The 144,179-nt window shown below is 40.7% G+C and overlaps 1 protein-coding gene and 2 long non-coding RNA genes across 3 annotated transcripts; 1 reads left to right on the forward strand and 2 right to left on the reverse strand.

The window, feature by feature from the left end:
- The first annotated feature begins 19,676 nt into the window (after nucleotides 1-19,676).
- Nucleotides 19,677-96,933, forward strand: LOC122021112 (polyribonucleotide nucleotidyltransferase 2, mitochondrial-like). Its single transcript, XM_042579199.1, has 26 exons — nucleotides 19,677-19,810; nucleotides 19,898-20,012; nucleotides 20,615-20,747; nucleotides 20,841-20,912; nucleotides 21,008-21,151; nucleotides 21,252-21,323; nucleotides 21,426-21,485; nucleotides 21,588-21,685; nucleotides 21,796-21,951; nucleotides 22,753-23,091; nucleotides 23,400-23,791; nucleotides 79,626-79,781; nucleotides 79,854-80,024; nucleotides 80,225-80,350; nucleotides 80,423-80,584; nucleotides 80,757-80,876; nucleotides 82,576-82,713; nucleotides 82,830-82,992; nucleotides 84,420-84,545; nucleotides 84,717-84,847; nucleotides 85,087-85,306; nucleotides 85,411-85,494; nucleotides 86,345-86,424; nucleotides 86,815-86,958; nucleotides 95,694-96,332; nucleotides 96,617-96,933. Exons 2-26 carry the CDS (start codon nucleotides 19,910-19,912, stop codon nucleotides 96,716-96,718), a joined length of 4,131 nt encoding a protein of 1,376 aa, XP_042435133.1. The 5' UTR covers nucleotides 19,677-19,810; nucleotides 19,898-19,909; the 3' UTR covers nucleotides 96,719-96,933.
- On the reverse strand, nucleotides 89,220-90,052 carry LOC122021113. The gene is made up of 4 exons (XR_006122451.1): nucleotides 90,035-90,052; nucleotides 89,829-89,889; nucleotides 89,676-89,748; nucleotides 89,220-89,398 (listed from the first exon to the last, which is right to left on the reverse strand). It is a non-coding gene; the product is annotated as an uncharacterized LOC122021113 (long non-coding RNA).
- LOC122021114 lies at nucleotides 93,810-94,130 on the reverse strand. The gene is made up of 3 exons (XR_006122452.1): nucleotides 94,113-94,130; nucleotides 93,907-93,967; nucleotides 93,810-93,826 (listed from the first exon to the last, which is right to left on the reverse strand). It is a non-coding gene; the product is annotated as an uncharacterized LOC122021114 (long non-coding RNA).
- Nucleotides 96,934-144,179: the final 47,246 nt, after the last annotated feature.

A 144,179-nucleotide genomic window follows, 5' to 3' on the forward strand; every position in this document is an offset into this window, starting at 1 on the left:
AATTTTGATTAGCATAGTATGCAGATTTTTGTTTAAGCATTTCAAAGTTAGAATTTGCTTAAACATTTCAGTTTCTTTTTAAAGAAGCATTCTTTTAGAAGTATTAACAAGTATAAGAAAGATAAAGAAAAGAAAGAAAAAGGCCAAGGCCTTAAGTAGATCCCAAAGTCAAGACTTTAGGGATTTTGGCTCACAATGTGCTTGTTAAAATGCCGAGGCATTATATATTAGAAGTATTAAAAGATAACAAGTATTTTACTTTTATCAATGGCACTGTGTTAGACTCTTAGTTGTCCTTGGGTTGGGCTCTCATAGTTGCCCTAGGTTTAGATAACCTAGTAAACCCTACTAGATTCGGGACCAGCTATCTCGGGTCTAGTTAGGGATGCGTGCATAGCAAGTACAGTTGCCAGACCCATCAGCAGTTTGATTATTATTTTTATCTATTATGAAAATAGTTTTCAAAACTTCACAAATCAGTTTTAGATTTATTTTATTCACATGCATATTCGAGTTTTGTGAGTTAGATAGCGCTTACTAAGCAATTTTGCTTATAGTTGCATTTCCTCTTACTGCAGATAAAGGAAAGGAAAAGTTATAGAAAAGGAAGGCGACAAGGAGGTGCGGATGGATGTGTGATGTCTGGACTATAGAAGCCTTGGGATTTAGCATAAGAATTTATTAACAAAGAGTTGAGTAGAATGTATTAGATGAGTCATTTAGTCTTTCGCTGCTAGTTAATTGTATGTTTTGAGTTTTTTTAGAGTTTATGTATTGATCTTTACATGTGAACAACTCTAGTTAAGGAAAAAAATTAGTAGTCCAGTAGCGCTCCGCCCTCTCAGACCAGTAGTGAGGAGAGTGGGGTGTTACAAGTTGGTATCAGAGCAGTTCCTATTCTCCAGTATCACACATCAGCACCAATCTTTGTCGTCTTCAAGTAAGAAAATACTTAAATTCTTTTTAGTATGATTTTCTTTTTTTACAGTAAAGAGAAATCCTTAGAAGTATTAGATTATATGTACAGAATAGGGAGATGTTTAGAAGTGCTTATAAAGTTAAAAATTATGCTTAGTTTCTTTTACATAACAAGATGTGTTCTGGGATGGTGGTATGATCCGGGGACCTAAGCCCGGTGAGTGCGCCAGAATCAAACAAGATGTGTTCTGGGATGGTGGTATGATCCGGGGACCTAAGCCCGGTGAGCGCGCCAGAATCAAACAAGATATGTTCTGGGATGGTGGTATGATCTGGGGACCTAAGCCCGGTGAGCGCGCTAGAATCTAACAAGATATGTTATGGGATGGTGGTATGATTCGGGGACCTAAGCTTGGTGAGCGCGCCAGAATAAAGGGGAACTCCGGTCCTAAGTTCGGACCCCTGCCAACCTAGCGCTAGGGTAGTTGTCTGATCAACAACTTATGTTACGGTACTACTAAGTGCAACTAGGCCACCACAATAGTATGTTTATAAGTATGCATGCAAGTATGTTCAAGTCATGTTATATTTATATTTACGTTTATGTTTAGGTCCACGTTATGTTCATGTTATGTTCTTGCCTATGCATATGGACATGCTTGTGATCAAGTCTATCATTATGTTTAGTTCATCTACCATGCTTACGTTTATGTTGTCATGCTTATGTCACTGCTTATGCTTATGTTCATTGAAAGTAGGTTAGGAGGTCCTAAGATACCTTTGATGTGGCTTTCCTTAGTACATTAGATTATGGATGCTAACTAATGCATGTACAAGGTAGAGAACATGCTATAGAATTATTCTAAGTTCGAGGACGAACTTTTTATAAGGTATGGGGGATTGTAACGACCCAATTTTCCTCATTAGAAGTTCAAAAAGTTCTTAAAAATATTTAGAAATATTCTAGAGATTTTTAGAGTATTTTTATGTAATTTTTGGAGGTCGTTTGGTATTTTTACTAAACGAAGGAAGTTTCGACAAAAAATGTCCAAGCCGAGAATTGAACCCACGACCTTTGACTCGGTCAAAACCCGGCTGACCAGGTGGGCAAACGGATTTTTCTGTTTAGAAAAGGTAGCGAATTTATTTAAAATAGTTAACAGAATATTGGATTATAAAAGGGATAAGTTGATTTTGGATTTGTCTGTTTAGAAAAGGTAACGAATTTATTTAAGATAGTTAACAGAATATTATAAAAGGGATAAGTTGATGTTGGATTTGTCTGTTTAGAAAAGATAGCGAATTTATTTAAGATAGTTAGCAGAATATTGGATTATAAAAGGGATAAGTTGATGTTGGATTTGTCTGTTTAGAAAAGGTAGCGAATTTATTTAAGGAGTTAACAGAAATATTAAGTAATAAAAAGGGATAAGTTGATGCTCTGTTTTCCCGTGACTTAAACCATTCTCTCCTTCTCTTCTGCGTACGATGGCGGAGCTCGGGCAGAAAATGAAAGGGAGTTAGGGCATCATCTCCAGCGGTCGGCCAAGGTCCTAGAAGCCCTTTTTGTTCGGTTATGAGTCCAAGAATCAAGGTAAGTGTTTCTCACCTGCAGTAGGAGTAATTTCGGACCTTTGTTCGAATGCTTTGGGAATTACACGCCTATTGTAATTCTGCTTCATTCTTTGCCTATACGCCATCAGCCGAACGACTGCTTTAGCTCGCGCTTCGTCCATTAGGTCCAACTCCAATAGTCTCCGCTCGGCATTGTCCCCATCGTAGTTCTGGATCCGATCGGACTCGACTCCGACCTCGACTAGGACGACCGCCTCGCCCCCGTATACCAAATGGAACGGCGTTACCCCCGTACCCTCCTTTGGGGTTGTGCGAATGGCTCATAGTACGCCGGGCAGCTCGTCCACCCAACTTCCTTCCATGTGATCGAGCCGAACCCGAAGCATTCGCAGGATCTCCCGATTGGCTACTTTGGCTTGACCATTGCTCTGAGGATACGTCACGGAAGTGAAGTGTTGTTCGATGCCGTATCCCTTGCACCATTCTCCGAGCTGCTGACCAATGAACTACCGTCCGTTATCCAAAATGAGCCGATGAGGAATGCTAAACTAACAACTTATATGCTGCCAGATGAACTTCTTGACCATCTGCTCGGTTATTTTGGCCAGTGGTTCGACTTCGACCCACTTGGAGAAATAGTCGACCGCTACTAATAAAAACTTCCGTTGCCCAGTCGCCATAGGGAAAGGTCCCACTATATCCATACCCCACTGGTCGAATGGGCAGGACACAGTAGACGCCTTCGTCCTCTCCGGTGGCCTATGGGAGAAGCTGTGGAACTTCTGACAGGAAAGGCAGGTGGCGATGGTCCGAGCGGCGTCTTCTTATAGAGTTGGCCAGAAGTATCTGGCCAGCAGAATCTTCCTAGCCAACGATCGCCCGCCCGGATGACCTTCGCAATCCTTGATGTACTTCCTGGAGAATATATTCTGCGTCTTCCGAACTGACACACTTCAGCAGCGGGCGAGAGAACGTCTTTTTGTAAAGCTAGTCCCCAATGAGTGTGAACCGGCCGGCTCTCCTCCTCAGTAGCCGAGCTTCCTCCCGATTGGACGGTGTGGCTTCCGAGCACAAAAATTCCATTATGGTTGTTCTCCAATCGCTTGGGAATGTGAGGCCTTCCATCCGGTCGATGTGCGCCACCAAGGACACTTGCTCAATTGGCTGTTGGATGACAATCAACAATATTAAGTTAGCGAGCTTGGCTAATTCATCTGCTAACTGGTTCTCGGCTCGGGGAATTTTCTGTATGACAACCTCGATGAAGTTAGTCCTGAGCTTTTCAAAGGCCTCCGCGTAGAGCCGGAGTCTTGCATTGTTTATCTCGAAGGACCCCGAGAGTTGCTGAGCGACCAATTGGGAGTCAGAATATAGTATCACCCGGCTGGCTCCCACATGCCGCGCGGCCTGTAGGCCGGCTATGAGGGCCTCATATTCCGCCTCATTATTTGTTGCCCGGTAATCCAGACGGACAGATAGATGCATCCACTCTTCTTGAGGAGAAAGCAGCAAGATACCGATTCCGCTACCAAGCCGAGTGGATGACCCGTCCACAAATACTTTCCACAAAGCTTCAGGCTCAGGATTGTGTACCTCAGTTACAAAATTTGCCAAGGACTGCGCCTTAATCGCCGAGCGGGCTTGATACTGGATGTCGAATTTGCTGAGCTCCATCGTCCATTTGATGAGCCGTCCGAACGCCTCTGGATTCAGGAGCACTCTTCCCAACGGGCTATTTATCATAACGATGATCGTATGTGCCAAGAAATAAGGGTGGAGTCTCCGAGCGGCAAGGACTAAAGAGAACGCAAGCTTCTCGAGGTCAGTGTAGCGAGACTCAACATCTTTTAAATTGTGGCTCAGGGAATACACGGGCTGCTCTTCTTCGCTTCCTTTCACCAACGCCGAGCCGACAGCATGCTCGGTGGAGGACAGGTATATGCGGAGTGGCTCACCTACGTTCGGCTTAGCCAGCACAGGTAAAGAATTCAGGTACATCTTTAGCTCCTCAAACACCTGATCGCACTCCTCGTCCCATTGGAACTTTGTGGCTCGGCGCAAGATCTTGAAAAATGGCAAGCTCCGGTCGGCTGTCTTAAAGATGAATCTCGACAATGTCATTATCCAGCCGGTGAGGCATTGCACTTCCCTCAGATTCCTGGGAGGCGGCATGTCTTGCAGTGCTTTCACCTTGATAGGGTTCGCCTCTATGCCCCGCTCGGTCACGATGTATCCCAAGAAGCGCCCGCCTTTTGCTCTGAACAAATATTTTTGGGGGTTCAGCTTGACTCCATACCTCCTCAGTGTTCGGAAGGTTTCCTCTATGTCTGTACAAAGATCCGCCGCTCGGAGTGACTTAATTATTATATCATCCACGCAGACTTCCAGGTTGCGCCCGATCTGCTCCCGGAACACTTTGTTCATTAGCCGCTGGTATGTGGCTCCGACATTTTTTAGTCCGAACCGCATCACGTTGTAACAATAAGTGTCATCCGCAGTAACGAAGCTCACTTTGTCCTGATCTTCCTGGGCGAGTGGCACTTGGTGGTAGCCTTGATATGCATCCAGCATGCATATCAACTCGCATCCAGCAGTAGAGTCTACCAGTTGGTCGATCCGGGGTAGAGGGTAAAAATCCTTCAGGCATGCCTTATTTAGATCCCGGAAATCGATACAGACTCTCCATTTGTTGTCTGGCTTGGAGACCAGCACCACATTGGCGAGCCAGCTCGGGAATTGCACCTCTCGTATGCGGTCGGCCTCCAGAAGCTTCTCAACTTCAGCTCGGATGATGACATTATGTTCGGCGTTGAAGTCCCTCTTCCTCTGCTTCACCGGCCGAGCGTCCGGCCGGACGTGAAGTTTGTGCTGCGCTACGCTCGGCGAGACCCCTGGCAGCTCATGGGTCGACCAAGTGAAGACGTCACAGTTTTGCTGGAGACATCTGATCAGCCTCTCCTTCTGGCTCGGCTCCAGGTCGGATGCGATGAACGTAGTGGCATCCGGTCGGATAGGGTGGATCTTTACTTCCTCCTTTTCTTCGTAAATTAAAGAAGGTAGCTTTTCGGTCATAGTATTTACCTCGACGCGTGGTGCCTTCCGAGCAGCATTTGCTTCAGCTCGGACCATCTCCACATAACATCGTCGGGCTGCTAATTGGTCTCCGTGGACTTCTCCAACCCGATCTTCTACGGGGAATTTAACCTTTTGGCAAAAGGTGGAGACGACCGCTCGGAACTCGTTGAGAGCCGGTCGCCCCAAGATCACATTATACGCGGAGGGAGCGTTGACTACGATGAAGTTAGCAGTCCGCGTTCTTCTGAGCGGCTCCTCTCCCAGCGAGATAGCCAGCCGGACCTGTCCGACCGACAAAACTTCATTACCGGTGAACCCGTAGAGGGGGGTTGTCATCGGCAGCAACTCGGCTCGATCGATTTGTAATTGGTCGAAGGCCTTCTGGAAGATTATGTTGACCGAACTGCCTGTATCAATAAAGATGTGGTGAATAGTATAGTTAGCTATTACCACTCGGATGATGAGGGCGTCATCATGCGGGACTTCGACTCCCTCGAGGTCCCCAGGCCCAAAGCTGATCTCGAGCCTATTCGCCCGCTCCTGACTGCAGCCAACCGCATGGATCGTGAGCTACCTTGCATGCACCTTCCTTGCCCTGTTGGAGTCACCTCCGGTTGGTCCACCAGCGATGATGTTAATTTCTCCTCAGGCCAAGTTGCTTCTATTCTCTTCCTCCTGAGCGGATGGCCTGGGACGCTCGTGCGATGCCCGAGGTTGAGTCATGGGCTACTGATGATGTTGTCGCTCGGGGGATCCTCTTTCCGCACGCCGACCCGGGCTCTGGTGTCGATGTCGCCGGTCCGGCGAAGGTGATCGGTGGTGATAGTTCCTTGGCATAGGATGAGCGATTGGGGGGAGGCTTCGACAATCGCGCGTGTTGTGGATTGCTGACTGATGGAGTGAACAAAACATGGGAGTCCATACCTTCCCCCTGGGCTTGGGCCGATCGGTTGCTACTTGTTGAACGACGTGCGGGCTTGCTTGCTGATGAGGCCGGGCTGCTTCCTCCCGAGGTCCTCTAGGTGGATGGTAGCTAGTAGGTCGCTTCCGCTCGGCAGAGGCCGGTGGTTCAGATGGTGCTTCCTTCCTTCTGGCCGCCTGCGCTTCTTCTACGTTGATATACTCATTGGCCTTGTGCATCATATGGTCGTAGTCGCGAGGCGGCTTTTTGATGAGCGAGCGGAAGAAATCACCATCCACAAGCCCCTGTGTGAACGCGTTCATCATAGTTTCTGAAGTGACCGTTGGGATGTCCATGGCCACCTGGTTGAAGCGCTGGATGTAGGCTCGGAGTGGCTCCTTCGAACCTTGTTTGATGGCGAACAGATTGGCGCTGATCTTCTGGTAGCGCCTGCTGCTCACGAAATGATGAAGGAAGGCCGTTCAGAAATCTCTAAAGCTCTTAATTGATCCATCCGACAACCTCCGGAACCAGCGTTGAGCCGAACCGGATAATGTAGTAAGGAAAACCCTGCATTTAACTACGTCGATGTATTGGTGAAGAGTGACAGCGTTATCGAACTTACCGAGATGGTCGTCCGGATCAGTTACGCCATTATATTCCCCGATCGATATTGGAGTGTAATGCTTCGGGAGCGGGTCTTGTAAAATCGCCTCAGAGAACTGGCGATTGACCCGTCGAGAGATGACTCGGTACGCGGTGCTTTCCCCTTTCTGGCGTCTCGCACGGGCGCTTCATCGGACGATCCCTGGTTGGCTAGGGCCAGCTCCGACAGGGTCTGGAACAGTGCCCGATGAAACAGAATGGGGGCGACCGATGCGTCTCCCGGTGTGTCGGTCTGCCCTTTGTTCTGAGCCCACATAGAATATTGTTCCGGTCGGTCCTCCATGGCCACTCGGCCTCCAGAGACCGAGGCGGCTTGTTGCGCTATCCTTTCTGCTTGGGCCTTCTGCTGTTGCTCAACCATCTTTGCGGCTCGCGCTTGAATGAGTGCTTCGAGCTCCTCGGGAGAAAGCGTTACCATGAGTTGGCATCCAGCTTCTTCCATCTTCTCGGCTCGGATTCAGGTGTGTTCCCACAGACGGTGCTAATTTGATCCTGTCCGAGCACTGAGTCGACAGACACTGGGGACGTGACGCTCTCCGCTGTCTCCGACTGGTGATGTGGATCTCCGGCGAACATGCAAAGAAGCCGAGCCGGGAAGGGGTTCCTAGCAACGACCCTCCGACGCTCAAGTCAGGCAAAGAAGGAGAAAGGAGGCAGAGTAACTGTGGCTACAGTGATGAGAATTCTGCATACCTCCGATGAAGTCTAGGGGTCTTTATATAGGACCCCAGAGAGGCATGTGTACGCTTTTTGAGGCGTGTACGCTTCTCCAAACATACCTCAAACGTAGATGTCTGAAAAGCATGCCTGACGCCATTCCGCAATCGTCTGAGCGTATCTCTGGCATGACAATGGAAGCTCCCACCGTACGATCCTCTCTACGGCTCGGCCGCCGACCATGCTGTTTGTCGGCGGCCGGTGTCTCGAGGCTAATATCGTCAGCAACTCCTTTTATCTCCTTCTGGGTTTTGTCATCTAATGGTCCGGTCGGGACGGCCACTCGGTTCTCCTGGCATACGGGGATGTGAGTGTATCGGACCGACCGGGAAAGTCCACGATCACATGCTCGGATGAAATTGCACCTTCTTGGTCTGCGATTCTTCTGAGCGGCCTGGCCACTCGGAACGACAGTTCTTTTACCTTGAGCGTCGGAAACCCGACCCGTGGTTGAGCTGTCTTCCGTCCGGCCTAGGGGGATTTCCAGCTGGGCGATCGGATGACCTATCCGCTCGGCGGGACTTTAGGGTTGACCTGACCTTTGAACTCCATGCATCCTTACCACCGGATCAACAGCAATGCATATAAGGAAACAATCTCTCTTCGAAATTTCAAATGTGGGACTATTCCTCATCTACTTCCTTAATGCTATTTTGGGCTTAACTTTAAACAATTAATTTCTCATTCATCCGTACTCGGTTTTCAGCAAATTAATAGTCTAGATTCATCTACACGAAATATAGATTTCGATTTAAAAGTCAATTCTGACTTTCATCGATTAATGACACCTCAAGTTTCCCTTAAAATTTGTATTGGTCATTTTAAGACCCAAAATCCAACAAAAATAAAGAACACGATTTGGTTACTTGGTTCGAAGCCTAAGTCAACTCCTATTTCATAACCCGCGATTCTTGATCGTACCGTTAGAAAATTCACTATAATTCTTCTTTTTGAAATCTTCAGAAAGAAGCAATTCATACAATAAGTAATATAAGATAGTAATAGCCTACTATCTTATTGAATCTAAGTACAATGCAAGCAATATAAAATTATACCGACAGTAGATGAAAGCTGAAGCTCAGTCGACACTTGATTAAAGTAGTAGCTTGCTTGAAAATGAAGCGCAGAGTAGCAGTACGAGCAGCTTTGCACGGAGATGAACTAGTAAATTGATTCATTACTGAGCCTCGGACCTCGAGCTCTTTTCATAAGAATGGTCAGCGTTCGGTCGACTGATCCTTGAGTTCAGTCGACTGAACCCGCTCCCTTCCTTCTTCGTTGAGATCCGATCTTCGAGCATTGATGACATTAAATGGTTCGATCGAATGATACTTTTGTTTAGTCGATCGGACAGTGTACTTTCCAGTTCGTCGAGATTTTTCATTAATGCACCTTTAATGTGATAATTGTTCGGTCGACCGATCCTCTGGTTCGGTTGACCGATCAGCCAGGTTTCCTTCTTTGCTTTGGCTCGGTCTGATCTATGTCATAACATAAAGGTTCGGTCGACTGATTCTTTTGTTTGGTCGATTGATCAGGCTTGGATTGAACTCCGCTTTATTATGCTCTAATCTAATCTTTGGTTTGAGTTCATCTGGTTTGGCCAACTGATCCCTGCGTTTAGTCGACCGATCAGGCCGGATCTATAAAACAGTGTTTGACAATAAATCTTGCAAAACAGAGGTTAACACAGTAATATTATATTTAATGCATGAGTAGTATTAGACAGTAGAACTATCTTGATCTCAACTTGGAAACCTTCCTGGTTTCTTCAATTGTATCAGCAACCTTAGGTTGTTCCTTTCAGAAACACGACCTCATTGTCGCTCCTCTAGTTACTTACATCAACCTACCTACCAAACATTGTCTTCCATACCTGTTTGGACTTTACCGCTTAGCATTGGATCGGTCACCCAAGACTTTTCCTTGATCTTTAGTCCCCTAAACCTATCGAGTTTCCCTGCCAAGTGTCGAATTCTCTCAACCCACTTGGTCTTTCCGCCTAGCTTTCACGATCTGCTAAGTCTTTCCTGTCTAGTTGCAACTAGGGTTTTCTCGGTTGAGTAAACAACCTGCACACTCAGTCAACTTGTTAAATCACAACAAGACTTAACTTGAACCATTAACAACATCAAAACTTAGGTTTGATTCTGGTGCAACCTGCACCAACACCTCTGTTAGGGGAAGAGCGGCTCAACTATTTTACTATGGTGAGGCCTTAATCTGCCAACTAGTTGTGGAGGGAGCCGACACCGAAGACCCGCTCAGCTGTTAAGTGATCATGAGAGGTTGTTGATTCTAAGATTGTTATGCAACAGCTTGACGAACCTCTTGGGTATATTGGTAACAATATTGGGTGTTATATGATCTAGATTTGTGATAAGTGTAAAAAGTGGATATCCACCTTTGAGGCACGGCAAATGAAGTACGAGCAACTTCAACATAATGGATCGCTCTTTAACGAGGCAAAGGAGGATGGTGTCGTAGTTGTTCCTAGTGACTCATAGGAGAAGGAGGGGCCTTGGGTTCTACTTGAGAAGAGGGAGTTGTAGCGGTAACATCCTTTTTTCGAGCAACTTAGGCTTCTTCGACATTAACATACTTAACAGATCAACCCAATAAGCTATTGAAATCTTTAGGAGACTTTTTTTTTATCAAGGAATGGAAAAAATCCCCATCGACAAGCCCTTGAGAAAAGACATTCACCAGTATCTTAGAGGTAGCTGAGAGAACATCTATAGAGACCTAATTGAATCGCTTAATGTATGACTTCAACGACTCTTTCACCTCTTGTTTGAAGGTGAATAGGTTCAATGTGGTCTTGCAATATCTTCAGTTACTAGAATAATAAAAGAACACTATCTTAAAATCCTTGAAGCATGAAATGGAATTCGGAGGAAGCCAATTAAACCACCTTTACATCAAGTTTGAGAGTGTTGTTAGAAACACTCTGCATTTTATAGCATCACTACATTGCTGTAGCAGAATGACATTTTTGAATTTACAAAGATGGTCCTCGTGATCAGTTGAGCCTCCATATTTCTCGACCTATGGGGGTCAAAATCAGTGGGGTAGTGGGTCCTCTAGAACATTTCGAGAGAAGAGAGTGTTGGGGATTGATGGCCAGCTAGAAGGGGGTTTAATAGTGATTTACCCTAAATTGTTAACTTTCTACAAGGTTAGTTGCATAGCGAAAATACAAACAATATAAAGGAAGTTAATCTAAAGACTACAAAGACAAGAAATCAAACCACACTACATGTTTGTTTATGTAGTTCAGAGATAAAGCTCCTACTTCACGACATGTCTGTAAGGTAGATGATCCCTATCCATAGGTGAATGATTCCCTGGTAAATGTTGGCTAAAGTTTACACCTTCTTGGTGGAATAGAACCTCTCACAAAGCTCTCTTCCTTTTTACAAGATGGAGACTTAGGTTTAGAAAGAAGAGAATAGGCTTAGAAGCTTGATGACAAATACTTAGGAGTATTCAATAAAAATCAGTAACCTCCTTCATGCCCCAAAATTCCTTTAAATAGCAAGAAAAGAGTTGATCCCATGTCAACTCATTTTCTGTACCAGTCAATTGGCATTACTATTAATCAACTAGTATGACCGTTGGACATAGCCAACAATACTCCACAGAATCTGTGATTTTGTGCAATGGCTCTTTACTAGTCAACTGATACTTCCATCAGTCGACTAGTCTTCACAACCATTAGGCATAGAACTATTCTGTGCTCTTGTGAATTTGGACCAGTCGACTAGCCTTAGTACCAGTTGACTAATACCCTACATTCACTCACACTCATTCTCTCCGGAGTAGCCCTTAAAGCCTTCTTCCTCAGCCGTTATCCCTCAAATGCACTTGAGCCTGCGACTCCTCTCCGTGTCATCCTTCACGTTGCCTTGAAGTTTGGTTCCCCCGGCCTACTCCTTGCTCCTTGTCCCACAATCCCTCGGATGCACCATCCTTCATCGATCCCAAGGACCTGAGCCATAGGATGCACTTTACCAGACTTGGTCGTATTAAGTTTCTCACGTGTGGTTCACCAAGTCCTGCATGACTCAAACACACATATCAACTCTATATGAAAACATAACTTAAACTCTTTGACACACATATCAAAATTATGATCGTATCTGATTAAACCTAGGTCTATTGCACTCACAGAGAGTAGTGGGTCAATCGGGCTAACGGCTAGCAATAGGGGCTTTGCCTTACCTCGAGTCTCGGGAGGGCGAGGAGGATCCCTGAGACCATTAAAATATTTCAGATTCTGCCATGGGCGTCCGAATCAAAGCATGGGGGAATTCAGTCAGTGAAGCCAACTTGGATTTCACTCAGTGGTTTGTGCCTCTTCAGTAGATACTACAAGTACCTTTGAAGAGGAAGAATTTGCTATTTGTTTGCTTTTGCACCTGTGTTTGCGCTTTCTCCATCACTAGCAAATCGAGATCTTCATCTAACAAGGTGACAATTGTAAATCTTTCGGCATCATCCATTTTCACATTTCAGATCAGATGTAAATTTTTACAGACGATGTCAAATTTAATCTCGTCTGAAATCGATGGAGCTGGACCATTGTCAAGTTAGCCAAGAAATTAACTAGAGGATGAAACTTTGAGAAGAGGAGATTTGCAGAGAGCACCAAAAGGGGGAAGAAGGAGCATCAGCAAGTAGGTCAGGGGTCCCTGGCGTAGTCACTTCGATGCTTAAGTCAGTAAGGTGGAGAAAATGAATTATAAGAGCAGTAGAATCCAGTGGGTTTTTCAAGATGAGGAAGTATACCTACACTTGCGGGGGTGGAACCCTTTTATAGTACTTTGTAATCACTGCATTAAATAGATGTCATGATTAAATATCATATCAGAGTAAGGAAAATATCTTATTTGTGTATTTTTACAGTATTGAGCAATCCCATCACTCATATATTATTGGTATTCTGTATATGTATCAATATATTGTCTCATGTGCTTCTGACAACCTCACGCACTGCATTAATTACGGAATTGAGTTATAATTTGTAAGGCCCAATGGGCTATTTGGGATCAACCCAACTAAGAACATCCACATCAGATTTCCTATCCAAAATTTAAAATTTATAGTAGAAGAACTACTTTATTAAATTTGAATATCTATTTTTCACTATATAATACATCAACTTCCCTATAATTTATCATATTTATATTTTTTTTATTTGTTCTCTCTTCTCTATATATTTTTATTATTATCTATGAAATGACAAATGTGGAAGTGCAAAGTGAGAATTAGAGGAAATAATGTTTTAAGGTTTAGGGAATATATTTCATTCTCTAAATTTAAAGAAATATTATTTATAAAATCTAAATTTAGACAATAGGTATGGTAGCTCATGCAAAGAGATTTTTTTATGTAAAACATAAAATTTAAGGTAAAATATTTGTTTAGGGAATATGATGTGGATGCTCTAAGAGAATAGCGGATCAATAACGAGGGATCCCAGTTTTGGATAATGAGCGAGCAAGCCTAAGAGTTCAGAGCTGAGGTGCTGGGCCTCACGAGTTCGAAGCCTTTGTTTTAGAGGTGGGGGTAGGGTCGCACGTTCAGTTAAAATCATACCAACAGAATTAAAAATTGATAAATTACTTTTTTTTAACCGACCAAACTAATCAAATTTTCCTAAAAAAAATGAACAAATTAAACTGATTAACTATGGGTTAATTAGATTTTCGATCGAATTAATTTAAATTTTAAAACTAAATTAATCAAATTTATATTTTGTAATTAATTATATTTTAAAATAAAAATAATCAAATTAATATTCTTACTCAGTTTAACCAAATTATTGATTTTAAAATCAAACCCAAACCGAATTAATCGAAAATCAACTTAAATTTTAAAATAAAATTGAAAATAGAATTAACCTAACCAAATTTCTAAATTCGGTCGATTCAATTTAGTTAATTCGGTTATATCGAATTTTTGCTTACCCTTATGTGGGGGGCTTAAGAGAGCAAAACCTAATGACTCGGGGAATTCGGTTGGAAGTCTTGAGGGAGTAGATCCCAGTGATTCAAGGAATCTGGTCGGGAGTCTTAAGAGAGCTGAGCCCAATGACTTGGTGAATTCGATCGGAAGTCTTAAGAGAGCAAAGCCTAGTAATTTAGAAAATCAGATCGGGGGTTTTAAGAGAGCGGAGCCCAGTGACTTAGGGAGTCTAGTCAAAAATCCTAAGGGAGTAGAGTCCGATGACTTAGGGAATTCGGTCAAGAGTCTTGAGGGAGAAGAGATAGTGACTCAGGGAATTTGATTGGGAGTCTTGAAGGAGCAAAACCCAATGACTTAGGAAAGATAGCCTGATCGATGGTCCATCCTGATTGATCCTCATGGACTTTGATCTCTGCCTCGGTTGAAAATTCTCATAGGAGGGATCCCCTATATTCGTGGTAAGTTGGTTTACTGCTATAGGTTTTAAAATTATAATTTGATATAAAATTTGATAATTTTAAAATTGTTTTGAATATTTAGAAATTAATTGTGATTATTTGAGCGATAATAATATCGGACGATGAAATTTCAAACTGAAAATTTTAATTAAAAAATTTATTATTATAAATTTTGGACTGCGGTAAGCATCGATAGTTTTGAATCCACATACACATAAATATTAAGTGTGCCAATCTGAGGAATCGCCGACGACGCATCATTTTCATAGAGCTCCTTATCTATACTACCATCCCTCAAACACACAATTTTTATATTCAACGTCTTAATAATTTAATTTTATCAAATAAACCAACTTCGCAAGTTCTATATAATCTCCAACTGAATAAATTATCCCTAACTTTACATTATATGTTATTCTTTAAAAAATATACGGCAATTTACCAAAAAGCGCATTTGAAAATCTGAATTTACCAAATGACATACATTACTTTAGTATTTACCAAAGAGCGCACTTTTTTAAAAGCATTTCCTATTTTACCCTCCTGATAATTTGACTTTTTCTATTGTTTTCCTTCTTTTCATTATATTTCTCTCACTTCTCTCTCCTTTGTCGACAGAATATAGGAATAACATTAGTCAATTTTTAATCACATTTTAATATATTTGAAGACGCCAAAATAAATAATGGACACCATATTTAGACTCCTTGCAATTTTAGAAATCCACAGGAACTGAAATAGGTGCAATCGGAGCTTTCTAGGTCGATCAGTGGGTTTCGGTCAAAACCCACTGATGGATCTAGAGAGCTCCGATTGCACTCATTTCAGTTTCTATGGATTTCTAAAATTACAAGGAGTTCAAATATGGTGTACATTATTTATTTTGGCTTTTTATAGATGTTAACAAGTAAAATCAAAGAATCGGCATAAAAGCCCACGTTGGGCCTGATTTGAGTCCATATCAGGCCCAATGTGGGCTTTTTTGCTGATTCTTTAATTTTGCTTGTTAACATCTATAAAAAGCCAAAATAAATAATAGACCCCATATTTGAACTCCTTGTAATTTTAAAAATCCATGAAATTGAATGGGTGCGAGTCAGGTCCACGGGTTTTGACCGAAACCCACTGATCGATCTAGAAAGCTCCGATTGCACCCATTTCAGTTTCTATGAATTTCTAAAATTACAAGGAGTGAAAATATGGTGTCCATTATTATTTTTGGCACTCCTAGTGGTGGACCAGAGGTTTTGAAAAACCCTAAATCTCTCTTTCTTTTTTTTTTCCTTTTTTTTGTTTAGGCCTGATATGAAGAGATATCATGCCCACGTTGGGCCTGATATCTCTTCATATCAGGCCCAATGTGGGCCTGATATGGGAGATATCAGGCCTAGTAACAACAAAAAAATAAAAAAATAAAAAAAAAAGAAATAAAGAGATATTTAGGGTTTTCAAAACCTCTGGTCCACCACTAGGAGTGCCAAAAATAATAATGGACACCATATTTTAACTCCTTGTAATTTTAGAAATTCATAGAAACTGAAATGGGTACAATCGGAGCTTTCTAGGTCGATCAGTGGGTTTCGGTCAAAACCCACTGATGGATCTAGAGAGCTCCTATTGCACTCATTTCAGTTTCTATGTATTTCTAAAATTGCAAGGAGTTCAAATATGGTGTCCATTATTTATTTTGACTTTTTTTATAGATGTTAACAAGCAAAATCAAAGAATCGACATAAAAGCCCACGTTGAGCCTGATATGGAATCATATCAGGCCCAACATGGGCCTGATATCATTCCATATCAGGCCACGTTGGGCCTGATTTGAGTCTATATCAGGCCCAATGTGGGCTTTTTTGCCGATTCTTTGATTTTTACTTGTTAACATATATAAAAAGCCAAAATAAATAATGGACACCATATTTGAACTCCTTGCAATTTTAGAAATCCATAGAAACTGAAATGGGTGCAATCGGAGCTCTCTAGGTTCATCAGTGGGTTTTGACCGAAACCCACTAATCGATCTAGAAAGCTTCGATTGCACCCATTTCAATTTCTATGAATTTTTAAAATTACAAGGAGTGAAAATATGGTGTCCATTATTATTTTCGGCACTCCTAGTGGTAGACCAGAGGTTTTGAAAAACCCTAAAACTCTTTTTTTTTCCTTTTTTTTGTTTAGGCCTGATATAAAGAGATATTATGCCCACGTTGGGCCTGATATCTCCCCACTGATATGAGAGATATCAGGCCTATTAACAACAAAAAATAAAAAAAATAAAAAGAAATAAAGAGAGATTTAGGATTTTCAAAACCTCTGGTCCACCACTAGGAATGCCAAAAATAATAATGGACATCATATTTTCACTCCTTGTAATTTTAGAAATTCATAAAATATCCTGATAAATACAGTAGATGATCGGGGTTTTGAAAACCCAACGATGAACCCAGAGCTCCGACACCCATTTCAGCTTCTATGGATTTCTAAATAAGGAGTTCAAATATGATGTCCATTATTTATTTTGCTTTTTATATGTTAACAAGCAAAATCAAAGAATCGCAAAAGTCCACATTGGGCCCGATATCAAATCAGCCCAACGCGTGGCCTGATATGGAATGATATCGCCCGTCGCCAGTGCCTCGATATGGAATGATATCGGACGCCGTTGGGCCCGATATGATTCCATATCAGGCCCAACGGGCTTTATGTCGATTCTTTGATTTTGCTTGTTAACATCTATAAAAGCCAAACTAAATAATGGACATCATATTGAACTCCTGCATTTTGAAATACATAGAAATTGAAATGGGTGCAATCGAGCTCTCTAGTCCATCAGATGGTTTTGACCAAACCCACCGATCGACCCTAAAGCCCGATCAGACTATTTCAGTTCTATGAATTTAAAATTACAAGGAGTTAAATACGGTGTCCATTATTTTTTAGCACTCTGGTATCAGAGGTTTGAAAACCCTAAATCTCTCTTTATTTTTTTTTTTTTTTGTTATCATTCCAGCCGCCTGTGACAAAAAGATATTAAAGTAAAGATACACCAGTTTTAGAATTACACGTCGAACTGAAAACAAAAAAAGGAAAAAAAAAGAGAGATTTAGGATTTTCAAAACCTCGTCCACCACTAGAGTGCCAAAAATACAATTGACACCATATTTTCACTTCTTGTAATTTTAGAAATTATAGATTCGAATGGGTGCGATGATCGAGTTTAATCGATCGGTGAGTTTGGTCAAAACCCACCAATGGACCTGAGAGCCCGATCGCACCCATTTCAGTTCCTATGGATTTCTAAAATTGCAAGGAGTTCAAATATGGTGTCCATTATTTATTTTGACTTTTTATAGATGTTAACAAGCAAAATCAAAGAATCGGCATAAAAGCCCACGTTGGGTTTGATTTGAGTCCATATCAGGCCCAATGTGGGCTTTTTTGCTGATTCTTTGATTTTGCTTGTTAACATCTATAAAAAGTCAAAATAAATAATGTACACCATATTTGAACTCCTTGTAATTTTAGAAATCCATAGAAACTGAAATGAGTGCAATCGGAGCTCTCTAGATCCATCAGTGGATTTTGACCGAAACTCACTGATCGACCTAGAAAGCTCCGATTGCACCCATTTCAGTTCTTGTGGATTTCTAAAATTGCAAGGAGTGCAAATATGGTGCCCATTATTTATTTGGCTTCTTCAAATGTATTAAAATGTGATTAAAGATTGACTAATGTTATTCCTATATTCTGCCGACAGAGGAGAGAGAAGTAAGAGAAATATAATGAAGAAAAGAAAAACAATAGAAAAAGTCAAATTATCAGGAGGGTAAAATAGGAAATGCTTTTAAAAAAGTGCGCTCTTTGGTAAATACCAAAGTAGTGTACATCTTTTGATAAATTCAGTTTTCAAGTGCGCATTTTGATAAATTGCCGAAAAATATATATATGTAGACAAAAAAAAAATCTTAGAAAAAAATTTAAAGATAGACACGTAAAATTATTAGTTCATACAAAATGAAAGACCATGAATTTAAATATATATCATAATTTTTTCTTTGAGTTTTTTTCCCTCTACCTATTATTACTCTATTATTTAATAATTTATCTAACATAATATAATCCTATTGTTTTCATGATATTAGAAATTTGAATTATATTTTTGAAAACTTTGAATATCAATTTTGCTATCTTGAGTCAATAAAAATTATTGGACTTTATAAAAATTTATTTATGTTAGTCCAGTATACATAACATTAATAAAATAAATAAATTTAAATTATATATATATATATATATATATATATATATATATATATATATATATATAGAAATGTTAGCATGTGGTGCTTATGCTGCAGCATCGGTGCGGTTTAGTCCACGTATATTCCTAATCGGTCTCTGGACCGATCAAGAAACCACCAGACCGATCAGGAAGGCAACCGCACCAAAACCGCAAGAAATACACCGTAGATTAACATTTATATATATATATAACTCAGTAATACTCATAAATATTTATGAATAATATTTACGAATCATATTTATTAATAAAATTTTATCAATATATTAAAAAAATAAAAAAAAATAAAAATGAATAAATAACTTTGAATTACCAAACTAATCCAAGTTAATTTTTTTAAAGCTAAACTTAAATAATTAATTTAATAACTTAATTACTTTATTAAATACATTTAAATGTTAAAAAATAATTAATTAAGTTTGATAATATTGAATCCTATAAAAATTTTTATCAACTACTAACATAAAACAAAAAATACTTATAAATGATCCAGAAGCATCTTGAAATTGAAATCCGGGGGCAAGCTTGAACATCAAAAATTTAGCGCTCGGACTTATTGACTGTTCTAATTAAGTCCTTATGTTTAATTTTGTCTAGACATAAAACAAATTTTACTAGATGAGGGGCCAGAGAGAGAGAAATTATTGGAGGCATCTTTTTTTTCTGTCTCACACACAACAAGCGAAGCAGGGGTTTGGTGTGTCAATGGAGTATCTGCGCCCGTGTCGCTTTGGCAGTTTGCAATGGCGCTTTGCGCGTCCGATTGTTGCATCGCGGTTTTTGTTTGCCCTTTTGCGAGGCGGAGGAGGACGGTGTGGCCAAATGCGACTTTGCCTGGAACCAAGGTATACACACCTCCCTTGTCTCCCCTGCTGCTGTCCTCGTCCTTCGACGACTCCCCCCTGTGTTGCTGCTGCCGCCAAAGGAAGTGCAGCAACAGAGAGCTCGCTGCTGCCCCTTTGACGAAGAGAAGAGGCTCCTCCTCCACGGATCTGGCGGTGGCAGGCATTTGCGTTCTGTCAATTCCATTCTTCTCTACTCTCCTCTGCGCGACTTTGTTTCTCGTGGAGTTTGATTCCGAGGCTTTGGGCACTTGATAGCAAGATCTTTATTCGTTTAAGGAGGAAAGGTGGTTCTTTGGGGATTTGGGAAAAGAAATTAAGGAGTTTTTGTGGGATTCAAGATGGAAAGGAGTGCCTTTCTGCCTTTTTGTCTCCAGGAAACAAGAAAGTAAGGAAGGTTTGAATGCTAGGGACATAGTGGATACGCTTAATTGATCGTCTATGTGAAGTACTCAAGGAAGTCAGGCGATTGCAGGAGCGAAACAGCATGCCTGCAAGAAGTCTCTTTCGGGCGTCCTGCTTGGTGCTGATTGTCTGCCTATGTTCTTCGTCTTCCGCCACACTTACCCCGTCTGGCATAAACTATGAAGGTCTGTAGCACTGTCATGCTCTTTTCTTTGTTTGATCTCCAACTCATGCTGTGCTCATCATGTGGTGTTTTCCTTGCGCATTCCTGATTTGGATGGTACTCATACTTTTGCATAGTGAATCATTGCCCCAACAATCCATGAATTTACCAAATTGAAGGATTTTTATAGAGGCAATATCACTGAAAAGTTGCCCTTTCAAAGCCCCGCTCTAGTCCTAACATTGTTGTTGTGCTACTAAGGTCCAATCACTTCCCTTAATGTAAAAAAAAAATGGAGATATAGAATGCAATTGAAGCAATTCTCAACTTAAATGATGGTTCTCACTGCACTTTATGCCACCTGCTGACAGTTTGGAATGCCGTCTTCTAGACCTGCCCTGACTGTCTCATTTGAGTATCATGCATCAGAAGTTGAATGATTCACACAGATGCAGCTACTTGAATACTTAATCTTCTTCCCTATTCTTTGTTTATGAATCTTCTAAGGATGAGTTATTGCTATTTGTCAAGTAGATAATATGAAATATATGTTCTTTCTAACAAATAACAATCCTCAGAGCAGGTCTTGCTTTTGATACTTGGGGTTTTCTCTTTAATTTTCAGTGGTAGCATTGATGGCAATAAAAATGGAATTGAATGACCCTTACAATGTTTTGGAAAATTGGGACGTCAACTCTGTGGATCCATGTAGTTGGAGGATGGTCACCTGCTCAGCCGATGGACACGTGTCTGCTCTGTAAGGCCAAATTCTAGTTTTGCAGGGTCAAATTTATTTTCTGTTAATCACCTACATAAGTAAATCCTTCATATTTTTCATCATTTTTGATAGGGGACTACCCAGTCAAAGCTTGTCTGGCATACTGTCACCTTGTATAGGAAATCTTACAAATCTTCAATCTGTGTAAGCTGGAAATCGTTCCTTGCATTACGGGTTAAAAAGTCACATTGATGTTATTAAATTCATTAGAAGATTTATTATGGTAATTGTTTCTGTAGGATGCTCCAAAACAATGCTTTATCCGGATCACTTCCTCCTGAGTTAGGCAAACTGGAGAGACTCCAGACACTAGACTTGTCCAACAATCAATTCCATGGCACTATTCCTAGTTCACTTGGAGGCCTTAACAACTTGAATTACCTGTATGATATATTCATAATCAAAGAATTGAGTTCTTAAGTGATTATTATGTATCACTGCTATGGACCCAAAGGCTGTGATTTTCTTTTTCCTATCTTCCAGGCGATTGAACAACAACAATCTGTCGGGACCTTGCCCAGATTCATTGTCCAACATCAGAGGCCTCACTCTTGTGTATGTTTTTGAAATTCTATTATTATCTTGAATTTCATCTCTAGGGAGTCTCCATTATACACTATCGGCAGCATTTTGTCTCAAACTGATGTTGTTATTCAGGGATCTTTCTCACAACAATTTAAGTGGTTCCTTGCCTAAAATATCTGCAAGAACATTTAAGTAAGTTGTTGTTTTTTCACTTCTTTTGTTTCCTCTGATGAGTTACTCACCCATTCAATCAATAAGCTCTAATTTGTAGTTCCTTTTCGTATTTTCAATCAGCATTATTGGAAACCCCTTAATATGTGGATCAGATTTAGACATTAACTGCTCTTCTGGATCAGTAGTTCCACTTTCATATCGACCAGAAGATCTAAAGAGTAAGTAAAATTTCTTTTTAAATAGTTTTACATGGGATAGTTCCTTCTTTCATGGTTTAAGAATGTATCGAAAGCAATGAAGTAATCCTTTTGTGGCCAATTTAATTCAGATAGGTCACAACTTGGAGTCGGAGGAACAAGAAGTCGGCCTATTGCTGTTGTATTTGGTGCCGGTGTTGGTTTTGTTACTCTTCTAGTAATTGTTGTTGGCTTGCTACTTTGGCGACGACGCAGACATAATCAACTGATATTTTATGATGTAAACGGTAAGGGTCTTCACATATAGTGTTATTTTGCTAACGACATCCTTTCCTTTATTGCCCATATGTTATTTGATCTATCCTACAGAGCTAAAGAGATAGCCTGCCATTTTCTGTGTTAGGATAACCATTTTCTTGCAGCATTTGACTTTGGTATAGACCAAACTCTCATCATATTCTTATGCTATCTTGGTAAATGAGAACTCAGTGAACTATTACAACACTATTCTACTAAACAATGTTATTATATATAAAAAATTCTTCAATTACAATTCTTAAGTAAGAGAGGTTTGATTTACTTAGACGAAGTGAGCAGGAGTGTACAGAAAAAGTGAGGGAGTCATGATCATTACTTCCCTTAGAACTAATCCTACCAAAAGTAGGCAAAAATCAAACAGAAAGAAAAAAAAAACTATCATTCTTCACTATGTCTCTGTAATAAACAGAAAAGATGAGAATTAACTTCCCTCCCATTTTGTATGCTTTCAAGAACACAAGAGGGAATTTTATAATCTTAATTATGTTCCTCCACTTCCAGTAACTAACACTTTCCTTTCCCTTCACTTTTCCATTAGTTTGATAAACACAAGGGTCAACTTTTGCGATCGAATGTCTGAAATTGGCCCCAATTATTCAAGACCAACGAACAGCAATGCCAAACCTCTACGAGTGCATGATGAGAATTTTGTTTTATATTAGGGATGGCAATTTTTTTATTTTTTTATTTTGCATATCATTCATTCTACAGATGGTAATTTGATTTTGTCTGCTTCAGTCTTCGGTTAAGATGAATCTGTTTGATTGTAGGGCGATATGATCCAGAAATTTGCTTGGGACACTTGAAGCTGTATTCATTCAAGGAGCTACGAGCAGCCACCAGCAATTTCAATTCAAAAAATATTCTAGGTAAAGGAGGTTATGGAATTGTTTACAAAGGTTGTTTGCGTGATGGAACCGTAGTGGCTGTCAAACGTTTGAGAGACTATAACAGCATTGGAGGCCTTCAATTTCAAACTGAGGTTGAAATGATAAGCTTGGCAGTTCATCGACATTTACTCAGGCTATGCGGATTCTGCACAACAGAGAATGAGAGGCTCCTTGTCTATCCTTACATGCCTAACGGGAGTGTAGCTTCTCAACTTAGAGGTGAATCCCCTATCGATGAATTTGTTATTAGTTATCTGCCATTCGATGATAAGCAGTAACAATTATACATTGCTTTACTTCGTAAACTCTTGGCTTCCATAATGATGTTGTTAAGTAGCCATGCATTCCTTTCTTACTACCTTGAACAAGTAGACCCATTCGCTTGCTTGGTGAACATAAATGATACAGACGGTGTAGAAAAACTTTGATTCTCATTATCGTTAGAAGTTCACATGAGATATATTTAGCATATTGGCTATGCACACTCTAAATTCTTGAAAATTATTGTTTCTTCGGTTTTCCTTCAGAGAACGTCCGTGGCAGGCCAGCTTTAGATTGGTCAAGACGAAAGAGGATAGCCTTGGGGACAGCCAGGGGATTGCTGTATCTGCACGAGCAGTGTGATCCGAAAATTATCCACCGTGATGTAAAAGCTGCAAATATTCTTCTCGATGAAGAATTCGACGCAGTGGTTGGAGATTTCGGGCTGGCAAAACTTTTGGATCACCAGGAATCACATGTCACAACAGCAGTTCGTGGGACAGTGGGGCATATTGCTCCCGAGTATCTTTCGACCGGACAGTCATCAGAAAAGACTGATGTTTTTGGTTTCGGTATACTATTACTCGAACTGGTTACCGGTCAGAAAGCATTGGATTTTGGAAGACTTGCAAACCAGAAAGGTGTCATGCTGGACTGGGTAAGTTCATCTTCAACTCTAAGAATTCTCTAGTGGAATATACAACCCCAGTTAGATCCTTCGATATATCGATAGAGTACTATGCTACTTTCAGTTGATGTCGTCATCATCAACAACATCAAGCCACAGTTGATAAGTTCAATAGATTGAACAACTTGCAGGTCAAAAAACTTCATCAAGAGAATAAGCTCTACATGGTGGTCGACAAAGGCCTCCGAAACAACTATGACCGAGTCGAGCACAAAGAGATGGTTCAAGTGGCTTTTCTTTGCACACAATTCCATCCATCGCAACGGCCCAAGATGTCAGAGGTCGTACGAATGCTAGAAGGCGACGGGCTAGCTGAAAAGTGGGAAGCTACACAGAGGCTCGACATGCCCGAATCTCAATCCTCAAAGGAGCAAAAACCGACACACCAATATGTTGACTCGATGGAGGACTCATCGATGGTATTAGAAGCAATTGAACTTTCAGGCCCTCGATGATCGATACACACGAACCGTCGTGTAGTCACTATAGGAGCTACAACACACATTGTATTGTATGACTATTATCAAGAGAAGAGTGGAGAAAGGTGAAGAGTTTAAATTGTTTCATGTTTCATTGTGCGTAACATATTAAATTAAACTTTCAATTGATTTTTTTTTGCTTTAATAAAAATATAAAATTAAGTCGAATTGCAACTGAACTTTCATTGACATTTTTTGTAATGATAGATGATCTCGTCCGGAAGCTGAGTCGGATGAAAATGGGTCTCGATGTACTGGGGGTTGACGAAAAGTCGCTACGGCGTCCGATCTATCTAGCACTCTCCGGAAGGGTTCACACGGGCGGATGACGAAAGGTGATGACCAGGATGATGACACTAGGGCTCTGCGCACACTCAGACGAGCCTACGAGTCGTTAGAGACTAAAAACCAGGGAAAAAGTCCCCGGGTCAGGCCCTCCGACGTTCAAGTCAGGTACTTTTTCCCCAGAAGTACAGAGAAAGGACGGAAAGAAAAGATGAGTAAGAAATGACGAGTGAGTGTACCTGCGTAAGGGACAAAGCATCCCTTTTTATACTGCAACAGATGTTTCCGAGGGTCTGGCCGGTGTCAGTGAATGTCGGCTGTCAGGCTTTGTCTGGCGGTGAATGACACGCGGCATCTTCTCATAGGCCGGTGGCAGGACCAAAGGGGTAACGAGCCCCGACTGTTGGCATATTTCCTAACACTCTGATTATTCTCTGACAGACAGTTACGATTCCCTTGCTTGCTTGTCATGTAGTGTCTGGTATCCTCCGCTCATGACTGCTAAATTGGGACCTTGCGCTTGCTAAACCCGATCTGATATCTTGCTAACCCCGATCTGATATCGCCTCCTGACCTGAGTTCGGTTCGGTTTATCCCGACTCCAAAGCTGTACGTCTGACTCTATCCAACCCGACCTGTATGCCTGCATCCAATTCTACTTATCTTGGACCATGAGACTATGAATCCTGACCTGTATCTTTAGCTGGCACATCCCGACCTGCATGTTTCATCGATCCAAGTATCCTGAACCATAAAGTTATAAATCCTGACCTGTATGCATCGGTCTGCTTCCGCTTATCTTGAGTTCCGATCTGTACTCTTTGATCCTTTTATCCAATGTCGTGAAGATATAAGTCCCAACCTGCATCCTAGGTAAGCACACTCCTGACCTGTATGCTCGGTCTGCATACCGACCTATTTCTGTCTGCTGTTATCCATGACTTGTATGTTCCGACCTGTACGCCAGGTCTGTATTCCGACCTGCTTCTGTCAGTTGTTATCCATGGCTTATACATTCCGACCTGTACGCCAGGTCTGTATTCCGACCTGCTTTTGTCCTCTGTAATCCCTGGTTCGTATGTCCCGACCTATACGTCAGGTCTGTATTCTGACATGCTTCTGTCTGCTATTATCCATAGCTTGTACATTCTACCCTATACGCCAGGTCAGTATTACGACCTGCTTCTGTCTGCTGTTATCCATGGCCTGTACGTTCCGACCTGTACGCCAGGTCTGTATTCCGACCTGCTTCTGTCCTCTGTCATCCATGGCTCGTATGTCCCGACCTGTATGCCAGGTCTATACTACGCCAGAGGCCTTTCCTTCCGCGCCATTACCTGGCCTGTGGGCCCTGCCCTCAATTGCTATCGAGGCCGAATCTTGTCCAACTTGTAATCTTATCTTTTGACTGCCCCGTCAGCTGAGACTTTGATCGTGGCCATGCAAGCTTGACTTCTGACCTCACAGGGCTAGACTTCTGACCATCCCATGGGCTTGACCTTTGACCACGTCATCCGCCGGGCCCCCTTCTCATGCACCGTATCACAAGCCTCCCCCTCAAGTCTAGTCGAAGGAGGTTCTAGTTCGACTAACTAGACCCAAGTCTCTTTGTTACCTGACCTGGTTCTCGCATCTTCTGCTAACCTGTTTTCCGTCTATCTCCTTTGGAGTTTCTCGTCGTCCTATGAGATAAACGGGATTGTTCCATGTGTATGTTGACTCCTCAATTTTCGAGCATACTCTTTTCCTATAAATGCCACACTATTTTCCAAACGTCAACTCAAGTTCCGAGGTAATCCCTTCACCTTCTCCTTCCTTATAAAAAGGTTTGCGCACCCTTCCATCACCACTCATACTCTTATCCCTTCTTTTTTTATGCTCTCCTCCTCTCGCTCATGGAACCCATCGAGCTGTCTTATTTACATCGTCAGCTGACATGACACTAAGCAGGGATCTTCAAACCTCCCTCCGTAGGAAAATGGAAGAGCTTTGGCAGGTTGCCAAATATAGAACCCGCGCTGAGATAACTCTCAAGATGAAGGCGCACGCAGACTTCCAGAGTCAGATTCATCATATTCTGTATCTGAAAATGAAACACGAGGACAAGGTGGCTCTGCTGAGAAAGGGGAGTCGGATAAAGGACGAAACCATTAGCCAACTGTAGAATACTCTCGACCATGTCCGGAAAGTACTGGCTCGGGCAAGGACTCGTTTAGAGGGAGAACATAAGCTATCTGGGTCTGGCAACAATTGAAGCCTCTAAAAAATGTTCCTTTTTTAATGAAATGAAACATGTCTCCTGGATTCCGTTTATTATGGTGTAGATTTGTGTTGCCTTGCTTTTGCATCACCTGTATCTGTCCAATATTTCTAATAGACATAATAACTTACTTACCTAGCCCTCTTCTTACCTCTCATCGTGATGAAGGGGAAGTTAGGACGCTTGAGAATATACCTGCTAGTTTTCATATTTAGCAACAGAAAATAATGGAAATATAATTTACTGACCGGTCGAGCGCGGGAGCATGTTTTGTTACATTTTGCCCAGGCGTATGTAAGGAGTGCTGTCGAAAAAAATCATTGGGGCGTGAGAGCTCAGCTCACTCGCACTGAAGCGAGAGTCTGGGGCAGCCGACCGGGAAGGTCGTTGGGCGTGAGAGCATAGCTCACTTATAACTCGCAGTGGGGCGAGAGTCTGGGTCAGCCGACCTGAACGGTCGTTGGGCGTGAGAGTAGAGCTCACTTATAACTCGCACTAGGGCGAGAGTCTGGAACCCGACCTGGACGGTCGTTGGGCGTGAGAGCAGAGCTCACTTATAACTCGCACTGGGGCGAGAGTCTAGAACCTGACCTGAACGATCATTGGGCGTGAGAGCAGAGCTCACTTATAACTCGCACTCGGGCGAGAGTCTGGAACCCAACCTGGACGGTCGTTGGGCGTGAGAGCAGAGCTCACTTATAACTCACACTGGGGCGAGAGTTTGGAACCCGACCTGGACGGTCGTTGGGTGTGAGAGCAGAGCTCACTTATAACTCGCACTGGGGCGAGAGTCTAGAACCCGACCTGAACGGTCATTGGGCGTGACAGCAGAGCTCACTTATAACTCACACTTGGGCGAAAGTCTGGAACCCGACCTGAACGGTCGTTGGGCGTGAGAGCATAACTCACTTATAACTCGCACTGGGGCGAGAGTCCGGGACAGCCGACCAAGAAGGTCGTTGGGCGTGAGAGCATAGCTCACTTATAACTCGCGCTGGGGCGAGAGTCTGGAACCTGACCTAAACGGTCGTTGGGCGTGAGAGCATAGCTCACTTATAACTCGCACTGAGGCGAGTGTCTGGGACGACCGACCGGGAAGGTCGTTGGGCGTGAGAGCATAGCTCACTTATAACTCGCGTTGGGGCGAGAGTCTGGGACATCCGACCGGGACTTCTTAGGAAAGCCCGTTCGGGGGCAGATGCTGCCGACCTAGGGGTGAGTTCCCAACCAGGGATTGCTTGAAGGGAACACTCTGACCCCGACTGTAGTCAAGAAATATACAGTATCAGACGTAAGTGAAAATAAAAATATTAAAACCTTACTCAACCCTCGGGAAAATGACGCCGTGTAGCCTTGCAACATTCGAATTTATCTCCCGCCAATTTTCTTCGCCGCTTCCCGAGAAGATCGCATGACAGACGCTTCCGTATGCCCTCTTCCTCTCATAATTTCCTTATCACGTCTATCATTAATACACTTCCTAGGGGGTGACACCTGTCCCACGCCTTTATTGCTTACGCCGTATGACGCCGCCGACTTAACTCCTTTTTGTACACGACTTCCCATAAGAGTATGTCGTTCTATGATCGGACGACATTGGGCGCTTTACCCAAAAATATACTCGACTCATCTTTCGATATTCCCCAGGAAAACCCGCTTTATAAGCCCTAAAGGCAGTCTGTAGTCGTCGTCTTAGCGCTTCGACTACCTTCGCCGCCTCGTTGTTCTGCTGTTCCGGTGCCTTAGACCTTCCCCTTCTTGACTCCCCCCGCCTGGTGCTCTTCCTCCTTTCGTCTGATTTCTCCTTCAACCTTCCTCATTTTGATAATGGCGGACGGTAAGACACCCTTTTGGTATTCTTATTACATTTCTGACAAAGACGACCATGACCTGTCCATGATCCGTTCTAACCTGGAACTTAACGAAGATTATGAACTTCGACTCCCCACACCCAGTGAACATCCCTCATCCCCTCCTGAAGGCTTTATGACTGTTTTCAAGGACCAGCTTCTAGGAGGCCTTCGTTTTCCCCTACATCCATTCATCTCCTTCCTGAGCCAATACTTTGGTATCTGCCCTTCTCAATTCACTCCCAATTTCTTCAGGGCCATATGCGGCACCGTCATTCTGTGTCGCGTATACCAGATCCCCTTGACCATCCAGCTATTTCATCATTTGTATTCCTTCAAACGATCTGAACCAGGGGTATTCATGGTGCAAGCTAGACCTGGTTATAAATTCTTTTCTGACATGCCTTCTTCCAACAAAGGTTGGAAATCTCGTTTCTTCTTCATTAGATTTCCTGAACCGCTGATCGGACCAGCCCAATGGCGTTCTGATCTTCCTACTAATCTTCCTGTGCACCATCACCAACCCTCCTGTCACGCCGCTTCAGAAAAACTCCGAGGTGTGAGCGTTCGCTTGTCTATAATACTATTGGAAGGCTTTTTATATTCTTTCGGGCTCAGCCCAGTTCATGCAGAGATAGGGGCTCCGTTAGGTAAGACCCTGCTTTCCTTCTTGCTATTTTTCCCTAACTGAGGTATTTCTCTTCCACTTTGCAGAGGTTGTTATGCTCCGGGCCTATTCTTCAAATATAAATCAACAATCTCTCGCCGTTTTGAAAGCCCTGAGCGTAGAGCTTAAACAGGGCTTGGAAGCCTCCTCACAATCTGCCCCTCCTGCGCTAGCCCGGGCGGAAGCCCCCCTACTCTTCCCCTGGATGCTGCCCCTCTGGAAGACCTTACCACATTAGAATAGGCCGAGGAAGAACGAGCCGCTTCTCCCCCTTCTGCTAAACGACTACGTCTTCAACGCAAATGGAAGAGGGTTATTCCCGCAGTCCAGGCGTCTCCTCCACCTCTTCCTTCTGGCCAACGTTCATCCGCAGTCTCCCAATCTTCCGAGGCTAAGGCTGTTACTCCCAATCGGGAATTGCTCTCGAGCCGGAGGTTCCCACCTTGTCGCCCAGAATATTAGCCCCTACACTTGTTCGGGCTCTGTCTCCCGAGCAGGCCTCTCTTCCCGTTCGGGCCTCATCTCCTGGGCAGATCCCTCTTCCCGTAATGGACCAACCCGGGAGCTCTGCCACTTTGTCCGCCTTGTTTCCTGTGGCCGCTCCAGCCTCCACTTCTCGAACCCGGGAGAGAATCTCCAAAAAGTATGCCTTCACCGCCTCCTGGCGCCTGCCCTCCTCCATCGAGCCTGATGCCGTCGAAAAAGCTGTGGAAGATGCCCCTCCTGCTATTGGCTTGGTTTAGCTACAAGGAGAGCTAGCCACATCCTGGCGGTCAGGCAAACGACGATTTTGGAACAATCTGTCAATCGAATGGCTGGACCAAGCCTCTCGCCAGATAATTACTATGAGTTTTCTTTTATCAGGGCTCCTCCTCTGGAATTCCTTATAATACTTCCTTCTGTGTCTTATGCAGGCCTGCTTCGCCAGCCTGAGTGCAATCTAATATGCCGCCAATTTGCAGAGGGAGCATGAGGTGTTGAAGGCTCGTCTTCAAGAATTGGAGCTACCGCTTACTCCTCGTGATCCGCTCAACCCAACACCCGGCGACTTGGTGGGGTATCTTCGGTTGATTGGGGAGTCTGCCGAGTCTACCCGAAGCATCTCCCATGCAGCTTTTGACAAAATAAAGACCTTGGAGGCGGCTCTGAAGAATAGCGAGTCCAAGTTGGCTTCGGAGGGGGAGCGTCGTCGCTCGCTCGTGGCTGAATTAGATGAGAGAGATGCAAAGCTGACCTCTTTATCTTCTGATCTGAAGAGTTTACAAGAAACACAAGAGACTCTTCAGAAAAACTTAACAGAGGTTCAGGATCAGCTAGCTTCCAGCGTCGATTGGGAGAAAGTCATCCAAAGTCGTTGGGAGGCCAGCCAAACCACACTCAAATCACTGCAGGCCGATCTTCTGAAGGCCCAGGAGACTACTTCCCAGAGTCAAAAAGAGTTGGTTTCTGTCCGAGCCGATGCTCAGAAGACCCGGGCCGAGCTGGCGGATTATCAGGCAGGTGAAGCCGGTCGTCTTAGAGCGTACAGGCTATCCTACGTCACCTCTCCTTTCTTCTTGAGGAAGATGGGAGGTTTGATGAACCTTATGTTATGTTGCGGAGCGGCCGGCGGGGCTCGTCAACTATTCGAGCAGGGCCTACTCCACTCTGCACCTTCAGAGAACTTTCTGGACACTGCCCGCCTGATGTGTGAACTTCCCGCAGGGCCGTATCCTACCTTCAAAGATGACGACGACCTCTTTCTCCTCCCCGCGCCTCCTACTAATGCTGAACTTTGATGTAACAATGACACTGTCAAACCTTTGCCAATATTATTTGCATGTAATTTCAAATTGGTTGCTGTCTCGAACTACTTAACCTTTTCATGATATGTTATGATATGACTGCCCGTTTTCAATCTTCCCTTGGCTCGTTAATTTCCTAACAATACCTTGTGTATTTTCAGACCGGTATGAACTATGGCGTTATGGATGTATACTTCGACCTTCTGGATGAGGTTTCAACTGGTCTCAGTCGGGACTCACTTCCTTACCCCGACCTATTTCACTCTCCTTTCCCCGCTGACCGTCCTGGCTCAACCAAACACCCTGGTCTACTTTTTCCATCTTACTCCAGTACAAGATAATACCAGAGCGGGAAAGCGAGGGTTAAGAGTTCATAGGACACTTATAATTGTTGCGTCTTTTCCCAAAGGCTATCTCCTCGTACTTCACGTCGACACTTTTCCATATATACCCTTGGGCGTTATTTTCTAAGACGATCCATTGGCCTTCTTTGCTCCCGCCAATTGTTATGGACCGGTGGATGATAACTGACGAAATTGCCCCTCTGTCCAGCGGCTATAAATGTTAGCTAGAGCCCTAGAGCCAATCATTTGATGATTGTATTTTGGACTTGTTGTATCATATTCTATATAAATAAAGGCATTTGGTTTTTGGTTATTATACTTACTTGTATTGGTGCCAAATAAACTAAGTATAATAACGTCATTGAGTAGAAGGTTCTTACCTATATCAATCGATTGGTTGAATCGATAGTGAGATGATATAGGGAACACTACTCTTAATCATTCCTAGTCGAGTATTAACATTCAGAGACAATGTTAATGCAATAAGACTAGCATGTAGGTCAACTCGATGACTTGATCTCACAAGTCATGGATATAGAGATATCAAGTTGACACATGGGTATGCATTAGAGAATGCACACTGAATGACCCGCCATGAGAAAGTATCATGGATCGTTATATGAGTGTCATATACTTTCTCATGTGGCTATTAGTATGACTACTAGTCCTTAGACCTGAAGTCACCATGGTTCCCTACATAAGGAGTTATGTACTTGGTTTCGTCAAACGTCACCCGTAATTGGGTGGACTATAAAGGCGATTACTGGGTATGTAACAAATTATGCGGAGGGATGTGAGTGATGTAGATGGGATCTATCCCTCCTATATGACGGGAGAGACATCGGTATTCTTGATAGAGTGAGACCACGAAGTGCATGACCATGCCCAAATGAGTCAATATGAGATATTGAGCTCATTTGATTTAGTGAGTCTACTTGGAGTTCAGGATTTAGATTGATCAGAGGATGACACGGTCTATGCCTCATATTGATCAATTTAGATGTCTAGGATAGAAGGACACTTGTCATATATTGTGAGGAGTCACAATTAGTGGTCACAAGGTGATGTTGGATCTTAACATTCTTGTAACTTGGGTAGTAATGATGTGTTGCTAGATACCGCTCATTACTTATGCTCCTAAATGGGTTTAGGGGCATTGCCAACGTTACAAGAACCTGCAGGGTCACACACTAAGGATAATTAGATGGAGATTAGGTTCATATGATGAACCAAGAGGATTAGGTTCATGTGATGAACCAAATTGGATTAAGAGTAATCCAAATTGAGCTAATTGAGTTGGACTCAAGTTGATTCATGTGTTCAATGAGTCTAATTTAGATTATAACTCATTGAATCAATTTAATTAAATGAATTAGATTCATTATATTAAATTGACTTGAATTAAATGGTTGGATTAGATCAACCATGAGAGAGATTAAGTCAAGTTTGACTTGACTTGAGAGGAAGATGAAGAGTCAAGTTTGACTTGACTTTATGCCACCTCATTGGTGAGTTGGCAAGATGTGGACCAATGATGATGCTCCACATCATCATGGTTACTTAGGTGTGTGCCACATCATGGAGGTTACAAGCCTCCTTTCCATTTAATGTGGCCGACCACATTAATTGTAGAGGAGTTACAATTGTGGTCGGCCACACATAGTGAGTATAGAGAATGAATTTTTCATTCATGTGCATTCACTTCATCCTCTCCCTCAAGCTCTCCCTCTCCCTCTCCCTCTCCTCCTCTACCATTGCCGAGACCCTTTGGAGTGCTAGCACACTCTAAGGCTCTCTCTCCATTGAGTTGTTCGTGTGGATACGTATAGAGAGTTGTCTACGTTGACAACTTCGAGATCCGGCACCATTTGGATGAGCGGGAACGCGAGGGCTTCGCTACAAGGGTAATACTCTTATCTACTGTAGATCTAGAGTTTGAAACTCGTACTCGTAAGTTTTTCGAATTTTATTCTTCGCACGGATCCGTTGGCTAGGGAGATTCGGGGTTTCCGCGACGCGGAAAAGCGGTTTTCGCAACCCGAAAAACCCAACAATAAATACTTCCCCCTCATCTCTACCTCTCACCTTTTCCCCGCCTTCTTCTTCCTCCCACCTGTATCCATTGCTACGCTTAAACCTCTATTTTTGCTTCGATAGCCTCTTGCTTGATTTCTTCTCCTTCTATTTCTTTTCACATGGCATCCTCCTCTCATCTGTCTTCTCTGGGGGCAATGTATTTTCCTAGCTCATCCACCTTTGATGAATTAGACCTGGATGATCTGCGATATACCTACGGAGTTGTTGCTAACACATATCTGATCATCCCAACTAGAGTGCACCAAATTTTCGCCCCTCCCAACGGCTATTGCACCATTTTTAAAGAACAGTTTACGACCGGCCTTCGCCTCCCTCTTCACCCCTTCTTTTCTAATGTGTGCCGCTACTTCAAAATTTCCATGGGCCAACTGACGCCCAATTCTATAAGGCTCCTCTGTGGGTTTGTAGTACTCTGTGAGGTATGCGAGCTATCCTGGTCCGCCCCTTTGTTCCACTGCTTCTTCACCCTTCGACGACAGGAGGAAGGCTCATTCCGCTTCCAGCCGTGCATTCGAACTGCTTTTTTCTCACCCCTACAGCCTCCTGAAACGAACTGGAGGAGCAAGTTCCTCTTCATTCAATTCCCTCATGAAGTAGAATGGCCCCTGCAATGGCAACTGCTACTTCCCCCGACCCCGCAATTAGGGGAGTTTCATCTTGATACCTCCTATACAGAGGCTTTATCTCGCTTAGCAGGATGGCAGCTGAACTTAACACGCTTATTATCTGAAGAATTATTGTCCTATTTCCGATTGAGTCACCTTACTTCTGAAACACCTCACTCCCTGAGTAAGCTTCTCTTTTGGTTCTTTTATGACTTCATGCATTTTGTTTTACCTACTGTAGCTGACCCCATACTTTGTCTTGTACAGCTGATGTTTTAACACGTGCCTCAGATATCCAACCTCTTCCTATAAGTGATATGGAGATAATGCGGCGCGGTCGAGTCATTCTAGAGAGGAGGTCGCTCCCCTACTCGAACTTCAACCCAGGTCGGTATGGCTGCCTCTGTAAACCCACGACCCCGTCTTCCTCCCAGAGCCTCATCTACTTCTAGGTCTGCCTCCTCTGCTCATCCCAGGACCTCGCCTGCATCCCGGCCTACCGCCTCTGTTCATCCCCGGGCCTCGCCTATAGCTTGGCCATCCGGCCCTAGACATCCCCAATCAGCTAATCCTTCCCGATCGACTTCTAGCCTGGGACGCGACCATGGTATAAGATCAGCCAACGTAACTTATGCCAGCCCTGCCTTCGAAGAAGCATCTCAAGCGACTCGTCGGGCGCGTTATGTAAATGACCGCTCGAGTTGGGATACACCCTCTTCTTCCCGGCGCAAGACTCGGCTGCCCTCTGAGGATTCTGATTCGGACGATCGGCCTTTGGCTCACAGACTTCGACGTAGAACTACCAATCTTAGTCAAGACTTGGGCCCTTCCCCTGTTCCTCATCCTTCGCCTCCTGTTGCAACCACTACTCCTATCCCAAGCCAGGCAGATGCTCCTCCTTATCCACCCGAGGTTCCGGCCAAGCCTCTACTAGCTCAACCTTCAACCTCGCAACAGCACCGGAGCCCCGAAGCTGGCCCCTCACCTTCTTTTTCACCCACCACCTCGCCTCCGGTGCCTTCCCGCGTGCCCCCTTCAGCTCCCTCTAGCTCAACTGCTGGGCCTTCACAACCACCATCACCTGCTCATCACCATTATCGTACCACTACCCCTTCTGAGGCTGGGTTAAGGTCAAGGCAAGACGTTCCTACCAACACCCTGACCATGAAAGGTTATTTGGCCACTTTATGGGAAGAAAGTATGCACCAGATGAAACTCTTGTCGCCGCCTGCCCAAATGGATAGATTCTCAGAGCTATATACTAAGGCAAACTTTAATGATTCTAGCACCTATTATCCTCCCCGTTTTTATTAAATATTTCCTTTATGTCCCAAGCTTGTGCAAAGTCCCTGATAATAAATCAATCCTTCCATGTCACTCATTACCAGAATAAGGTTCTGCGGGACAGGGTAATAGAATTGGAGCTTCAATTAAATGACCCCGCGCAAGCTAGTTATGCCCTGAGAGCTGAAATAAAAGACCTGACCAGAAGGAATACCCATCTGGAAGTATCCCTGGCGCAAGCTAACCATAAGCTTAAAGGCCTTCAAATAGAAAAGAGCCAGATTGATGTCGTGCACCTGTTAGTTAGAGCCCTAGAGCCAATCATTTGATGATTGTATTATGGACTTATTGTATCATATTCTTATATATAAATAAAGACATTTGTTTTGGTTATTATACTTACTTGTATTGGTGCCAAATAAACTATAATAGCGTCCTTGAGTAGAAGGTTCTCACCTATATCAATCGGTTAGTTGAACCGATAGTGAGATGATATAGAGAACACTACTCTTAATCATTTCTAGTCGAGTATTAACATTTAGGGACAATGTTAATGCGACGAGACTATCATGTAGGTCAACTTGATGACTTGATCTCACAAGTCATGGATATAGAGATATCAAGTTGACACATGGGTATGCATTGGAGAATGTATACTGAATGACCCGCTATGAGAAAGTATCATGGATCGTTATATGAGTGTCATATACTTTCTCATGTGACTATTAGTATGACTACTAGTCCTTGGACCTGAAGTTACCATGGATCCCTACATAAGGAGTTATGTACTTTGGTTTCGTCAAACGTCACCCATAACTGGGTGGACTATAAAGGCGATTACTGGGTATGTAACGAATTATGAAGAGGAATGTGAGTGATGTAGATGGGATCTATCCCTCTTATATGACAGGAGCAACATCGAAATTCTTGATAGAGTGAGACCACGAAGTGCATGGCCATGCCCAAATGAGTCAATATGAGATATTGAGCTCATTTGATTTAGTGAGTCTACTTGGAGTTCAAGATTTAGATTGGTCAGAGGATGACACGGTCTATACCTCACATTGATCAATCTAGATGTCTAGGATAGAAGGACACTTGTCATATATTGTGAGGAGTCACAATTAGTAGTCACAAGGTGATGTTGGATCTCAACATTCTTATAACTTGGGTAGTAATGATGTGTTGCTAGATACCGCTCATTACTTATGCTTCTAAAAGAGTTTAGGAGCATTGCCAACGTTATAAGAACCTATAGGGTCACACACAAAGGGCAATTAGATAGAGATTAGGTTCATTTGATGAACCTAAAGGATTAGGTTCATGTGATGAACCAAATTGGATTAAGAGTAATCCAAAGTAGGCTAATTGAGTTGGACTCAATTTGGTTCATGTATTAGGTGAGTCTAATTTGGACTTAGACTCATTGAATTAATTTAATTCAATGAATAGAGATTCATTAAATTAAAATTGACTTGAACCAATGGTTAGATTAGATCAACCAAGAGAGAGAAGTGGTCAAGTTTGACTTGACTTGAGAGGAAGATGAAAGGTCAAGTTTGACTTGACCATTTGTCACCTCATTGGTGAGTTGGCATTGAGTGGGCCAATGATGATGCTCCACATCATCATGATTGCTTAAGTGGGATGCTACCTCATGGGAGTTACCAAGAGTTGTGACTCTTGGCCTTCCATGGAGGTTACAACTCCACCTAAAGTGGCCGGCCACTTTTATTCAAGTGGAGAGTTTCATTTTTTTTGAGTAACTCCATCTTCTTCTTCCTCTAGAGTTTTCTTCTTGCTCTCCCTCTCCTCCCTTACTCATCTCTAAGGTTGCTAGCACATCCTTAGAGGTTTTTCTCCATCTCTTGCTTGTGTGGATACACATAGAGAAGTGTCTACTTTGACACTTTCGAGATCCGGCGAACCGAGGACAAGCGGGATTGTGAAGGGCTTCGCATCAAGGGTATATTCCTTCTCCTTTGTAGATCTACTGTAGATCGAGGTTTAGAAACTCATACTCATAAGTTTTTCGAAAGTTTTATCTTCGCACGGATCCGGTGGCGGGGGTTTCGGGGTTTCCGCGACACGAAAAAGCGATTTTCATGGCCCGAAAAACCCAACAGCACCAGCAACACGTGGATCAACAAGCTTTGGTGCATCAATGAGCCATTGATCAGTTAACCCAGAAACTATGTTCCGCAGAAACCCTAGCACAAGAGCAGAGCAAAAGATTAGAGTCCCAGGCGGCACAACTGGCGTCTCAAGTAACAGAACATCTGGCTATCCGGGCTGAACTATCGCAGGCTCGTGCTACTGCAGAGGGGGTATCCACAACCCTTGCCGTCTATAAGGAAGGGGAGAATGATCGCTGCAAGTAGAGCCGCGACTTGTACCTGCTCTCTCCAGAGTTTTGTACACAAGCGGTACAACGTTTCTCCACAACTGTTATTTATGGTGTGGCTGGGGCTCTGTGACAACTCTACGAACAAGGCTACTTGAAATCTGCTCCTCCTGCCGAGTTTCTAAATCATGATCGGATCATTAAAGAGATTCGGATAATATTTTTACTCCCTTTAAATGTTTGATACTGAATGCCTACGCATATTATGACTTAATGATGTCATGTAGAATACTTTATTACTTTACTTCCTACATAACCACTTGCACTTTAAGGTTTAATTTGCTGAAATATATTAGTCTGTTGAAAGAAATGTTAGGATATACAATCCCCGCTTTGACATATCCTTTTACTATGCTATCTGGTCAGCGTTTGGCCCCAGTCTGACATACATTTTACAACCCGACCTCTTCTTTTTTATATAATTCTTTAAACTCGGTAAGGTCGCAGGTAGTTAGCACTCCACGGCCGATCTAACTTCCTACCTTGGTTATCTTGTAAATAGTAAGCTCCAGACGATAATTTCTTAACGACCTCATAAGGCTCATCCCACTGTGGAGCTAGCTTAGCCACATCCCCCACGGGTTTTACTTGCTTCCAGACCAGGTCTCTCTCTCCAAAGAATCGAGGAATTACTCTTCTGTTATAATTTTGCCTCATTCTTTGTCTGTAGGCCTCCAGTCTGGCTGCTGTCTTCTCACGAATTTCACTAATGAGATCCAGCCTAGCTAATCGCCGCTCTACATTTCTTTCATCGTATAACGTCCTCCTGACTAACGACACTCCAATCTCTATAGGTACTACCGCTTCGTTCCCATAAACTAGATGGAATGGTGTCAGCCCTATGCTTTCTCGGGGTGTTGTACGATAGGCCCATAGGATGCTCGATAGCTCTTCCACCCAGTTACCTCCCACATAATCCAGCTTAACCTTCAGACCTCGTACTATTTCTCGATTGACCACCTCGGTCTGGTCATTGCTTTGCGAGTATGTCACTGAAGTGAACGTTTGTGTTATGCCAAACCCCTTACATCAGGCCTGGATTTTTTGTCCTTGAAATTGCCTCCCATTATCTGATACCAATTTATGCGGTATGCCGAACCTGCAAAGAATATTCTTCCATAGAAACTGGATGACAACATCTTCTGTGATCCTGGCCAAGGCCTCTGCTTCCACCCACTTAGAGAAATAATCCACCGCTACTAGTAAGAAGCGTTTCTGACCCGGGGCCATTGGAAATGATCCTACAATATCCATGCCCCATTGATCAAAAGAACATGAGACTATAGATGTTCTTAGCAGAGCAGTTGGTCGGTGTGTCAAATTTTGATATTTTTGGCAGGACAGGTAAGTATTCACCAGCTTTTGAGCGCCCCTCTATAAAGTAGGCCAGAAATACCCGGCCAGGAGTACCTTGCGAGATAATATCCGACCTCCCACATGACTACCACAGTATCCAGATGTATTTCTCGTTGATCCGGTAGTAAGAACAGGGGACCCCACCCTGTGGAGTCAACGCCACATAGAAGTCACAGTGGCAGTTGTCCATCCGGAGAGGGCTGGGTCCGACCGGACGGTAGGGTCGGGTCCGACCGGGCGGTAGGCCGGCCGTCCGGTGGAATCGAACGTCCCGATCGGATGATAGTCGACTGATGGTTAAAAGGCACCCTGTCAAAATCAGGGTTCCGGCGCTCAGTGGAAAAGGTCGTGGTGCCGAGCGGACCTCACGCTCGGCCAAAGCTATAAGGTAACATTGCTAATAGTCTCCACAAAGTATATGATGGAAAATCTCCCCAAGTAAACCACCACATATGTCCGGCCGGATGTTGAGGTTGCTGTCCGCCCGGACGCCAGATCTGGAGCAATGGGGAAAAGGACAGGGGACGTCTTTTTCTGACAGCAGGTATGTTTCACGTGTAGGCCATGCTCCAAATCCTGTGACAGGGGATTTCGCTGTCCCATCGAGGACATGCCGAGACTGTAGCAGTATGGGTTAGGGAAGCTCACTGACAAGTCCTTACTGGGGTATGGGTCATGGACACGTGTACACCTCGGCAGGTGTACACTCACTTCTTCACTGCCCTATATAAAGGCCCTCATTCTTCGCCGGAGGTATGTATTCTACGATTCTTGGAGCCACTTCCTGGTTGAGCTTTGCCTGACTTGAGCGTCGGAGGGTCACCGCCGGGAGGTTCGCCGGAACGCCGTCCGACCGGCCGAAGATCTACGTCAGCGACGAGGAGAGCGCCACGTGCCCAGCGTCCGTTGGTTCAGCGATTCGGACAGGATCAATTTGGCGCCGTCTGTGGGAACGCTCCTGTATCCGATCGGAAACAATGGACGAGGCTGGACGACAACACGCGGTGACACTTTCAACCTCTGATTGAGATAAGGGCCGCCAAGCTTGTGGAGCAAAAACAGAAGGCAGCAGCCGAGCGGCCGGAGCAGCAAGAAACTTCAGCGTCTGGCTGCCGAGCGGAAGCACCACCTGCCACCGTCGCATTTCATCGGGCTCTGTTCCGCACCCCTGAAGCCGTGGCAGCCCACCGGGATAGGGGATCTTCTTCAGATGAAATGCCTAGGCGAGATGACAGGAAGGGGAAAGCCCCCCGAGCGGACTCATCGCCCGAGCGGATCAATCGCCAATTTTCAGAGGCTATCCTACGAGATCCTCTGCCAAAGCACTACGCGCCTCCAACGATCGACGAGTACAATGGGACAACCGACCCGGATGATCATCTGGGTAAGTTCGATAACACAGCTACTCTCCATCAATACACAAATGGAGTAAAGTGCCGAGTTTTTCTTACCACCCTCTCGGGCTCGGCTCAACGGTGGTTTCGGAGATTGCCGGACGGATCCATCACAAGCTTTAAAGATTTCCGAACGGCCTTCCTCCACCATTTTGCGAGCAGTCGACGCTACCAGAAAACGAGCGTGAGCCTGTTCGCCATCAAGCAAGAAGCCCGCGAATCGCTTCGAACCTACATCCAGCGGTTCAACCAAGTGGCGATGGACATTCCAACGGCCACCTCAGAAACCATGATGAATGCCTTCACACAAGGCCTGGTGGATGGGGATTTCTTCCGATCGCTCATCCGAAAGCCGCCCCGAGACTATGATCACATGCTACACCGGGCGAACGAATACATCAACGTGGAAGAGGCACAAGCGGCTAGGAAAAAAGAAATTCCAACCGAGCGGGCTCCTCCGTCCGAGCGGAAACAACACGCAACCCATCAGCCGCCCAGAGGACCAAGGGCCGAAGCAATCCGATCCCCCCATGCCAGGTCCCACGTGCAAGAGGTAGCCGCCGCCCGGCCCAAGCCAAAAAAGAAATGGACCCCGATGTTCTGCTCCTTCCACCGAACGGATACGCACAACACAAGGGATTGTCGAAGTCTTCCCTTCGTGTCTCATCCCGTACCCCGGAATGCCGGACGACGGTCTCCCTCAGTCGACAGGCGACAGAGAATTCATGAAGCCGATCGAACGCGAGCTGATAGGCGACAGCAACAGACTCCCGACCGGCACCGATCCCCAAGGCAGGAGAATCGCCGAGCGTCCAGAGAACGGTCTCGACCGTCCGCGCGGGAAGAGGAAAATAAAAGCAATACCTCCCGAGGCGAGATCAACGTTATTGCTGGCGGGCCGACCGGAGGAGACTCTAACAGAGCAAGAAAGGCGAGCGTCCGGCAGCTCCAAATCCATGCCGTTGGCTGCAGCCAAGAACGGGCGAACGGACCGGAAATCAGTTTCGGGCCAGAGGACTTGGAAGGAGTTGAAGTACCCCACGACGATGCTCTGCTCATCAAAGCGGTAATAGCCAATTACACAATTCACCGCATATTTGTTGACACAGGGAGCTCAGTCAATATCATCTTCAGGAAAGCATTCGATCAGTTGCAAATTGATCGAGCCGAGATGTTACCCATGACAACTCCGCTCTATGGGTTCACCGGTCGGACAGATCCGGCTGGCTACCTCGCTGGGAAAAGAGCCGCTCAGGAGGACCAGGACAACAAACTTCGTGGTGGTCGATTCTCCCTCGTCCTACAACGTTATTTTGGGACGACGGACTCTCAGCGAATTCCGAGCAGTCGTCTCAACCTTCCACCAGAGGATCAAGTTCCTCGTAGAGGACAAAGTGGGAGAAGTACGGGGAGATCAGCTAGCAGCTCGGCGATGCTACATCGAGATGGTCCGAGCAGAGGCCTGTTCCGCTCGGAATGCGCCCCGGATCGAGGTAAACGCCATCACCGAAAAGCCACCCTCTTTAATTTACGAAGAAAAAGAGGAAGTGCAGATTCACCCAACCCGATCGGAGGCCACAACCTTTATAGCGTCCGATCTGGAATAGAAGCAGAAAGAAGAATTGATCCAAAGCCTCCGAAGAAATCATGATGTCTTCGTCTGGTCGACACATGAGCTGCCCGGAATCTCACCAAGTATAACGCAGCATGAACTACACGTCCGACCGGACGCACGGCCCGTGAAGCAGAGAAAAAGAGATTTCAGCGCCGAGCAGAATGCTATCATCCGAGCGGAGGTGGAGAAACTCTTGGAGGCCGGCCATATCCGAGGTACAGCTCCCAGCTGGTTAACGAGTATTAGTCTCCAAGCCATGCGACAAGTGGAGAGTATGCATAGATTTTCGGATCTCAACAAAGCTTGCCCGAAAGACTTTTATCCTCCGCCTCCGATAGATCAACCGTGGACTCTAACGTAGCGAATTAATCAGATGCCGACACTTACCGTGGCTATCACCAAGTGCCGCCGCGTGAAGATCAAGAAAAGGTCAGCTTCATCGACGGCACTTATTGCTATAAGGTGATGCCGTTCGGATTGAAGAATGCGGGGCCACATATCATTGATGAATAAAGTGTTCAGAGAGCGATCGGATGGAATCTAGAAGTTTATGTGGACGACATTCTCATTAAGTCCGTCCGAGCGGCCGATCTCTTCAAGGACATGGAGAGACCTTCCGACCGCAAATACGGGTCAAGTTAAATCCCGTAAGTGCTTGTTCGAGCAAAAGGAGGGCGTCGGGTACATAGTGACCGAAAGGGGCATCAAGAAATCCCAGCAAGGTGAAAGCTCTACGAGATATGCCGCCCAAGAAATACAAGGGAAGTGCAACGTTGATCGGTTGGATAACCGCTCTGTCCTGGTTCATCTCCAAAATCCGACCGGAGCCTTCCGCTTTTCAAGATCTACGAAGGCTACAAAATTTCACCGACGAAGAATGTGACCGCGTCAAGATTTAAAGGCATATCTGAATTCGCCTCAGATAGCTAAGCCGACTATTGGCTCAGATTTATCTATCTTCGACCGAGGCAATTGGCTCGGCACTGGTGAGGGCGAGCGGAGAAGAGCTTGTGTATTTCCTTAGTCACATTTTAAAGGATGCTGAATCTCTCTACACTGGGCTCGAAAAGCTAGCTTTTACTCTGGTCCTCGCCGCTCGGCGCCTTCGTCCATATTTCTTGGCGCACACTATCATTGTCAAAACCAACAGCCCGCTCGGACGTGTTCTACTAAATCCAGAGGCATCCGGACGACTCATCAAATGGACGACGGAGTTAAGTGAATTTGATATCCAATACCAGCCCCGCTCGGCGATAAAAGAGCAATCCTTGGCCGATTTTGTGACTGAGGTGCAAAGGTCGGAGCCAGAAGCTATGTGGAGAATATATGTGGATGGGTCGTCCACTCGGCTCGGGAGCGGAATTGGGATATTGCTACTCTCTCCTCAAGAAGAGAAGATGCACTTATCCGTCCGGCTGGATTATAAAGCTACCAACAATAAAGCAGAGTATGAGGCCCTCATGGCCGGCTTGCAGCCTCGGCATGTGGAGCCGGCCTGTAACGCTCACCTGATTCAGCTGGCGCCAGCTCTGCACTCGAAATCAATAGTGCTCGGCTCAAGCTCTACGCTGAAGCCTTCGAGAAGCTCAAAGCTGACTTTAAAGAAGTTATTATCCAGAAGATACCCAGAGCAGAAAATCAAGCAGCCGATGAGTTAGCCAAGCTCGCGAGCTCAATAACGCCGGTAGCCATTCATCAATCAATTGAAAAAGTACTGTTGGTGGTGCACGTCGACCGGATGGAAGGCCTCACATTTCCAAGCGACTGGCGGACACCCATCATAGAGTTCCTCCACTCGGGAACCACGCCGTCCGACCGGAACGAAACCCAGCTGTTAAGAAGGAGGGTCGGTCGGTTCACACTCATCGGCGATCAGCTTTACAAAAAGGCTTTCTCACGCCCGCTGTTGAAATGCGTGAGCTCGGAAGACTCGGCTTACATCCTCCAAGAGGTACATCAAGGATCGTGCGGAGGACATCCGGGCGGACGATCGTTGGCCAAGAAGATTCTTTTGGCCGGGTACTTTTGGCCAAGTTTACAAGCAGACGCCGCTCGGACAGTATATACGTGTCTTTCGTGCCAGAAGTATCACAACTTCTCCCACCGACCGGCAGAGGAAATGAAGGCATCAGCCGACTATAAATGCCCGAGCGGAAGACCGTCGAGCTCCGACGTTAAATATCGAGAGACGAGCCGGCGTCTATAAATCATCCGAGCGGAAGACCGTCGAGCTCCAATGTTAAATATCGAGAGACGAGTCGGCGTCTATAAATCATCCGAGCGGAAGACCGTCGAGCTCCGACGTTAAATATCGAGAGACGAGCCGGCGTCTATAAATCATCCGAGCGGAAGACCGTCGAGCTCCGACGTTAAATATCGAGAGACGAGCCGGCGTCTATAAATCATCCGAGCGGAAGACCGTCGAGCTCCGACGTTAAATATCGAGAGACGAGCCGGCGTCTATAAATCATCCGAGCGGAAGACCGTCGAGCTCCGACGTTAAATATCGAGAGACGAGCCGGCGTCTATAAACGCCCGAGCGGAAGACCGTCGAGCTCCGACGTTAAATATCGAGAGACGAGCCGGCGTCTATAAACGGCCGAGCGGAAGACCGTCGAGCTCCGACGTTAAATATCGAGAGATGAGCCGACGTCTATAAATCATCCGAGCGGAAGACCGTCGAGCTCCGACGTTAAATTTCGAGAGACGAGCCGGCGTCTATATATCATCCGAGCGGAAGACCGTCGAGCTCCGACGTTAAATATCGAGAGACGAGTCGGTGTCTATAAATCATCCGAGCGGAAGACCGTCGAGCTCCGACGTTAAATATCGAGAGACGAGCCGGCGTCTATAAATCATCCGAGCGAAAGACCGTCGAGCTCCGACGTTAAATATCGAGAGACGAGCCGACGTCTATAAACGCCCGAGCGGAAGACCGTCGAGCTCCGACGTTAAATATCGAGAGATGAGCCGGCGTCTATAAATCATCCAAGCGGAAGACCGTCGAGCTCCGACGTTAAATATCGAGAGACGAGCCGGCGTCTATAAACGTCCGAGCAGAAGATAGCTGGCGTCTATAAACCCACCGAGTAGATTAAAGCATCTAATGTCCCGAGGCACGCGATTTCGATGCCGTTCGATCGCCTATACACGCTTCGAGCGGCCCAGTATCCAAAACTACTTGGCATTTGGTAAACGAGTTATGCCCGCAAAGAACGCGGTGTATTTTGCCGAGCAAGGAGATCACGGCAATCACTTTGTAAAGATCCCTTATGGGGGAGCGAACGAAATAATTATGGGCGAGCGGATAAACACACATCGCGGTTATGAAAGGAGACATCGAATACAAGGAAAACATTGCATTAAAGTTAGAGTTTTAAGCCGAGCGGCTCAATTACACAAAAAAAGAAAAGGATGATATCCTGGCGAGTGGCCGAGATACAGAAAGCTACTCAATATAATCGTAAAGGTCCCTGAGAATGTTATTCAGGAGCGCCGCCTGATCGCCGGCCGGAATAGCAGCAGACTCCGGAAGAAGACCCTTCGACTTTAGATAAGTGGTGGTGGCGGTCATAGCCAAGTCGAAGGCTGTGTACATCTGCTCGCATATCTTCTCTGAGAATTCGGGCGAGTGGATGTAGCTCTGTCTCAAGGCCGCGACTCGACTCGGCTCGGCATCTTGATATTCTTTGAACACCGCCTGGGAGCCAGTAAGAGCCTCATTCAGATTCTGAATCTTAGCCGCGTCTCCCTGTCGAGCTGCTCTGTCAATTCCTTTATCTTCAGCTCCAAACCCCGAGCCTCAACGTTCTTCTTCTCCAGATCGGAGATAGCAGTATTCTTCCGAGTGGTGGCCAGAGTTATTTTTGTTTCAAGCGACTTGACTTGCCGCTCGGACTCGGCCAGGGCATGGGCCTGGTCGGCTGTCTTCTTCTCCTCGGCCGCCAAAAGAGTTTGAGCTTTCTTCAGCTCCTTTTGCAGCTCGGAATAGGAAGGGCCCTGAAGGCCGGACGGACCAACTGCGGCCTTCAGTTGTCGCAACTCTTCATCCACCAAGGCCAAGCGGTTGGAAACCGCAATTTCCTCCACCCATCTCTGGCAAACGAAAATTATAATTATTATCGGCCGATCGGAAGGAATGCATACAAAGCTTAGAAGCATAAATTTACCCCAGTGGCCTCCCGCATGTGGCTATTGGCTAAATTTCCGAGGGGTATCAGCGCTGCGCGTGCCCGAGCATCGGTCCACATCTCAGCCAGGGGCCCTTTCAAGGTGATGGTGTGCTCGGGCGCAGATGGACGGTTACCGGAAGCAATCCTTCGGTAGATGAAGAGTGACCCTAATCGCATGCCATGATCCGAATCATCGCCGGGCAAGGGTCACGAGAAAAATGGTCGAGCGCTGGGCTGAATGGCGAGCGGGCGGAAGGGTGCTGATTGGAATAGCCTCCACTAGAGCAGCGAGCTCGTCCCAATCCGAAGGCGTCTGGTCGGACGAGATGGTTTCGGTCTCTGGCGCCTTGCCCCGAGCAGTTGCAGTGACCCGCTCGGATGGTTGGACCGCGGAGGTTGCCGACCGCAGGGGAGTCTCCACTCGGCGTCTCTTTTGTAGAGGCTGCTCCTCCTCCCGAGCGGAACCTTCCTCGGGGGCAGTTCGTTCTCTTGAGGGGGTGGCGCCGCTAGCCACATTTTGTTGGGAAGCTTGAGCGGCCGACTCAGCTTGAGTTCCACTCTCTCCTTCATGGGATCCGACCGGCTGGATACCCAGCGCTTCCATCTCTTTGGCCGCCGCGGCCTCTAGCGCCGCCGCCTTTCTCTTCAAAACACCAGCCATGACTGAATCCATGACGATGTCCGCTGTAAAGAAAGGAAAAGAAATCAGTTAGCAATCAAAGCAAATGCCCAACCAAAGTTCTTACCGAAGCTGGCCAGAAGAGGAGTCCGTATAGGACTCAGCCCGAAGATGTACATCACTCCCTCGTGGAGAAGTTTGTTGATGTCAAGTCGCAGACCGGCCAGTATGTTTGCAGCGTGGAGGTAGTCCGGTCGGGTCTTGAACTTCTTCAACTCGGGAGTGGGGGGTAGGCTGACCTGCCACTGGGTCGGGAAGTTGGCCCGATTGGGCATACGGATGTAGAAAAAATAATCCTTCCAATGTTTATTGGAAGTAGGAAGTTTGTTGAAAAAGACCAAGCCGGGCCGAGCTTGGAACATGAAGGTGCCCGGCTCTGCTTGCTTAGGGTAGTAGAAATAAAAAAAGACCTCCGATCGGAGGGGGATGTTGTGAATCTTAAACAAAACAACTACGCCGCAAAGGAGACGGAAGGTGTTGGGTACTAAATTGCCGAGCGGCACACCAAAATAATTACAAACATCTATGATGAAAGGATGTACAGGAAAATGAAGACCGGCGGTAAACTGGTCTCGGAAGATACAGAAAGCTCCGCGCGGCGGCCTGTGAGGCCGGGCAGAAGGACCAGCTAAGCGAATTTCGAAATCCTCTGGGATTTCGAAATTGTCTGTCAAAATATCGAATTCCCACTGTTCGAATCGGGACTGCATGGTGGTGTACCATGGGCCGAGCAACTGATCTTCGGGATTGGAAGAACTAGCCATGGGCCGATCGGAAGGAGTCAAAAGGCAAGAAGGCAGAAGAAAAACACCAGAAAACGAAAGGAAGTTTCAAGGATCGAAATCGAGGAAGAAATGCGGAGGAAATACCGGAAAGGAGGAAGGAAAGATATAAAACCTTGCTGCGAGGAAAGGGATCAAGGGAAAGGCGCCGGAGAGCGTCGGAGAGCAGAAACAGGATCGTCGGAGCTCTAAAGCGCAGGGGGCAGTGGTCGAGATCGCAGAGGCAAGTGAGGGGATAGAAGAGAACGAAGAATTTATAGGGTGAAGGCCGGGCGGCCTCCACCGTTGGATCCAGGTCACGGGAATCCAAGCATGCATCGAGCCGTCTATTTCGAATCGCGTCGATCACATCAAAACACCATGCCACCGCCGTCGTACGCCGATGGCATTGCTCCACGTGGCATTCAATCATTCGGAGCATTTAATGAAAGCATGCTCGACCTTAATGTCGAAGATTGGTGCAGAACACGAGGAGATCCGGTGAACGCCATTGTTGATTCGCTCAAGGCTACCTCTATGGTCGGCCGAGCGGGAGATACAAGCACGGAGGAACCGCTCGGCTAGATTCTTAGTCCAGTCAGTCGGACTGTTCGCCTCCTTCGACTAGACTTGAAGGGAAGGCAAGTGATCCGGTAGTAAGAACAGGGGACCCCACCCTGTGGAGTCAACGCCACGTAGAAGTCACAGTGGCAGTTGTCCATCCGGAGAGGGCCGGGTCCGACCGGACGGTAGGGCTGGGTCCAACCGGGCAGCAGGCCGACCGTCCGGTGGAATCGAACGTCCCGATCGGACGATAGTCGACTGATGGTTAAAAGGCACCCTGTCAAAATCAGGGTTCCGGCGCTCAGTGGAAAAGGTCGTGGTGCCGAGCGGACCTCACGCTCGGCCAAAGCCATAAGGTAACACTGCTAATAGTCTCCACAAAGTATATGATGGAAAATCTCCCCAAGTAAACCACCACATATGTCCGGCCGGATGTTGAGGTTGCTGTCCGCCCGGACGCCAGATCTGGAGCAATGGGGAAAAGGACAGGGGACGTCTTTTTCTGACAGGGGACGTCTTTTTCTGACAACAGGTATGTTTCACGTGTAGGTCATGCTCCAAATCCTGTGACAGGGGATTTCGCTGTCCCATCGAGGACATGCCGAGACTGTAGCAGTATGGGTTAGGGAAGCTCACTGACAAGTCCTTACTGGGGTATGGGCCATGGACACGTGTACACCTCGGCAGGTGTACACTCACTTCTTCGCTGCCCTATATAAAGACCCTCATTCTTCGCCGGAGGTATGCATTCTACGATTCTTGGAGCCACTTCCTGGTTGAGCTTTGCCTGACTTGAGCGTCGGAGGGTCGTCACCGGGAACCCCTTCCCGGCCCGACTTCTTTGCAGGTTCGCCGGAGCGCCGTCCGACCGGCCGAAGATCTATGTCAGCGACGAGGAGAGCGCCACGTGCCCAGCGTCCGTTGGTTCAGCGATTCGGACAGGATCACTCGTAAAGCCTGATCTGCTTCCTCTATACCCAGGCATTTGAGTAAGGGTCTAGAGAAGGACCTCTTGTATAGTTGATCCCCGATCATAACATATGTATGAGCTTGTTTCCTGACCAGCCGTGACTCCTCTAGGTCAGCCGGTAAGGTACCCTGCCGAAGATAGCTGATCATGGGTGCCTGTCAATCAATGGGTGCTTCCCTATTATTCTGCAGATCAATCTGAGCTATAAGGAAAATTTGCGCTATGGATCTGTCCAACACCTAGGTAGTTAGGGAACTAACCATCTTCTCCAGCTCATCTGCTTTCTCATTCTTCACCCTGGGAATCTTAGTCACGGTAACTTTCGCAAATTCTTCCTTCATCTTCTCATACGCTTCCCGGTACACTTGTAACTTATCATAATTTACCACAAAGTTGTCGACCACTTGCTGAGTTACTAGATGGGAATCTGAGTAGATGATTACCCGGGCATCCCCTACGTGTCGAGCTGCCTGCAGTCCTGCCAACAAAGCCTCGTATTCCGCCTCATTGTTAGTGGCTCAAAAATTCAACCGGACAGCTAACTGAAGTATATCCCCTTAGGAAGATATCAATAGAATCCCAACCCTGCTCCCTTGATGAGTTCCTGACCCATCTACGTAGATCTTCTAAGTTTCCTCAAGGTTAGTCTGATGGATTTCTGTCAAAAAGTCTGTCAAGGCCTCTGCTTTGATGGTTGTACGTGGTTGGTACTGTATGTCGTATTCTCCTACCTCAGTTGCCCACTTGATAAACTGACCTGCCACCTCCACGTTAGTCAGAGCTTTGCCCATGGTGCTATTAGTTAGTACTGTGATAGGGTGTGCCAGGAAGTATAGTCTTAGCCGCTGAGCCATGAGAACTAATCCATAAACCAATTTTTCCAGGGTCGTATATCGAGACTCGACCCCTTTCAGTAGGTGGCTAAAAAAATACACTGGTCGTTGTACATTATCCTGTTCTTTAACAAGTACCGCCCCCACGGCCTCAGGGGTGGCAGACAAGTAAACCCATAATGGTTCTCTGACGACCGGCTTGAATAAGGACGGCAAAGCCTCCAGATACTTCTTTAGTTCTTCAAAAGCTCAAGTACATTCTTCGTCCCACTGGAACTTGGAGGCTTTTCTAAGTATTTTGAAGAAAGGAGCAGCCCGGTCTGCAGATCTGGAAATGAACCTTGACAGGGTTGTTATTCTGCTTACCAGCTTCTGTATTTCCTTCAAATTCTAGGGAACTTGCATATCACGTAGTGCCCGAACTTTTTCTAGATTAGCTTCTATCCCTCGTTCGGTCACTAGGTAGCCCAAGAACTTTCCTCCTTTAGCTCCAAACAAGAATTTCAATGGGTTGAGCTTCAGCCCGTATTGTCAGAGAGTCCTGCAGGTTTCTTCTACATCCACGATCAGATTCACTGCTAAAGGGAACTTAATGAGTATATCATCCACATAAACCTCCACGTTACGCCCGATCTGCTCCCGGAAAATCTTATCCATCATCCTTTGATATGTGGCTCCCGCATTTTTGAGACCAAAGGACATGACAGTATAGCAGAAAGTACTATCAGCTGTAATGAAGCTAACCTTTTCTTGATCCTCCGCTGCCAAGGGGATTTGATCATACCCTTGATAAGCATCCAGCATGCAGATCCTCTCACAATCGGCAGTTGAGTGCACTATTTGGTCGATCCGAGGTAGGGGATAACAATCCTTGGGACTAGCTCAATTGAGATCTCAGAAGTCTATGCATATTCTCCACTTGTTGTTGGACTTCTTTACTAAGACTACAATTGAGAGCCAGGATGGGAACTGTACCTCTCGGACGTGGCCTACCTTCCGGAACTGATCCACCTCAATCTGATTATTTTGTTCTGGTCGGCCGAGAAGTTCCTTTTCTTCTGTTTGACCGGTCGGGAGTCCGATAGTAGATGTAACTTGTGCTCTGCTACTTCAGGTCTGACCCCGGGTAACTCCTCTGTAGACCAGGCGAAGACATCCCGGTTGCGGATCAAGCATTAGACTAATTCTTTCGTTGGTTATGCGAGTTAGACTTTCAGGGCGTTCAACATATAGTTGTACCTCTTCCCAGGGGATGGGTTCTTCAGCCATAGGCAAAGGCTCTTCCTGGACGGCATGAACTCCACCATCTTGCATCCTTTGATTCTTACGAGCTTCTACCCAGACCATATCAACATAACATCTTCGAGAGACTTTCTGTTCTCCCTTAACTTCCCCGACCTGCTCGCCAACGAGAAATTTGATTTTTTGATGGAAGGTATAAACAGCAGCCCTAAATTCATGCAAGGCGGGCCTTCCCAGAATGACGTTATAAGAGGAGGGGGAATCAACCACTATAAAAGTGCTCCTCCTAGTGCGCACCAATGGATCGATGTCCAAAGATATGACCAGCTTAATCTGACTCATTGGCTTCACTTCATTGCCTGTAAAGCCATATAGAGAGGTGGCCACGGGTTAGAGTTCAGTGACATCGATCTACATCACCTCAAATGCAGTTCTGAACAAAATATTAACCGAGCTCCCGGTGTCAACGAAAACCCGAGCCACTCGACTGTTGGCAATAATGGCCTTGATGATAAGGGCATCATCATGAGGTAGCTCCAGACCTTCTAGGTCTGACGGCCCGAAGCCGATGACAGGGCCAGAAGCCTGCTCCTGGCTGCATTTAACGGTGTGGACCTCCAAGCGACGCACATGGGACTTGCGCGCTCTCCCCGAATCTCCATCGGTTAGCCCTCCAGGGATCATGCCAATCCCTCAGACGGCGGTGTTGCCTTTATTCTCGGCCTCCCTCACTGCTCCTGGTTCTCCCCCCAGACCAGGTTGATGAGTACTGGGTTCGGTTAAGTCGGGGCGAGGTTGCCCGGCCTGTCCAGCAGAGGCTCGTTGCTCTTCCATCATCTTGAGTACTTGAGGGGCTAGCTCTAGCGGAGGTAAGCCTAGCTCGGCGGCTCGCTTGGAGTCCCGAGCGAACTAAAAACAATGATTAGTTTCATGAGTACGAGATCGATAATAGGTGCAATACCGAGTGTTCCACGGTCCAAGTCGAGGAGCGTGCACAGCTCGACTTGGGGGGACGGTCTAACCTCCGGATCGGGCTGGAAGGTAAGCATGGCTTCTCGAGCGCGTGGAAGAAGTTGTGGGGGTGGTTGAGGTATCCTCCTTTCCGGCTTATTGACAGATGGAGGTGGTCTCTCAGCTTTCCTCCGGGCCGCCTGTGCTTCTTCCACCTTGATATAGCAAGCGACCTTTTCCACCATCTCATCAAAATTCAGAGCGGGATTCTTGATGAGATCTCTAAAGAATTCTCCCTCTCCTAATCCATGGGAGAAAGCGCTCATCAGAATCTTTGAAGTGGTTGTGGGGACGTCTTGGGCCACGTGGTTGAAGCGGTTGATGTAACTTCTTAAAGGTTCGGTCGACCCTTGCTTAAGAGCGAAAAAGCAATGATCTGTCTTTTGATATTTTTTGCTGCTAGCGAAACGACGAAGAAAGACCATCTTGAAATCCAAGAAGCATGTGATGGATCCTTGTGGTAGCCCATCAAACCACTTTAGTGCCGAACCAGATAGAGTATTTAAGAAAACTCGACACTTGATAGCATCACTATATTGGTGCAACAAAGATGCATTCTTAAATTTACGTAGATGATCCTCCGGGTCTTTGCTTCCATCATATTCCCCGATCGATGGGGCCCTGTAGCCCTTAGGTAATTTTGTGTTCAAAATCCTAGCGGAGAAGGGTACTTTCTCATCCGGATCTTCTGGGAGTATTTCCGATATGATGAGAGCCTTCCCCTTCCTCGAATCTCGGGGTAGGGAACTCTCAGCCATAGAGACTCGAGGCTGTTCTTTCTTAAAGCTGGGGTCATGGGGTCCTGGCTGATAATACCCCAAATCAGGCTCACGATAAGGAACCTGGGGAAATCCCTCGGGTTGTTTTCTCTTAGAGCCCTGATATGAAACAAGGATGGGCTCCTTGGAGGCTTCAGGAGCTTGGCGCGGTCTCGAGACGGTTGCTTGTTCTCAGAGGTCGCTCGCCTCTTGGCCTCCTTGAAGAGCTCGTATTCTCCTGCAATCATGGTGACATTGATGTGACCAGACTCCTCCATCTTCACATTCTGGAACAGGTGGTTGTGTTCCCACAGAAGGCGCCAAATTTGATCCCGTCCGGAAGCTGAGTCGGATGAAGGTGGGCCTCGATGTACTAGGGGTTGACAAAAAGTCGCTGCGGCGTCCGATCTATTTGGCACTCTCCGGAAGGGTTCACACGACGGATGACGAAGGGTGAAGACCATGATGATGACACCAGGGCTCTGCGCACACTCAGATGAGCCCACGAGTCATTAGAGACCAGAAACCAGGGAAAAAGTCCCCGAGTTAGGCCCTCCAACGCTCAAGTCAGGTACTTTTTCCCCAGAAGCACAGATAAAGGACGGAAAGAAAAGACGAGTAAGAAATGACGAGTGAGCATACCTGCGTAAGGGATAAAGCATTCCTTTTTATATTGCAACGGATATTTCTAGGGTCTGGCCGATGTTAGAGAATGTCGGCTGTCAGGCTTTGTCTGGCGGTGAATGACATGCGACATCTTCTCATAGGTCGGCGGCAGGACCAAAGGGGTAACGAGCCTCGACTGTTGGCATATTCCCTGACACTCTGATTATTCTCTGACAGACAGTTACGATTCCCTTGCTTGCTTGTCATGTAGTGCCTGGTATCCTCCGCTCATGACTGCTAAATTGGGACCTTGCACTTGCTAAACCCGATCTGATATCTTTCTAACCCCGATCTGATATCGCCTCCTGACCTGAGTTCAGTTCGGTTTATCCCGACTCCAAAGCTGTACGTCTGACTCTATCCAACCCGACCTATATGCCTGCATCCAATTCTACTTATCTTGGACCATGAGACTATGAATCCTGACCTGTATCTTTAGCTGGCACATCCCGACCTGCATGTTTCATCGATCCAAGTATCCTGAACCATAAAGTTATAAATCCTGACCTGTATGCATCGGTCTGCTTCCGCTTATCTTGAGTTCCGATCTGTACTCTTTGATCCTTTTATCCAATGTCGTGAAGATATAAGTCCCAACCTGCATCCTAGGTAAGCACACTCCTGACCTGTATGCTCAGTCTGCATACCGACCTATTTCTGTCTGCTGTTATCCATGGCTTGTATGTTCCGACCTGTACGCCAGGTCTGTATTCCGACCTGCTTCTGTCTGTTGTTATCCATGGCTTATACATTCCGACCAGTACGCCAGGTCTGTATTCCGACCTGCTTTTGTCCTCTGTAATCCCTAGTTCGTATTGTTAGAACCCCAAGGTTGTTTTGGTGTGATCAACAAGTTAAGTTAGGTCCTGTGTGTTTCTAACCTTGTGTCTAAGTGTGCAGGAGCTTAGGAGCACAGGTAGTCGAGCGAAAGACGCAACTAGCGAGAAGGACGGCAGTGCGAGGGACGAGGTGCTGCGGAAGAGTACACCGGCGGACGAGAAGGAAGCGTGTGGTGGTTCCGATGGACGAAAGCCGGAGCGGAAGATTGCTCGGGGAGCAAGAGATGCAGCTAGCGAGAAGGACGGCACGCGGTGCGTCCCAGGGACGAAGACTGCTGATGAGTACGCCGGCGGACGAGAAGAGAACACGCGACGATTCCGAGGGACGAGAAGCCGGAGGGAAGCCTGCTCGAGAAGACCGGAAGTTGAGTTCAGGTGAGCCCTTTTCCGGATGGCAGAGATCACCCAATCAAGCAGATCCGGAGCAGAGGACCCGGACGAAAGTCAAAGTTTACTCAGCATCCGAGGCGCCCGGAATTGTCCGGGGAGCCCGGACCAGCCCAGGGCGCCCGGAGCAGTCCGGGGCACCCTGAGCAGCCCGGGGCGCCCGGAACCTGAATTTTGACCAGATCGAGCTTTGACTCGATCTGAACGTTGGAGATAAAATTTATCCCCCTAAGGAGCCCAAAACCCCTTCCAAGCGCCCCGACCAAGGCAATAAATATAGCCTTGGTTCAGAAGTTTTGAATCAACTCAGAAATTTACATTCCAAACACTTGTGCGCTCATGTTCTAGTTTAGCTTCTGTCTTTCGTGCTTTCACTGTTGTAAGAGGCTTCTTCGCTTGAAGGAAATATTTTAGTGCATGTTCATTCCTTGGATTAACAACCTCCTTGGTTGTAACCAAGTCAAGTTGTGAGCCTCTTCTTTCTGTTTTATTTACTGCTAATTTACTTTATGCAAGTGTTAGCTTAAGAGTTCGAGAAGGGTTGTTCGTTTTGATTTTGCAGGCTATCCAACCCCCCCTTCTAGCCGGCCGCAACGGTCCTACAAGTGGTATCAGAGCTGAGACGCTTCAGGAGGACTAACCGCCGAACGAAGCAACGAGATGGCCGGATCTAACATCCACCCGCCAAAGTTCGAGGGGGACTTTGCAAGCTGGAAGAAGCACATGGAGGTATTTTTCGGTATTGATTTCGATTTATTACTAACAATGGAACTCAGTTTTGAAGCTCCCGAGGGTAAAGCGAAAAATTCATGGGCAAAGAAAGAGCAGGCCGAGTACGTGGCAAACAAGAAAGCAGAATTCCATCTGCTAAGCGTACTTCCACCACAAGAAGTCAACCGTGTCAGCACTTACAACTCGGCAAAAGAGCTTTGGGAGAAGTTCCTTGAACTACACTAAGGAACATCCGAAGCCAAGCTTGCGAGATGGGACTTAATTCGCAACCAGCTCACCAACCTCCGTCTTGAAGAAGGTGAAACAATTGCACATCTACACTCAAGGATACAAGAGCTCATCATCGGACTTTCGAATCTCGGAGAAGAGGTAAGTAACTGAGATTCGCTCAGATACGTGTTAAATTCCTTTCCGAGAAATTCAAAATGGGCATCACTAGTAGATGCCTTTTATATTTCAAAAGACCTAGAAAAAGTTTCTTTAGAAGAATTTTTTCGACATTTGAAGTGCACGAATCAAGATGTGCAGGTTCGAAGGAGCCCAAAAACAACATCGCCCTCAAAGCATCAAGAGACGAGCCTGAGTCAGAATCTTCTCTCGACGACGAGGAAATGGTAATGATGGTAAGACGATTTAAGAAGTTATACAATTCTAGAAAAACTAACCATCCACAGGGTAGAAAGAAAAGAACGATCCGCTGCTACCATTGCGACGAAGAAGGGCACGTCAAGGACAACTGCCCCAAGCTAAAGAACAAGGAGAAAGATAAAGGGAAAAAGCCTGTTCAAAAGCGCAAAGCCCTAAAAGCGACGTGGGACGATACATCGTCCGAATCGGAAGTCGAAGCATTCTCCAGACTCGCACTGATGGCGAGTCATCAAGACGACGATTGCGATTCAAGTTCCTCCGAGATGAGCATCGAAAGCATCGATGAAGGGGGAGCTTCGTTAGAAGAAAGCAGCAGCTCAAGGGGAGAAACGGATAACGAGATCGACAAGGTAAGTCATGTACGATCTCTTCCTCCCGATAAAATGTTTAAGTTCGTTAAACTTTTAACAAAAGATTGTAGCAAATTAGAAAGTAAAAATAAAAATTTTAAAGTAATTCTAGCTAAGTCTTGTCCCTTAGAAGAATTAGATAAATTAAAACTAGCAAATGAAAAATTGAAACTTGAAAATGATGATTTGAAAATTCAAGTAGATAACTTGAAAAACTATGCATGTTCATCTAAAACCAATGTTAGAAGATTTAATAATTTAAATTTGTATTATAGATATCACCAAGGACAAATTAGGAATATCTCTAGAAAATATGTCCCTAAGAAATTTTTAATCAACCCAATAGGATGGAACCTTTATTGGGTTCCTAAATCTTGCTTAATCTAAATATTAATAAAAGTTATCGCTTTCAGTGAGAAAATTAAACAATAAATTTCTTTATGAGGTTTTGTCTAAAGAAGTGGTTGTTGCTCCAATAACCAAGAAGGCCTAGTGCCTCGCCACGACCTGAAAGCCAAAATATTGAAATAAATGTTTAATTAACTTTCTGTCAAAGCATTAAAATTAGAATTAATTAATGCTTTCAAAGTTTTTTCAAACATTTTTTCAAAATTCTTTTTACTTAGAATTTTTTAAAAATTCTCTTTAGCACTTAGAAAAATTCTCAGAAGATTTCTTTAGTTAAAGGTTATAATGAAATTGAAAATTTCTTCTTCAAGTTTCTTTTAGAAAATATTTTTTTTAAATGCCTAAGTTAGAATTTTTTTTCTTATAATTTCCCTTAGAAAATTTTACTTATTTTTTTCAGAAACTCTTTGTGTGAAAATTATTGCAAATTTTTAAAGATCTCAAAATTTTCTAAACCCTTAGATTTTTTTTGAAACCCCATTTTTTTTGTAATCAAAGGGGGGGAAGGATTAGTATAGGGGGAGGTAGACCAAAATATTAACTTATTTTTGCACTTAAATTACAAATTAAGTTAATTTACTTAATTTTATTTAATGTCTATTTTACCCTAGCTTAACTTGGGTTGATCACACCAAAAAGGGGGAGATTGTTGAAACCCCAAGGTTGTTTTGGTGTGATCAACAAGTTAAGTTAGGTCTTGTGTGTTTCTAACCTTATGTCTAAGTGTGCAGGAGCTTAGGAGCACAGGTAAGAAGGACGACAGTTCGAGGGATGAGGTGCTGTGGAAGAGTACACCGGCGGATGAGAAGGAAGCGTACGGTGGTTCCGAGGGACGAAAGCTGGAGTGGAAGATTGCTCGGGGAGCAAGAGACGCAGCTAGCGAGAAGGACGGCACGCGGTGCGTCCGAGGGACGAAAACTGTGGATGAGTACGCCGACGGACGAGAAGGGTGTTAGGATGTATACTAAAAGTCTAGCTTTTGGTATAAACATTTATCTAGAAATAAGAATCACATTGGTCAAATGTCTACATTTATGATAAATGTAGTTGTTCAATTAATTTATATTGTAAATAACATGGTGTGTCGTATCACACACAGAGGATCATGTTATCAGTATCTTATAAATTATAAACAGTAGCTCACGACCAAGATGGAAAGGAACAAACCATTGGAAGATCGTAGTGTAATTAGGTATTAGTTTATCTTAATTATATAATTACGCTAGTACACTTAGAGTGTATTGAGTAGGATCATTAGAGGTCGTTTCTTTTATACTGACTTTATAAATGAACAAAGACCTCAGTTATTATGGAAGTGTGTGCTCTTAATCCTAATATAATAACAAGCACATATATTTGATATTTATTTCTTTAATTTATCAATGGGTGAGATTTAGTTCGATAAATCAATAAGCCCGATAAGTTGGGGAATGATATCACTTATAGTGTGTGTTGTTGATTATAGAAGAAAACTGTGTCCTAGTAATCTAGGCTGAGAATGTCCCCAAGAGGAGCTGATAAGGATTATCATGTTAAACCCTGCAGGTGGACTTAGTTCGACATGATGATAAGGTTGAGTGGTACTACTCTTGGACTAAGATATTAATTAAGTGAGTTGTCAGTAACTCATTTAATTAGTGGACATTCATTATCTTAAACATAGGGAGACTAACACACTCATAATAAGAAGGAGCCCAAAATGTAATTTGGGATTGGTGCGGTAGTTCAATAATAGTTCTCTAGTGGAATGAATTATTATTGATAAAATTAAGTTGTGTGTTCAGGACGAACACGGGATGCTTAATTTTATCGGGAGACCAAAACTAATTCCTCCTCTCGGTCCCTATCGTAGCCTCTTAATTATAGAGTACTATACCCACCTATACCCACCTTCTTACCCATTCTATAGGGGTCGGCCAAGCTAGCTTGGAGACCAATCTAGGGCCGGCCATGGCTTGGTTCATGGGTGAATTCATGTGGTCGACCCTAGCTTGAACTCAAGCTTAGGTGGCCGGCCCTATTAAAATAAAAAGGAATTTTAATTTAAAAATTTTTTCTTATGTGGATAGCATGATTTAAAAGAGAGTTTAAAAATTTAAATCTTCTTTTTATAAGATTCTACAAAAGATTAAGAGAAAAGTTAAATCTCTTTCCTTATTTGTAGATTAAAAGGTTGATTTTAATTTTGATAAAAACTTTCCTTTTAATCATGTTCATGATTTAAAAGAAAGTTTAAAAATTAAAAATTCTCTTTTTTTAGTTTCTACAAAAGATTAAGAAAAGATTTAATATCTTTCCTTATTTGTAGATTGAAAGGAGATTTTAATTTTTAGAGATAACTTTCCTTTTTAGAAATTATCCACATGTTTAAAAGAAAGATTTTAATTTATAAAATTTCCTTTTTATTAACCAATCATGAAGGGATAAAAATTATTGGAGAAATTTTTATAAATTTCCGGAAACAAATTAGGAAGTTTTAATTCTTGTTTTAATTAAAACTTTCCTTGTTTTGGGGAGAAAGTGGCCGGCCAAATAAGTTGGAAAAAGAAAATTGATTTTTAATTAATTAATTTTTCTTTTTCATGGCAAAGGAATTAAGGAAGTTTTTATTTAAATTTCTTTATTTGCCAAGGCCAAGGATTATAAAAGAGGGGGTAGAGGTGCCTTCAAAAAAGAGAGAATAACCTCTATTCTTTTTCTCCCTCTTTTCCTGGGTGGCGTGGCCGACCCTTCCTTCTTCTCTTCTTCTTCTCTTTGTGGCCGAACCTCTTCATGCTCTTGGAGTTTTAATTGGTGGTCGGATTCTAGCTTGGAGAAGAAGGAGAGAAAGTTTGCATCCCTTGGAGCTTGATTGGTGGAAAAAGTTTTTCATCCTTAGGAGGTTTTGTGCTTGGCCAAAACTTGAAGGAAGAAGAAGAAGGTGCTAGGTGGTTCTCGTCTCGGAAGATCGTTGCCCACACAACGTCTGAGATTAGAAGAGGAATACGGTAGAATATCAAGAGGTTATTATTCACAAAGAAAGGTATAACTAATAATTATTTTCCACATCATGTTAGTTTTGTTTCTTTATAAAAAAAAATACCAAATACAAGAGGCATGCGATTCTAGTTTTTTGAATTAGTTTTCGAAGTTGTGTTCTTTTATTTTTTTCTTTTCCTTGTGATTTGATTGTTCTTAGTGGTTAACCTAGGGTTCCTATGGGAAGGTTAAACATTTAATTCCATTAAAAGGCTTTGTCTAGTCGGTGGTGGTTGCTTCCATATCCAAGAAGGCCAAGTGCCTCGCCATGCAGTACTGGAAGCCGATTTTGGAAATAGATATTTAATTGTCTTCGTGACCTAGGTAATTTGGATCGAACGTGTTAAGTTTCACAGGAGATCCAAGTCTAAACCTAAAAGAACAAATAAATTAAAATTAGGATCAAACGTGTTAATTTCCGCAGGCGATCCAAGTTTAATTTAAAAGAACACATGGTAGCTAGGAAAAGGTTCAGACCTTTGTACAAAATTTTTTGTACAATGGAACCGTTAGGTTTTCCGAGTAGCAACCAACAATTGGTATCAGAGCTAGGGTTTTGCCTCTGTGTATTTGGTATTAGTTTAATTATGCACATGTCATACATAATTTAGGCAGGATAATAGTAGGATGTGCTAACTTTGTGGATGCAGGATCCAACTATTATGGCTTATAGATATTGTGTATGTGATTGGACCCTTGGACATGTTAAGGGCATTCTATTGTGTGTGCATGATTGTATTATAAAATACAGCAGGAAGCTGTATTTAGTTTTATTAGGATTTTATTTTTTTGATCTAGTTACATGTACATTCCTTTTATGGAATATAGGATCGATGGATGTAAATTTTATTTTATGTTTGATCTAGTTTACATGTACATTCCTTCGAGGAATATAGGATCAAAAAATATAAAATTCTATTTATGTCGCGGATCGAATCTTGCAAGGCGTGGAACCTTTTTGAGGACCAGAGGCACAGCGGAACAAGAAGCAAGATGGATGTGACAACTAGACCCAGTGACGGTGGCCAAAGATTGCAGCAGCTAGGGTTGGTGACACACGGAGGACAGCAATAGATAAAAGCCATAATAGTTGAAAATTAGTTTTTCTATTTATTGTTTTTTATGTTGTGCTGTGTGTGCTTGTTAGTATGCATGTTAAGTAGGCTAGCATAGTCAAAATTCCTCACTTTAAATAACTAAGTGGAAGAGGGATTTATTTTTTAAATAAATTCCACGGTCTCCATTACTGTTTTATAAGTGATGCAACAAGCTTGCGCGTTGGCTCTGAGTGCCTTAGCTTCTTCCATATCGGATGAGCTTGTTTGCGGATCACTAGATTAAACTTCCATTTTGGATGACTATAGGAAGTTAATTAATAGCGTGTGATCTTCCCCATCGGAAGGGGCACAATCTTATTAATGGACTTAGTGTCAAGTAATGGTATACACTTAGACACGTCTAATAGTATCCTCCCCATCGGAATCACTGCTGTATCGAAAAGAAAACCAACTATTAATTTGTCAAATAAATAGGTTGACAAGATAATAAAATTAAAAACTCCTCTTACAAATGTTTGATTTTGTATACGTCCACACTGTCGTGGCATACAAAATTCACGGTGTTTGAGGTAATTTTATTTTGTCATAAAAATTTATTGACAAGATAATTAATGGGTAAAACCCTCCTCTTATAAATGTTTAAATTTTGCATACGCGTCCACACTATCATGGCATGCAAAATTCATGGTGTTTGAGGTGTTGGTGAATTTAAATAATATTGTTTGAGGAATCAATGTTATTTTAAATTCAAAAGTTTTGACCAAATATTTGATCAAAGACAGATCAACTATTAATTTTATTCGTCATAAAGTAAAGTTGACGAGATAATAAAATTAATGGATAAAATCTCCTCTTTGATTTTGTATACGTCCATACTATCGTGGCATACAAAATTCATGGGGATTTTAAAGAATTGATCTTGACCAAATATTTTTGTGACTCTTAGGATTTAAAATCCCCTAGTTGTTATACTATAGAAAAGACTTAGTAGTCCCAATTGTAATGATTGGAAATAGGACTTGGATATTAAGGTAGACTATCTTCTTAGAACTAAGAACAATATATGTGTATTTAATTCATTAGTTGAAATATGTCTAGTGGTGTTATCTACCAGAACCTGGAGTGTAGATACAGATGTCATTAATCATGTCTGCAATTCATTGCAGGGTTTCAGGAAACCCGACAACTAAATGAAAATAAAGACACCGTCCACATGGGCACTGCTGTAAAAGTGGCAGTTGTTGTAGTGGGAGATGTTTATCCTTTGATAAGATTAAAATATGGGTTTTAAGTAATTGTCTTTACGTACCAAGTTTAGAAAGAACAAGTTTTCAGTTTCTAAACTATTCAAAGAACTTGATATTCTGCCTCTTTTAATAACAAAGTTGTTATTAAGAAAAAGAGGGAAGTTCTCTGTTCTGATACGTTGGTTGACAATTTATAAATCCAATAACTCTCACATGCAACAAGTGGAAATTAGTAACACATCTTCTAACTTTAAGAGAAAGCAACCTTCGGAAATGAACCAATTATATCTTTGGCATCTAAGGCTAGGTTATATTAACTTGAGTAAGATTCATTGGTAGCTGATGAACTTTTGGGTTCATTGGTAGTGGAAATCTTTCCAACCTGCGAGTCTTACTTGGAAGGAAAAATAACCAAGAAGCTTTTAAGTCTAAGGGGTATGGAGCCAAAGATATGTTGGAATTGGTTCATTCTGATTTGTGTGATCCTATGACTATCCAGACAAGAGGTAGTATCGAATATTTCATCTATTTTATAGACAACTATTCAAGATACAAATACATTTACTTAATGTGCCGCAAGACTAAGTGTTTTGATTAGTTCAAAGAGTACAAGGCTGATGCGGAGAAACGTTGAAGTAAAAGTATCAAGTCACTATGGTAAGATCGTAGTGGCAAGTACCTCTTGAGACAATTTAGGAGTTACTTATCAAAAGTAGGGATTCAATTCCAACTAACTGCACCTGGTACACCCCAACAGAATGGTGTAGTAGAAAGAAGGAATATGACTCTTATGGAAATAATTAGATTAATAATGAGTTATTCAAAAAATTACCAAGTTCGTTTTAAGGATATACTCTGAAAAAGAAAGTGAACATAGTACCTTCCAAAGTCAAAACTCTCTACTCATATAGAATTGATGAATAGACGTAAGCTTATTTTGAAGCATATTCAGATTCGGGTAGTCCAACACATATGCTGAAGAGAGACAATGATAAGTTGGATAGGAATTCACTTGTTTGTGGGTTATCCTAATGAAACGAAAGTAGGTTTATAGTCTTAAAAATCAGAAGGACATTGTTAGCATCAATGACCGATTTTTAGAAAAGGACTATGTAACGAACCACAAGCCCATAAGTAAATTTGTTCTTAAGAAAGGACATGTCTAATCTAGTACCATCTGTACAAGATGAAATATCACAAGAAACTGCAACACGTATCACAATTGATACACAATTATAGACAGTGTCTAATCGTAGTGGGAGAGTTATCAAACAACCTAAAAGATTCATGTTTTGGGATAGTTTTTTTTTTTTTGGACTTGATCCCAAATGAACATGAGCCTGATCCCGGCCATATGATGAAGCACTCCAAGATAAAGATGCAGTATCTTGGCAAAGAGTAATGAATAACAGAATTAGAATATATATATTCTAATAAAATCTGGAAGCTTGTAGAACCACCAGATGGTGTAAAAGTCATTGGGTGTAAAAAGGTCTATAATAAGAAAAGAGGGATAGACAGGAAGGTAGAAACTTTCAAAGCAAGGCTTGTTGAAAAAGGAAACTTTTTACCAGTAGCCATGCTTAAGTCTACCCGGATTCTTTTATCTATGAGATTTAGCAAGTGGATGTCAAGACAACTTTCCTTAATGGAAGTCTTGAAGAAAATATCCATATAAAGCAACCAAAAGGGTTCATTACAAAGAGCAAAGAGTATTTTGTGTGTAAGCTCAAACAGTCTATGGACTGAGGCAAAGCTTCAAGGTCTTGGAACATCCGGTTCATCAAAGTAATCCAGACCTACGGATTTATTTAGTACCCAGATAAGTCTTGTGTATACAAAAAGTGTGATGGAAACGTGGTGGTACTTTTTGTATTATACGTAGAAAATATTTTTGGTAGTTGGAAACAATATCAAAGTGTTATCAGAAGTAAGGGTATGGTTGTCCAAACAATTCGATATGAAGGACTTGGGAGAATGTATATATTCTTGGGATCAAAGTAATAAGGGATCGCAAGAAAAGAATATTTTACTTATCCCAAGCTTCACATATCAAAAAAAATCCTTACTCGTTTTAAGCATACAAAACTCCAAGAAAGGTTTCTTACCTTTTTAGCATGGAGTAACTTTATCTAAAGAGATGTCTCCGTAGATATCAAAGGAGATAAAGTAAATGAAGGCAGGTCCTTATGCTTCAGCTGTCGGAAGCCTAATGTATGCTATGCACGAGATCAGGAATCTATTTTGCCAAGGGCATAGTTAGCAGATATCAAAGTAACCCTAGACAAGGACATTGGTCTGCGGTAAAGCATATATTGAAGTACCTTAGAGGCACTAGAGATTATATGCCAGCTTATAAGGCAGATAATTTGTTCCCTGTGGGTTGCATGGATTTAGACATCCAATCAGATAGGGACAATAATAAGTCAACCTCGGGGTTTTGTGTTTACTTTAGGAGGTAAAGTCATAACTATGGAAGAGTGATAAGCATAGGTGTTTTTCTGGACTCCACCATAGAAGCTGAGTATATGGCAAACCTCTGAGGTAGCCATAAAAGCTGAATGACTCAATAACCTCAAGATAGACTTAGATATGATTTCTGGTTTGTTCAAAGATTATTACAATTTATTGTAATAATAGTGGTGCAGTAGCAAACTCGAAGAAACTATGAGTCTATAAGGCAAGTAAACACAATAGAGCGCAAGTACCACCCAATACGAGAAATCGTATAAACGAGGAGAAGTTGTTGCTACCTAGATTGCATCAGATGATGAGCTATAGATCTTTTCACTAAAGCCCTTAAGGCAAGAGCTTTTGATGGGCATGTTGAAGGATTGGGAATCAGATGTATGACAGCAGATATAACAGCTTAGTCTTTTAGTATAAGTGGGAGATTGTTAGGATGTATATTAAAAGTCTAGCTTTTGGTATAAATATTTATCTAGAAATAAGAATTACATTGGTCAAATGTCTACATTTATGATAAATGTAGTTGTTCAATAAATTTATATTGTAGATAACATGATGTGTGGTGTCACACACAGAGGATCATGTTATCAGTACCTTATAAATTATAAACAGTAGCTCACGACCAAGATGGAAAGGAACAAACCATTGGAAGGTCGTAGTGTAATTAGGTATTAGTTTATCTTAACTATATAATTACACTAGTACACTTAGAGTGTATTGAGTAGGACCATTAGAGGTCGTTTCTTTTATACTGACTTTATAAATGAACAAAGACCTCAGTTATTATGGAAGTGTGTGCTCTTAATCCTAATATAATAACAAGCACATATATTTGATATTTATTTCTTTAATTTATCAATGGGTGATATTTAGCTCGATAAATCAATAAGCCCGATAAGTTGGGAAATGATATCACTTATGGTGTGTGTTATTGATTATAGAAGGAAACTGTGTCCTAGTAATCTAGGCTGAGAATGTCCCCAAGAGGAGCTGATAAGGATTATCATGTTAAACCCTGCAGGTGGACTTAGTTCGACATGATGATAAGGTTGAGTGGTACTACTCTTGGACTAAGATATTAATTAAGTGAGTTGTCAGTAACTCATTTAATTAGTGGACATTCATTATCTTAAACATAGGGAGACTAACACACTCATAATAAGAAGGAGCCCAAAATGTAATTTGGGATTGGTGCGGTAGTTCAATAATAGTTCTCTAGTGGAATGAATTATTATTGATAAAATTAAGTTGTGTGTTCGGGATGAACACGGGATGCTTAATTTTATCGGGAGACCAAAACCAATTCCTCCTCTCGGTCTCTATCGTAGCCTCTTAATTATAGAGTACTATGCCCACCTATACCCACCTTCTTACCCATTCTATAGGGTCCGGCCAAGCTAGCTTGGAGACCAAGCTAGGGCCGGCCATGGCTTGGTTTATGGGTGAATTCATGTGGCCGTCCCTAGCTTGAACTCAAGCTTAGGTGGCCGACCCTATTAAAATAAAAAGGAATTTTAATTTAAAAAAATTTTCTTATGTGGATAACATGATTTAAAAGAGAGTTTAAAAATTTAAATCTTTCCTTTTATAAGATTCTACAAAAGATTAAGAGAAGAGCTAAATCTCTTTCCTTATTTGTAGATTAAAAGGTTGATTTTAATTTTGATAAAAACTTTCCTTTTAATCATGTTCATGATTTAAAAGATAGTTTAAAAATTAAAAATTCTCTTTTATTAGTTTCTACAAAAGATTAAGAAAAGATTTAATATCTTTCCTTATTTGTAGATTGAAAGGAGATTTTAATTTTTAGAGATAACTTTCCTTTTTAGAAATTATCCACATGTTTAAAAGAAAGATTTTAATTTATAAAATTTCCTTTTTATTAACAAATCATGAAGGGATAAAAATTATTGGAATTTTTTTTATAAATTTCCGGAAACAAATTAGGAAGTTTTAATTCTTGTTTAATTAAAACTTTCCTTATTTTGGGGAGAAAGTGGCCGGCCAAATAAGTTGGAAAAAGAAAATTGATTTTTAATTAATTAATTTTTCTTTTTCATGGCAAAGGAATTAAGGAAGTTTTTATTTAAATTTCCTTATTTGCCAAGGACAAAGATTATAAAAGAGGGGGTAGAGGTGCCTTCAAAAAAGAGAGAATAACCTCTATTCTTTTTCTCCCTCTTTTCCTTGGTGGTGTGGCCAGCCCTTCCTTCTTCTCTTCTTCTTCTCTTTGTGGCCGAACCTCTTCATGCTCTTGGAGTTTTAATTGATGGCTGGATTCTAGCTTGGAGAAGAAGAAGAGAAAGTTTGCATCCCTTGGAGCTTGATTGGTGGAAAAAGTTCTTCATCCTTAGGAGGTTTTGTGCTTGGCCGAAACTTGAAGGAAGAAGAAGAAGGTGCTAGGTGGTTCTCGTCTCGGAAGATTGTTGCCCACACAACGTCCGAGATTAGAAGAGGAATACGGTAGAACATCAAGAGGTTATTATTCACAAAGAAAGGTATAACTAATAATTGTTTTCCGCATCATGTTAGTTTTGTTTCTTTGTAAAAAAAAAATACCAAATACAAGAGGCATGCGATTCTAGTTTTTCGAATTAGTTTTCAAAGTTGTGTTCTTTTGTTTTTTCTTTTCCTTGTGATTTGATTGTTCTTAGTGGTTAACCTAGGGTTACTATGGGAAGGTTAAATATTTAATTTCCTTAAAAGACTTTGTCTAGTCGGTGGTGGTTGCTCCCATATCCAAGAAGGCCAAGTGCCTCGCCATGCAGTACTGGAAGCCGATTTTGGAAATAGATATTTAATTGTCTTCGTGACCTAGGTGATTTGGATCGAACGTGTTAAGTTCCGCAGGAGATCCAAGTCTAAACCTAAAAGAACAAATAAATTAAATTTAGGATCAAACGTGTTAAGTTCCGCAGGCGATCCAAGTTTAATTTAAAAGAACACATGGTAGATAGGAAAAGGTGTTGGAACCCCAAGGCTATTTTGGTGTGATCAACAAGTTAAGTTAGGTCATGTGTGTATTTAACCTTGTGTCTAAGTGTGCAGGAGCTTAGGAGCACAGGTACTCGAGCGGAAGACGCAGCTAGCGAGAAGGACGGCATGCTGTGCGTCCGAGGGACGAGGTGCTGTGGAAGAGTACACCGGCGGACGAGAAGGAAGTGCGCGGTGGTTCCGAGGGACGAAAGCCGGAGCGGATGATTGCTCGGGGAGCAAGAGACGCAGCTAGTGAGAAGGTCGACGACCGAGGGACGAAGACTACGGATGAGTACGCTGGCGGACGAGAAGGAAACACGCGGCAATTCCGAGGGACGAGAAGCCGGAGGGAGAAGGCCGGAAGTTGTGTTCGGGTGAGCCCTATTCCGGATGGCCGAGATCACCCAAGTTAGCGGAGCCGGAGCGAACAAGACCCGGACCGAGACGAGCTGAACCGGAGGCGAAAAAGTCAACATTGTTGACTTCGGGCTTCGGGGCGCCCGGAGCAGTCCGGGGCGCCCGGAACCCTCCAGGACGCCCTGAGCAGTAAAATTGACCAGATCGAGTTTTGACTCGATCTGAACGTTGGGGGATAAATTTTATCCCCCCCAGGGCGCCCGGAACCCTTCCAGGCGCCCCGACCAAGGCTATAAATATAGCCTTGGTCTAGAAGATTCAAATCAACTCAGTAATTAGCATTCCAAACACTTGTGCGCTCACTGTTCTAATTTAGCTTCTGTTTTTGTGCTTTCACCTGTGTAAGAGGCTTCTTCGCCCGAAGGAGTTTTTAGTGTGATCACTTTCCTTGGATTAACAACCTCCCTGGTTGTAACCAAGTCAAACACGGTGCCTCGTTTCTTTCTTGTATTTCTGCTTAGCTAATTTTATACAAGTGTTAGTTTAAGAGTTCGAGAAGGGTCTTTGTTGTTTTTTTTAAGGGCTATTCAACCCCCCCTTCTAGTCGGCCCAACGGTCCTACAAGTGGTATCAGAGCCGAGGTGCTTCAGGAGGACTAACCGCCGAATGAAGCAACGAGATGGCCAGACCAAGCATTCACCCGTCGAAATTCGAAGGGGATTTCGCCACTTGGAAAAAACATATGCAGGTATTTCTTACAACAGATATTGAATTAATTTTAACAATGAAACTTGGCTTTCAAGCTCCAGAGGACAAGGAAATAGATAAATGGATAAAAAAGGAACAGGCCGACTTCGTAGCGAACGACAAAGCAGAGTACCATCTGCTAAGCGTTCTTCCGCCTCAAGAAGTCAACAGGATCGGTAAATACAACTCTACAAAGGAACTTTGGGAGAAGTTCCTCGAGCTGCACGAAGGAACATCCGAAGCTAAGCTCGCCAGAAGAGATCTGCTTCGCAATCAGGGGAAGACGAGTCAGGCGCGCATCTACACTCGAGAATAAAAGAAATTATCATCGGTCTTTCGAATCTCGGAGAAAAGGTAAGTAACCGAGATTCGCTCAGGTACACTTTAAATTCCTTTCCTAGAAATACCAAATGGGCATCATTAGTAGATGCATTTTACATTTCTAAAGATTTAGAAAAGATTTCATTAGAAGAATTCTTTTCAACATTTGAAGTGCATGAGTCAAGATGTGCAGGAATGAAGGAGCCTAAAAACAACGTCGCCCTCAAAGCCTCGAGAGACGAACCAGAATCGGAATCCTCTCTTGACGACGAGGAAATGGTAATGATGGTAAGAAGATTCAAGAAACTTTGTAAATCCAGATCTACTAACCATCCACAGGGAAAGAGGAGAAGAACGATCCGCTGCTACCACTGCGACGAAGAAGGGCACGTCAAGGACAACTGCCCCAAGCTGAAGAACAAGGACAAGGAGAAGGGTAAGAAGCCTATCCAAAAGTGAAAGGCCCTAAAGGCGACGTGGGACGATACATTGTCTGAATCGGAAGTCGAAGCTTTCTCCGGACTCGCACTGATGGCGAGTCATCAAGACGACGACTGCGATTCAAGCTCTTCCGAAATGAGCATCGAGAGCATTGATGAAGGGGGAGACACGTCGGAAGAAAGCAGCAGCTCAGGGGGAGAAACGGACAATGAGATCGACAAGGTAAGTCAGGTACGATCTCTTCCTCCCGATAAAATATTTAAGTTCGTTAAACTTTTAACAAAAGATTGCTGCAAATTAGAAAGTGAAAATAAAAATTTAAAAGTAATTCTAGCTAAGTCTTGTCCCTTAGAAGAATTAGATAAATTAAAACTAGCAAATGAAAAATTGAAACTTGAAAATGATGATTTGAAAATGCAAGTAGATAACTTGAGAAACCATGCATGTTCATCTAAAACCAATGTTAGAAGATTTAATAATTTAAATTGGTACTTTAAATATCACCCTGGACAAATTAGAAACATTTCAAGAAAATATGTTTCTAAAAACTTTTTAGTTAATCCAGTAGGTTGGAACCTATATTGGGTTCCGAAGTCATGCTTAAATTAATTTTAAAATTAAAATTAGCGCCTTAAGTGAGAAAATTAAACAAAGAATTTCTTTATGAGGCTTTGTCTAAGGAAGTGGTTGTTGCTCCAATAACCAAGAAGGCCTAGTGCCTCGCCACGACCTGGAAGCCAAAATATTGAAATAAATATTTAATTAACTTACTAATGAAGCATTGATACAAGAATTAATTAGTGCTTGAAAAAGGTTATTCAAAACATTTTATTTCAAATTAGAAATTTACTTAGAAATTTTTTGCCTAAGTCAAATTTTTTTTAAAAAAAAATACTTAAAAATGTAAGTTAGGATTTTTTAAATTAAATTTTTTCAGGATTTTTTATACTTAGAAATATTCTCAAAAATAATTTTTTCCTAAGTTAAGAACTTTTTCTTGAAACTAGAAATCTCAGCTTAAATTACTTAGAAAAATTTTCTAAATCTCTTAAAAACTTAGAAATTTTTTTTAGAAATACTTTTTCTAAGTCTTTAACCCTTAGATTGTTTTTCTTGGAACTCCATTTTTTTTGTGATCAAAGGGGGAGAAGGGAAAGTATAAGTCTAGGGGGAGGTAGGTAGATAGATTTAATTTTTTCTATCTTTTTGTACTGAAGTAGATATATTTAATTTTGTTTCTATTTTTTTGTACTTAAATTGCAAATTAAGTTAATTTACTTAATTTTATTTAATGTCTATTTTAACCCTAGCTTAACTTGGGTTGATCACACCAAAAAGTGGGAGATTGTTGGAACCCCAAGGCTGTTTTGGTGTGATCAACAAGTTAAGTTAGGTCCTGTGTATTTAACCTTGTGTCTAAGTGTGCAGGAGCTTAGGAGCACAGGTACTCGAGCGGAAGACGCAGCTAGTGAGAAGGACGACATGCTGTGCGTCCGAGGGACGAGGCGCTGCGGAAGAGTACACCGGCGGACGAGAAGGAAGCGCGCGGATGATTGCTCGGGGAGCAAGAGACGCAGATAGCGAGAAGGTCGACGACCGAGGGACGAAGACTGCGGATGAGTATGCTGGCGGACGAGAAGGAAACACGCGACAATTCCGAGGGACGAGAAGCCGGAGGGAAGCACGCTCGAGAAGACCGGAAGTTGGGTTCGAGTGAGCCCTATTCCGGATGGCAGAGATCACTCAAGCGAGCCGATCCGGAGGAGAAGAACCGGACCGAGGCGGGACTGAACCAGAGAAGAAGTCCCGGATGAAAAAGTCAACAACTGTTGACTTTGGGCTCCGGGGTGCCCGGAGCCCTCCGGGGCGCCCGGAACCCTCCAGGACGCCCTGAGCAGTAAAATTGACCAGATCGAGTTTTGACTCGATCTGAACGTTGGGGGATAAATTTTATCCCCCCCCAGGGTGTCCGGAACCCTTCCAGGCGCCCCGACCAAGGCTATAAATATAGCCTTAGTCCAGAAGCTTCAAATCAACTCAGTAATTAGCATTCCAAACACTTGTGCGCTCACTGTTCTAGTTTAGCTTCTGTTTTTGTGCTTTCACCTGTGTAAGAGGCTTCTTCGCCCGAAGGAGTTTTTAGTGTGATCACTTTCCTTGGATTAACAACCTCCCCGGTTGTAACCAAGTCAAACACGGTGCCTCGTTTCTTTCTTGTATTTCTGCTTAGCTAATTTTATACAAGTGTTAGTTTAAGAGTTCGAGAAGGGTCTTTGTTATTTTTTTTACAGGGCTATTCAACCCCCCTTCTAGCCGGGCCAACGATCATACAAAAGGTTCAGACCTTTGTACAAAATTTTTGTACAGTAGAACCGTTAGGTTTTCCGAGTAACAACCAACAAAGGGAACACACGACGATTCCGAGGAATGAGAAGCCGGAGGGAAGCCCGCTCGAGAAGACCGGAAGTTGGGTTCGGGTGAGCCCTTTTCCGGATGACAGAGATCACCCAATCAAGCGAATCCGGAGCAGAGGACCCGGATGAAAGTCAACCAGAGTTGACTCAGCATCTGGGGTGCCCAGAATTGTCCGGGGCGCCAGGACCAGCCCAGGGCACCCGAAGCAGTCCGGGGCGCCCTGAGCAGCCCGGGGCGCCCGAAACCCTTCCGAGCGTCCGGAACCTGAATTTTGACCAAATCGAGCTTTGACTCGATCTGAACGTTGGGGGATAAAATTTATCCCCCCAGGGCGGCCGGAACCCTTCCAGGCGCCCCGACCAAGGCTATAAATATAGACTTAGTTCAGAAGTTTTGAATCAACTCGGAAATTTACATTCCAAACACTTGTGCGCTCTTGTTTTAGTTTAGCTTCTGTCTTTCATGCTTTCACTGTTGTAAGAGGCTTCTCCGCCAGAAGGAGATATTTTAGTGCACGTTCATTCCTTGGATTAACAACCTCCTTGGTTGTAACCAAGTCAAGTTGTGAGCCTCTTCTTTCTATTTTATTTACTGCTAATTTACTTTATGCAAGTGTTAGCTTAAAAGTTCGAGAAGGGTTGTTCGTTTTGATTTTGTAGGCTATCCAACCCCCCCTTATAGCCGGCCGCAACGGTCCTACAAGTGGTATCAGAGCCAAGACGCTTCAGGAGGACTAACCGCCGAACGAAGCAACGAGATGGTCGAATCTAACATTCACCCGCCAAAATTCGAGGGGGACTTTGCAAGCTGGAAGAAGCACATGGAGGTATTTTTCGGTACTGATTTCGATTTATTACTAACAATGGAACTCGGTTTTGAAGCTCCCGAGGGCAAAGCGAAAAATTCATGGACAAAGAAAGAGCAGGCCGAGTACGTGGCAAACAAGAAAGCAGAATTCCATTTGCTAAGCGTACTTCCGCCACAAGAAGTCAACCGTGTCGGCACTTACAACTCGACAAAGGAGCTTTGGGAGAAGTTCCTTAAACTATACGAAGGAACATCTGAAGCCAAGCTTGCGAGATGGGACTTAATTCGCAACCAGCTCACCAACCTCTGTCTTGAAGAAGGTGAAATAATTGCACATCTACACTCAAGGATACAGGAGCTCATCACCAGACTTTCGAATCTCGGAGAAGAGGTAAGTAACCGAGATTCGCTCAGGTACGCGTTAAGTTCCTTTTCGAGAAATTCAAAATGGGCATCACTAGTAGATGCCTTTTATATTTCAAAAGACCTAGAAAAAGTTTCTTTAGAAGAATTTTTTTCGACATTTGAAGTGCACGAATCAAGATGTGCAGGTTCGAAGGAGCCCAAGAACAACATCGCCCTCAAAGCATCGAGAGATGAACCTGAGTCAGAATCTTCTCTCGACGACGAGGAAATGGTAATGATGGTAAGACGATTTAAGAAGTTATACAATTCTAGAAAAACTAACCATCCACAGGGTAGAAAGAAAAGAATGATCCGCTGCTATCATTGCGACGAAGAAGGGCACGTCAAGGACAACTGTCCCAATCTAAAGAACAAGGAGAAAGATAAAGGGAAAAAGCCTGTTCAAAAGCGCAAAGCCCTAAAAGCGACGTGGGATGATAATCGTCCGAATCGGAAGTCGAAACATTCTCCGGACTCACACTGATGGCGAGTCATCAAGACGACGATTGCGATTCAAGTTCCTCCGAGATGAGCATCGAAAGCATCGATGAAGGGGGAGCTTCGTCGGAAGAAAGCAGCAACTCAGGGGGAGAAACGGATAACGAGATCGACAAGGTAAGTCAAGTACGATCTCTTCCTCCCGATAAAATGTTTAAGTTCGTTAAACTTTTAACAAAAGATTGCTGCAAATTAGAAAGTGAAAATAAAAATTTAAAAGTAATTCTAGCTAAGTCTTGTCCCTTAGAAGAATTAGATAAATTAAAACTAGCAAATGAAAAATTGAAACTTGAAAATGATGATTTGAAAATTCAAGTAGATAACTTGAAAAACTATGCATGTTCATCTAAAATCAATGTTAGAAGATTTTATAATTTAAATTGGTATTATAGATATCACCAGGGACAAATTAGGAATATCTCTAGAAAATATGTCCCTAAGAAATTTTTAATCAACCCAGTAGGATGGAACCTTTATTGGGTTCCTAAATCTTGTTTAATCTAAATATTAATAAAAGTTAGCGCTTTCAGTGAGAAAATTAAACAATGAATTTCTTTATGAGGCTTTGTCTAAGGAAGTGGTTGTTGCTCCAATAACCAAGAAGGCCTAGTGCCTCGCCACGACCTGAAAGCCAAAATATTGAAATAAATGTTTAATTAACTTTCTGTCAAAGCATTAAAATTAGAATTAATTAATACTTTCAAAGTTTTTTCAAACATTTTTTCAAAATTCTTTTTACTTAGAATTTTTTTAAAAATTCTCTTTAACACTTAGAAAAATTCTCAGAAGATTTCTTTAGTTAAAAGTTATAATGAAATTGAAAATTTCTGCTTCATGTTTCTTTTAGAAAATATTTTTTTTAAATGCCTAAGTTAGAATTTTTTTTCTTATAATTTCGGTTAGAAAATTTTACTTATTTTTTTCAGAAACTTTTTGTGTGAAAATTATTGCAAATTTTTAAAAATCTCAAAATTTTCTAAACCCTTAGATTTTTTTTGAAACCTCATTTTTTTTGTGATCAAAGGGGGAGAATGATTAGTATAAGTCTAGGGGGAGGTAGACCAAAATATTAACTTATTTTTGCTCTTAAATTACAAATTAAGTTAATTTACTTAATTTTATTTAATGTCTATTTTACCCTAGCTTAACTTGGGTTGATCACACCAAAAAGGGGGAGATTGTTGAAACCCCAAGATTATTTTGGTGTGATCAATAAGTTAAGTTAGGTCCTGTGTGTTTCCAACCTTGTGTCTAAGTGTGCAGGAGCTTAGGAGCACAGGTAGTCGAGCGAAAGACGCAGCTAGCGAGAAGGACGGCAGTCCGAGGGATGAGGTGCTGTGGAAGAGTACACCGGCGGACGAGAAGGAAGCGTGCGGTGGTTCCGAGGGACGAAAGCCGGAGCGGAAGATTGCTCGGGGAGCAAGAGACGCAGCTAGCGAGAAGGACGGCACGCGGTGCGTCCGAGGGACGAAGACTGCGGATGAGTACGCCGGCGGACGAGAAGGGAACACTCGACGATTTCGAGGGACGAGAAGTTGGAGGGAAGCCCGCTTGAGAAGATCGAAAGTTGGGTTCGGGTGAGCCCTTTTCTGGATGGCAGAGATCACCCAATCAAGCGGATCCGTAGCAGAGGACCCGGACGAAAGTCAACCAGAGTTGACTCAGCATCCGGGGTGCCCGGAACTGTCCGGGGCGCCCGGACCAGCCCAGGGTGCCCTGAGCAGCCCGGGGCGCCCGGAACCCTTTCGGGCGCCCGGAACCCTTTCGGGCGCCCGGAACCTGAATTTTGACCAGATCGATCTTTGACTCGATCTGAACGTTGGGGGATAAAATTTATCCCCCCAGGGCGCCCGGAACCCTTCTAGGCGCCCCGACCAAGACTATAAATATAGCATTGGTCCAGAAGCTTTGAATCAACTCAGAAATTTACATTCCAAACACTTGTGCGCTCCTGTTCTAGTTTAGCTTCTGTCTTTCGTGCTTTCACTGCTATAAGAGGCTTCTCCGCCTGAAGGAGATATTTTAGTGCACGTTCATTCCTTGGTTTAACAACCTCCTTGGTTGTAACCAAGTCAAGTTGTGTGCCTCTTCTTTCTGTTTTATTTACTGCTAATTTACTTTATGCAAGTGTTAGCTTAAGAGTTCGAGAAGGGTTGTTCGTTTTGATTTTACAGGCTATCCAACTCCCCCTTCTAGCCGGCCGCAACGGTCCTACACGTATGTCCCGACCTGTATGCTAGGTCTGTATTCCGACCTGCTTCTCTCTGCTGTTATCCATGGCTTGTACATTCCGACCTGTACGCTAGGTCTATATTGTACGTTCCGACTTGTACGCGAGGTCTGTATTCCGGCCTGCTTTTGTCCTCTGTCATCCATGGCTCGTATGTCCCGACCTGTACGCTAGGTCTGTACTACGCCAGAGGCCTTTCCTTCCGCGCCATTACCTGGCCTGTGGGCCCTGTCCTCAATTGCCATCGAGGCTGAATCTTGTCCAACTTGTAATTTTATCTTTTGACTACCCCGTCAGCTAAGACTTTGACCGTGGCCACGCAAGCTTGACTTCTGACCTCCACAAGGGCTAGACTTCTGACCATCCCATAGGCTTGACCTTTGACCACGTCATCCACCGGACCCCCTTCTCATGCACCGTATCAATAGGCTTTTGTGGAGTTGATAGATTTTTATTAACTTTTATATAATCTTATATAGTTGTGAAAAGAATTTCATGGAGTTCTATAGATTTTTTTACAAGACTTTTATAGATATTTATAAATTTCACGAAAATTTGTGGATTTAAGGGGTGTATTCAATCTTGGAAAAGCGTAGGCGGTCATGGTCTCACACTATATTTATTTTCAAATAAAACCTAAAATACTTAATTAAATTTATTTTTTTAATAAAATAATAAATAGCATACTTGTGCATAATTTTTTTTTTTCAATTTTTTATACTTTTATCTTGTTTTGATTAAAAACAAAGAAAATAGGTCTCACTTAAAAAAAAATAATAATAATATAATTTTAAATCCAACAATATTATAATAATTTTAAATATTTTTATTTATAATTTTGATCTAAATTAACTTGAAATGTTGGTCAACCGTTTATTTGGTCAAACTTTTAATAAAATATTTAATTGATAAATTTGATTAGTAATAAAATTAATAATAATATTATTAATTTGATTAGTAATAATATTATTAAAATAAATAAATATAAAAATAAAAAATGTATTTATAAATTTTTAAAATTTTATAAAATATTTTTAGGTGGAATTTTATTAGACTTTATTAAATTATCTATTAATTAGACTGAGAATTAATTTGATTTATTAGTATATCTTTTATATTAAAAGTTACCGTCTCAAGTTTCTTTTTCCTCTACTCATAGTGCCGCTGTCTAAATTGACTTCGACTTTGACCTGTTCGCAAGTAGTCGACAGAAGTATCACCGGTCGCCTCAAACAATTTTCTAGCACACCGCAGGCTTCCCCAGACGACACTCATTGTTTCTCATCACGTGCAACCAAAGAAAAATCTCCGCGTGTAACCCACCGCCGTGAGTCGCCGCTAGAGAAAAGGCTGCAAGCGGCTGTTGTTCTGTTCCAACCGTTCTGATCCATTCTTTTATCGTTATAACGTCGGAGAACAATATTTCAGAGAACTCTCAGCTTCGCATGAAATGCATGCTGAGAGGTTGATGTAGGTCGCCGAGAGGTTGAACAAGGACAGAGCCTTTAAGATCAAAGAAATAATCAAAATCGAGGAGCGGGAAGAAAATGACTTATTTGTAAAAAATTAAAGTGATTTGAAGTCTATACAAATCTCAAGGATCAAGAGAAGACTTTTTATTTTATTATTAAAATTGTACCAGTATTTTGAAGAGCTATTATTGGTTAAAATTTATATCCAAGAATTTCTAAAAGAATCCATAAAAATATATTGAAACTTTAGATATCAAAAGATTTTGATAGAATTTTAAAAAATCTAATTGAAATACCATGTGACTTTTTAAAATTTTATAAAAATTTAATTTGGATATTATTAGATTTCTATAAAATTTATAAAAGTTTAGGTAGAATACCTCTAGATTTTTAAAATATAAAAAAATAAATCATTCAAAGTTATTAAAATTTTGAATATCACCCCTCTAAAATTAAATACAATTTTAAATTAATTATTTAATTCGGTACGTGTGGTGTGTGGGCGGACCCGAGAGGCAAGCCAGCTGTTTGACCGCCGTCTTCTGGCCGTTCGCTTGTCTCGATCCCGCTTAAACCCTAGTTCGCTCAAAACCTTCGCTCGCTCCTCTTCTCATTGCTCGCTCACACTTCTCGCCTGGCTCTGGCAGCCGCCATGGCGGCGATGGCAGCATTTCTCCGGAGGCCGAAGTCTATTCCTCTCTTGGCAGCCACGTTGTCTGCTGGCGTCCGTCCTCGGCGCCGCTCTCGCACTGAATTCCGCTCCCTCTGCAACGCCGTGACTTTGGATTGCGCTTCCCCTGCTTCGGAGCAAGCGGCGGGACCTTCGCCTGGCCGGAAGGTTCTCGAGACTTTCAGGGAGGAGTTCGAGGTTGGATCCCGCACCGTCTCCATCGAGACCGGCAAGATCGCGAGGTTTGCGAACGGAGCTGTGGTCATCGCTATGGATGATACTAATGTTCTCTCCACGGTCGCGTCAGCCAGAGGTGATGGAGCTCGTGACTTTTTGCCCCTCACGGTATGCGTTCGCTGTGTATTTGGGCAAAAATTGGTTGCTTCCGATTGGGATTTTGGCTAGACCTTGTCATGCCGTTAATAATTCCATTGCACGCTTAAAAGTTGAATTTTGGATTATTTTCGCCCTCTTTCGAGAAGAATTGCATAATTCATACCCTCCTTATTCAATTGTGGCAAAAAGGCGAAACACTCGCCCCAGTGCCCCCGCCGTACCCGATCCAAGGCCATCACGAGGGAGGTAAATCGCAGCATCCGAGCGAACATGTGACGGATAGGGTGTAATACGAGGATAAGGTATTTATTCCCCAGCTGCCCCGATGATCGACCGTGTCATTGTGGCAACATCCGCCACATACCAACTCGGATGACCCGCGGGGTCCGCAAGAAATACTTGTTAAAATTTATGTGATGATCATTAACTCGCCAAGAAGTTTATTGGATCGGCAAGTAAAATGATGATCATGACAACGCAAAATCTAGCTTCAAGGGAACGAGTAATACCCTCCTTATTCAAGGTGTGGATGGAAGTTGATCGTTCATCTCTAACTGTTTATTCATAGCTGGATAAGAGCCTATTGGTTAAGATTATTTCCCTTGATTTTAAAAGCTTGATATGTGTGTTTGGCATGGAGATATTGGCTTTGACAATTGACATGGTTAATGACATACAACATGTTTTCTACCCGCTACTATATTAGCTACTATATTTTGTTTCACATATCCTTTCAGTCATAACTGTATTCTAAATGTTGTTTAAACTCTACATAACCTCTAGTTCATCTCACAAGTATTCAATACTTGTTCACCTTCGTTTCTCCTCTGCTAAACTATTTCTTTTGTAAGTATGCTTTTACGTCAATTATGTGTGAGTTTTCTTGTTCTAAGGTTGACTATCAAGAAAAACAATATGCTCAAGGTGTCATCCCTACAACATTTATGCGGAGAGAGGGAGCCCCCAAGGAGCGGGAACTTTTATGCGGGCGTCTTATAGATCGTCCTATTCGTCCACTATTTCCTCACGGCTTTTACCACGAAGTTCAGGTTAGCTTGCTAAAGAAAGCGCTTTGCTCTTATATCTCAATCCGAACATTTCTGTTTACTCGTGGCTTACAGGTCATGGCGAATGTCCTTTCTTCGGATGGGAAGCAAGATCCGGATGTCATGGCAGCTAATGCCACATCTGCTGCTATTATGTTATCTGATATCCCTTGGAATGGCCCAATTGGGGTTATTCGTGTGGGGAGGATTGATGGGAAATTTATTTTTAATCCAACTATGGATGAGGTAATATCTTGGTTTTTTAATTGAATTTCACCTTAGTTGGTTGTAGGTTTTACATAAACTTGTGGTATTTTCCTTCTTTATTGATTCTATGTATGGATATTGCTATCGGCTATTGTATTGTTACGGTCATTGTATTTCCTTTGTTATAATTATGTTGAAATCTGATTTTGAGAATGAACTAATTTATCCATAATATGCAGCTAAGCCTCAGCGATCTCAATTTGGTGTATGCATGTACCAAAGATCGTACTCTAATGATAGATGTACAAGCACGAGAGATCACAGAAAATGACCTTCAAGCTGGATTAAAACTTGCACATCCAGAGGTAGTATATTTCATTTTCTTAGATTTCTTGAACATCAAGACAAGTCCTAATAGACTGCAATCTGGAGCTCAGGCTATCAAATACATAGATCCTCAAATTAGATTGGCTGAAAAAGCAGGAAAGAAAAAGAGAGAATATAAGCTCTCAATGATTTCTGATAGTGCATTGGAGAAAATAAGGAGTATAGCAGAAGCACCTATTGAAGCTGTATTTACAGACTCATCATATGGAAAGGTACAATGATGAAATATGTTTTTTTGTTCGATCATCAAAAATATTGCTGTCTACCTTCGAATAGGCCTCAAAGAATAGAAATGCATTTTGTTCTGTTAACTTCTGCTACAGATTCTTTATCTTTTGAATATGTTTCGAAATGACTGAAAATTTTATGGTCATATGCTGTCAGTTTGAACGTGGGGAAGCATTAGACCTAATCACTCAAACTGTTAAAGCAAAACTCGAAGAAGATTGTGATGAGGATAGCTTAAAAGTTCTTCCAAAAGCCGTTGACATGGTTAGGAAACAGGTAGTGATTTTGTCCAAGATTTCCCTTCCATTTTTTAGTACATATCTTATGAAAGTTGAAATGTTCAATGTTGCATCCATTTGAACAAATTTCCGGTCATTAATTCTTAAATGTTTAAATGGAGGATGGTTTGCCGACTTAGATTAACTAAGATCATGAAGAATAGTACATGTTTCTTTGACCTTAACAAATAGCTTGATAATTTACCCCTGTAATCGTTGGCTCATGATATTTTATTTGATACTTCGATATAAGTGATAATTTGGACAACTTAATGTGATATACAATCAATTGATTCATTACTCAGCTTTGACACGGGAGGGATGCCACCCCCACAACAAGGGTTGTTAGTTGTTCATCCTGAAGCATCATAGTTGTTACAAAAAATCTTGAGTGTCGAAAATGTATATTTATATTTTGGTGTTAATACAGAGTGCTAATTGTCTCTTTTTATCACAGCGCCAATACACTACTGAACTATTTGAAGAAATTGGACTTCTAAGATCTAAAACAGTCAATACTCCATTAGATTTGATATATTCCTTGTTCTCAATATTGAGCTGTAGTTGTCAGCTTCATTTACTTCACTGAGGCATATTTTGCAGTTAGAATATTTTTAGTTTATGTAGAGCCCTGAACAATCACTGAGAAGTTTGGTTGACTCCACTGTATTGATGAAGTTTGTGGAGGAAGGTTATTGTGTAAAAGATCATGAAACCTACATTTTGATACATATATTGATGTGGATATGCTGTTTCAACTAGTGACTATAAATCTACAATTGTTAGGCAGCCCAAATAGCTAGTCATCATCAACAAGCCATGTTTGTTCCAACTATTGGGGTTAGCTACTTGAATTCAATCCCTTCATTGAGCTCTATTCAAGGCTATCATTAAGATTTCCCAGTTGTGGAAATGTAGTCATTTGGAAACTAAAAGGCAAAGATTGTTGTTCATTGTATCTGGGAGATTATGTGTGTGAAGACTGTGATGGAAGAGAGAGTTTGAATTAAACTTTTTAGGGGCCTCATATTGAAGTTATGTCCATTTCATTTATGATGCAATTCTGTCAGAGAAGATTGACTCCTCACATCTCTGCTAAAGATTAACTTTTCGATAGTTTGACTAGGTTTTCAGGAAGTTCCTCATCAAATTGAGCTATGGAACAAGCTAAAGTGTGTTAATATATATTTTCCATCTTGAGAGAAGTGTTTTAGTAGAGTATCATAAATATTTAGCCTTGTAAGATTCTATTCCTCCTTTGTACATTTCAAGCGGAATTTTTGTAGTAAATTATCAACATCATCTAGCTGTACAATTGTGTTTGTCTCAACTATTTGGATTCGTTCAGTAAAAAAATTCTATATGTCATTGAACTAGAAAATAGTCCCTTTCAGCCACATAACAATTGATTTATCTTTTTATCTCTAAGGAAGTTTAATGTTTTCTTCCACATAAAGCAACTGATTTTACTGTCATGATTGCAGCTAAGAAATTTCTTGTCTTTCATTTTCATCTGCCTTGTTTTAAGGAAAGCGCACAAAATTTTCATGATTTATAATTTTAATACACTTGTGTTCGACTTTACTTGGGGAAAAATAATGGAAATTCTGTCTTTTTTTTTTATCATGTTTGGATTCTTTGAGAAAATCCTTATATGGAAAAAATTGTTCCTTTGTATTAATTTGCCACATGAATAGATCATTCGTCGAAGGATTATCGATAAAGGACTTCGAGTAGATGGCAGAAAACTTGATGAAGTTAGACCCTTGTATTGTGAATCTGGAATATACCATATGCTACATGGATCTTCACTCTTCTCTCGTGGAGATACTCAAGTAAGAAGTTTTACTCTGAATTCTGTTCTTTTATATGAATATTTATTTGTTCATCATCCTAAGTTGCTATAGATTAGTGGTTCCATCGAACAAAATGGCCAACTTTGTGATCATAGGTCTTGTGCACTGTTACACTTGGGGCTCCTGGAGACGCACAGCGATTAGACTCAATAGTTGGGCCACCAACAAAGCGCTTCATGCTTCATTACACCTTTCCCCCATTCTCTATCAATGAAGTTGCTAAACGAGGTGGACTGAATAGGCGGGAAGTTGGACATGGTATTTCATCTTGTCACCTTGTTTTTGGAAGTTGTATTGTTTTTTTTTCCTTTTCACATAGACATTACTTTTCATGAAAGGGAGTCTTGGCGCAATGGTAAAGTTGCTGCCGTGTGACTTTGTAGTCACATATTCAAGTTGCGGAAATGCGATGTAGGATAAGACTACATACAATAGATCTAATGTGGTTTATCTCTTCCTTGGGACGTGTCTTGGTGGGAGCATTGTGCACCGGGCTGCCCTATATAGACATTACTTTTCGTTATATTCTTGGTATGATGTGATGTGGCCTTTAACATACACAATGAATTGTACTCGAGAATGTGCCAGTTAGCCTTTGCTCTTTGGGGCTGGGTGCACTAATTTTGACGGAAGTTGGGAATGTTTCATAGCCAACCTAAATGTGAAATGAACATTTATTTTCTTTGTATTTTTGGCTCTAAATTTTTTATTCATTTGTTAATACTTGCCTGCTGGCACATTCTATCAGTGGTTTGTGTTATGCATTTGGAATTATAACTGTTCCGTCTGATGAAGTGCAGATCATGTAGAAGAAACAAGAACAAAGAACTCAGTGGAACCACTAGAGTCGAGATGAGAATAATGCAGTGAATCCAATGAGCTGTCTAAAAAGATGGATTATGATGTTGTCTTTTGGAAATTCAGTTTTAGCCCCAACAAGGGATAGAAAAAAGAAATATTGTTATGATTATATGAACATATTTAAAGAGAATTTAATGGTAAGTGAACTAGAATTACTAGCTAAAACTAGAGGGATATCTCGCTTTAATTTATTAAACTTAATTGCTTTCAACTTACTGCTGTGTATCATCACTCTCGAATTCTGGGAACACTGTGACCAAGCTCAAATGATGTGACAATATTGCATTGCATAAAAGGGACATGTTTTAACTTTAATGGCTGATCTGACATAATATTCCTATAGATCATCATATAAGATTGTTTATCCCTCTTCCTCTTTTCCTGGTTCTTTTTTGGTATTTCCGCTACTTGTTTTTTTAACTTCAACTTCAAATTATTATATAGGTGAGTCACAAGTTGTAGAAATTGTATTTTTTTTGCTTGCGTTATATTATTGGGTCAGAGTAATGGTTGGACTTTTCTTTTTTCTTTATGTTGTATTATTAGGTCAGTAATGGTACTCATAACATTCAAGATCATGTGCAAATAGATGAGACTCGAAAGAATCTTATCTGCACCTCTGCTTATATTTTATCACTTTCATATTCAAAGCAGTATATACCAGATCACATGGAATGGAATAATATCTTATTAAGAATTTGCTTGGATGCATTTACTCACCTTAAGAGTGTTTTATATATTTGGCAGATTATATAATGTTTCTCAAGTTTTTAAAATTATTTTCCTTTTCGGGATGGTTACTATGGCATGTTTTCCTTTAACAGGAACTCTTGCTGAGAAAGCTTTGCTTGCTGTGCTACCTCCAGAGGATGATTTTCCATACACTGTTCGTGTGAATTCGGAAGTTATGGCTTCTGACGGTTCAACATCAATGGCCACAGTATGTGGAGGTACCATCACTTTGTCAATTGTGCACTCATCTTTCTATTGATCTTTCAATTACAGATTTTTTTTTTGCTTAAATATATTTAATGTTTCAGTTGTACATAAAATGCTATTTTTGCATTTAGCATGTTTTTTACTTGCTAAAATTCTGGTGCATCTTTATATATTCTCTGTAGGGAGTATGGCTTTGATGGATGCTGGTATTCCAGTAAGGGAACATGTCGCTGGAGTTTCAGTGGGTCTTATTAGTGATGTGGATCCAACCACTGGAAACATTACTGATTATCGTATACTGACAGACATATTGGTAAGTGCATATTGCCTTTGTCAAACGTCTCTGTTTCTATATACAAGACTGTACCACCAATATGTTACAATGGTCGAACTGGTCAAAGATAGATTTTGTTTGACCTTTTTCATATCTTACTTATCTCTTTAATCTTTCTCTCTATCCCTTCCCTTACCAATAGAAGACATACTTCCATTCCTTAGCATAGCTTTGTTCCTCAACATGCTTGTTGTTATACTTGATTCTTCTGTTTACAGGGTCTTGAAGATCACCTTGGGGACATGGACTTCAAAATTTCAGGAACTAGGAAAGGGATTACTGCAATCCAACTAGATATAAAACCTGCTGGAATACCTCTAGACATTATTTGTGAGAGTTTAGAACCTGCAAGAAAGGGCCGGATTCAAATTCTTAATCGCATGGAAGAGAAAATAAGTGCACCTCGTACAATGGGCGATGGAAGCACACCTAGATTAGGTTTTTCACTCTTCTTTTTTCCTTTATAATTGATTTGTTTGTTACTAACCTTTTTTTTAAAGGAAAAACTTGTTTTTCTTTTCTAACAACCTACCTCTCTGCAGCCACCTTCAAACTTAATCCTGAATCTCTTCGGCGATCTATTGGTTTTTTGAATTTTCAAAGAAAGCGGATTGAACAAGAAACAGGTGCCAAATCAAAACTAATGCCTTTGGTTTCCTGTGTTTTCCAGTTGTAAATTTGGTGTTTTGGCTGAACATTATCCCACATTGGAGGAGAAAATCTTAATCCATTATAATTATTTAATAGACATTTACACAGCTGAGAAAAGAATCAATTAACTCAATCTGTTCTTGTCTGGGTAGTTCTTAAAGTTGAAGATCTGTAGCAATGCTCTAAATTCATTTTGATTCAACATATTCTATTGATGCATGAAGACCATTCTTCACATCTCTGTGGAAAAGTCTTTGGCTTGAATATTCTCAGCGAAGTAAGAAACAGCAACTTTTGCTGTGTTATCAGTTATTGTTCTTCAATATGCTAATAACTGTTGGCGCTTCTAATTCTCTTTCAGGCACTTTAGAGCAATTATTCATGAAACTTGATCCTTGTATAATTAATAAGATTTTCACATAAGGCATTGTTTCATTTGTGCTATAATTAGTGTTTGCATGCTGTATTATACTACATAAATATAGAAAATGTTTATATGCTATAGTTAGTAAAACTGTATCCCGTGTTAGTATCAATCAGGCCTGATGCATGCTGGTAGGTGCTCTTGTACTAGTTACATAGTGAATGCCTTGTGCACAAATCCTATCGATAAATGGTGATAGTCCACTCAGTGCATCCTTCCTTTATGTTCTTCTCTTTAAAAGTTATGTTTATTGAAATCTTTTTATTCATGCTTGTTAAGTTTAGGCGAATGACTTCAGTTAACATGTGCTAATTGACACTGCAAATCAGAATTATGCCTAGAGTTTGGTTAATATGTGGGCATGGTTTTTCATAGACTAATCTTTACTTTACTCTTTCAAGGTGCACGTGTTTCTGTGAGTGATGGGACTGTCACTATTGTAGCAAAAACTGGATCTATTATGGAAAAAGCTCAAGAAAAGGTATTGTCTTGAAACCTGCTTGGAAATGATAGTATATGATTCGGACTTGATGCACCTTTCAGACTTATCTTTGTAAAGTACTCTCCTATTTCTTTTGCCCATTCTACTTCTCAATTGTTACCCTTTCAATCATAGTATATGAACTTCTTATTAGAACATAAATTTGGAGGCACATTATTCATTTGACAGGTTTGTGAATTGTCATTATTTAGACAGTCGGTTTTATTTTCAGTTGCATTTCCTGCTTTCATTGATTGTTTTTTTATTATCCAAAAGTGTCTAATTGCTGTTGTTATTTATTCTCAAATGTAGCCAACACGATATTAAATGTTTCTGAAACCATTGCACTTGCAAAGTTCCATTTGACTGCAAACTGATATATTGTTGCAGATCACTTTTCTTATAGGACGTGAAATTGAAGTTGGTGGCACGTACAAAGGTGTTGTTTCTTCAATTAAAGAATATGGTGCTTTTATTGAGTTCAATGGAGGTCAACAGGGTCTTCTTCACATTTCTGAGTTGACACATGAACCAGTAAGTCTTGCCATTCTGTTTTTTGCATTTCCTTATCATTTTGTTATGAAAGACATTTGTACGAGATGAGTGTGTCACTATGTTTGTACCACATGAATGCACCACACCAGTTTTTTAGTACATGATTTTGTGCTTTAATTGTTGATCAGCATGTCTCTATGGCAGCTGTGATTGTTTAAAACAGCCTATGCATTTGGCGATGCCATGGTGCATGTCTGTATTCTTTTGACGGGTTAAATTTCTTGCACAGCAACAAGAATGATATTTTAATTTTGTGAGGGCAGGCCTTGGTACAGTGGCAAGTAAAAAAAATCATTTTACTGTTCAGGGATAGGCCTGCATTGCATTGACCCTTTCTAGACCATGAGATTTGATTCACCATGAGATTTGCTATATGCCCTTGGATTTATTCTAACCTATGTCATGTGCCAAAATCATAGAAATGTTGATTCCCAGGATAATGTTTTTTCCCCATAGGCTAGGAGTTTATAACTCAGGTCAGATTTAGCCTTGGCCAGTAATTTGCTTGAACCAAAACTTTACTATTTTTTTTAAAAATTTAAATCTCAATATGATGTAGATTCAGGGCAAGCAAAGCCTATAATCTTTTTAATTAGGAAACAATTACTAGGGTCCATTTTGGTGTCAAAGTCTCAATAGAAGCTACTAAGTTAGATAAGACTGTTGATTTATGGATAAAATTTAAGATTTAAACCAGGTTTAATTGCTCATGTTTGTGGTTATTTTAATTGGGTCCAAGTCAAAGTTCTAAAATTTGAGATGTTTGAACAAATTCTGACTAGATCACCTTTTTTTTTTAAAAAAAAACATGAAGCCCTACTTGTCACGCCCCAGAGGAGTCTCTGTCCGAAGAAATTTCGGCAGCATCTCCCCTGTACGGCGGACAATATGAAACTTTCTACATATCACATATACATCAGCCATATTCGGCTGGAATGATAACAATAAATAAAAAACAAACACTACGCAGTTTATAAAGATATTCAGCCTCTGGCTGTCACAACCACGCAGTTAATAATAGTAATCAATAACAATAGGACTCTGACTCAAAATCCACCCTACTCCACTACACTCGTAAAGCTCAAATCCAACGAACTCACCTCTTCTGCCGTCCAGGCAGGTACGTAGTAGAATGAAATCCAATACCATATCAAAAATCCATAAAAAGGTGTCAATCCATACAATATCTATAGGAAAAATCCAAAGACAATACTAAAACAAAGTCTGATATAGAAAAAGGCCAAAATAAAACCAATAACGAACTAGTAGAGAACTAGCTCTACGTGCATATGGGGGGCCAGCGACTGGAACCAACCTGAAAATATCAACAATGGAGGCGGGTGAGTCCAACACTCAGCAGTACAACTGATATGCATAATAAAATAAATAACAGATAACACTAATCATGCGTACACCTGAATACGAGAAGGAATAAATGCAATCAAACGAAATCGGAGATAATCGACTAACCGGATCAAGTACAAAGGTAACAAGTCGCCGATCAAGAAATCATAATCAGTATGCATGTCAATCAAATGCATCCATACAAATGCAGCGTATAAGTGCAGTAATCACAATAATAAATGCAATAAATGCATACGGTGACCATGCACTCGGACATCACTGCTCCTGACAGTGACTGAGTGGACGGAATGCTGTCGGAGTACTCCTGTCCTCTGGCCCCAAATCATAAATGGGGGAGCTCAATGCTCTCATCTCCCGGTACACGACGACGGGGAGGAAATCTCTGCCGGCTACCACGCTGAGTCTCCTGACCAACGGAGCCAAACAGAGTCCACCATCTGCCGGCTACCACGCTGCTACCCTAAATGCCAACGGAGCCAAACAGAGCGGAACTGACTGCCGGCTACCACGCTGAGTCCTCAGACCAACGGAGCCAAACAGCAGAACCGCCACACACCAGCCAGATATACAACTAATCCATGGGTGGTGTGTGCAGTACATGTAACTGGCGATGGGCTCAACCAAAGTGAAGCCGACAATCGCACAGCATGCAAACATGATGCATGATACTAAGCATGACAATCTCATGAATAGCATAGCAAGATCCATACATAAATAAAAGGTGTACCACAAATCAATGTATCAGATGGAAGGTACACAAACAGATAGGGTATCATATAAACCCTAGGTCCTGAACATGATGTATCACATGGTTGGGTCACTACCGAAAGCATGTATGGTCAGGTCAATAATAACATGCAGTGCATAATAAATAAACAAACAACATGTAACAGATCATGTAGTGACCAACCGAATCAAAAGGATAACACAATCATTGCTATATGTTAAACACTTTATTATGCATATCAAAAGACATAAGTCAAAGTACCCGCCTCCACTAAGAAAGATCGTATCCGAATAAATCCTCGTCGAGACACCGTCTCGAATCAAAGTCCTGTAACACATGGTATCCAAATTTAGCTAAATACATATAAATAAATTAGCTAAATCAAATCCTCAAGAAGCTAATATAAACTCAGATCCAATTATAAACCCTAATTGAATCATTTAACTCCTCAATCGTTTCTAATCCATTCGAATTAGGACTTGTAATAAACATGGTTAATCATAGCATCTTACCCGATTTAGTCCTAATTCGACACATATATCAACCAATCAAATAATCCAAATTTATTTTGATCTACATCCAAAACCAAGTACATACTCCTGACCTCAATTCACAATCAAGTGACCGCTGGTGGGATACGGCCCGAGGGCGTCACCGCCGAAGCGGGATCATCGGAACTGTGGATCACTCAAAATCAATGTTGTCCGAAGCTAAAAATGATCCAACTAGCATGACATATGATACGAACAGTACATACCCAAATCTGCCGTACCTACAATAGTGCCAATCGTTTTCCCTCAGCCGCTGATAACTGATCCCTAAATCAAAATACCCAAAAATCAGCACTTGCCGTAATCCAAGAGGTTCAAGTGCTACTGATTGAATCTGTAACCCAACCTCAACTCGGAAGAGTACTACAATCAGTGATCTAATACATAGGAACAACAAAGACAAGCTGCTCACCTCACCACTGTCTGGTTTGAATCCGGCAGAACAAGAAAATCTAGGGCACAGCACAGAGGAACAACACGGTGACCGGCACTAGGGCTGACGGCCGGAGGAGGAAGGAAATCTTCGGCCGGCGCCCAGGAACCAGACCTAGGGTTCAGATGCTCGATTTCCGACGGCCCCTGGTGTCCGCAAAGAGATGGAAGCAGGCTCGGTCGGCGGTCGCTCGATGAAGAATGGCTCGAGTTGGCGTCGGGCAGAGGAGAGGAAATCGATCGGCCTCGGGAAGAAGAGGAATAGGTGGTCGGCGCCGAGAGGAAGGAGAAGAGGTGGGATCGGCGTCGGGAGAAAAGAGAAGAGAAGGAAACCGCAGCCGAGCGGTTAGGGCTTTTCGGCGCCGGGGTCGAGAATGAGGGAGAAGAGAGGCGCGGGTGAGGGCACGGGAAGAAACGGAGAGGAAATAAAGAAAAATATAAAGAAAAAGAAAAGAAAAGGAAAAGGAAAAGAAAATAAATCTTTTCCTCATTAAAACAGGGTAACCTAAACAGGCTTTCCTGGACCCTGTTTTTGTCCCCGTTAACTTGTCCATACGAGCTCCGAAAAATTCCCGAAAAATGTCAAAAATTCCGGAAAATTCCCTTATTTTACATTCTCCCCACTAATAAAAATTTGGTCCCCAAATTTCAGTATCTACCATCAGCAAGTACTAATAACAGATAATAATAATAAATGCTGAACGGTAAATAAACTCACATACCTCAAGTGAAAAGATGGGGATATCGAGCTCGGATAGTATCCTCGAGCTCCCAAGTAGCCTCCTCGTCTGAATGATGCTGTCATCCGACTTTAACCAGGATAGTCTTGTTCCACAACTTACACTCTTTCCGATCCAAAATCCGTACCGGAACCTCCTCATAAGTAATGTCAGGCTGAACTGGAACTGGAATATCAGCCAACACGTGAGCTGGGTCTACTATGTATCTTCTCAGCATAGATACACAAAATATGTCTTGAACACCTGTCCGGAACGGTGGTAGTGTCAGATGGTAAACTACCGCTCCGATCCTCTCCAAGATCTCGAAAGGACCAATGTAACGCGGAGCTAGCTTACCACTGAGGCCAAATCTCTTCACCCCTTTCATGGGTGAAACTCGCAGAAATACATGGTCACAAATGGAGAACTCTAAGAGTCTCCGACTCCGGTCAGCATAACTCTACTGGCAGCCTTATGCCTCTAACATCCTCCGTCTGATAATACGGATCAACTCTGCCTCATGTTGAGCTCTATAAGGTCCCAACAACTGGGCCTCACGGATTCTCGTCCTGATCGACGACTGAGCATCTATGGCAATAAGAATACCCTGCTCAGTCTATCCCTGCTCCTCAAGGTCTAACTCGAATAAACCCTGAATCAAATCTGTGACCACAACTCGGTGGCAAGCTACTTCTGGCTAAGTGCATCGACAACCACATTAGCTTTTCCCAGGTGATAGCTAATGGTACAATCATAATCCTTCAGGAACTCCATCTATCTCCTCGGTCGAAGATTAAGTTCCTTCTGAGTGAAACAGATATTTGAGACTCCGATGGTCAGTGAGAATCTCAATGTAATATCATACAGGTACTGCCGCCAAATCTTCGGGCAAAAATAATAGCAGTCAACTCCAGATCATGAACTGAGTATTTTCTTCTCAGGCTCCCCCAACTATCAAGAAGTATATAAGAATACTCAACCGTGCTGCAACAGAACAGCACCCATACCCTGTAGAAACGTGTCGGTGTAGAGGACAAATCCGTCCTCTCTAGAAAGTAAAAACCAAAAATCGAAGCCGACACTAGTCTTCGCTTCAGCTCCTAGAAGCTGATCTTGAAATCCTCAGTCTAAATAAACTTCACGCCTTTCATGGTCAGGCGTGTAAGTGACATAGCAATCCGTGAGAAACCCTCAACGTATCTCCGGAAATATCGGCCAAACAAAGGAGGTTACAAGCCTCTTCTATTGACTCCGTCTACTCCCGACGGTAACAATCTCGATCTCATGTGGAACCACGGTATACTTCTATTGGTGACCGTGTGGCTCAAACATCTCACATATACATCAGCCACAGGCGGCTGGAATGATAACAATAAATAAAAAACAAACACCACGCAGTTTATAAAGATATTCAGCCTCTGGCTGTCACAACCACGCAGTTAATAATAGTAATCAATAACAATAGGACTCTGACTCAAAATCCACCCTACTCCACTACACTCGTAAAGCTCAAATCCAACGAACTCACCTCTTCTGCCGTCCAGGCAGGTACGTAGTAGAATGAAATCCAATACCATATCAAAAATCCATAAAAAGGTGTCAATCCATACAATATCTATAGGAAAAATCCAAAGAGAATACTAAAACAAAGTCTGATATAGAAAAAAGGCCAAAATAAAACCAATAACGAACTAGTAGAGAACTAGCTCTACGTGCATATGGGGGGCCAGCGACTGGAACTGCTCCGGACAGCCTCAACCTGAAAATATCAACAATGGAGGCGGGGTGCTTCAGGAATTGACTGCTATAAGACGTACAGTAATCGTTCTTGTTTAAGAACTAATCTCAAGTTTGTACCAGTCCAGGAAGTTAGCTCCAATGAGCATGTCCGTATCAAAGATAGATCTCAAAGAAATGGTAATCGACGTATATAATGACATAGTAATCACAACAATAAAATGCATAAATAAGTATCATACTGACATCATTTAATTAGGACTTTAATTGAATGATTCTCCCCCCAAATCATAAATGGGTACACGATGACGGGGAGGAAATCTCTGCCGGCTACCATGCCGAGTCTCCCGACCAACGGAGCCAAACAGAGTCCACCATCTGCCGGCTACCACGCTGCTCCTAAATGCCAACGGAGCCAACACGCTGAGTCACCTGACCAACGGAGCCAAATAGCAGAACCGCCACACACCAGCCAGATATACAACTAATCCATGGGTGGTGTGTGCAGTACATGTAACTGGCGATGGGCTCAACCAAAGTGAAGCCGACAATCGCACAGCATGCAAACATGATGCATGATACTAAGCATGGCAATCTCATGAATAGCATAGCAAGATCCATACATAAATAAAAGGTGTACCACAAATCAATGTATCAGATGGAAGGTACACAAACAGATAGGGTATCATATAAACCCTAGGTCCTGAACATGATGTATCACATGGTTGGGTCACTACCGAAAGCATGTATGGTCAGATCAATAATAACATGCAGTGCATAATAAATAAACAAACAACATGTAACAGATCATGTAGTGACCAACCGAATCAAAAGGATAACACAATCATTGCTATATGTTAAACACTTTATTATGCATATCAAAAGACATAAGTCAAAGTACCCGCCTCCACTAAGAAAGATCGTATCCGAATAAATCCTCGTCGAGACACCGTCTCGAATCAAAGTCCTGTAACACATGGTATCCAAATTTAGCTAAATACATATAAATAAATTAGCTAAATCAAATCCTCAAGAAGCTAATATAAACTCAGATCCAATTATAAACCCTAATTGAATCATTTAACTCCTCAATCGTTTCTAATCCATTCGAATTAGGACTTGTAATAAACATGGTTAATCATAGCATCTTACCCGATTTAGTCCTAATTCGACACATATATCAACCAATCAAATAATCCAAATTTATTTTGATCTACATCCAAAACCAGTTACATACTCCTTACCTCAATTCACAATCAAGTGACCGCTGGTGGGATACGGCCCGAGGGCGTCACCGCGAAGCGGGATCATCGGAACTGTGGATCACTCAAAATCAATGTTGTCCGAAGCTAAAAATGATCCAACTAGCATGACATATGATACGAACAGTACATACCCAAATCTGCCGTACCTACAATAGTGCCAATCGTTTTCCCTCAGCCGCTGATAACTGATCCCTAAATCAAAATACCCAAAAATCAGCACTTGCCGTAATCCAAGAGGTTCAAGTGCTACTGATTGAATCTGTAACCCAACCTCAACTCGGAAGAGTACTACAATCAGTGATCTAATACATAGGAACAACAAAGACAAGCTGCTCACCTCACCACTGTCTGGTTTGAATCCGGCAGAACAAGAAAATCTAGGGCACAGCACAGAGGAACAACACGGTGACCGGCAACAAGGCTGAGGAGTGCAAAGCAGTGGCCGGAAGATGAAGGGAAATCGGCTGTCGGCAAGGGATCTGCATCCCTTGTGCTCGCACGGCCGGAGGAGGAAGGAAATCTTCGGCCGGCGCCCAGGAACCAGACCTAGGGTTCAGATGCTCGATTTCCGACGGCCCCTGGTGTCCGCAAAGAGATGGAAGCAGGCTCGGTCGGCGGTCGCTCGATGAAGAATGGCTCGAGTTGGCGTCGGGCAGAGGAGAGGAAATCGATCGGCCTCGGGAAGAAGAGGAATAGGTGGTCGGCTCCGAGAGGAAGGAGAAGAGGTGGGATCAGCGTCGGGAGAAAAGAGAAGAGAAGGAAACCGCAGCCGAGCGGTTAGGGCTTTTCGGCGCCGGGGTCGAGAATGAGGGAGAAGAGAGGCGCGGGTGAGGGCACGGGGAAGAAACGGAGAGGAAATAAAGAAAAATATAAAGAAAAAGAAAAAGAAAAGGAAAAGGAAAAGAAAATAAATCTTTTCCTCATTAAAACAGGGTAACCTAAACAGGGCTTTCCCGGACCCTATTTTTGTCCCCGTTAACTTGTCCATACGAGCTCCGAAAAATTCCCGAAAAATGTCCAAAAATTCCGGAAAATCCCCTTATTAAAAATCGTCATTTTTCCGGTATTTTACACTACTTGTGACCCAAACATGAAGAAAAATGATCCCTAAGTAATTTGTATATCTTGATCTGGATGGGATACTCAGAGGTTTTATCAACCTCCATTACATTAATCTCCATCTCAATTTGGATTTACTGATCTTGTATTAGTTGTATTTGTTAACTGAGCTTAGCCAGTATTTGGTGTTGGTTCTCCATTGGACTTTGATTTTCGTACAATATTCCAACGGTAGGATTGCATGAACTATTTTTGGATGTTTGTTGAGCATATTTTTCCTCTTGTGGTACTGTACATGTATACACCCAACATCCCTTTTTTTTTTGTGTGTGTTTTTTCCTTAATTTTGAACTCAACTTCTCAAACTAGAAAAATGCTGTACTCATGGTCATTAAGTGATAATTTTTGTCTCACATCTTTCAGCATGGACTGTTCTAACTTGTTACTTGCATTAGCATAACTGTGAAATTTTTTTATTTGTCAAGGCTCATTAGCCTAATTTGGAAAAATGATACTAGAAGCTAAGAGGCGCTAAGGGTGTGAATCCAACACTTGTAAAAAGAATTTCATACTTGTCATATATTTTTTGCTGATGATTTTATAGTATATAGTAACTAAGAATTCTGTTATTGCTCAATTCGCAATTCTTGCTGTAGCTTCATTGTGTGATATTGTCTGGCAATTTATGAGCTACAGACTGAAGCAATTGCCTCCGGTTAGAAAGGAAAAATTTTGAACTTATTATGGAGATCATTTGTTCTATTAGATCATTTTCCCCATTATATTGGTTCATTCCTTGATGATTGTTAGTTCCATATTTTATTAGATTCAATCATCTGGTTGATGTTTTCTTTGTCAGGTATCAAAAGTTTCTGATGTTTTATCTGTTGGACAAGAGTTGTCTGTAATGTGCATCGGACAGGATTTAAGGGGAAACATGAAACTATCTTTGAAGGCTACGAGCCCAAAGAAAAGCTCTGTAGATAACCATGATCCTATTTCAGCAAAACAATCAGTGAATGTTTGGGCCTCACCATCAGAGAATGTAGCCACCTGCACAGAAAATCTCGAGTCAACAGACGTTGTACAAGGTGAAAGTAATGAGATTCAATCCATCACAGATTCATCTCCAGCAGTAGTAATACGGAGTGTTGCAGAATGTGAAGCTCAGGAATTTGCTGCAGGTCGAGTTACCCAAACCACTCTTCGAAGGCTTAGCAGATCTCCTAGGCCTTATGATTCATCTCAAGATGCTGGGAAGTCAAATTTGCAGAACAGACAAAGCAAGAAAGAGAAAAATGTTTCCAATGGAACCAAAGGTAAGGCTGGTACCATACAAGGAAGTGTTTCCCACACAGGAGGTGAGAAACCTAAACCCAGCGTCCAAGCAGGTTCACTGAAGATTGGTGAAAAACTGATAGCAAAGATTTGTCAGATCCGTGCACATGGTTTAGTACTCGAACTAAGTAGTGGAATTCGGGGAATGTACAAATTTGAGGTACTCTCTTTCTCTATTGCAAATCTTCTTGGTACATCAATTGTCCAGAGATATTTGTACTGCTTGTGATGTTCGATTTGTGATTGGCTTTCACACTTTCTTCCAAAATAGTCAACTTCAGGTAAACTGCTTAAAATGATGGACGATGGCAAAGGTTACTTTAAGATGTTTGCACCAATGTTTGGTGGTTCTAATAATGCTATTACAACATTTTGCTATATGCTATCAGAGATGTGCTGTTTATGCTATTAGAGATTACTGAAACACATTTTTTTTGGTCTCAGGTGAATGGTAAAAGGGATTTCGAGTTAGGCAAAGAGCTTCAGGTGAGATGTTCAAGCTTTTCTATCAAGGGAATTCCAGTCTTTGCACTTTTGGAGAATTGAGTGATATTGCTATTGAAGCCTTTCATGTTCACTATCACAAGTCTTCAAGGGATAAGATTACCAAAGGGAACAAGGGAACAAGGCTAATACATTCCTATTTAATTACCGTATATAAAGATGAATGTATAAAGCTAATACAGCCATGAATTCTTTGCAATATCCACCAGGAATCACAGGATAAAATGAAATCATAACTGAATCATGTTGTCTTCAAATATTCAATCAAGAAAAAAAAATGTACAAAATCTGCTACCATTGCAAAAAGCAGTTAAAAATGGTTTCTAAGATGAATAAACGAAAATAGAAAACTAGAAGAAGCAAATAGTATATTACAGGGGATTCCTGTCCATAACTGGAACTTATACAAGAAAGAGCAAGCACCTATGAATTCCATGACAAGAACATGAAGCCTTAAGAGCAATGGAGTTGGACATCGGATTCCAGCAGCTTTTACTCTGCAAGTGTAAAGGAATAACAAACATTTATTAACAACAGAATCCTGTTTTAAGGTTCAGATATAATCAATGAACTCCAAAAAATCATCTATTAAAAGATCATAATGTCAATATGATATACAACAGAAGGAAAATGCTAAAAAGGATTCCATTTGGCACCAACACTGACAAAACCCACTCATTAATTGTTATTTAACCAGTAAGCTTAGATGTCTTAGATGAATCTACAAAAACAGAAATAGCTAAAAATATTTTACTTCCAATCGAGACAAAAGTCAAAAGCTATCTAACAACGTATTATAAGGCAAGTATTTAGTTATTTAGAGCATACTATTGGATTGAGATGCACGTGAAGGGGGAAGAATAAATCACATTATTTTTAAAAACTTTTTTCTTTTAAAATCAAAGTAAGTGCAGCAGAAAATTAAACACGAAAATAGAAAAAGCCACGAATACGCAATCAATTTTTACTTAGTTCGGAGCTTTCGGCGACTCCTACTCTAAGACCTAGGCTCCGCGGACCTATCGACATATAATCTACTAAAAACCTCTTTTGGAACCACCGGAAGTAGGGATAGAATACACAAGAATCAGAAGAGTGTAACAAGCTACACTTTCCGCTTACAGAAATTAAATACAAAACTTAAATTTGTGTTACCAAAAACTTTTGTAGATGGTCGGCTCGAGCTCGGTGTTTGGACGACTTCTCGGCGGCAATCAGTTGTAGTAGAGTCGTGGTAGTGTAGCAGCAGGAAATCAGAGCAGTCGGAAGGCCGATCGGACGCGTAGAAGCTTATATAGAAGTTGTTGAAGGCTTGGTTGAAACACCCATTTAAAAGGTGTGGAAGACGTCTTCCATAACCTTAAAGGCGCATTCCATAGGCCAAATCCTTTCCTGTTGTCTACGACGAAGTTTGAATTTTATCCTTGGAAGGCACCTTTCATAGCATCGAACGTGCATTCCATGAACAGTACGAAGGCGCCTTTCAATGCTTGAAGACGTCTCGGATATTGTTTACTCGAGACTTTTTTGCTCCTTTTATCCTGCAAGTTAGGTTAGTTCAACACGACAATAATCTAACCTGCAAAACAAAATTAGTACAATAATAATAAGATTAATTTATGACTTAGACCTTATCTTCCAGACCATGATTTAGTTAGAGTCTCAATTGGGGTTTCTAAAATGGACCTAACTTGGATCGACGCCTACTGTTCCCTGAACTGGAGCGCGTCCTCACTTAGACACTCTTCTATCGTGATTTACCTTACTTACCGTGTGTTAAGTTACTTTCTTAACGTCAATCTGACCCATCAGATCTTCTTGCCAAAATCACACATCCGGACTTCGCCACTCGGGAATCGTACATCCCGATCTCCTGTCGGAATCACACATCCAAACTTCTCCACTCGAGAATTGAACATTCCGATCTCCTGTCGGAATCGCACATCCGGACTTCGCCACTCGGGAATCGCACATCCCGATCTCCTGCCGGAATCACACATCCAAACTTCTCCACTTGAGAATTGAACATTCCGATCTCCTGTCGAAATCACACATCCGGACTTCGCCACTTGAGAATCAAACATCCCAACTAGACTTCCTGCCTGGTGTCAGGTCCTCTTAACCTGTCAAGTTAGTCAACTCTGCACACTCGGTAACAAGGTTAGATTATGATAAAACCTAACTTAATTTATTTGTCATTTATCAAAATCTGAGTTAGACTGGTACAAATTGCAACAATACATGCATGTTCCCCTCCTTGCTTATCTCATGGTACAACCCTTTTTAGGTGAGCTACTTTCTCCTTGGGGGCAGACACAGTACAACTTCTACAAAACTCAAGAACCTTAATAATTTGCTCCCCAAGTTATTGACCCTTCTTAGGTGAAGTAATCCTACTTTCAAATAAGCAAATAGATGCCCAAGTTCATTTTTTGCTACTGGGTTAGATAAACCACAAGTTGTCTCCTGTTCTTCCAACATAATAAACCATAAGTTTGAAGACCGGATAACTTAATTACAGAAGACTCTAATGATCAAATACCTGTCAGAGATGTTAGACTTTGGTTTTCTAAGAACAGTTAAAGCAAAGAAAAACCCACAAGAGCACCAAATTAGTATGCGCTCGAGCCATGCCTGAGCTCAATAATGAGCCATCGGATAGCCTTGCTCATCTACTCGAGTCGGACGACGCTAATTGACAGGATCCCAAGGGCAACGTTGAGGCTCCCAGGCTTGGAAGGAGCGACTCCCGTGACCTAGTCTACGAGGCACTCGGAGCCGATCCACTACTTCATCGACTCAACGAACTTCTCTGCCTGGTCATAGGCGATGCGGAATAGCTCCCATCGCTATTTGAAGGCCACGAGGGCGGCGTCGGTAGCTGGGGTTTTCTGGTTGGAGGACTAGTCCTTCACCTCCAACACGGAGGTAGCAACTGCGATGAACTCGTCATAGGCGGCTCTGAGCCCCTCCACGGTTATCTCCATCGGTTTCGGGAGGGGGGGGGGGGGGAGCAAATCCTCTAGTCTGTTTTTTTTGGTCCTCTCTGATCTGCAATTGTGGTCGGATTTCGACTGGAATCCGACCGTAATTGATTGCGTTCTCTCCCTGAATTCACATTCCCATCTAGATTGTAATTTGGATGGGGCAGGCGGTCGGAGGCTGCCGGTTATGGGCAGCTGGTCAGGCTCCCGTTCAACTTATTACTTCAATATTTAAAACTTATAAATTTTATTTTGGGACTTATTTCTTCCTCTAATAAAGCTTATGAATTAAAATGCCATTAAAAAAATTATTATGAAATAAAATGTCATATAAAAATAAAAATGAAGTTTAGTTTTTTTTTTTTACCTATGAAGTCTAAAATTCTAATTTACTATGTCAGTTTTATAACCAAAGTTGATTACTCTATATTATTGAATAATTAATAATTTCCGAAGCAATAAGTGACGGAGTCTATCAACAAAATTCATATAGTGTGGGGCTCTAAAAAATTAGGTTTAAAGGGATAATATTACTACACTGAAAGACAATTACTATGGAGAACGACCCGATGAATCATTGACTTGATGAAGGGTAAGAATTCTTGCTTTTAATGATTATAGTAGAGTAATATGAAACATTATCGAGAGATCATCTATGTGAGAAAAAGTAAGGTCGCTTTGAAGAGAAGAAGGTACAATTTTTAACATTTCTTACAGAATCAGGCGTGTTCATAGCCACGAACGAATATACTCATGAGACCTGATCTATAATAAGGAGAGTCATGAGTGAAATCTATCCATACTTACACAAATTATTGAACAATTTTGACGAAAAATTAACTCAAAAATCGAATAAAAACGTCATTCGATTTAGGATCAATTGTAGTTGATTTACTAACCTTCTAGCGATATTAATACCTCAATGGTTCGATATTGGTCACGAACGGGAAAAAGATTAATTCTCACAATCTAGATGCTTACTAATTGTGATATAGTGGTTTGTAGGATTGGAATGAAATCACGATGAGAACCTCTTCTTCTTTTCCCTTCCCCACTTTCCTTTTATATATATATATATATATATATATATATATATATATAGTGCACAATGCGCGACTGTGCGCGTTGTGCAGGAGATCAATTAATAGCTTTGTTTTTTTTTAATTTTTTTTTATTTTTTTAATATTTTAAATTAAAAAAATCAATTAAAAAAAATTAACATTTCCTTAAATAAATTTCTAATACATTAATATATCCCCTCAACATATTACAATACTCAATAAATACTTAAATTAATTTAATTTATTTTTTTTTAAATCAAATACTATAACCTAATTGGGAAGCCTGAACCCTAGAGGTAAAATCTAAAAAAAAAAATAGCTTTGATACTATAACCCAAAGTCTGAACCCTAGAGGTAAAATCTAAAAAAAAAATAACTTTGATATTATAACCCAAAGTCTGAACCCTAAATAACTTTGATACTATAACCCAAAACCTGAACTCTAGAGGTAAAATCTAAAAAAAAAATAGCTTTAATACTATAACCCAAATCCTGAACCCTAGAAATAAAATTAAAAAAAAATAATTTAATTATTTTTTTTGAATTAAAAAATTTTTAAAAAAAAATTAAAACCATTGATATTCTGCGCGCGCGCATAGTCGCGCATTGTGCGGGCGCGCAGGATATCAAATTCTTTGATATATATATATATATATAAAAGTGGGACTAAAGAGGTTATAAGAAAAATAATCACTCCCTCCAAATATTCAAATATAATATTAATTGAATTTATTTGGATTAGGTCGGGTCAATCCTCATCATAAATTTAATGTAAAAAACAGATAATAACTAAACAGGTCACCTATGAGGATTAACCCAATCCAACCCAAATAAATTCAAATATTATATTTGAATGTTTGGAGAGAGTAGTTATTTTTGTTGGGACACCCGAACCTAGAGGGGAGGGTTGAATAACTCGTCTTGCTTCGTCGAAGATAATTTGCAACGAAAACTTCACCTATGCTAAAACAATGATTTACTTGAAATTCACCTCAAGATGTGGAGACTAATCGAAGGATCCACGTTGAGCACACTCTCCACTATCAAAAACACTCATTCTCAAAAATAATTTAGAGATAGAGAAACCTCGTACAAACTTACACAAGAGCACAATACAAACAAGAAGTAGATACACAAAATAAATAAAAACCCTCTCTTGTTAGATCTCTTGCAGTTTGAAGATGCCTCTTGACCAGCTGGAAAGTACAACAACACTTGTCTTCCCAACTCAAGATTCGGTGAACAATAGCGGAGAAAGTCGGGGAAGAATCGTGTGTGTTGTTGTGAGAAGTGTTACACGTTTGAATCACCATGACGCCTTTATACTTTGTGATCTAGGGCTCCCAATCGATTGACCTTACCCCCAATCGATTACCACGTGAGATCCGAGCAAATCCAGCCATCAACCTGTGCAATAGCCGTATCCTAATCGATTAAGGAGGCTTAATCGATCAACTAATCAATCCAGAGCGTCTCTGTTCTCTAGCGAAAAACTTTGAAATCGATTAGGCTCCTTCCCAATTGATTCAGTCTCTTTTCCGCGCCATCGCGAGAAACCAACCCCAATCGTGATTGATTGGAGTGACTTAATTGATCAACCAATCAATCCAGCCACATTCTGTGCTCTCATGAGAAAAGCCTCCAATCGATCAAATGATCGATTGTCATAGCCCCAATCGATCTGATTGATTGGATTGCCTATGCTCGCGACACTTCCTCAATCGATCAACTCTGGCTCAATCTATTTCCCAACCGATTGACTAACCTTGACTTGCCTAACCAAGTTTAAGGTTTCCTTGCCCAACATCTTGTCAACCTTAACCCGCTGGGACTTCGTCATCAAGTGTCTGATAAATTCTTTGACCCATTTAGACTTTATCTCATCGTGCCAAGTGCCCGGTCCTTCATGACCCACTTGGACTTCTACTCAATAGATGTCCGATCAATCCTTTAACCCACCTGTATTTTGACTGTCTGACTTCTCTCATCAAGACTTCCTCACTGTCTAACTTTACTTACTAGGACTTTTTACCACCTACCTTCACTCACTAGGATTTTTTTCACATGACTTCAGTTACTAGGATTTCCTCACCGTCTAGCTTCACTCACTAGGTCTTTTCACCATCTAGCTTCACTCATTAGAATTTTTTCCACATGACTTCCCTCATCAGGATTTTCTCACTGTCTAGTTTCACTCACTAGGACTTTTCCCATTGTATAACTTCACTCGTTAGGGTTTTTCACCTGACTTCACTCACCAAGACTTTTCCCACTACTTATCTTCACTCACTAGGATTTTCACCTAACTTCACTCACTAGAATTTTTTTATACCAAGTGTCTGGTTAACATCGATCCACTTGAATTCTCCTTCTTCTACTAACTTTCCCGTTAGTATTGCCCTTGCCTAACCTCCAATTAGGACTTTCCCAGTCAAGTATCTGGTCAACCTTGATTTACTTGACTTTTGGTCAACCTTTGACCATCAATCTCCCAGATGGACAATTGCACCAACAATCTTCATATATTGTCAAACATTAAAACTCAAACATCAAGACTCAAGCTTGAGCCAACTCAATCTTAGTCAATCTGGTCAACTTTGACCCAAGAGAAATTGCATCAACAATCTCTCTCTTTTTTATTTTTGATAATACGTTTAAGTTAGGCTCAACCACTAGCCTTAACTTCTGGTCATTCCAAAGTATAAATGAGGGTTTCCTTCATTCTCCTCCTTAACAAGAGGGTAATCCCCCACTTTGGGTAAGTAAAGATTTCCTAACTTAAACCCTACATTCTCCCCTTTTGGGACACATAAAAAACTCTCCCTCCGAAGAGTTATCCACATGTTGTTCATAATCTCACTTGTTGTTCACAATATCACAATGAAGGTCTCATACCCTTCATTATTTCCAAATGTTCATCCTTGAACATACACCCATCATTCAATGCTCATCCTAGAGCATTTACAACAATGAAGGTTTACAACCTTCCATTGCTTCCTTGTTCGAAAAAAAATCTAAATTATGCCTTTAAGGAGTAGCTCATCTCAAAACATGCTCCAATTTTCTGTCATTGCACCAACAATGACTTGAAATTTCTTAACCTTTAGGAAATCTAAAATTTAAAGTTATGAGGTTCAAAATTCAACTTTGAAACTAAACCTTATCCTAAACTCCAACTTGGTCTTCTTTAACCATTCCTCTCTTGTTTCATTAAGAAAATTACCCGTAAATATATATAAATGCATTTCTTATAGTTAGGTATGGTTGACACGACTAAATGTGGCTTAATAGACTGAAATCAAACCACCTAAGCCAAAATCAATTTTTGTCAATCGATTGAAATTGGGGCTCAATCGATCAAAGCCACTCAATTGATCAACTAATCAATTTTGCGGACCTCTGTTCGTGGAAAAACTACTTCAATCGATCAACTAATCTATTGAAGTTCGGGCCCATTAATCACTTGATCGATTCCACTAGCCTCTACTCGCAAAAAATCCAGATCAATTGATCAATTGATTGATTGAACATCCCCAATCGATCAGCTAATTTTTCTGAAATCAACTTTTGACCGAATTTCAGAAATTCCTAAATAATTCTATATTTTTCCAAAAATCGTGAAAATTTGCATAGATATTATTTATATCATATACTATCATGAAAAAATAATTTTATAAGAAAATACTTCTTATTTTTAAAGATTAACACAAAGTAGAAACTCTTGAAAACTTCAATATTTCTCCCAAACTTATGTCTAACTATATAATGGTGATTACTATAAAAAGATAACCTTCACTAAGATTTTCTAAAGCATTTTTGAAGTGATTTTCAAAACATAATTTCTAACCATGTTTCTTGGGTTAAATCCACATGACTTGTACATTAACTTTTCCAATGATTGGATAACATATAATCTATGTGTTTTGATGAAACCGAAACTAAAAAAGATGTACTAAATCAACATCTTGAGTTTTGTTCATCCTCCTAGCATCTCACTTCTATCTAATGTGTATTCAAATATATGCAAGTCAACTTATAGTCCTCATGAGATACAGATATTGATTTTTTTTTCTAATTTAAGGGATCATGCATTTCTAACTAAGCATTTTAAGTTTTGATCATTCGCCTAGGATGCCACTAGATAATCAATATCATTATCCTTAATTACAAGAAATTAAAATAGTGCATCATAATGATCATGGCATATACCACATGCATATTTCTCAAAATAAATTCTAAGAATAAATCCTAGATCTATCATAAGTGACATGGTGCATGTATTATATCAAAATATCATAGCAAGATGCATGTGTCTCTATCCTTAATCTATTTGCTAAGCTAAAAATAATCCATGGTTGCCCTCATCTCCCAAGAAAATGTCAAAAATCCTAACTTGACATTTCTTTGATTTATCCTATTTGTGTCAATTTTAATTAAGTCCAAATCTTCAAATTTTGACACATTTTACTCTTCCAAAGAGTAAACATCAACTTCTCATTTTTAAGGTATAACAATACCTTTAAAATGCCCTCAAAGTATCAACTTCATCAATGGTTAGGTTAACTACCATTCCAATTAGAGTTGACACTCTCTAAACTCATCTAGAATGTAGAGAACATATTCTTAGGAATACAAAACCTATTGGTTCTTCTTGGGTGTGCTCGGTACTCACTAGGGATAACTTTCCTAGTTACCTTCCTAATGACCTTCCTAGGCTTTTTAGAAGCCTTGATCATACTGGTCTCCTTAAGATCAACTCTAGAGATAACTCCCCTTGTGAATTTCTTAGTGACTTTCTTAAACTTCTTAAAAGTCTTAGACACATTGATCTTTTCAAGGTTACTTTTAGGGATAACTTCTCTTGTCACCTTGATTTGACTCCTAGACCTAGGATTGATTCCATAACTATATAGAACTCTATAGTATAAAGTCACATCTTTCTTGATTTTAGGTTTGTATCCTAAAGCTCTATGGCCATTGAATGACTCTTGCTTATCTCTTCCTAGATTTTTATCCATTTAACTCCTTAAAGACATTTTCTATTCTTTTAAGAGTTCTTTCTAATTTATCAAGTCTTGACCTCAAGACTTGATTTTTCATCCTTAGATTTGGATTTTTCTTGATTCCATTGGACACTTTTATTTCTAGGCCTATATTTAAAGTCCTTAGATTTTTTTTCTTAGATTGTTTTCTACCTTCCTATTCTTAGGTGAGGTAGTCCTAGCATGATATGATATATATTTTTCCTTGATTCTATCATGCTTTCCATTTTCATGATAAATAACATTAAATGATAAAAATTATTTTTAGCATGCTTCTTATCATGATTAACATAAGTACCATTAATTAGTAGTACCATAATTTTATTATTGGAAGCTCCCCCTTGATTTAAACTTCCTTTTTGATTCTTGATCGAAAGCTTCTTTCTTGGGTATTGATTCCGATAATGTCCCTTTTAATTGCAAAGGAAATATATAATATGCTCCTTGCCTTTGCGCACCAAGGCTTGTGTCTTCTTTGACTTCTCCTTAACCTTGGGTGCCACTAACCCTTCATCTTGGTCAACTTTAGATACTTACTCTTGTAGTATCCATTTTCCCTACACTCAAAGTAAATGATATTATTTTTATTTTTATAATCAAAATCTTTATACCTTTACTTGTAGGGGAGGGACTTGGTTCTTCATTAATTAATTCAAAAATTGAAGTTTCTTCTTGTTCCGGTGTTGATGATCTATGCTCCTCAATTCTTAAGGTAGATGGTTGATAATGTGTCTGTCACTCACTCAAATCAAATTGAATAATTTATAATCAATCGAAACCCCTTAACCTATACTAAGGTAGTATAGTAGAGGGTCTGAGTCATCTCTCACGTGGAATCAATGGCAAGACGATTGTTTTCAAACAAAATTGAACCAAGGGATTTTGTTTGAGGGTTTTGTTCTCGAAACCTAATGTATTAGATGAAAGTCTAACTAACCAGCAATGATGAACCTATAATGCATTGTCACTCTACACTACAAGCATCACCTTCTGCAAAATAAACATGCATAAAGAAATTAACCAACAATCTTATCTACTATCAAAGATAAACCTGTACCGAATTGTCATCCTAGGACACAAGCACATCCATCAATAGACATGATACGAAAATAAATGGAATTGCAAGACATATAATTAAATTATGCAAGTGAACTAAACAAACTTAAATAGCAGTAAACAAAACCTAATTATCACCCTATGATACAAGATTAATAATCATGCATAAATGAAACTAAACAAAATGCAACACTAAACAATCAAACATGAATAAAGAAATAATACATAAATTAAACAAGAAAGTAAACTAAATTAACCAAACCACTCCCCCACAATCAACTCCAAGTGACTCCCCCTCCATCACAAGGGGGCCAGATGATGGAACCACCAACTCCGATGGGTAACGACGAAGATGCAGGTGGCGCTTGCTTCGACAACAACAGTGATGTGAATCTTCCACCGAAGCTGGACCACTCCGGTGGAAGTTGGCTGGATATGCGGATGTGCTGTCTGATCCCCGTCGATCTGTCTTTTGCCCTCTCTAACCACAGAGTGTTTGGCCAAATCAAATGAAGTCAGAGTCCAGACAACACCGTGAATCTATCTCCAGCGGTTGGAAGTGGCTACCGGAACTCGTTAAGAACCTCCTTGCTTTTGCAACCACTCAGGTAAGGAATCCTCCGGAGCTCGTTGGTGGGATGTGAAGGGGCTAATATGCTGCCGCTAGAGTAGAGGATGTACTGTCGCCGCCGCTTCTCCCACTGCCCATCCGAACCACAGAAGGCAAGAGTGTCGGACGGACGCTAGGAGGTGAAGGCTAACACCGGATAACCACTCCGATGAGATGAAGATGAAGATGATTGGAGCTCGCTGCCGTCGCCGCTTCTTGAAACCCTAGCCCTTGCAACCACTCCGACAGAAGCAACAAAGAAGCCATGGGAGAAGGGAAACGCCGGAAAACCTCTCCGGCGAGTTGAGCTTGATCGGGGGATGTCATCGCCGTCGCTTGCAGGCGCCGGAATTGCTGTTGTCCATCGCCGCTTGGAGAAGATCGGGAGAGAAGAGGAAACGGGCGTCGGGGAGAAGAATTTGACGAGCACAGCGAAGGAGAAAACTCGAGTCGAAGATACTTGCACCGGTGAAAGCCTTTTATTGCTCTCTTGAACCAGACCAAAATAATGAACCGGCTTGAAACAATTGATCCAGATCAAAATCTGAATTAGGGTTCAAGTTTATTTAAATTGGGCTCTTTCTTCCCCTCTCATCCTTTGAAGATTGAACCAATCCCATTATTGGACTAAACCAGTATTTTACCCCCTCATTCGTTATCTCTCTTAATTCCTATAAAATAAAATATAATCAAATAATAATCATAATATCTATATATATGAATTAAAATGAAGATTACAAAATATTAAAATTCATGAAACACACTAAAAATATATATTTTGATACATAAGAAGAAAAATATCGATAAATAATATTAAAATAATCTATCCAAATGTTGATTATCAATGCTTCTTCAATTTCTTCCTCGGATGTTGAGCATTCCTCAACCTCCAAATCCTCATCCACATGACACAAAGAGTATCCTTATTTGCCTTTGTCTTTATGCTCTCTTGAGGATGAATCTTCTTTAGTTTCTTTTTCTTTGGATGTTGAAAATCTCTCAACCTCCGAATCTTCCTCTTTTTGATCCAATTAGTCTCCCTCTTTAGATTTGTCTTGATTTGGTACAGTGGAATGATCTTCATGAACCTTTGTCAATTTTCTTCAAAGCTCCTTGGCATCTTCATAATCTCCAATTTAGCTCAAAACATTTCTTGGCAATAAATTGGCAAATAATTTGGTCACTTGTCATTGGCCTCATATCTTTAGATTTGTTTCTCGCTCCATTTGCTCTATTTGAGAATCTTTTCTTTGTCATTTGTTGGAGCTTGAAAACTTTCTATTAGAGCAAACCATTGCTTTATCTCTATCATTAAAAAATTTTCTATCCTTGATTTCCAAAGTTCGAAACTTACTGATATGAATGATGGAGGGGCTCTAATATCATATCCGAATTCATCTCGGAAATCTATTTTGAAGTTGAGCTCTCTAGATGAAATCTTTGGCTTGTTGACTTTAGGGCTTCAACTTCTTCTTCTTTCTCTAGGTCGTTGTTCTTTCTGGCGATGAGTCCGGTGAAGAGCGGCTTCGTTCTGATACCACTTGTTGGGACACCCAGAGTTAGGGGAGTGAATAACTCGTCTCGCTTCATCGAAGATGATTTGTAGAGAAAACTTGACCACTGCTAACACAAGAATTTACTTGGTATCCACCTTAAGATGAGATGATTAATTCAAGGATCCATACTGAGTACTCTCTACTATAAAAAATACTCCTTCTCAGAAATAATCTAGAGGTGGAGAAACCTCGTACAAGCTCATACAAGAGTACAATACAAACAAGAAGTAGATACACAAAACAAATGAAAAGCCTCTCTTGTTTGATCTCTTACAGCTTGAAGATGCCTCTGGACCAGTTGAAAAGTGCAGCAACACTTGTCTTCCAAACTCAAGGTCCGACGAATAATAATGGAAAAAGTCAGAGAAGAATTGTGTGAGTGTTGTTATGAGAAGTGTTACGCATTTAAATCCATTTGACACCTTTATGCTTCGCGATCTAGTGCTCCCAATCGATTGCCACGTGAGATCCGAACAAATCTAGCAATCAACCTATGCAACAATTTTATCCTAATCAATTGATCAATTGATTGGGGAGGCTTAATCGATCAACTAATCAATCTAGAGCGCCTCTATGCTCTCGCGGAAAACTTCAGATTCAATTGAGCTCCTTCCCAATTGATTCAGCCTCTTTTCCATGTCATCATGAGAAACTAGGCCCAATCAATGATCGATTGGACCGCCTATGCTGATGACACTTCCTCAATTGATTAACTGATCGATTGGGACTTTGGCTCAATTGATTTCCCAAGCAATTGACCAACCTTGACTTGCTTAACCAAGTCTAAGGCGTTGGTGCAGAAAACATCCGACGATCGAACCTGTGTTTTGATTATGTCAAAAGGTTCAAAGTTAGGTTGTCTTTTGATCTAACATGTTTGAATGAGATTGCAGGAAAGTCCTAAGTGTACTTAAGCAAAATTCCTAGCTGCGGTTAGGCAGGTGGAAAATGTTGGTGCAGGAAGCATCCGACGATCGAATCTATGTTTTGATTATGTCAAAGGGTTTAAAGTTAAGGTGTTTTGTTATCTGATATGTTTAATGAGTGTTGCAGGAAAGTCCTAAGGTTTCTTAGGGAAAAGTCCTAGTTGCGATTAGGCAAGTGGAAAACCCTAGGGTGCGGTAACCCTAGGTCCTAGGGGGTGGTAACCCTAGGCAGAAAGTCTTGGCGGGTCAGAGCTTCGGGCAAAAATCGTAGGGGCGGTAACCCTAGGTTGAAATCCTGGTGTCGCGAACCAGGTGGAAGTCTGGATGGGTCGTGGATAGGACGTCTAGCATGAAGATCGAAAACATTGGTCGCTGAGCAAAAGTCCAGTTGATATGGAGGACCAAACTGGCAAAAGGTAACTTCTCCTAAGCGGAGTAGGTGAGGGCGCGCTCCCCAGAAGTGGGAACAGTAGGCGTCGGTTCGACCTAGAGTTTCCGGTCAAAAATCTGAAGTCAGAACCGGATAGTCCAAAGACTGTCAAACTTATTTTTCTAATATATTATCTGATATGTTCTAACTCTGTTTTGTAGGAGACTAACATTTTGTGCAGGAGTAGAACTGACCGGGATCGGTTGACCAAACGTTGGATCGATCGACCGAACCCCCAAGTAGCAGATCAGATTTCCATCGAGTGGACCGGGCTCAACTAGGGGATCGGTCGATCGAACATGGTTATCGATCAACTGAACCGGAGATAGGAGATGACCAGATCGAAGCGGAGCGAGTGGATCAGGCGGATCGGATGAGGAGGAGATCATTTGATCGGTCGACCAAAAGTGGGGATCGGTCGACCGATCTGCCTTAGGTCAAACCTGATCCCAAGCTTTGAGGATCTAGATCAGTCCTATGGAGCCTATAAAAGGAGCCTCAGGAAGCAGCTTTGAAATCAACTCGAACAGAACATCCTGTGGACTTGTACGCTGCTCCGAACGCTCAACCGATGCTCCGCTGCTCTGACAACTGACGACTAACTTTCCTCATCTTTTGTGTTATCGGTATTGTAATTCTTTATTCAGCACTTATAATTTTAAGTTGTAAAATATTTATGGATTGATAGTGATTGCCCACCGTAAGCGATCAACGATCGTGGGTCTTGGAGTAGGAGTTGCCCAAGGCTCTGAACCAAGTAAAAAACTTGGTGTCTTTGTTCTTTATGTTTGTCTTTATCTTATTTCCGCTGCGAGTTTTTCGAAACGCGAGTGAAAGCCACGAGCGCTATTCACCCCCTAGCTGTTCTCGATCCAACAATTAGTATTAGAGCGGGGTCGCTTCGATTTGATGTAACCACCAATCAAACACTTTTTCGTGGTGTTTTTTTTTTTGGTTTTCGGAATCGGTACTTTTGCAGTCTTCCGATCTAGTTTTCTTTCGTAATCGGATTTGTCTCAAAGTTGGTGCAACACCACTCAAGATCACGTAATATTCATTTTAAACCACACTGCTAATCGAGGATTAAGTCCTGGGACAAGTCTTTTATTTCCGGGTGTGTAAGATATTCATTTTTCAAATGGCCCATCAAGAATGTTACAGCACAGTCCGCCCACCACTCTTTTCCGGCGAGGACTTTAGCTATTGGAAGAACCGGATAGAATACCACCTCAAGACACAAGTCGAGATGTGGATCATTATCCAGACCGGCCTCGAGCTTCCACGTGACGGCACTGGAGAACTAGTCTTATGCATCAACTAGGATGCTAGCATAATGAAGGAAGTTGGAGCCGATGCCAAAGCAACCTGCATGCTACAATGCGGGATGACAAAAGAAGAACTGAACCAAGTCGGGCCATTCTCAAGTGCAAATTAGCTATGGGAAAAACTAATTGAGCTGCACGAGGACACTCCCGACACGAAGGTAAGCAAGCGTGATTTATTGTTTAATAAATTGTATAACTTAAACATGCTGGAAGGAGAGATGGCGAGCCAACTTCACGCGCGCATCCAAGACATGCTAAATGGTCTTCACCCAATCAACCAGAAAATAGAAAACCGCGATGTAATAAGGTACACGCTTAACGTTTTTCTGACGAACACTTTGTGGGCATCCATGGTTGATGCTTACAAAGTTTCCAAGGATTTATCTTTAATTAAACTAGATGAACATTTTTCGAGTTCGAATTGCATGAACAGACTAATACACGTCCAGTTGAGAAGGGTATTACCTTGATTGCATGTACAAGCAGTGTAGATAATTCTAAATGCATGAAAAACGAATAAAATTAAAGCGGTAAATGATGGTTAGTCCTAGGAAAATTGTATCGGTTCCATTGTACAAAATTTTTGTACAAGTGTCGAACCTTTCCTTAAATAACCTATTGTGTTCTTTAGAAGTTAAATTAGGAATCGCAGACGGAACTTAACATCATTGATTCCAAATTTAACTTATCTGTTCTTAATGGTTTAGATTTGAATCGCAAGCGGAACTTAACACTATTGATTCAAATCCACCTATGTTATTAATTCCATTAAATATTAATTTTCAAAATTGGCTTCCAGGACTGCATGGCGAGGCACATGGCCTTCTTGGATATGGGAGCAACCACCACCGCCTAGACAAAGCCTTTTAAGGAAAGCTAATATTTAATTTCCTTAAATAACTCTAGGTTAACCAAAAAGAACAATCGAATCACAAATTCAAAAAATAAAACAAAAGAAACACAAATTCGAAACAAATCTGAAAACTCTAGAATCATATGCCTCTTGTGTTTGGTATTTCCAAAAATAACTATACAAAGAAAACTAGTATGATGCAGAAAATAATTACTAGTTATACCTTTCTTTGTAAGCAAAAATAACCTCTTGATCTTCTACCGTATTCCTTTTATAATCTCGGACGTTGTGTGGGCAACGATCTTCCAAGATGAGAATCCACCTAAGCCACCTTCTTCTCCAAGCAAGATTCGGCCACCACAATTATCCAAGAGAAGTAGAGGTCCGACCACCACCACCAAGCTCTAAGGGATGCTAGAAACAAAACTCTTCTTCTTCTCCTAGCTAGAACCGACCATCAACAAGAGCTCCAAGAGAAGATGAAACCGGCCACTAAAGAAGAAGAGAAGAGGAGAGGGAACACCTCTAGGGCCGGCCACACCAAGGAGAAAAAGAGGGAGAGGAAAAATAAAATAGAGTTAGCACCCATGAAGACACCTCTACCCCCTCTTTTATAATCCTTGGTCTTGACAAATAAGGAAAATTTAAATAAAAACTTCCTTATTACTTTGCCATGAAAAGGAAAATTTAATAATTAAAATTAAAATCCTTTTCACAATTGTAATGGCCGACCACTTTAATCCCCAAAACAAGGAGAGTTTTAATTAACACAAGAATTAAAACTTCCTAATTTGTTTCCAGAAATTTATAAAAAATTTCTTCAATAATTTTTCCCTTCATGGTGGTTTATAAAAAGGAATTTTTATAAATTAAAATCTTTCTTTTAAACATGTGGATAAAAAGAAAGTTATCTCTAAAAATTAAAAATCTCTTTCAATTTACAAATAAGGAAAGATATCAAATCTTTTCTTAATCTTTTGTAGAAGCTTTATAAAAGAAATATTTAATTTTTAAACTCTCTTTTAAATCATGAACATGGTTAAAAAAGGAAAGTTTTCTTAAAATTAAAATCCACCTTTTAATCTACAAATAAGGAAATATTTCAAATCTTTTCTTAATCCTCTGTAGAAAGCTATAAAAGGAAAGATTTAAATTTTAAACTCTCTTTCAATTTACAAATAAGGAAAGATATCAAATCTTTTCTTAATCTTTTGTAGAAGCTTTATAAAAGAAATATTTAATTTTTAAACTCTCTTTTAAATCATGAACATGGTTAAAAAAGGAAAGTTTTCTTAAAATTAAAATCTACCTTTTAATCTACAAATAAGGAAATATTTCAAATCTTTTCTTAATCCTCTGTAGAAAGCTATAAAAGGAAAGATTTAAATTTTAAACTCTCTTTTAAAACCATGATATCCACATAAGAAATAATTTTAATAAAAATCCCTTTTTAATATGATGTGGCCGACCACACCAAGCTTGGGTTCAAGCTAGGGCCGGCCACACCAACTCAACTCATCCTATTTACTTGGCCGACCCAAGCTTAGGTTCGAAGCTTGCTTGGCCGACCCCAATAGGATGGGTATAACGGTGGGTATAAATCTCTATATACAAGAGGCTACGATAGGGACCGCGAGGAGGAATTGGTTTTGGTCTCCCGATGAAATTAAACTTCCCGTGTTCACCCCGAACACACAACTTATTTTCATCAATAATAATTCATTCGACTAAAGAACTATTATTGAACTACCGCACCAATCCCAAATTACATTTTGGGCTTCTTCTTATTATGAGTGTGTTAGTCTCCCTGTGTTTAAGATGTCGAATGTCCACTAATTAAATGAGTTACTGACAACTCACTTAATTAATATCTTAGTCCGAGAGTAGTACCACTCAACCTTATCGTCATGTCGGACTAAGTCCACCTGCAGGGTTTAGCATGACAATCCTTATGAGCTCCTCTTGGGGGCATTCTCAACCTAGATAATTAGGACACAGTTTCCCTCTATAATCAACAACACACACTATAAGTAATATCATTTCCCAACTTATCGAGCATATTGATTTATCGAGCTAAATCTCACCCCTTTGATAAGTCAAAGAAATAAATACTAAATATATGTGCTTGTTATTATATTAGGATTAAGAGCACACACTTCCATAATAACTAAGGTATAGTTCTTTTATCAAGTCAGTATAAAAAGAACTTACCTTAAATGGTCCTACTCAATACACTTAGAGTGTATTAGTGTAATTTATTAGTCAAGATAAATTAATACCTAATTACACTACGACTATTTCAATGACTTGTTCCTTTCCATCTTAGTCGTGAACAACTGTTTATAATTCATAAAGAACCGACAACATGATCTTCTGTGTGTGACACCACACATATTATCTACTATATAAATTAATTGAACAATTACATTTAACAAATAAATATAAATATTGACCAATGTGATTCTTTTATTTCTAAATAAATATTTATACAAAAGCTAGGCTTTTAGTATACACTCTAACAATCTCCCACTTATACTAAAAGACTATGCTGCCATAAAGGCTACCATACATCTGATTCCCAACCCTTCAATATATCCATCAAAAGCTCTTGCCTTAAGGACCTTAGTGAAAGGATCTATAGGTCATCACCTGATGCAATCTAGGCGACAACAACTTCTCCTTGTTTATACGATTTCTTGTATTGGATGGTACTTGCGCTCTATTGTATTTACTTGCCTTATGGACTTATGGTTTCTTCGAGTTTGCTACTGCGCCACTATTATTACAATAAATTGTAATAATTTTGGGCAAACTAGAAAACATGTCTAAGTCCATCATGAAGTATCTGAGCCATACAACTTCTATGACTGTCTCAGAGGCTGCCACTTACTCAGCTTCTATGGTGGAGTCCGAAAAAACACCTTTGCTTATCATTCTTCCATAGTTATAACTTCACCGCCTAAAGTAAACACAAAACCCCGAGGTCGACTTACTATTGTCCCTATCCGATTGGAAGTCAAAATCCATGCAATCCACAGGGACCAAATTATCTGTCTTGTAAGCTAGCATATAATTTCTAGCGCCTCTAAGGTACTTCAATATATGCTTTATCGCAGTCCAATGTCCTTGTCCAGGAGTACTTAGCTATCTGCTAACTATGACCTCGGTAAAACAGATTTCTGATCTCGTGCATAGCATACATTAGGCTTCCGACAGCCGAAGCATAAGGAACTGCCTTCATTTCCTCTATCTCCTTTGATGTCTTCGGAGACATCTCTTTAGATAAAGCTACTCCATGCTGAAAAGGTAAGAAACCTTTCTTGCTGTTTTGCATGCTTAAAACGAGTAAGGATTATTTCGATATATGAAGCTTGGAACAAATAAAATATATTCTTTTCTTGCGATTCCTTTGATCCCAAGAATATATGCATTCTCCCTAGTCCTTCATATCGAATTGTTTAGACAACCATACTCCTACTTCTGACAACACTTTGATATTGTTTCCAACTACAAAAAATGTTATCTACGTATAGTACAAGAAATACCTCCACGCTTCCATCACACAAGACTCATCCGGACACTGAATAAATCCAAAGGTCTGGATTACTTCATTAAACCGGATGTTCCAAGACTTTGAAGCTTTACATCAGTCCATAGACTGATTGATCTTGCACACAAGATGCTTCTTTGTCCTTTGCAAGGAACCCTTCTGGTTGCTTTATATGAATGTTTTGTTAGCTAGAGCCCTAGAGCCAATCATTAGATGATTGTATTTTGGACTTATTGTATCATATTCTATATAAATAAAGGCATTTGGATTTTGGTTATTATACTTACTTGTATTTGTGCCAAATAAACTAAGTATAATAATGTCCTTGAGTAGATGGTTCTCACCTATATCAATTGGTTAGTTGAACCGATAGTGAGATGATATAGGGAACACTACTCTTAATCATTCCTAGTCGAGTATTAACATTCAGGGACAATGTTAATGCAATAAGACTAACATGTAGGTCAACTCGATGACTTGATCTTACAAGTCATGGATATAGAGATATCAAGTTAACACATGGGTATACATTAGAGAATGTATACTGAATGACCCGCCATGAGAAAGTATCATGGATCGTTATATGAGTGTCATATACTTTCTCATGTGGCTATTAGTATGACTACTAGTCCTTAGACGTGAAGTCACCATGGTTCCCTACATAAGGAGTTATGTACTTTGGTTTCGTTAAACGTCACCCGTAACTGGGTGGACTATAAAGGCGATTACTGGGTATATAACAAATTATGCAGAGGGATGTGAGTGATGTAGATGGAATCTATCCCTCCTATATGACGGGAGAGACATCGGTATTCTTGATAGAGTGAGACCACGAAGTGCATGACCATGCCCAAATGAGTCAATATAGGATATTGAGCTCATTTGATTTAGTGAGTCTACTTGGAGTTCAAGATTTAGATTGGTCAGAGGATGACACGGTCTATGCCTCACATTGACCAATCTAGATATTTAGGATAGAAGGACACTTGTCATATATTGTGAGGAGTCACAATTAGTAGTCACAAGGTAATGTTGGATCTCGACATTCTTGTAACTTGGGTAGTAATGATGTGTTGCTAGATACCGCTCATTACTTATGCTCCTAAATGGGTTTAGGGCATTGCCAACGTTACAAGAACCTATAGGGTCACACACTTAGGACAATTAGATGGAAATTAGGTTCATATGATGAACCAAGAGGACTTGATTCATTTGATGAATCCAATTGGATTAAGAGTAATCCAAATTGGGCTAACTTGAGTTCGACTCAAGTTGATTCATGTGTTCAATGAGTCTAATTTAGTTTTTGACTCATTGAATCAATTTAATTAAGTGAATTAGATTCATTATATTAAGTTGGCTTGAATCAAATGGTTGGATTCGATCAACCATGGAAGAGATTTGGTCAAGTTTGACTTGACTTGAGAGGAAGATTAAAAGTCAAGTTTGACTTGACTTTATGCCACCTCATTGGTGAGTTGGCATTGATGTGGACCAATGATATTACTCCACATCATCATGGGTGTCACCTCATGGAAGTTACAAAGCCATTCTCTTTAATGGCTTCATATTAATTGCAATTAATGCAATTAATTTGGGAGTTTTCACAATGGAGAGTGGTCGGCCACTTTTGGTTTGAATGAGAATTCATTTTTTCATTCAAGTGTGTATCTTCTATCTTCTTCCTCTCAAGCTCTCCTTCTCCTCCTCATCTTGGCCGAACCACAAATAGGTGCTAGCACACCTCTTTGTGTGTTTTTCTCCACCTACGTGTTCGTGTGGATACTTCTAGAGGGGTATCTATCTTGATACTCTCGAGATCCGGTGTTTTGGATGAGCGGGATACGCTAAAGGCACGCTTCGAAGGTATAATTCTTCTTCATGTAGATCTAGGAGTAGATCTAAGTTGTAAACTCGTACTCGTATCGTTTTTGAAAAGTTTTCTTCGCACGAGATCCGTTGGCTAGGGTGATTCGGGGTTTCCACGACGCGAAAAAGCAGTTTTCGCGACCCGAAAAACCCAACATGTTTTCTTCAAGACTTCCGTTAAGGAAAACTGTCTTGATATCCACTTGTCAAATCTCATTACCATATGAGCAACAATAGATAAAGGAATTCAGATAGACTTTAAGAATGGCTACCGATAAAAGGTTTCCCTTTTTCAACAAGCCTTGCTTTGAAAGTATACACCTTCCTGTTTGTCCTTCCTTTTCTATTGTAGACCTAATGGCTTTTACACCATTTGGTGGTTCTACAAGCTCCCAGACTTTGTTAGAATACATATATTCTAATTCTGTATTCATTGCTCTTTGCAAAGATGTCGTATCTTTATCTTGGAGTGCTTCGTCATATGTCTGGGAATCAGGTTCATGTTCACCAGGGATCAAGTCCATGAATTTTTTAGGTTGCCTAACAACCCTCCCACTACGACGAGACACCTTTTACAATTGTGTATCATTTGTGTTACGTGTTGCAGTTTTCTTGTGATATCACATCTTGTACAATTGGTACTAGATTAGACGTGTCATTTCTTTAAGAACAATTTTACTTATGGGCTTGTGGTTCATTGTATAGTCATTTTCTGAAATCGGGCATTGGTGCTAACAATGACCTTCCGATTTTGAGGACTATAAATCTCCTTTCGTTTCTATAGGATAACTCAAAAACAAGTGAACTCCTGCCCAACTTATCAGTGTCTCTCATGTGCTAGACCACCCAAATCCAAATATGCTTCAGACTAGGCTTACGTCCATTCTGTAATTCTATGGAAGTAGAGAGTTCTGACTTAGAAGGTACTATGTTCACTTCAATTTCCAGTGTATATCCTTAAAACGAATTTGGTAATTTTCTGAATAACTCATCATCGATCTAATTATTCCATAAGAGCCTCATACATTCTTTTCACTACACCATTCTGTTGGGGTGTACCAGGTGCAGTTAGTTGGGATTGAATCTCTTCTTCTGATAAGTGACTCCTAAATTCTCCCAAGTGGTACTCGCCACTACAATATTACCATAATGACTTGATACTTTTACTTTGACATTTTTCCGCATCAGCCTTGTACTCTTTGAACTAATCAAAGCACCTAATCTTGCGGTGCATCAAATAAATGTATCTATATCTCAAATAGTTGTCTATAAAATAGACAAAATATTCGAACCTACCTCTTGTCTGGATAGTCATAGGACCACACAAATCAGAATGAACCAATTCTAACACATCCTCGGCTCTATACCCCTTAGACTTTAAAAGCTTCTTGGTTATTTTTTCTTTCAAGTAAGACCCGCAGGATTGGAAAGATTTCCACTACCAATGAACCTAAGAGTTCATTGGTTTTTATCCTTTGAATCCTACTCAAGTTAATATAACCTAGCCTTAGACTGCCAAGGATGTGATTGGTTCATTTCCGAAGGTTCCTTTCTCTTATTAAAGTTAGAAAATGTGTTACTAATTTCCATTTATTGCATTGTGGGAGTTATTGGATTTATAAATTGTCAACCAACGTACTAGAACAGATATCTTTCCTATTTTCTTGATAACAAGTTTGTTATCAAAATAGATAGAATATCTATTCTTCAATAGTTTAGAAACCGAAATCAAATTCTTTCTAAACTTGGTACATAAAGATAATTTCTTAAAATCCATATTTTATTCTTATCAGAGGATAAGCATCTCCCACTACAACAGCTACCACTTTTGCAGCAGTGCTCATGTAGACGGTGGCTTCCCCTTCATATAGTTATCGGGTTTCCTGGAACCTCTGCAATGAATTACAGACATGATCAGTGGCTCCCGTATCTACACACCAGGTATCGGTAGATAACACCACTAATCATGTATTAACTAATGAAAGAAATACACCTATATTGTTCTTAGTTCTAAGAGGGTAGTCTACCTTAATTTCCTAGTCCTATTTCCAATCAATACAATTGAGACTACTAAGTCTATTCTATAGTATAATAACTAGAGGATTGACACACATCTTAAGAATCACAGACGTTTGGTCAAGACCAACACCTTAAAATCCCCATGAATTTTGTATGCCACGATAGAGTGGACGTATACAAAATCAAAGAGGAGATTTTATCCATTAATTTTATTATCTCGTTATCCTAACTTTATGACAAATAAAATTAATAGTTGGTCTATCAAATATTTGGTCAAAAACTTTGAATTTGAAATAATATTTGGGGATCTGAACGTTGGGGATAAAGTTTTATCCCCCCTGGGCGTCCGGAACCCTCCAGGTGCCTCGACCAAGGCTATAAATATAGCCTTGGTCCAGAAGCTTTTCAATCAGTTCAAAAATTGTAACAACGCTTGTGCACCTCCACTGTTTAGATTAACTTCTTTCTTTCTGTGTCTACATTATTGTAAAAGAGGCTTCTCCGCCTGAAGGAGATAATAGTGTGATCATTTTCCTTGGATTAACAACCTCCCCGGTTGTAACCAAGTAAAGATCTGGTGCCTCTTCTTTTTCTATTTTAATTTATTACTTTTCTATTTTATGCAAGTGTTAGTTTAAGAGTTCGAGAAGGGTTGGTTTTGTTTTTGAATTTGCAGGCTATCCAACCCCCCCTTCTAGCCGGTCGCAACAGGTCCTTCAAGTGGTATCAGAGCCAAGGCGCTTCAGGAGGACTAACCGCCAAACGAAACAACAAGATGGCCGAACCAAGCATCCACCCGCTGAAATACGAAGGGGACTTCACCACCTAGAAAAAATTGATGCAGGTATTTTTTACAACAGATTTCGAATTATTTTTAACAATGGAATTTGGTTTTATAGCTCCAGAAGGTAAGGAAAAATGTCAATGGACAAAAAAGGAGCAGGCTGAATACGTGCCGAACGACAAAGCAGAATACCATTTGCTAAGCGTTCTTCCACCTCAAGAAGTCAACAGGATCGGGCACTACGACTCGGCAAAGGAACTTTGGGAGAAGTTCCTCGAGCTGCACAAAGGGACGTCCGAAGCTAAGCTCGCCAGAAGAGATCTGCTTCACAATCAGCTCACCAGCCTGTGACTTGGGGAAGACGAGACAGTCGCGCATCTACACTTGAATAAAAGAAATTATTACTGGACTTTCGAATCTTGAAGAAAAGGTAAGTAACCAAGATTCGCTTAGGTACGCACTGAATTTCTTTCCTAGAAATATCAAATGGGCATCATTAGTAGATGCATTTTACATTTCTAAAGATTTAGAAAAGATTTCATTAGAATAATTCTTTTCAACATTTGAAGTGCATGAGTCAAGATGTGCAGGAATGAAGGAGCCCAAGAACAACGTCACCCTCAAAGCTTCGAGAGACGAACCAGAGTCGGAATCCTCTCTTGACGACGAGGAAATGGTAATGATGGTAAGAAGATTCAAGAAACTTTGTAAATCCAGATCTACTAACCATCCGCAGGGAAAGAAGAAAAGAACAAGGACAAGGAGAAGGGTAAGAAGCCTGTCCAAAAGCAAAAGGCCCTAAAGGCGACGTGGGACGATACGTCGTCCGAATTGGAAGTCGAAGCATTCTCTGGACTCGCATTGGTGGCGAGTTATCAAGACGACGACTGCGATTCAAGCTCTTCCGAGATGAGCATCGAGAGCATTGATGAAGGGGGAGCTTCGTCAGAAGAAAGGAGCAGGTCAGGGGGAGACACGGACAACGAACTCGACAAGGTAAGTCAGGTACGTTCTCTTCCTCCCGATAAACTTTTTAAGTTTGTTAAGTTATTAACTAAAGACTGCTGTAAATTAGAAAAATAAATAAAGAATTTAAAAATAATTTTAGCTAAATCCTGTCCTTTAGAAGAATTAGATAAATCAAAATTAGAAAATGAAAAATTACAATTAGAAAATCAAAATTTGAAAATTCAAATAGACAACTTGAAAAACTATGCATGTTCACCTAAAACCAATTTTGGAAGATTTAATAATTTAAATTGGTACTTTAAATATCACCAAGGACAAATTAGGAATATCTTTAGAAAATATGTCCCTAAGAAATTTTTAATCAATCCAGTAGGCTGGAACCTTTATTGGGTTCCTAAATCTTGCTTAGTCTAAATATTAATAAAAATTAGCGTTTTCAGTGAGAAAATTAAACAATGAATTTCTCTATGAGGCTTTGACTAAGAAAGTGGTTGTTGCTCCAATAACCAAGAAGGCCTAGTGCCTCGCCACGACTTGGAAGCCAAAATATTGAAATAAATATTTAATTAACTTTCTGCCAAAGCATTAAAATTAGAATTAATTAATGCTTTTAAAGTTTTTCAAAATTTTTTTTTTCAAAATATTTTTATGCTTTGAAAAATACTTTTACATGAAATTTTTTTAGAAAATCTTACTTAGAAAAATCCTAAGTTAGAATTCTTTTGATATTATTTTTAGAAAAATTCTTTTCAATACTTAGAAAATTTTTTTCAGAAGATATTTTTTTTTGCCTAAGTTAAAAGCTGTTCTGAAATTAAAAATTTCTGCTTAAGTTTTTTAGAACTTTTTTTAGAAAATTTTCTTAAAGTTTTACTTAAAATTTTCAGAGACTATTTATTATTGTAATTTTTTTTTAAAAAAAAGATCTCAAATTTTTTAAGTTTTTACCTTTAGATTTTTTTTCTTAGAACCCCATTTTTTATGTGATCAAAGGGGGAGAAGGAAAAGTATAAGTCTAGAGGGAGGTAGACCAAAATCTAACTTGTTTTATTTTTGTACTTAAATTTCAAATTAAGTTAGTTTTATTTTATGTTTATTTTTACCCTAGCTTAACTTGGGTTGCTCACACCAAAAAGGGGGAAATTGTTGGAACCCCAAGGTTGTTTTAGTGTGATCAATAAGTTGAGTTAGGTCCTGTGTGTTTCTAACCTTGTGTCTAAGTGTGCAGGAGCTTAGGAGCACAGGCACTCGAGCGGAAGACGCAGCTAACGAGAAGGACGGCACGCGGTGTGTCCGAGGGACGAGGTGCTGCGGAAGAGTACACCAGCGGGCGAGAAGGAAGCGTGCGGTGGTTTCGAGGGACGAAAGCTAGAGCGGAAGATTGCTCGGGGAGCAAGAGATGTAGCTAGCGAGAAGGACGGCATGCGGTGTGCCCGAGGGACGAAGACTGCGAATGAGTATGCCGGCGGACGAGAAGGAAACACGCGGTGATTCCGAGAGACGAGAAGCCGGAGGGAAGCCCGCTCGAGAAGACCGGAAGTTGGGTTTGGGTGAGCCCTATTTCGGATGGCAGAGATCACCTAAACGAGCAGATCCGGAGTAAAAGACACGGACCAAAGACGAGCTGAACCGGAGCTGAGAGTCCGGACCAAAAAGTCAACATTGTTGACTTTAATGGTCCGGGCGCCCAGAACCATTCCGGGCGCCCGGAGTATGATTTTTGACCAGGTCGAGGTTTGACTCGATCTGAACGTTGGGGATAAAGTTTTATCCCCCCAGGGCGCCCGAAACCCTCCAGACGCCCTGACCAAGGCTATAAATATAACCTTGGTCCAGAAGCTTTTCAATCAGTTCAGAAATTGTAACAACGCTTGTGCGCCTCCACTGTTTAGATTAGCTTCTTTCTTTCTGTGCCTACATTACTGTAAAAGAGGCTTCTCCGCCTGAAGGAGATAGTAGTGCAATCATTTTCCTTGGATTAACAACCTTCCCGGTTGTAACCAAGTAAACATCTGGTGCCTCGTCTTTTTCTGTTTTAATTTATTGCTTTTCTATTTTATGCAAGTGTTAGTTTAAGAGTTCGAGAAGGGTTGGTTTTATTTTTGAATTTGCAAGCTATCCAACCCCCCTTCTAGCCGGCCACAACAGGTCCTACATGTTTCATATCCTATATTCACATTCATTTCCGTACATAACAGAAATGGGTCGACCAGTGAAAAACAACAAAAGATGTAAATATATTAAATCTTCCTTTTTAGCTAGAGTCTATTCATTTTAATCATTCGCTTTCCTAGTTATGCTCCATAGACCGAATCACCCATAGCCATAGGATACATGCTAAAGTAGCAGACACTGATAAAAACTTCAAGTAAATAGCCAAATAGTCACTAAGGCAAAAAACTGAGATTAACTTATAATCTCAAAGGTCTCACATAGTAGAGAAACAGGAATTCATTCTCATACTACCTTTATTGTCACAATAGCATATGTGGTATGAATCGCATACTACGATGTTATTCTCTTTACTAAAAAGAGCGTATGTTTTTCTCAATTTTAACATTGTACAGATTTTGATCTAGACATACTTAACGTCTAATCCTGAATTCAACATATAAATTCTAATATGACCTTCAACAGGTTTAGTAAATGGTGGGTTCTTTACTTAGATCATTATTTACACATAAATGATCTCATGTTGACACAATTATCAAGGTGATCTCAACTTATGAATCTGTCTTTAATTTTATAATTTCAGCTACGTAAGCTATTTCATAAGTAACGGTCTTACCCCTATTTGTACATAACAAACAGAGATGACTATCCATGTGAGTGGACCAATCTCCACCTGCCAATATGCTCACCGAGATTTTATATGAATGTAACAAATACTATACACTGAATAAATTATGGCAAATGACACAATCAAAACACAAAGTCTGATTGTTATTTCAATGGTGTTACATTCTACGAAGTCCCAAAGACTTTACATGTTCTTTAAATGACTCTTTAGTCATTGGCTTAGTAAAAGGATCTGTAAGCATAGCACGTGTAGGGACATATTCAAGAATTACTTTTCTTTTAGCCACAATATCCCTCACAAAATTATATTTAATTTCTATATGCTTACCTTTGCTATGATATTTGGGATCCTTGGAAAAAGCTATTGCAGCTTGACTGTCACAGTAGACAGTTACTGGACTCCCATTATCCTCAGCAATTTTCAGATGCTTTAGAAACCTTCTCAACCAGACTGCTTCTTGCACAGCTGCTGAACATGCCACATATTCAGCTTCCATAGTCGACAAAACTACACAAGCTTGTTTCTTGCCGTTCCAGGAGATGGCGCCACCATTCAGCAATAATGCATAGCCTGATGTGATTTTCTATCATCCATGTCTCCAGCCCAATCTGCATCTGAATAACCTTTTAGTTTCATATCTGATCCTTGAAAACAGAGATAATAATCTGTTGTCACATTCAGATATCTGAATATCCTTTTTACCGCCTTCTAGTGTCTCGGTCCTAGGTTTGACTGGAAGCGACTGACCAAGCCCACAACATAGCTGATATCGGGACATGTTCACAACATAGTGTACATCAAACTACCAATAGCACTGCATATGATTTTTTATTCATCTCAGCTATTTCCTCTGGAGTTTTAGGACACATACTATTGCTCAAAACAATACCTTTCACAATAGGTGTATGTTCTATGTTGCAATTCGAGATACTAAAATGATGTAACATCTTATTTATATAAGACTCTTGTGACAGACCCAAAAGTCTTTTAGGAAGATCTCTTATGATCTTCACTCCTAAGATGTATTCAGCTTCTCCCATATCTGTTGTATCAAATTGTGATGACAACTACTTCTTGACTTCATTCACATATATTATATCATTTTCAGCTATCAGCATACTATCAACATATAATGATAAAATGACATACTTCCCTTTTTCCCTTTTCAGGAAAACACAATGATCCTCATTGATCATCTCAAAACCATAAGATAAAACGACTTCATTTAATCTTATGTTCCATTGTCTTGACGCTTGCTTTAGCCCATATATAGACTTTCTAAGTCTGCATACTTTCTGCTCTTGGCCTTCAATAATGAAATCTTCTAGCTGAACCATATAGATTTCTTTGTCAAGATCACCGTTAAGGAAAGCGGTTTTTACATCCATTTGATGTAATTCTAAGTCATAATGTGGCACAAAGGCCAAAATAACTCTTTTTGATACAAATTTCATTACGGGAGAAAATGTCTCTTCAAAGTCAATACCCTCTATTTGGGTATATCCTTTTGCAACTAAACAAACTTTGTATCTGTTAATCAATCCATCTGCTTTCCTCTTTATTTTGAGAATCCACTTATTCCCAATAGCCCTTCGACCCGGAGAAAGATCGACTAAGTCCCAAACATGATTTTGAATCAAGGACTCCATCTCTTCAACCATTGCAGCTTCCCATTTTTCTCTAACTCTACATCCCAATGCTTCCTCAATGGATTGAGGTTCGTCATCGTTAATTGGAAGTGTAACCAATGCCTCATTCTCAATATCAAACCTCTTCTTAGGTTTGATCTTACGAACACTTCTCCGTAAGTTGGGCTGTTGAGAAGTCAACTCATGACTCGACATATCACTCCCACTCGGTTGACTAGACTCAGGTATCCCTTTTGACACCTCTCTTGTTGATAATATCTCATCCTCCTCAAATAGAGGAACATTTTTATCAACATCACCACTGATTGGGAACTCTGTTTCGAGAAAAGTCACATCTCTTGAGTCTATTTCGGAGATGGTTCAATCTAATTGCTCGCTTATGAAAACATAGCCTTTGGAGGTCTCATGATATCTTATAAAGATACATTTCTTACCTCTAGGCCCTAGTTTTCCATACTTGTGAGAATTATCATGAACATAAGCAGCTGACCCCCAGGGTCTCAGATTACTCAAATCTAGTTTTCTGCTTGTCCAACGTTCATATGGGGTAGATGGAACTGACTTTGAAGGTACTTTGTTAAGTATATAGGCTGCAGTTAATAATGCATCTCCCCAATAGGAGATTGGCAAATTAGCTTGCGACATTATAGACCTAACCATTTCAAGAAGGGTCCTATTTCTTCTTTCAGCTACCCCATTTTGCTGTGGAGTTCCAGGGATTGTCAGCTATCTCATAATCCCTCTATCATTACATATTGTCTTGAACATATCAGACAAATACTCCCCTCCATGGTTAGTGTGTAAAGTCTTAACTTTACGTTCCATTTGATTCTCAACTTCGTTCATATAACGAATGAAGTAATCCAATGCTTCAGATTTGTGAGAAATCAAATACACATGACCGAACCTAGAGAAATCATCAATAAATATAATGAAATGGGAAGCTCCATGTCTAGCCTTTACATTCATTGGACCACAAATATCCGAATGAATTAACTATAATGTTGATTCAGATCTAATAGCTTTACCAAATGGTTTCCTAGTTACTTTTCCTGTAAGACAATGCTCACATATAGATAATTGAATCTTAGCCCAAGTGCCCAATAGACCCTCTCTAGCCAACCAATTCATACGTTCTTGTCCTATGTGTCCTAATCTAGCATGCCAAACCTTATCGGTTATATCTACATCTCTAGTTAAAGCAATGTTTGAAAAACAACCATCAATAGCATAATTGACATCTGGTTCTACATCAAGAACCATAAAACCATTTGTTAAAAAACCATATCCGATTGACACTGAGTCAATCTTAAGTTCAACAGATCGACTGTAAAAATTAATACAATACCCTAAATCAAGAAGACATGTAACGGAAACAAGATTCCGTCGAATTTTAGGAGCATACAAGACATCATGTAGAAACAAAACTCTACCACCACGAAGGTTGAGTTTGCAAGTACCGACTCCTTTGACTTCAACTCTTGCATTGTTTCCTACATAAATCCATTTGTTGCCAGCTGGTACCCGACGATACTCAACAAATGTAACTCGTTCCCGAGCTACATGGTTGGTTGCTCCCGAATCTATAATCCAGAAAGGATAAGAATAAGCTAACAACACTGAACTAGCAACAAAATGCTCTAGAATAGAAGACACACTTGGATTTACCTTTTTCGGCTCAGTGCAATCCTGAGCGAAGTGACCCTTCTTGCCGCAGTTAAAACTAGTTAACTTATTTTTAGGTTTCTTTCCAGTCTTCTTGACTATCTTCTTTATTGGGCCCTGCCCCACACCAGCAGCTTCCCTATTTTTTCCCTTCCCTTTCTTGAACCATTTCCTTTTCTTGGATCCATATGATCCAGCAGAACCTACAACCACATAGGCTTGTCCAGAAATCCTCGCGGATTCAACTCTCTTCGCCTCCAATTCTACATGGCGTGAGACGTCAGTGAAAGTCTTAATACTCTCACTGTGAGTTAGGGTCTGCTTCATGGTCTCCCAAGAATCTGGAAGTGAACGAATAACTGCTTGAACCCATTGTTCATCAGTCAACTCATGACCAGTAGTTTTAAGCTCCCGAATCATGTTCGACATCTCCCTGAGGTGTTGAACCATTGATACATTTGGACGCTTTTTGTAGCTGTTAAACTTGATTGTCATATGGCGAAGCTTGCTCAGACTTACTCCACTATATTTTTCTTTAAGGGCTACCCAGACTGCATGAGCTGAAAGGTACGACTCATACTCAAAAGATAGGTCGTCTACCATTGAACTAATCAATATGCCCTTTGTAGTGGAGTCCTTTTTCTTCCATGCCTTATAGGCATCAAGATCTCGTCTATGTTGTGCAGTGGGACCATCTACCGGTACTTCCATAAACTGATTTACAGCCTCTAGAACTTCTTGTTCCTCAAGTACATATTGTATCATGAGGTGCTAGATCTTATAGTTATATCCATTAAGTTTTTCACCTTTGTTGAGTTCAGCTATTATGTTTTTGGTTGCCATAATCTATCATAAATAAACACATTATTTAGTATTCAGTGTAAATTATATGCATTCAATTTATGATTGACTCAATATTACTTTGAGTTGGTTTACAAAATCAAGTGACAACTATGTTTTCACTCATCATTCGTATGACCAATCAAATTAATATTAATCAATTCTATTACATACATCCCAACAAATAAACTGATCATTTTTAATATCATGAATTCTTTATTAAATGAACTAATCATTTAATATATCATGATTTCTTTAATTAAATGAACTAATCATTTAATACTTCATGAACTAAGCATGCATCACGTCAAGCAAACAACATAAATAAATGAACACATCATTAACATAAAATTATGCTGCAAATTGTTAACATATAACTAACTGACATGAATAAAATGGACTAACATATTGTTCATACAAAACGACAATAACAATAACAGAACTTTAGTAAACTAAATAGGTAACTACCACTCCCACTAGGACAGACACTAGTGCAGTGGCCAAAATAATCCCTCTCAGCCTGGACTCATTTGGGGTAAGCTTAGGCAGGACAGCTTCAAGATTTTCAATTGGATCCCATAATTGGATCCTCTTCTAGTTCCTCCTCGATCATTTCCAGGTCCTCTTCGAACTCTTCCGGATCCTCTTCAGTCATATGATGAAGCAGCTCCTCACATAATACAGAATATGTGACGCATCCTTGATGACGTCCCCAAATATAATCTCCTATCATCCTTGGATTTTCTGGCAATGAACGCATCAAAGCCCATATCCTATAACTGTCCAAGACTGGAAACTCTTCTCGCTCAAGTTTCAAAAACATATCATCAAGCCGTCCAATGTGCCCATCGACTTCATAAGTAGAGTTATACTCTATCTCCTGAATCTTCTCCTTGAGCTGAATTCGTTGCACTTCACGGCGAGTCAATGTGGTAATCGTCTGTGCCATCTGAAAAATTGAAAATAAATAAGTCAGTACAAAACCGACTAACCAATACAAAACTAGCTTATTTCAATTTATACAGGCATAGTACTAACATAATAAATCAAGAAAAATAAATCTTCTCGATTTTCAGGAGTTCAAGTCGACAATTAGAACTAATCTAATTGGTCAGACCCATTGGATCGGTTGATTAGGGATCCAGATCCTAAGCTTGGTTCATTGTCCTTAATTAGAACTAATCTAATTGGACAAGGATTTTGTACCTATGTTCTGTTACTTTTAATCTAAGTCCATTTCTACCAATTTCAGACTTATTGATCAAACTCAGGTCCGTTTGATCAAACCAATGCCCATTGATTTAAGTCTAACCAATTAGAACAAATCTAATTGTTTTGATCAAATCTGACCCAATAGAAAAAATCTGGTCATTTGATCATATTTGGTCCAAGTCCAATTAATCGACCCAAATTGATTTCGGGTTTGGATCAAATTGGTTCTATTAAACCAACTAATGATTTATACCTGAATCGGGTCTAAATGGACCAAAATTACTCTAGACCATTTATTATAAATGACAAATTAATTGAACACATTTCCAATTAATTACCGCATGCATACAAATTAAACGTAATGCTACAGTATGCATACATTGGAATGGAACAGTAGGCATGCATTAGGAAATTTTGATGGTGCACATTTTTTTTTATATGCATTAATTCCTCTTAAACAACAAAACTTATCCATGCTAAGGAAAAAGGTTATCTTTTTTATTAATTTATTTTATTTATAAATATCAAACTTTTCCTCAAAATACTATGCTTCGTGTTCACGTTATCTCCGCCGTGTGCTGCCCACGTTCGTACGCCGCACACGCCGCGCATGCCAGGCAACCGCGACGAACACGGTCGCCGGCCACGAAGGCCACTGACGCATCGTCGACCAGCTAGAATACCTTCGCCGACCTTTGTATCGTCGACCAGCCACATCATTGCATTTATGATTATGTTTAAAATTCCTTATACTACTGTTATATTTTTACTTAACTTTGAACCGTGTTGCCATTATAAAAATGGAGGAGATTGTTGGTGCAGAAAGCATCCGACGATCGAACCTGTGTTTTGATTATGTCAAAGGGTTCAAAGTTAGGTTGTCTTTTGATCTAACATGTCTGAATGAGATTGCAGGAAAGTCCTAAGTGTACTTAGGCAAAAGTCCTAGCTACAGTTAGACAGGTGGAAAACCCTAGGGGGTGGTAACCCTAGGTCCTTGGGGTGGTAACCCTAGGTCCTTGGGGTGGTAACCCTAGGTAAAGAAAGGTCCTAGCTACGGTTAAGCAAAGGGAAAACCCTAGGAGGTGGTAACCTTAGGTCCTAGGGGATGGTAACTCTAGGCGGAAAGTCTTGGCGAGTCGAGGTCTTCGGACAAAAGTCCTAGAGTCGGGGACTCTAGGTTGAAAGTCCTAGAGTCGCGAACCAGGTAGAAGACTGGACGGGTTGTGGAGCGGGCGTCCAGCATGAAGACCGAAAGACTCGAGCGCCGAGCAAAAGTCCAGTCGGTCTGGAGGACCGGACTGACAACAGGTATACTCTCCTGAGAAGAGTAGGTGAGGACGCGTTCCCCGATGAGAGAACAATAGGCGTCGGTTCGACCTAGGATTTTTGGTCGACAATCCGAAGTCAGAATCGGACAGTCGGTGATTGTCAAATAATCATATTTATTGTGTTTAATTGTGCTAACTCTGTTTTCCAGGATATGTTTTTGGATTCTGGATTAACCTATTTTGTAGGAAGAAACCCTCTCGCAGCAAGGCGCGAGGGCACCCTCATGGAGCTTAAGGGCGCCTTGGACACTGGTGCAAGGGCGCCCTTATGGAGCTTTAGTGCACCCTGGACCTTGGCGTGAGGGCACCCTCATGGAGGTTGAGGGCGCCCTCAGGAGGATAAGCTGTAAAGTGGTCAAGCTCATCCACGCTGCGGATTCGGTGCTGATGAGGGCGCCCTCCATGGTGTTGGAGGCACCCTCCATGAGCTTTATATGCAGGATTCGACCAGCAGCTTAGATTATCATCTGAAACACGATCCATCTTCCGTGTGCTGCTTAAAGAACGTTCCGACAAAGTCGCAACTCGACTCCGACGACCAGACTCTTCAACTTCACTGTTTTTTTTTTCTGTCGTTGGTATATTTTATTGCTTGAATTGTACTTCAAAATTTGTAAAGATTTACGAATTCATAGTGATTGCCCATAGAAAGCAATCAACGATCGCGGACCTTGAGGTAGGAGTCGTCCAAGACTCTGAACCAAGTAAATCTTGGTGTTTGTATTTTTTGTTCTTATTTCCCTTATTTCCGTTGCGTTTACTCTTACTTTGCTGAAACGAAAAGTGAAAGCCACGAGTGCTATTCACCCCTCCCTCTAGTGCTTTTCGATCCAACATAAGGTTCCCTTGCTCAACATTCGGTCATCTTTGACCTTCTGGGATTTTGTCACTAAGTGTTCGGTCAATCCTTTGACCAACTTGAACTTTATTTTCTCGTACTAAGTGTCTGGTCAAGCTTGACCCACTTGGACTTACAGTCTCATGCCAAGTGTCCGATCCTCCATGATCCACTTGGACTTCCACTCACAAGATGTCCGATCAATCCTTTGACCCACCTAGATTTCTACTGTTTGGCTTCACTCACCAAGACTTCTTCACTACCTAGTTTACTTACTTACTAGGATTTTTTTTCCACCTGGCTTCACTTATCAGGATTTCCTCATTGCCTAACTTCATTCACTTGATCTTTTTACCACCTAGCTTCACTCACTAGGATGTTTTCCACCTAACTTTACTCACTAGGATTTTCTCACTGCCTACCTTCACTTATTAGGGTTTTTCACCTGACTTCACTTATCAGGATTTTTTTCCACTGCCTAGCTTTGTTCACTAAGGCTTTTCACCCGCCTTCACTCACCAAGACTTTTCCCACTACCTAATTTCACTCACTAGGACTTTTCATCTGACTTCACTCACTAAGACTTTTTTATACCAAGTGTTCGGTCAACATTGACCCATTTGAATTCCCTTGTTCTGCTAATCTTCCCATTAGTCTTGCCCTTGCCTAATCTCTAGTTAGGACTTTCTCAGTCAAGTATTCAGTCAACCTTGATTTATTTGACTTATGATCAACCTTTGACTGTCAATCTTTCAGATGAATAATTACACCAGCAATATTTATATATTGTCAAATATCAAAACTTAAATATCAAGACTCAAGCTTGAGCCAACCCAAATTTAGTTAACCTGATCAACTTTGACCTAGGAAAAATTGCACAAATATTTTTTTTTCTTATAATCTCCTTAATCCCACTTTCATGTATATAGGGATATATAAAAGGAAAGTGGGATAGAGAAAAGAAGAAGAGGTTCTCACCGTGACTTCATTCCAATTCTACAAATCATCATATCACAATTATTAAGTATCTAGATTATGAGAATTGATCCCTTGTTCATTTGTGATCAGTATTGAACCATTGAGACATTAAAGGTTAGTAAATCAACTACAAATGTTTCTAAATCGAATGGTATTTTTATTCGATTTTCGAGTTAATTTTCTGTCATTGGTATGAGAGCTTTAATTAGTTGAATTTCTAACTTGATTTCGATCCATTTAAATGCATTTGGTTGATTCGGATGTAAATTAATTTTCTGCTTGTTCATGGAAGTTTTCGAAACAAGATTTGCATTAAAAAAAATTAATCGAGATTACATGAAGGCATGTAGTAACTTTTCGAAACAAGATGTGCATTAAAAAAAATATCCCTAAGTTGGCAAAAGGTGACGGGACTCGTCCCCTTCGTTCCAATCAATTTATCTCAAAGTCAATATAAAAAAGATAAATCGATGGTTATTAATTCTTAGAATATAATAAAAACATTTACCTATGCTGAGATTTGAATATCAAATCCTAAGTTAATAGCATCTAACCGCTAGACCATCCCGAATGAAAAAAAAAAAATTTATCCGAGATAACATGGAGGCATGCGAGTGGGTTGTTTTTCTACTTGTCCAAAGGAATGGATGCTTTTATGTGTGTTTTAATATTTCATCATTATAGATAAAATAAAGGGAAAGTAGGGACATGATCTGTGTGTTGACACCGATATGCGTAAAAAAAAATATTAATCAATTCAATAAAAATTTCTTATCGGTCATTAAAATAAATCAGGAAGTGCTCACAATGAATAATTCAGGAGTCTAGCATCTTTTAATCGCGTGTCCCATTTGGAAGAAAAATTCTTACAAATTTATTATAGTTGGGGCTTGAATCATGAATAGATAGATAACAATATGAATATCCTATCGCAACACGATAACATGAAGCAACACAGAGATGCATACAAGAAAAGGTGTTCAATGTCAAACACCTATATTTTCCCCATGTGATGAACAGTGGTCATTTTGAAATATAAGTCCACCGGTTATTTCTTAAAAGAATTCAGAAAAAATTTAAATATAATAAATATCTGGCCTGCCATTTGTGTTTCAAAAATTAAGTAAGGTAGCACCCTTTTTTTTTTTTTTTGGGAGGTAAATCGTGTATGTTTCAGGTGGTACTATGTTTTTCCACATCTAATATGAATAAAGCCACGATTTTTTTTTTTTAAAATTTTTTTTCGTCTATGGGCATGATTGTTTTAAATATTAAGAGATATGCCTAGAATCCAATATTTCATAAGTATAAGAATGATGATGCATGATCGGCCCAATAATATTATAGTTGGACTGTGTATTTCGTAACTGGATTCTGAATTGTGATTGTTTAATATAATGATGAATATTATTTTTTTTTTTATCACGGTTAATGCGATCCATAATAAGAGTTTCATGTGTTTAATATCTAAAGAAAATGAGTCAATAAGATTGAGAATAAGAGATTGGTGTGATATTTTAAAATTATCATCTTAAATGTTAAATATTATGGTTGGCTTTTGTCCAATTTAATATTTTTTTCTCATAGTATAAATATGGCAAGAATTAAACACACTCTTAGAATCCTCTAGGGAGCAGCTTGTGTTCAAAGAGCTCCGGAACGAATAATAAAGTTGCATATGTTTAAGCATTACGAAATGGATCAAATGCACACCATATCTCAACATCTTAGGTTATGTTTGGTTGGGTGTAATGTAATCAAATTTGTAATGTAATGTAATCTTGATTACATTACTACGTTTGGTAATGTAATGTATGTAATCTTTGATTACAAAGATGATTACATTCTTTTGTTTGGTGTCCATTATTTTTCATAAAGAATATAATTCGTATTATTATGAAATGACAAAAATATCCTGCAACCTCTACCGATGGTCGCCGCACCTCTGCCAGAGCTTGCGGCAACCAACGGTCGTCGTCTCCTTCGGCAGCCGCCACCGGCAACCGACGACGGCGACGATCGCCGGCGGCCGACGGTGTTCGCCGGCGGCCGGCGACGACCGACCGGTGGGGTCGACGGTGGTGGGCAGCGGCAGCCGACGACAGTGCCGTCGGATGGCGGCCACGGTGGACTAGGGGTATATTCGGTATTTAAATTTTGGTTAAACGGTGACCTCGTAATGTAATCCGATTACATAGTATTTGCTTTGTAATCCTGATTACAAAACTTCACTACCTTTTGTAATCCAGATTACATTACATTACAAGTTTAAAATTAAACCAAATAAAATAATCAACCTTGTAATGTAATCCTGATTACATTACAAGGTGGATTACACCCTACCAAATGTAGCCTTAAAGTTTGGGAGGAGAAACGTTTATACCTTCTGCATTTGAGTCATTATTTTGAACATGATGATATAATTTGAATTCTAAGAGATTCTCTACCTAGATAGTGGAAAAGCATACTGATGGAATACTTAACCAAAGGGGATAATGATATGCTTTAATGTGATAAAGTTATCATTGATTATCAGATAGAGGAAAGAGATTAAATTCGAGATAAAGAAGTCATTATTCAAGAGAATAAATTATTCTGGTACTCATCTATTGAAGTTCACTCCATCAGACAGGCTCTCAAGAAGAATGACCAAAATGATAACCCACATGTGTAATGAAAAAAAAAAGATTTTCTTTAGGACGATGACCTACTATTATGTATGTTTCTTTTGAAGTTTTCATATTAATATAATATGACATATGTAATGTAGTTTATGTATTATTTGCGTTTGAATACAAGCATAAATTGTAAACTTTGATGTTTGTTTATTTTACTACATGTTTATCTACCTATGTTTATTTGGAATTTATTGAGATATTCCAAGTTATGTGGGAGTTTTAGACTGAAAGAATTTATTTACTTTTTATTCCAAGGGATTATAGAAATGGCAACCCACTACACCAAATATGACTTTTCGCAACGTGAAAATATATTATTCGCAGCGCGTATTGTACACTACACAATTGCAAGCTGTTATTGTTGGTCCAATCTTTCTCGATCTTATAGCTTGATTAAAATAAACACTTGTTCAAAAGAATTAAGTGTTGGTGCGGGAAGCATCCGACGATCGAACCTATGTTTTGATTATGTCAGATGGTTCAAAGTTAAGGTGTTTTGGTTTCTAATATATTGAACAAGTTTGCAGAAAAGTCCTAAGTGTACTTAGGTAAAAGTCTTAGTTGCGGTTAGGCAGGTGGAAAACCCTAGGGGGTGGTAACCCTATGCGGAAAGTCTTGGCGGGTCGAGAGCTTCAGGCAAAAGTCCTGGGGGGGGGGGGTAACCCTAGGTGGAAAGTCCTGGTGTCGCGAACCAGGTGGAAGACTGGACCAGCCGGGAAGCGGAAGTCCAGCAGAAAGTCCGGAAGCTTCAAACGCTGAGCAAAAGTCCAGTCGATCTGGAGGATCACACTCACAACAGGTAAATCTCCTGAGTGGAGTAGGTGAGGACGCGTTCCCCGTAGAGGGAACAGTAGGCGTCGGGTCGACCTAGGGTTTCCGGTCGAAAATCTGAAGTCAGACCCGGACAGTCCGGAGTCTGTCATCATATTCTATTATCATATCTATATTGTTGTTCTGTGCTAACTTTGTTTTGCAGGGTATGTGTTTGGGACTAACACTTTTTGCAGGACCAAAGGAGCACAACTTACCCTCGGATGAACAGTGTCCAAGGCGCCTCCATGGAGCTTGGAGGCACCTCGGGTGCAAAGCTGAGCTGGCTACGAAGCAAGCTTGGAGGCGCCTTAAAGGAAGCTCTGTTAGAGTGTATACTAAAAGCCTAGCTTTTGGTATAAACATTTATGTAGAAATAAGAATCACATTGGTCAAATATCTACATTTGTGATAAATGTAGTTGTTCAATTAATTTATATTGTAGATAACATGATGTGTGGTGTCACACACAGAGGATCATGTTATCAGTACCTTATAAATTATAAACAGTAGCTCACGACCAAGATGGAAAGGAACAAACCATTTGAAGGTCGTAGTGTAATTAGGTATTAGTTTATCTTAACTATATAATTACACTAGTACACTTAGAGTTATTGAGTAGGACCATTAGAGGTCGTTTCTTTTATACTGACTTTATAAAGAAACAAAGACCTCAGTTATTATGGAAGTGTGTGCTCTTAATCCTAATATAATAACAAGCACATATATTTGATATTTATTTCTTTAATTTGTCAATGAGTGAGATTTAGTTCGATGAATCAATAAGCCCGATAAGTTGGGAAATGATATCACTTATAGTGTGTGTTGTTGATTATAGAAGGAAACTGTGTCCTAGAGATACTAGGTTGAGAATGTCCCTAAGAGGAGCTCAAAAGGATTGTCATGTTAAACCCTGCAGGTGGACTTAGTCCGACATGACGATGAAGTTGAGTGGTACTACTCTTGGAGCTAGATATTAATTAAGTGAGTTGTCAGTAACTTACTTAATTAGTGGACATTTGTTATCTTAAACACAGGGAGACTAACACACTCATAATAAGAAGGAGCCCAAAAATATAATTTGGGATTGGTGCGGTAGTTCAATAATAATTCTCTAGTGGAATGAATTATTATTGATAAAATTAAGTTGTGTGTTCGGGGCGAACACAGGATGCTTAATTTTATCGGGGGACCAAAACCAATTCCTCCTCTCGGTCCCTATCGTAGTCTCTTAATTATAGAGTACTATACCCACCTATACCCACCTTCTTACCCATCCTATAGGGGGCCGGCCAAGCTAGCTTGGAGACCAAGCTAGGGCCGACCATGTTTTGGTTCATGGGTGAATTCATGTGAACTCAAGCTTAGGTGGCCGGCCCTATTAAAATAAAAAGGAATTTTATTTTTTTTTAAATTTTTCTCATGTGGATAACATGATTTAAAAGAGAGTTTAAAAATTTAAATCTTTCCTTTTATAAGATTCTACAAAAGATTAAGAGAAGAGTTAAATCTCTTTCCTTATTTGTAGATTAAAAGGTTGATTTTAATTTTGGTAAAAACTTTCCTTTTAATCATGTTCATGTTTTAAAAGAGAGTTTAAAAATTAATTATCTCTTTTATAAAGCTTCTACAAGGATTAAGAAAAGATTAGATATCTTTCCTTATTTGTAGATTGGAAGAGATTTTAATTTTTAAAGATAACTTTCTTTTTATCCACATGTTTAAAAGAAATATTTTAATTTATAAAATTTCCTTTTTTGACCATCATGAAGGGAAAATTATTAGAGAATTTTTTTTAAAAATTTTCGGAAACAAATTAGGAAAGTTTTAATTCTTGATTGAATTAAATTTACTTTGCTTGGTTTAAAGTGGCCGACCATATAGTTGATGAGAAAAAAATATTTTTAATTAAATAAATTTTCCTTATCAATGGCAAAAGAATTAAGGAAATTTTTATTTAAATTTCCTTATTTGCCAAGGCCAAGGATTATAAAAGAGAGGGTAGAGGTGCCTTCATGGTGAACAACTCTATTATTTTTCCTCTCTCTTTTTCTTCCTTGGTGTGGCCGGCCATCCTCTCCTCTTTTCTTCTCTTTGATGGCCGAACCTCATCCTTCTTGTGGAGACTCATATGGTGGCCGGATCAAGTTTAGAGAAGAAGAAGAAGAAGAAGAAGGAGAAAAAGAAAGCTTTGTTTCTAGCATCCCTTGGAGCATGGTGGTGGTGGCCGAACCTCTTCATCCTAGAAGAAGTTTTGATGGCCGAAACTTGCAAGGAAGAAGAAGGTGCTTGGTGGTTCTCATCTCGGAAGATCGTTGCCCACACAACGTCCGAGGTTAGAAGAGGAATACGGTAGAAGATCAAGAGGTTTTTCTAAAAGGTATAACTAGTAATTTTTCTTTCCGCATCATACTAGTTATTTTTGGAAATAATACTAAATACAAGAGGCATACGATTCTAGAGTTTCAAATTTGTTTTCGAAATAGTGTTCTTTTGTTTTTCTTTTCCTTGTGATTTGATTGTTCTTTTCGGTTAACCTAAAGTTATTTTAGGAAATTAAATATTAGCTTTCTATAAAAGGTTTTGTCTAGTCGGTGGTGGTTGCTCTCATATCCAAGAAGGCCATGTGCCTCGCCACGTCAGTACTGGGAACCGATTATGGAAATTAATATTTAATGAAATTAATAACTTAAGGTGACTTGGGTCGAACGTGTTAAGTTCCGCAGGAGATCCAAGTCAAAACCTAAAAGAACAAATAGATTAAGTTTTGGATCAAACGTGTTAAGTTCCGCAGGCGATCCAAAATTTAATTTAAAAGAACACATGGTAGCTAGGAAAAGGTTCAGACCTTTGTACAAAATTTTTGTACAGTGGAACCTCTAGGCTTTCCGAGTAGCAACCAACAAGCTCAAGGCGCCTTGGACTAGTGGATGAAGGCGCCTTGGAGAGCACAGAAGGCGCCTTGAAGGGATAAGTCACGACCAGTTCAGGCTTGATCCACGCGGGCGACTCGGCTAGTTTAAGGCACCATGGATGGGCTTTAGGGCACCTTGAGTACTGTTTAAAAGGGGGTTTCGAGTTGCACCTTAATACAACGAATTCCAAGCGATCCCTTTGCAACTAGCTGCTAACAAAACGACCCGGAAGTGCTGCGACTTGACACCGACGACCCGGAACTCCGAATCTTCAAATTACTATACTATTGTCTGTATAAATGTCTTTTTCAATTGTACTTAATTGTAATATTTGTACTCTATTCGAGCTTATAGTTGTTGCCCACGGAAAGCGATCAAGGATCGCGGGCCTTCGAGTAGGAGTCGTTATAGGCTCCGAACGAAGTAAATTCCTTTGTGTCTGTGTGCTTGTTCTTATTTTCCGCTGCTTATTACTCTGTTGCTTTACTCGTCGAGTTTTACGAATCCGAAATGAATAAGCCACGAGCGCTATTCACCCCCCTCTCTAGCGCTTCTTGATCCAACAATTGGTATCAGAGTGGGGTCGCTTCGAATAGTGAAACCACCATTTGAGCATTTTTTGTGTGGCTTTTTCGTCTGTTTAGGCTAAAAATAAAACCTTACGCCTTTTGTTTTTTTTTCCCTCCAAAACTATTTTCAAAAAAATTCATTTTCATCTTTTCACAATTGATTGAATTAACGAAATATCGCATTTAGTAAATTTTGAAATAATATTTTTTATATTATTTTAATAATATTTTTTATTATTTTTTTTCTCAAAATTTGTAAATTGCTATTTCTATCTTTATTCTGCACTACTAATCCAAGACCAAGTCTTGGAACAAGCCTTCTTGTTTCTTTGTGTACAAGATTTATTTCTCAAATGGCCCATCAAGAAGGCTACAGCACTGCTCGTCCCCCGCTCTTCTCCGGCGAAGACTTCGGCAATTGGAAGTGCCGAATGGAGTCTTTTCTCAAGGCCCAGTTCGACATATGGATGATGGTCAAGACTGGATTCGAACTACCAACTGACGGAACTGGCAAACCAACACCATGTGAGAACTGGGATCCTATCCTAATCAAGAAAGTAGAGGTCAACGCCAAAGCAACCTACACCCTACAGTGCGGACTAACAAATTCAAAGCTTGATCGAGTTGGAAAGTTCTCAAGTGTGAAGGAGTTATGGGAGAAGCTGATTGAGCTTCACGAAGGTATTTCTGATATGAAAATAGGTAAGCATGTTTTAATTAACGAATTATTTGAGCAGACTAATACTACTCCGACCGAGAAAGGTGTTGCGTCATTTTCAAGTACAAGCAAGATGAAGAAAGTGTTAAAGGCAACATGGTCCGAGTCATCAGACGAATATGAATCCGATGAAGATGAACAAGCAAGCCTCCTCGCTCTACCAGTACTAGCACATGTTGCCGAAACCGAGTCCGAGCTTGAATCCGAAACCGAGAACGAATCAGACACCGAGTCCGAATCCGTATCCGTTTCCGAAGGACCCAAACCCACTATAAGTTCTATAATGTGTAGTATTAACCTAGATAATTCGGAAAACTTAATTCCTTACTTGCTTAAGAAGTTGGCCAAATCTAACGTCCGGGTCAAGTCACTTCTAAAAGAGGTAACAACCCTTAAAGAAGTGACTAACTCAAGCCCCTTAACTGAGTCAGTTCAAATTGGAAGTTAAACTCAAGTCCAACAACTTGAGGAAGAAAATTCCAATTTGAAAACTCAAGTTAAAGAACTCAAGGACACGTTGGAACGGTTCACCTTGGGTTTCAAGAATCTGGATCTGATTCTTGGAAAACAGCGAGCCGTTTACAACAAATCCGGACTTGGATTTAAAACTAAAAGAAAATACAAATCGTATTTATCATTAGTAAATAGAAATAATAGAAAAGTAGTCCAAGCATGGGTACTTAAGTCCAACTTGATCAATCAAGTTGGACTTGGTCAATATTGGATCCCCAAGGATCAAGTCTATTACCTTGATAGACCTTATCGAGGCTATGATCCAGGGGGAGCAAAAAGAAAAATTATTTTAATTAATAAATAAATAATGAAATTCATCTTAATAAATAAATAAAAATTATCTTAACAAATAAATAATTAAATTGATCTTAATAAATAAATAAATAAATAATTATCTTAACAAATAAAATTAAAATTAAAATTAAATTAAATAAACTTAAAAGTCAAATTAAATTAAAATCAAGTTAAATTTGAATTAAATTAAATCAAAATCAAATTAAAATCAAATTAAAATCCAAAGGAAGACTCCAGAATAGCTGGCACCTCCGAACTTAATCCACCCGATAAATGTAACCAAGAGTAGACTACCCGGTAGGGTAATTAAGGATAGATTAAAATGAGTTAGGTTTAACTTGACCCACGGTACTGGTGAAGTATTGGATGATAGTACGTTGGGGAAACTTAGTCATCGCATGTCTAGGAAGATATGACTTCGACCTGGTGCATTTGGCTAAGTGGAACTGACCGAAGCTACCCTTTATGGATCCTAACTAGTTAGACTAAGGTTTGGTACTAAGTTCAGTGGAAAGGACTATTTGGAGAACTCAAAGGCATGATTACTTTAATGATGTCCTTGTGACTAACCATAGCCCAGAAGTTTATCCAAAGAATGCCTACTTGTTGAACCCAAAGCTAAACCTGAATCTAACACAAAGTTAAACATAACCCTAAAATTGAACCTAATTCATCTCACAAAAATTGTAGGATTACCTGATTGAAAATTTAGATCCGGTGAGATGATTAAGGAATAGAAATTTAAAAGAGAATTAAATTTGAAATTCAAATTCAAAATTAAATTCATAATTATAATTAATTCAAATTAAATTCGTAATTAATATTATTTTTTCAAATGAAATTAACTCAAAATTATTTTTCAAAAATTAATTAACTAAAAATTATTTTTTTAATTAGATCTTTTAAAAATTATTTAAAAATCTTTTAAAACTTAATTTCAAAAGTATTTGAAAAATCTTTTAAAAAATTATTTTAAAAATCTTTTAAAACTTAATTTCAAAATTATTTGAAAAATATTTTAAAAAATTATTTAAAAACTCTTTTAAAACTTAATTTCAAAATTATTTGAAAAATCTTTTAAAAAATTATTTTAAAAATCTTTTAAAACTTAATTTCAAAATTATTTGAAAAATCTTTTAAAAATTATTTAAAAATCTTTTAAAACTTAATTTCAAAATTATTTGAAAAATCTTATAAAAAATTATTTTAAAATTTTTTTAAAACTTAATTTCAAAATTATTTGAAAAATCTTTTAAAAAATTATTTTAAAAATCTTTTAACACTTAAAAATTATTTAAAAAACTTGTAAAACTTAATTTCAAAATTATTTGAAAAATCTTTTAAAAAATTATTTTAAAAATCTTTTAAAACTTAATTTCAAAATTATTTGAAAAATCTTTTAAAAAATTATTTTAAAAATCTTTTAAAACTTAATTTCAAAATTATTTGAAAAATCTTTTAAAACTTAATTTAAAAATTATTTGAAAAATCTTTTAAAAAATTATTTTAAAAATCTTTTAAAACTTAATTTCTAAATTATTTGAAAAATCTTTTAAAAAATTATTTAAAAAACTTTTAAAACTTAATTTCAAAATTATTTGAAAAATATTTTAAAAAATTATTTTAAAAATATTTTAAAACTTAATTTCAAAATTATTTGAAATATCTTTTAAAAAATTATTTTAAAAATATTTTAAAACTTAATTTCAAAATTATTTGAAAAATCTTTTAAAAAATTATTTTAAAATCTTTTAAAACTTAATTTGAAAATTATTTGAAAAATCTTTTAAAAAATTATTTAAAAATCTTTTAAAACTTAATTTCAAAATTATTTGTAAAATCTTTTAAAAAATGTAACGCCCGAAAATTCTCAAATAAATTTTAGAAATATTTTATGATTTTTCTTAAATTTTAGGATATTTTTATGGAATTTTTGGAGTAGTAGAAGTAGCAAAAATGAATAAAACGTAAAACAACTTAAGCGGGAATTGAACCCGAGACCTAGCGAACCCTACGACTTATAGATAGCTTTAGTAACCATGTGGCCCTAGCAGGGGTGTGCTGAAAGAAGAGAAGAACAATAATATTTATGATTGAGTTGGAGTGAAATTAATCACTTAATATAAATAGGAGATTTAAGTGGGGATGGATTATTTTGATCGATAGTTTCTCTCCTTCAAACCCTCACCCGCCGACCCCTCTCCCTTCCTCACCTCTCGGCGCCCAAGTCCAAGGAAGAACCTAGGGTTCCATTCCTAGGGCCATAAGAGTACCTTCCGGCAACAACTCCGGCATGAGAACGCTCCTCTCCGAGAGAAGAGCACGTAGACGCGAGGAGATCGACGAAGGGGTCTTCTCCATCGGAAATCTAGCGATCAGATCGTAAGGAAAACTAGCGCAGGATGTAAGAAACCCCTCACCTGCAGTATAAGTAGCTATTCGTGTGTTTTATGCATTAGTTTAGTAGTATGCAGATTTTCAGTACGTAGGGTGTGTTCTAGTGCACACTAAGTGCTTGATAAAATGCTGAGATCAGTAAAATGCTACAGTAGACATTTTAATAGTTCAGTAAATGCAGTAGAAGCATTTAGAATAGCATATTTAGTCTTGCTACAGCTTATATGGGACTACGGTCCAATGGGTGGGCTCCCACAGTCGC

The sequence above is a fragment of the Zingiber officinale genome, chromosome 9A (assembly GCF_018446385.1).
Source record: "Zingiber officinale cultivar Zhangliang chromosome 9A, Zo_v1.1, whole genome shotgun sequence".
Classification (NCBI taxonomy): Eukaryota; Viridiplantae; Streptophyta; class Magnoliopsida; order Zingiberales; family Zingiberaceae; genus Zingiber; species Zingiber officinale.

Coding starts and splice junctions, on each gene's coding strand:
- LOC122021112 (XM_042579199.1), top strand. CDS start 19,910: ATGCCTGCAAGAAGTCTCTTTCGGGCGTCCTGCTTGGTGCTGATTGTC. Junction 79,782..79,853: donor GCTTTTACCACGAAGTTCAG/GTTAGCTTGCTA, acceptor CGTGGCTTACAG/GTCATGGCGAATGTCCTTTC. Junction 82,993..84,419: donor TAGGCGGGAAGTTGGACATG/GTATTTCATCTT, acceptor TTCCTTTAACAG/GAACTCTTGCTGAGAAAGCT.